At 41.8% G+C, this 144,179-nt stretch overlaps 1 protein-coding gene, 2 long non-coding RNA genes and 1 pseudogene across 3 annotated transcripts in view; 1 reads left to right on the top strand and 3 right to left on the bottom strand.

Moving 5' to 3' along the window:
• Positions 1–33,130: 33,130 nt before the first annotated feature.
• LOC135512455 (regulator of microtubule dynamics protein 2-like) lies at positions 33,131–87,126 on the top strand. Its single transcript, XM_064934500.1, is given in 12 exon segments — positions 33,131–33,296; positions 34,371–34,722; positions 34,725–34,848; positions 60,327–60,519; positions 60,897–60,999; positions 70,681–70,741; positions 76,497–76,572; positions 79,246–79,323; positions 81,953–82,051; positions 84,702–84,755; positions 85,138–85,218; positions 85,344–87,126. Coding segments are annotated over 11 exon segments (1,269 nt in total). The 5' UTR covers positions 33,131–33,296; positions 34,371–34,379; the 3' UTR covers positions 85,401–87,126.
• An 11,098-nt stretch (positions 87,127–98,224) lies between these two features.
• LOC135512454 (cytochrome P450 1B1-like) lies at positions 98,225–114,427 on the bottom strand (annotated as a pseudogene).
• A 27,899-nt stretch (positions 114,428–142,326) lies between these two features.
• Positions 142,327–143,403, bottom strand: LOC135512456 (uncharacterized). The gene is made up of 3 exons (XR_010451414.1): positions 143,317–143,403; positions 142,935–143,036; positions 142,327–142,840 (listed from the first exon to the last, which is right to left on the bottom strand). It is a non-coding gene; the product is annotated as an uncharacterized LOC135512456 (long non-coding RNA).
• A 75-nt stretch (positions 143,404–143,478) lies between these two features.
• Positions 143,479–144,179, bottom strand: part of LOC135512457 (uncharacterized) — a 905-nt gene continuing 204 nt past the window's right edge. Inside the window, exons 1-3 of the long non-coding RNA XR_010451415.1 lie at positions 144,082–144,179; positions 143,967–144,002; positions 143,479–143,869 (exon numbers count right to left, since the gene is read on the bottom strand). The exon at positions 144,082–144,179 is cut by the window's right edge and continues 204 nt beyond it. This is a non-coding gene — a long non-coding RNA (uncharacterized LOC135512457). The remainder of the gene's footprint in view (positions 143,870–143,966; positions 144,003–144,081) is intronic.

Genomic DNA, 144,179 nt, shown 5'->3' on the forward strand with positions numbered 1-144,179 from the left:
CAGAGAATCCGCTTCGGGAAAGTCGTATTCCTGGTCGTAATGTTGGTGAGTTGTCGTTGCTCTTATATCCAATAGTTCCTCCTGACTGTATGTAATTAAACCTAAGATTTCCTGGGGTAACAATGTAAGAAAAAACACATAAAAAAACAAAAAACTGCATAGTTTCCTACGAACGCGAAGCGGGGGCGGCCATCTCTGTCGGCGCCGGAAGTCAAGTGTAACATATAAAAGCAAGGAGTTTTGCTGATTCTTGTTCTGGTAATGTTTTCTCTGTGCCCAACAAGACTATTGAAAGTAAGGCTAAGGTCATTGAGATTGAGATAGACATCAATGGAATGAGTGTGAGCATGCTTTCCACCCGAACACTGAGAGAGGGAAATGTAAATATTAAAATGCCTGTAGTTATACATCACCTGGATGGCAAATCCTTGGCAAAATGAATACCTCCATTACATGGCAGACAAGTGATACTGAAGGTTGAGATCACTTTATCAATTGTGCACAAGGTTTATCCCAACACCTCCAAAAGACACACATAAAGTTGAAGTTGGAAGTTTACATACACCTTAGCCAAATACATTTAAACTCAGTTCCTGACATTTAATCCTAGTAAAAATCCCTGTCTTAGGTCAGTTATATCACCACTTTATTTAAAGGAAGTGATATGTCAGAAAAATAGTAGAGAGAATTATTTATTTCAGCTTTTATTTCTTTCATCACATTCCCAGTGGGTCAGAAGTTTACATACACTCAATTAGTATTTGGTAGCATTGCCTTTAAATTGTTTATTTGGGTCAAATGTTTCGGTTAGCCTTACACAAGCTTCCCACAATAAGTTGGGTGCATATTGGCCAATTCCTCCTGACAGAGCTGGTGTAACTGAGTCAGGTTTGTAGGCCTCCTTCCCGCACACGCTTTCTCAGTTCTGCCCACAAATGGAATTGAAGTCAGGGCTTTCTGATGGCCACTCCAGTGCCTTGACTGTGTTGTCCCTAAGCCATTTTGCCACAACTTTGGAAGTATGCTTGGGGTCATTGTCCATTTGGAATACCCATTTGCAACCAATCTTTAAATTCCTGACTGATGTCTTGAGATGTTGCTTCAATATATCCACATAATTTTCCTACCTCATGATGCCATCTATTTTGTGAAGCACACAAAACATAACCTAAACATAACAATGGTAACATTTGCACTGAGCTAAAGGGTAGAGCTGCCGCTTTCAAGGTGCGGGACTCTAACCCGGAAGCTTACAAGAAATCCTGCTATGCCCTGCGATGAACCATCAAACAGGCAAAGCGACAATACAGGGCTAAGATTTAATCATACTTCACCGGCTCTGACGCTCGTCTTATGTGGCAGGGCTTGCACACTATTACAGACTACAAAGGGAAGCACAGCCGTGAGGTGCCCAGTGACACGAGCATGCCAGACGAGCCTGCCTGTCTTCACTGACATTTTCAACAAGTCCCTGATTAAGTCTGTAATACCAACATGTTTCAAGCAGACCACCATAGTCCCTGTGCCTAAGAACACAAAGGCAACCTGCCTAAATGACTACAGACCCGTAGCACTCACGTCTGTAGTCATGAAGTGCTTTTAAAGGTTGGTAATGGCTCACATCAACACCATTATCCCAGAAACCCTAGACCCACTCCAATTTGCATACCACCCAAACAGATCCACAGATAATGCAATCTCTATTGCACTCCACACATCACTTTCCCACCTGGACAAAAGGGGAAGGAGGATACCTGGTCAGTTGAATGTATCACTGCCTGGTATGGCAACTGCTCGGCCTCTGACAGCAAGGCACGACAGAGGGTAGTGCGCACGGCCCAGTACATCACTGGGGCCAAGCTTCCTGCCATCCAGGACCTCTATACCAGTCAGTGTCAGAGGAAGGCCCTAAAAGACTCCAGCCACCCTAGTCATAGACTGTTCTCTCTGCCACCGCACGGCAAGCGGTACCGGAGCGCCAGGTCTATGTCCAAAAGGCTTCTTAACAACTAATCAAATGGCTACCCAGACTATTTGCATAGTCCCCCACCCCTCTTTTATGCTGCTGCTACTGTTTATTATATATGCATAGTCACTTTAACTCTACCTACATTTATATATTACCTCAATTACCTTGACTAACCTGTGCCCCCGCACATTGACTCTCTACCGGTACCCCCTGTATATAGCCTTGCTAAGGTTATTTTACTGCTGCTCTTTAATGATTTGTTATTTGAATTAAAATATTTACTTATCTATTTTTGCTTAACACTTTTTTTTAAACTGCATTGTTGGTTAAGGGCTTGTAAGTAAGCATTTCAATGTTGTATTCGGCGCATGTGACAAATCAAATTTGATTTGATTATATATACACATACAGTGACTTTAGAAAGTATTTCTTCCAATTGACTTACTACAAATTGTGTTGTGTTAGATCCTGAATTCAAAATCAATCAAGTGTATTTTTCTCTCTCACCCTTCTAAACACAATACCCCATAATTACAAAAGAAAAGAAAGAAAAAAACATTTATTGAAAAGTAAATACAGTAATATCTAATTTACATAAGTATTCACACCCCTGAATCAATACTTTGTAGATGCACCTTTGGCAGAGATTACAGCTGTGAGTATTTCTGGGTAAGACTCTAAAGAGTTAACACCTGGACTGTACAATATTTGCCCATTGTTCTTTTCAAAATTCTTCAAGCTCGGTCAAAGTGGTTGTTGATCATTGCTAGATGATCATTGAAAGTAGATTTGAATCAAAAGTGTAACTAGGCCACTTAGGAACATTCATCTTAGTAAGCAACTCCAGTGTATATTTGGCCTTGTGTTTTAGGTTATTGTCCTGCTGAAAGGTGAATTTGCCTGACAGTATCTGTTGGAAAGAGATTGAACCACGTTTTCTTCTAGGATTTTGCCTGTGCTTAGCTCCATTCCATGTTTTTAACTCCCTGGTCTTTGCCGACGATGATATTAAGTCGTTTAACCTTACCGTTCAAAGGGAACGTATGCAGCCGGCTATACACTTGTATCCTCTGTGGACCAAAGAAAGTATGCATATTTTCCACATTTCCACATTGGACTTCTCACCATTAAATCGATTTAAGTAGGAAATCGACACCTTTGCAGCCTGAATGGAAAATGTCTTACGTATGAATTGGTCCACGGGGGATATGAGTGTCGGCTGCATACTTTCCCTTTGGACGTTAAAATGAAACGACTCAATACCGCGATCTGTTGGCCTTAGGGCAGATCAATAACATTTGTTAGGCTAGTAGGGTTTTCAGTTCGTTACTCTGTTCCACTGCAAATACCATAATCATCCTGTAGTGACTTCTTTACCATTTGAATATAGCCACTGCCCAAGCAGGGTTGTTTCTGACGCATGCAGTCTATATTAAAAGTTCCCAGGATATGGTACAACAAAAATAGGATTTATTTTCCTTTAGATCTAAACAAAAAATGTTTCACCCACCCACATTTTGGCTTGAGGCGGAGAGAAGATTCTGAAATTGTATAACTAACTTAGTGTAATTCTACTCATTTTGCCACAAGATGGAGAGAAATGTTTGCATTGCTAGTAAAAAAACTGCAAGGGTTAGGACAAGAAAAGCATGGAGGCAGGGAGGTAACACTACCTCCCCTAAAGGACACTAAAGGACCATAGTCTAAATTGGTTTGTTTGACTAACATCACTTCTTGTGTAGTGGAATAGTTTAGTGATCTCTAACCTTTGGCCAAAATTGTGAAAGGAATATCAATAATTAACATTTAGTATAACTGCAAGTTTATAAAGAAGCACCTTTCTCAGATTTGTCTTTGGAATTTTTAGAGCTTTCTGCCATAAAATATGTCCACATTGGCAATTACAAAACAACAATAAAACATACAAATAATTAAAACAAATGTTGGGATGATTGAAGTTTTGATGCGATCAACGGAAAATTCTTGAAGGATGCTGTTAAAATACAAAGCATGGAGAATGGTGAGCACTAAAGTTTTCATTTAGTTGCTTTGAGCTAGATGTTTTTGGCACTTTAATATTACAGTGCTATTATTACAGTGTATTTGTTCCTGTAAGTACATTATAACAAGTATTGTATTTACTCATTGTTACTTACACTTAATGTATAGTCAATGTATGTGTGTACACTAATTTAACTTAATTACTGTGTCATTAACATTGTACCATGTTTTTTCTTAGTAAATGACTGGTCATTTTTGCGCTGTAAAATATAATGCTACAGCTACCGCCCTTAGTTAACCCTTGACAGAATGCTTTTGTCATATTTCACTGGATTAAGTTTTAGACTCCGTCCACACCTCACAGTCATTAGACACCATCCAACCAACCAAATTGACAGTAGTTAGAGAGGAAAAGCAAACTACTGTCTCAGTAAACAAATAATGGAGAAAAATGATTAGTGGGGCTTATGTTTCCCATCAAGGCACTCTTGAAGAACGAATAAACACACTTCTTGATTTAAACCTCAAACTAAAAACATTTTACTGACCCCCCTCTTGACAGCAGAGAAGCATATTTTTTTGTTAATTTCGGGCAATTCTACACATTTTGCCATGAGGCATAGAGACAATGTTTCCATTTTAAAGCATGTTTGCTGCAATTCTACACATTATGCCATGGAGCGGAGAGAAGATTTTGAAATGTATAACTCATTTCATGTCATTCTACTCATTTTGCCATGGGGCGGAGATGCAAATTTGCAGTTCTACAGCAAATTTCCTGCAATTCTACATATTTTGCCATAGGGTGGAGAGAAATGTTTGCAGTTTTAAATATGATATTAACCCCGGTTGGTAATTCAACCATGATTAGGCCTATTAAAAGTTTAGATAGCTGGCTGCTAGTCGTTTAACCTTACCGTTCAAAGGGAACGTATGCAGCCGGCTATACACTTGAATCCTCTGTGGACCAAAGAAAGTATGCATATTTTCCACATTTCCACATTGGACTTCTCACCATTAAATCGATTTAAGTAGGAAATCGACACCTTTGCAGCCTGAATGGAAAATGTCTTACGTATGAATTTGTCCACCGGGGATATGAGTGTCGGCTGCATACTTTCCTTTTGGACGTTAAAATGAAACGACTCAATATCGCGATCTGTTGGCCTTAGGGCAGATCAATAACATTTGTTAGGCTAGTAGGGTTTTCAGTTCGTTACTCTGTTCCACTGCACATACCATAATCATCCTGTAGTGACTTCTTTACCATTTGAATATAGCCACTGCCCAAGCAGGGTTGTTTCTGACGCATGCAGTCTATATTAAAAGTTCCCAGGATATGGTACAACAAAAATAGGATTTATTTTCCTTTAGATCTAAACAAAAAATGTTTCACCCACCCACATTTTGGCTTGGGGCGGAGAGAAGATTCTGAAATTGTATAACTAACTTAGTGTAATTCTACTCATTTTGCCACAAGATGGAGAGAAATGTTTGCATTGCTAGTAAAAAAACTGCAAGGGTTAGGACAAGAAAAGCATGGAGGCAGGGAGGTAACACTACCTCCCCCTAAAGGACACTAAAGGACCATAGTCTAAATTGGTTTGTTTGACTAACATCACTTCTTGTGTAGTGGAATAGTTTAGTGATCTCTAACCTTTGGCCAAAATTGTGAAAGGAATATCAATAATTAACATTTAGTATAACTGCAAGTTTATAAAGAAGCACCTTTCTCAGATTTGTCTTTGGAATTTTTAGAGCTTTCTGCCATAAAATATGTCCACATTGGCAATTACAACACAACAATAAAACATACAAATAATTAAAACAAATGTTGGGATGATTGAAGTTTTGATGCGATCAACGGAAAATTCTTGAAGGATGCTGTTAAAATACAAAGCATGGAGAATGGTGAGCACTAAAGTTTTCATTTAGTTGCTTTGAGCTAGATGTTTTTGGCACTTTAATATTACAGTGCTATTATTACAGTGTATTTGTTCCTGTAAGTACATTATAACAAGTATTGTATTTACTCATTGTTACTTACACTTAATGTATAGTTAATGTATGTGTGTACACTAATTTAACTTAATTACTGTGTCATTAACATTGTACCATGTTTTTTCTTAGTAAATGACTGGTCATTTTTGCGCTGTAAAATATAATGCTACAGCTTTAGTTAACCCTTGACAGAATGCTTTTGCCATATTTCACTGGATTAAGTTTTAGATTCCGTCCACACCTCACAGTCATTAGACACCATCCAACCAACCAAATTGACAGTAGTTAGAGAGGAAAAGCAAACTACTGTCTCAGTAAACAAATAATGGAGAAAAATGATTAGTGGGGCTTATGTTTCCCATCAAGGCACTCTTGAAGAACGAATAAACACACTTCTTGATTTAAACCTCAAACTAAAAACATTTTACTGACCCCCCTCTTGACAGCAGAGAAGCATATTTTTTTGTTAATTTCGGGCAATTCTACACATTTTGCCATGAGGCATAGAGACAATGTTTCCATTTTAAAGCATGTTTGCTGCAATTCTACACATTATGCCATGGAGCGGAGTGTCAGGATTTGGCCAGGGTTGTTCCGGGTTTTGGTCACTAGATGCCCCCATTGTGCTTTTTGACCTTATGTTTTTTCCCTTGATTCCCATTATTATTTGCACCTGTGCCTCGTTTCCCCTGATTGTATTTAAACCCTTAGTTTCCCTCAGTTCTGTGCTCTGTGTTTGTATGTTAGCACCCAGCCCTAGTGTTCTGTGTATTCTTGTCGATTCCGGTGGACGCTCTTGTGGAATTCTGTTTTTGTTTTTTGAGTATCTCTTGAGGCTTTTTTGTGCTATACCTACCACCTTTTGGATTTGCCATTTTGTATTGAAGGACTTCTCCTTTTTACTTTATTAAATACACCGTCTTAAGTACTGCTGTGTCTGCCTCATCTTCTGGGTTCTGCTGACTATTCGTGGCTCAGTTGGTTAAGTGACTGTTTCTCACTCCGGAGACCCAGGTTCGTAACTGGGTCCTGACAGAAACACAGAGCCATAAATGAACCCAAAGGCAGCCAGTTCCCAGGACCTTTTTGCCATGCTGTCCCACCACCAGGAGACTGTCCAACGCCACGAAGCCGCCCTGGTTCAGCAAGAGGCCTTAATGGCTAGACATTGTCATCTTCTGTCGGAGATGCTGACTTCCATTAAGCAAATATCTGATCGTCTTACCCCGGCAACAGTTCCCGTCCCAGTACCTCAGATTCACGTACCCATGGCAGTTAACCCCATGGCTGAACCTCGTCTTCCACCTCCCCAACGGTTCTCAGGTGATCCAAGTGCTTGTAAAGGGTTTCTCACCCAATGTTCTCTCTCCTTTGAGCTACAACCCTCGTCGTTTCCCACCGACCGGTCTAAGATCGCTTATATCATCACCCTGCTGTCGGAAAAAGCCCTGGCCTGGGCTACTGCTGTGTGGGATGCCCATAGTTCCTGCTGTGCCAGCTACTCTGCCTTTGCTGAGGAATTCAAACGAGTGTTTCAAGGCCCAAGCAGTGGTTCTGACTCAGCCAAACAGCTCCTGACTCTCCACCAAGGTTGGCGCAGCGTGACGGACTATGCCATCCAGTTCCGCACGGTGGCAGCAGCGAGTGGTTGGAACAACGAGGCGCTCACGGTGTGCTTTCTGAAAGGCCTTTCCGACACTATCCAAGATGAACTGGCCACTCGGGAACCACCGGACAATCTCGAGTCCCTGATCAAGTTGGCCTCACGCATTGACCAGCGTCTGAGAGAGAGAGAACTCAACCGTAGACCTCTAGCCCCTATCAGTCCCAGCTCCGAGTCCCCACCTTTATCCTCGCTGGCTCCACCGGAACCCATGCAGATTGGACGCATCTCCCAGGCTGAGAGAGACCGCCGGATGAGGGAGCGACGCTGTCTATATTGCGGCAAACCGGGCCATTTCCGTTCCACGTGTCCCGGGCTCCAGGGAAACGCTCTGTCCCGTACAGACCGGGGGAACTGTAACGGGAAACATAACCTCCTCCCATCCGTCCAACTCCCGTCTGCTCATTCCAGTCACCCTCTCCTGGGACAACCACAAGCTTCACCTTCAGGCCTTGGTAGACTCTGGAGCCGCAGGTAACTTCATGGATGGTGTCTGGGCGAAGGAGAATGGCGTTCCCTCTGAACCTCTAAGTGACCCCATGAGGGTTACTACATTGGATGGAAGCCCTTTGGGATCTGGACTTGTCACTCATGTCACTACCTCCTTGCGACTTTCAGTTTCACAAAACCAGGAATTGATGAACTTTCATTTGATCTCCTGTTCCGAGTTCCCTCTCGTCCTTGGATACCCCTGGCTTCACAGCCATAACCCTCACATCGACTGGTCTATGGGCACTATCAAGCAGTGGGATCCTACGTGCCAAGCTACTTGTATTTTCCAGAATTCTCCGAGTTCTACTCCCGAGTCTTTAGAATCCATCGACCTGACCCGAGTTCCCGAGTGTTACCATGACCTCAAACTGGTGTTTAGCAAACAGAGGGCCACCATGCTACCACCCCATAGACCTTACGATTGCCCCATCGACCTGTTTCCGGGCACTTGCCCCCCAGGGGTCGGATCTTTTCCCTATCTCCACCCGAACGAGCTGCTATGGATACCTACATCAAGGACGCTCTGGAAGCAGGCCTCATGCGTCCATCCACCTCCCCGGCGGGAGCAGGGTTTTTCTTTGTGGCCAAGAAAGACGGTGGATTACGTCCTTGCATCGACTACCGGGGACTCAATGCCATAACCGTCCGTAACCGTTACCCGCTACCCCTTATGGCCACAGCCTTCGAGCTGCTCCAGGAAGCAGTTGTTTTCACTAAGCTTGACCTGCGGAACGCATACCATCTTGTGCAGATCAGACCTGGTGACGAGTGGAAGACCGCTTTCAACACGCCTACTGGTCACTATGAATACTTGGTGATGCCCTTCGGCCTGACCAACGCCCCAGCGGTGTTCCAAGCGCTCATAAACGATGTGCTTAGGGATATGCTTAACATATTTGTGTTCGTTTACCTGGATGACATCCTCATCTTTTCGAGCTCCCTTCAAGAACACACTAAGCATGTCAGACAAGTACTCAAACGCCTCCTAGACAGCCATCTGTACGTTAAGCCGGAAAAATGTGAATTCCATTCATCCCGAGTACAATTCCTGGGATTTGTAGTGGAACCCGGTCGAGTCCAAATGGACCCCAGGAAGGTAGGGGCGGTAGCGGATTGGCCCACCCCAAATCCGTTAAGGAAGTTCAGCGTTTCCTGGGCTTCACAAACTTTTACCGCAAGTTCATCAAGAACTTCAGCTTGGTGGCAGCCCCTCTCTCAGCTTTAACCAAGGGTGGCAATGCAAGGTTTTTGTGGGGAAGAGAAGCTGAGACGGCCTTCCAAGGACTCAAGCAGCGCGTTCTCTCTGCTCCCATCCTGATACTACCGACTACGGATGAACCATTTGTGGTGGAGGTAGACGCATCAGAGGTTGGTGTTGGAGCTGTCCTGTCTCAGAGGGTGAAGACAAGAAGCTTCATCCGTGCGCTTTCTTCTCACACCGGCTTACCCCGACTGAGAGGAACTACGATGTGGGGGATCGTGAACTCCTAGCGGTTAAGATGGCATTGAAGGAATGGAGACACTGGCTCGAGGGGGCTTCTCACCCGTTTCAAGTGCTTACGGACCACAAAAATCTGGAGTATATCCAGCAGGCGAAGCGGTTGAACTCTAGACAAGCTAGATGGTCTCTTTTCTTCAATCGATTCCAGTTTATCCTCACCTATCGGCCCGGGTCGAAGAATCTCAAACCGGATGCCCTGTCCCGAGTCTACGCTCCTGCCATTCGAGATGACACGGACATGCCTGTCCTTCCTGCTGCTAAGATTGTGGCTCCGATCTCGTGGCAAGTTGAGGATACCGTGAGACGTGCTCAAGCTAGCGAACCGGACCCGAAAGGAGGTCCTGCCAATCGGTTGTTTGTCCCCAAGGCAGTGAGGACTCAGGTCCTTCTGTGGGGGCACTCCTCTCGCCTCACCTGTCATCCGGGCGTAGGTCGCACCTTGGAGTTCATCCAGCGTAAGTTCTGGTGGCCTACCATAAGAGAAGACGTTGCCACTTTCGTCAATGCCTGCCCCGTGTGCTGCCAGGGCAAATCTTCTCACCTCCGCCCTCAAGGACTCCTTCACCCTTTACCTGTTCCCCACAGACCCTGGTCCCATATCTCATTGGACTTTATTACTGGACTTCCTCCATCCCATGGCAATACTACTATCCTAGTCATAATCGACAGGTTTTCAAAGGCGGCCAGGTTCGTCCCTCTGACTAAGTTACCTTCTGCCAAGGAAACGGCTGAGTTGGTAATTAATCATGTGTTCCGAGTCTTCGGCATTCCTCAAGATATGGTTTCTGACAGAGGTCCCCAGTTCGCCTCAAGGTTTTGGAAGGCCTTCTGCCAACTCATGGGGGCTTCTGCCAGTCTATCTTCAGGGTACCATCCGGAGTCCAACGGCCAAACAGAGAGGATGAATCAAGAGCTGGAAACCACCCTCCGATGTATGACTCGTGACAACCCGTCCACATGGTCGTCCTTTATTGTTTGGGCCGAATACGCGCACAACACCTTGCGCTCCTCCTCCACTGGTATGTCCCCGCACGAGTGTCAGTTTGGCTATGCTCCTCCATTGTTCCCGGACCAGGAGGCAGAAGTCAGAGTGCCTTCAGCCTTGAAGTTCGTCAGATGCTGTCGGCTTATGTGGAGGAAGACCCTTCTTAATCTTATGCGTTCCTCACAGAGGTACCAACAACAAGCCAACAGACGTCGCCGTCCCGGGCCTACCCTGCGCCCCGGCCAGAGAGTCTGGCTCTCCACAAGAGACTTACCACTACGGGTGGAGTCTTGCAAGCTGTCCCAGAAATACATCGGTCCCTTCAAGGTTGCCAGGAGAGTTAACCCAGTTTCTTATCGCCTACACTTACCCAGATCCCTTAAGATTAATCCCACATTTCACATTTCATTGTTAAAACCTGTTGTTTTTTCTCCCCTTGTCCCGGCAGACAGACCTCCCCCTCCGCCTCGTGTCATTGGAGGCCAGCTGGCTTATACCGTCCATCGGATACTGGATTCCCGCCGGGTGCAGCGGTCCTGGCAGTATCTGGTGGACTGGGAAGGCTACGGTCCCGAGGAGCGCTCCTGGGTTCCTGCCAAAGACATCCTGGACCCTGACCTCATTCGTCAGTTCAGGGCCCTCCACCCTGAGAGAGCTGGTAGGAATGTCAGGATTTGGCCAGGGTTGTTCCGGGTTTTGGTCACTAGATGCCCCCATTGTGCTTTTTGACCTTATGTTTTTTCCCTTGATTCCCATTATTATTTGCACCTGTGCCTCGTTTTCACTGATTGTATTTAAACCCTTAGTTTCCCTCAGTTCTGTGCTCTGTGTTTGTATGTTAGCACCCAGCCCTAGTGTTCTGTGTATTCTTGTCGATTCCGGTGGACGCTCTTGTGGAATTCTGTTTTTGTTTTTTGAGTATCTCTTGAGGCTTTTTTGTGCTATACCTACCACATTTTGGAATTGCCATTTTGTATTGAAGGACTTCTCCTTTTTACTTTATTAAATACACCGTCTTAAGTACTGCTGTGTCTGCCTCATCTTCTGGGTTCTGCTGACTATTCGTGGCTCAGTTGGTTAAGTGACTGTTTCTCACTCCGGAGACCCAGGTTCGTAACCGGGTCCTGACACGGAGAGAAGATTTTGAAATGTATAACTCATTTCATGTCATTCTACTCATTTTGCCATGGGGCGGAGATGCAAATTTGCAGTTCTACAGCAAATTTCCTGCAATTCTACATATTTTGCCATAGGGTGGAGAGAAATGTTTGCAGTTTTAAATATGATATTCACCCCGGTTGGTAATTCAACCATGATTAGGCCTATTAAAAGTTTAGATAGCTGGCTGCTAGTCGTTTAACCTTACCGTTCAAAGGGAACGTATGCAGCCGGCTATACACTTGTATCCTCTGTGGACCAAAGAAAGTATGCATATTTTCCACATTTCCACATTGGACTTCTCACCATTAAATCGATTTAAGTAGGAAATCGACACCTTTGCAGCCTGAATGGAAAATGTCTTACGTATGAATCGGTCCACGGGGGATATGAGTGTCGGCTGCATACTTTCCTTTTGGACGTTAAAATGAAACGACTCAATATCGCGATCTGTTGGCCTTAGGGCAGATCAATAACATTAGTTAGGCTAGTAGGGTTTTCAGTTCGTTACTCTTCCACTGCACATACCATAATCATCCTGTAGTGACTTCTTTACCATTTGAATATAGCCACTGCCCAAGCAGGGTTGTTTCTGACGCATGCAGTCTATATTAAAAGTTCCCAGGATATGGTACAACAAAAATAGGATTTATTTTCCTTTAGATCTAAACAAAAAAAGTTTCACCCACCCACATTTTGGCTTGGGGCGGAGAGAAGATTCTGAAATTGTATAACTAACTTAGTGTAATTCTACTCATTTTGCCACAAGATGGAGAGAAATGTTTGCATTGCTAGTAAAAAAACTGCAAGGGTTAGGACAAGAAAAGCATGGAGGCAGGGAGGTAACACTACCTCCCCCTAAAGGACACTAAAGGACCCTAGTCTAAATTGGTTTGTTTGACTAACATCACTTTTTGTGTAGTGGAATAGTTTAGTGATCTCTAACCTTTGGCCAAAATTGTGAAAGGAATATCAATAATTAACATTTAGTGTAACTGTAAGTTTATAAAGGAGCACCTTTCTCAGATTTGTCTTTGGAATTTTCAGAGCTTTCTGCCATAAAATATGTCCACATTGGCAATTACAACACAACAATAAAACATACAAATAATTAAAACAAATGTTGGGATGATTGAAGTTTTGATGCGATCAACGGAAAATTCTTGAAGGATGCTGTTAAAATACAAAGCATGGAGAATGGTGAGCACTAAAGTTTTCATTTAGTTGCTTTGAGCTAGATGTTTTTGGCACTTTAATATTACAGTGCTATTATTACAGTGTATTTGTTCCTGTAAGTACATTATAACAAGTATTGTATTTACTCATTGTTACTTACACTTAATGTATAGTCAATGTATGTGTGTACACTAATTTAACTTAATTACTGTGTCATTAACATTGTACCATGTTTTTTCTTAGTAAATGACTGGTCATTTTTGCGCTGTAAAATATAATGCTACAGCTACCGCCCTTAGTTAACCCTTGACAGAATGCTTTTGTCATATTTCACTGGATTAAGTTTTAGATTCCGTCCACACCTCACAGTCATTAGACACCATCCAACCAACCAAATTGACTGTAGTTAGAGAGGAAAAGCAAACTACTGTCTCAGTAAACAAATAATGGAGAAAAATTATTAGTGGGGCTTAAGTTTGCCATCAAGGCACTCTTGAAGAACGAATAAACACACTTCTTGATTTAAACCTCAAACTAAAAACATTTTACTGACCCCCCTCTTGACAGCAGAGAAGCATATTTTTTTGTTAATTTCGGGCAATTCTACACATTCTGCCATGAGGCATAGAGACAATGTTTCCATTTTAAAGCATGTTTGCTGCAATTCTACACATTATGCCATGGAGCGGAGAGAAGATTTTGAAATGTATAACTCATTTCATGTCATTCTACTCATTTTGCCATGGGGCGGAGATGCAAATTTGCAGTTCTACAGCAAATATCCTGCAATTCTACATATTTTGCCATAGGGTGGAGAGAAATGTTTGCAGTTTTAAATGTGATATTCACCCCGGTTGGTAATTCAACCATGATTAGGCCTATTAAAAGTTTAGATAGCTGGCTGCTAGTCGTTTAACCTTACCGTTCAAAGGGAACGTATGCAGCCGGCTATACACTTGTATCCTCTGTGGACCAAAGAAAGTATGCATATTTTCCACATTTCCACATTGGACTTCTCACCATTAAATCGATTTAAGTAGGAAATCGACACCTTTGCAGCCTGAATGGAAAATGTCTTACGTATGAATTTGTCCACCGGGGATATGAGTGTCGGCTGCATACTTTCCCTTTGGACGTTAAAATGAAACGACTCAATATCGCGATCTGTTGGCCTTAGGGCAGATCAATAACATTTGTTAGGCTAGTAGGGTTTTCAGTTCGTTACTCTGTTCCACTGCAAATACCATAATCATCCTGTAGTGACTTCTTTACCATTTGAATATAGCCACTGCCCAAGCAGGGTTGTTTCTGACGCATGCAGTCTATATTAAAAGTTCCCAGGATATGGTACAACAAAAATAGGATTTATTTTCCTTTAGATCTAAACAAAAAAAGTTTCACCCACCCACATTTCCGTCAAGTATTTATTTAACTCTAGCAATAAATGGTAAATGCGGATTTCGTATATACGGGCTCTCTGTCACACCTCGCAGGGCAAACAGAGAACTCGCCAACACCCTAACGGTATCTTCTTTAATACTCTGATAGAAGTAGTTCCTGCTTCCGAGCTGGCCTGTCAGAGTAGAGACTGGGTGTGGTTTAAACTCACTCAGCCTATCGTTGATTGTTGGCGCACAGGCTGGTCCCAGCCCCAGGTCACTCCAGTTGATAGATGTAACTGTTGCTGTGTAGAATACCTATGCGCTCATACCCTAGATACCGTTGTCACTCATCTGGTTCCTGTTATTGCTCAGTTTGAGTTCTAACAAAAGACAGTCTGTTTGCTACACTATGTTCTGTATGTGTCCCCCACAACTCATGATAACTGCCTATACCCAAGGTTAGCCATAGCCTTTCCGCTAATGTTATTTCTAACACACACAGACACCCTCATGATAGGCCAAGCATATTTTCAACCCTCACACTATCAGTGACTGACATACAATAACAAGAAAAAACTGCTAATGCACAACAGAATTTCATAGTTGCACGTTGTGTATTCTACTATTTTAACTTGCAACAGTAAATTGAGACCAAGACTGCATTGAGTAAGTGACTGAGGCTGTGTGAGTTTATTTTAGACAAAGAACATTTTACATTTACAACCCGCCCTAAATGTAAGCCAGGGCGGGATCAGCCAGCGGCGGCCCACGGCAGCCCACGGCAGCACCCGCTGCTCGTTGAGAAGAGTAAGAATGATACGTGCTAAGAGTCTCCAAAAGTCTCCAATAACACCAGAAAAAGCTGCTAGATTTGTCGCTATTCGCTATTTTGAAAACGTGTCGCTAGAGGGGTCTGAATACTCGCTAAATATAGCGACAAAGTCGCTAAATTGGCAACACTGATTTCTGACTGACAGTCACCGCCAATCTGCATCACAAATAAACATTTTGGATGATTGTCTCCCATAACTCCGCCCCATAGTTACCGTTGCAACGACCAGTCAACATGTGCTAGCAGTTCGGGGGGAAACAGATTGTCCATGTAATTCTATGATGTCCAAATTTGTGGCTATTAATGATATCGGCGTTTTCTGTGAAAAAGAAGGTGAGAATCTGTCTAACTTGTTCTTTGAATGTAAATTTGGGGCCGAATTTTGGGAAAACCTACAAAGTACTTATTTACCATTATGAACACTGCCTATAATTTTAACATAAAATGTATAATATGTTACTATTGCAATGATAACAAAACCACTGAAATTATTGTTGTTTTTTTATTCTTGTTGCCAAATACTTTATGCACAAACAAAAATTACAAAATTCTATACCAAAATTACCAATTTTTCTGATTGAATTTAATTTTCTTATTAAAATACTAACCCTAGTGAATAACAAAAAGAATAACATCTTCATGAATCATTATAATAAGATATTTTCAGAGTGAATATAATTGCACTTAAATTGTTTCTTTTTTGTATTTTATTTATATTTTTTGTATGTTTTAGCATTGTACCTGTGTTTGGTTTGCTAGACATGTTTGATGTAGCAATGTAAGTTGATATTTGTATTATGAATAATAAAAAAATAATAAAAAAATAATAAAAGTAGATTTTTTTTTTTTTTTTAAGATTGTGCTGCAAGCTAACTTTAGCTAACAAACTGGCTGCTAATTCCGTGGCTATATATATAGCTAACTCGCTAGCAACTCATTTTTACTGTAAAAAAATAGTAGATGGATGAGTTGATTTTATCCTCTGAACTAATAGCTCCAGCACCGTGCTCTGTTAGCTACAAGGCTAATAAGCTAGCTAGCATGTTGTGTGGTAATTTAGCTAGAAGGCTGCAGTGCAACATAACCAAAACCATTTACAACCTGCTCTAAATGCATCAATGACTATGCATACAGTAGACGGCAAGTTTCAAGTTGTGTGCATTTTAAGGGCTGAGTAGATGGACATAACCTGCTGCAATCATACTGGTCGAAGACATTGAAAAGTGTTTTTGTTTTTGCCACACACTATATAGCATGATGAAATGCCTTCAGATAACTCCCCTTGCTCTTCAATACCAACATGCAGTGCTTTCGGAAAGTATTCTGACACCTTCACTTTTTCCATATTTGGTTACGTTAAAGCCTTATTCTAAGATTGATTAAATACATACAAAATTATCAGCAATCAACACACAATACCGCATAATGACAAAGCGAAAATAGGTTTTTAGACATGTTTGCAAATGTATAAACAAGGCAAGGTACCTACCCAGCAACTGCTGAAAATATTCTTCCACTTCACATCCGCTTTAAGAAGATATTTATTAAAATAGTCTTGAGCTTCATGTGTCTCACCAGACAGCAGAAACAGTTTATTTGAATATGCAGTAGGCATATAGATATTACTGTAAAGAAATGCAGTTTATTTGAGTAATATTTAAAGGATGCTTCCAAATTACAGTTAATAACAGTGTTGTTCAGCATGTTACCCATATTGCAGTGCAATCTGTAGAATGAATGCTCTAAAACACATTTATGGTATTATATTATGCATCCTACAGTGTTTTACTGTTGAAATTACAGGAAAGTCTTACAGAGTAGCTAGATTCTTAGGCTAAATATTGACATCAATTCCATGTATGTGCAATCGATAGACCCAGAGTGTGAATTACACCATGACATTTGGGGGTCTCTGATGAGAAAGACGTAGCCTAATTTAAACTGGGAAAATGAATGACCTTTTAATAATGTGGCATGAACATAACCAGTCATGATATTTTAATCTGATTGTCAAACAAATAACTTTAAGCTACCGGTGCAAAGTAAGCTACCTGTGCATGTTTGTCCACTCCAAAATAATCCCAGCATCCAAACTGCACCTCAGCCTATACTTGCGCCTTTGAATGAATCGAAATAGACATCTGTTACAAAACACCTAAAACTGTGCATAATGACATTCAGCAATTGCCATTGATTAGGTGGTGGCCTACATTAATTGATGCATCTTGCTGACAAATGTACCTTTTTAGGCAGCCCCCCGCACCTCTCTGATTCAGGGGGTTGGGTTAAATGCGGAAGACACATTTCAGTTGAATACATTCAGTTGGACAACTGACTAGGTATCCCCCTTTCCCTTTTTTGTAGCCTGAAAAGTTGGGACACCTGAAATGGGGCTGAAACTGTCCCGGGAAAAACATGATGGTCACCTTAAAACACAAGGTAAATTTACTAGACTAGGCTACAATGTGTATGACCATGAACTTCAAATTGGGCTACCGGTAGCCAGTGATGTAGTGGTGAAAAGAATAGGTGGGTTAACTCTGAAAGTAACACCCCAATGAATTTTTCTGAAAAAGGTGGGTAAAAAGGCTTTGACTTGGGTTTGTCCTCCAGGAGGCCTACATCACTACCGGTAGCCTACACTCTCTCAGCCAGGCAATTTTACCCACATCATCACACGCAGAACATGTAGCCTACATTCAATGTAACACGAGTTGAATAAAAACATGTTGTCCATAATTCATCAGTTAATATTTGGAGTCTTCACACATCGTGTGACGTTAAACATTTCCGTTTTTTCCTTACATTCATGTCATTTATGATAGTATAATTTGTCATTTTTAAGCATTTAACAATTTAATTAGAACATTGAACTTAAACCCTGTATGAATAATGGATCAAGGAGATCTCATAAAATACACTAAGTGTAACTATGCCTACCTAACATTTCAGTATATTTTGCAGTCCGAACATTAAAACCTCTTCTAAACGAAAGAATCGGGCAGCAAAATGTATGCGCCATCACCTGGCTATGTGAGCAACAAATTTCAACATTCACCTTCTGCTACAATTTATATCAAGTCGTTTACCCATACAGTTTGATAAATCCAACTTATGCACCACACAGGTAGCACTGCCACTGCCTCTGCAACACAATGTTGCAGGGAAAATGCAGCGTTTCATTGGAAATATATGTACATCTGGTTTATCAAAACGCAATAACACTGTCAGTGTGATCGAGGCATAAATTTACCTGTATGCCTCTACCACCTGTGCAACAATGTATCATTTTACAAAAATGCTATCTCGCCAGTGCCAGTAGGGTAGGGTAGCCACTATAGCCCAAGAATGAACGTGAAATGAATAATTGCAATAACGCTGTCAGTGTGATGGAGGCATCACCTTAAAGCCCTACTGTCATTGACGTAGGCTATAGGCCTACTTGTTGGATGGATTGGATGTGCATTGGTGTCTAGCTGTAGGCTAGTTGTCTAGCGATATTGTCGACCATCATCAGCTGATCTAGGAAAGATAAACAAATATTGATAGAAAATAATAAAGATGAATACTACTTCTGGCCACAGATGGCACTGAGAACAACAGTAGGCTACCTGCGCGCACCTGAAAAACAAAGCAATGAGCTGACTGACAAAAGAAAATAATGACAAATTAAAGGATACATCTAATGCATTGGAATAAAAGCTATTTCTTATCAAGGACGCATGAGAAACAAATGGTGAAAATGAGGAAGTACAAAGGAAAATCTATCCATAAAGGAGCGAGGCTGAGGCCGGAATTCAGCACTACTGAGTGGACAGCACTGCCACATAGAAATGCTGTAAATGGTTTAAACCATGCCAGAGAGGTGGTGGGGGTGTTTAATTTGGAAGCTGTTATTTTCATATTTACCACTGCAAAATATATGTATCAGTACATTTTAAACAAATAGGAGAATGGTTAAATTATAATTATATAGGGGAGCTAATGTTTCATTCAGGGGAACTGAGCCCCCCATGGCTCCCCCGTAATTCGCACCCTGGATAGACCTACCTAGTAATAAGACATCTACTGGGCCTGCCTATAGGCTACTATTAAAAGCTCACGCATTTCACTGTAGACTACCCTAACCATTAATCCAAAGGTCAACATTGTAAGGTCAATGTCAACGTCGCTTAACTTGCTACTTCATGTTTAATTATTATTTAGAATTTTAATTGTTTGATTATTTAATTTTTTAATATCTTTGTTGAGCAAAATATGAGAACCAATGTGTCACGTCTACTCCAGCTCCTCCACTCTGGCGCTCATTGTCACCAGTTTACTCATTATTACGCACACCTGTCACCATCATCGCATGTGCCTGCGCCTCACCTGGACTCCATCACCTCCCTAATTAACTCCTCTATATCTGTCATTCCCTTAGGTTCTTTCCTCAGGAGTTATTGTTTCTGTTTTACATGTTTCATGTCTGTACGCTACTCGTGTTCATTATTTTGTTCCATGTTCCGTTATTTATTAAATTGACTCCCTGTTACCTGCTTCCTGATTATTAGCATACACGTTATACATTGTCATCATATCCTATGTTGAGGTCACGATGCTAATGGAACAAGTGACTTTGACTTTATTCATTCTTTCTCACAGTTTACACAAACTGGAAGCAAGACAGAATTTACATAATCCAACAATGCATACAAAATAGCATGAGAAATCACTTTGAATAGATAATACATGGAAAACATAATAAATAATAGGCTACAGAACAGGCGGCGTGTGTTTCAAGTTCGGCAAGCTAATTTTCACCCTAAAAATGTTGCCTTTTATAAACAAATTTCATGCAATTCTACTACACTTTGGAGCCCTGAGCAGAATATTTTTCTAATACAACAAATTACAGGGTAGGCTACCCTGCTGACACTGACAAACATATATATAATAGTCCTATGAGAAGGGGAGACACAAATATAATATGACGTCCATCTAAATTGGATGAGGAAATTATTGTCCAAAAACAAATTATTAAATTGCCAACAATTATAAAGAGTGAATATGTGTAGTGCACACTTTCCGAAGATATGGTCGATGCTCTCCACTGGTGCCAATAAGATAGGCAATAGTCTACTGTTTTTTTCTCATCTTCTCTTTACAGCAACAGTCATTTGCTTGACAAAATAGTTTTTCCCGTGATCGTATTTTTAAATATTGCAATTGCCTGCTTGGCTGGGCCTCTCTACGATTCACTGACAGTTGCAACTCAACAATCATCTATTTTGTGCTTCCTATGCTGCCCAAATTGCATACGCTGCCTTTCTTTCCAACTGTAGGCAATGCGATTTAAAACAATCCATTATAAAAAAATTCAAAATATGCTTATGATCCTCTGTGGCCAAATCATAATTAGTAGCCTATTTTGAATGACTGTATTTACATTATTCATAGGGTAGAGAAATCAACATAACATTTACTGGCAACAGCTCTGGTGGACATTCCTGCAGTCAGCATGCAAATTGCACACTTTCTCAAAACTTGATACATCTATGGAATTGTGTTGTGTGACAAAACTGCATTTTCTATAATGGCCTTATATTTTCCCCAGCACAAGGTGCACCTATATAATGATTCAGCTTCTTGATATAGCACACATGTCAGGTGGATGGATTATCTTGGCAAATGAGAAATGCTTACCAACAGGGATGTAAACACAATTGAGTACAAAATGTGAGAGAAATTAGTTTTTTGTGCATATGGCAAATTTCTGGGATCTTTTATTGCAGCTCAACACTTTACATGTTGCGGTTATATTTTTGTTCAGTGTAAAAACAAAAACAAACGTCTTCACATTATTTCCATGCTACTATTTGATTTGCCACCGTTGGGGGTTGTAATAATGCCTCGATCACATCAACAGCATCATTCCACAAAATGGTATGCAGCATCATCTGGATAAGTGTGCAACAAAAGTTCAACATTCACATTCTGCTACCATTGCTGTCAAGCCATCTATGCATACTGTACAGTTTGGTTTACTAGCCGCCACCGATCCCTTTTTCCTTTTCTGGTTGTTTTGTCTGTGTTCCTTTTCACACCTGGTTTAATTTGCGTTTATTTCTGTGTGTATATAGGGCACCTGTTGCCTGCCTTAGTTCGTGCGGGATTAAGTTTGTGTGTATTTGCGCTCGATTATCTTTGATGTTGATTGTGTTCACAATTACGCACATGTAGTTAAGTTTCGGAACTGAGTTTGTTCCTCCGTGCGTTTTTGCACGAGTTTCTGTATTGTTTTCACTATTTAGGCATGTGTATGTAAGTGTCGTGTTCCTCCATGTGTTGGCACGAGTTTCTGATCCTTCGAGAGTGTAGTTTTGGATTTTCGTCTCTGCCATTTTTGTATTGGTGGACCATCTATATATATATAAACCCGCTTCTCAGAAATCCCTGCTCTCCTGCGCCTGACTCCTACACCTCTCACCGAGATGCACTTTGTCACAGCTGCAGGGCAAACACAGCGTTCCATTGGAAATGAATGTATTTCTGGTGTACCAAAACGCAATAACACTGTCGGTGTAATTCAAGGCATAAAGCTACCTGTCTGCCTCTACGACCTGTGCACCAATGTATCATTTTACAAATACGATCTCATAAGTGCCAGTAACGTAGCTCGCTCAAGAGTGAACGTGAAACTAATAATTCACCATGGAAAGCACTCAGAATTCCATTCATTCATTAACCTCATTTGTCATTTTAAACTGGGTGGTTTGAGCCCTGATTTGCTGAAACAAAACATAGATTTTTACTGTTCTAATTAGGTTTCTAACCCGTTAATAATAGCAATAACACCATACCCAAACCGGACACACGTGTGCGCAAATGGATTTGGTCCCCTCACACCAAACGCGATCACGACACACATGTCAAATCAAATCAAATCAAATTGTATTTGTCACATACACATGGTTAGCAGATGTTAATGCGAGTGTAGCGAAATGCTTGTGCTTCTAGTTCCGACAATGCAGTAATAACCAACAAGTAATCTAACTAACAATTCCTAAACTACTGTCTTATACACAGTGTAAGGGGATAAAGAATATGTACATAAGGATATATGAATGAGTGATGGTACAGAGCAGCATAGGCAAGATACAGTAGATGGTATCGAGTACAGTATATACATATGAGATGACTATGTAAACAAAGTGGCATAGTTAAAGTGGCTAGTGATACATGTATTACATAAGGATGCAGTCGATGATATAGAGTACAGTATATACGTATGCATATGAGATGAATAATGTAGGGTATGTAAACATTATATAAGGTAGCATTGTTTAAAGTGGCTAGTGATATATTTACATCATTTCCCATCAATTCCCATTATTAAAGTGGCTGGAGTTGAGTCAGTGTCAGTGTGTTGGCAGCAGCCACTCAATGTTAGTGGTGGCTGTTTAACAGTCTGATGGCCTTGAGATAGAAGCTGTTTTTCAGTCTCTCGGTCCCAGCTTTGATGCACCTGTACTGACCTCGCCTTCTGGATGATAGTGGGGTGAACAGGCAGTGGCTCGGGTGGTTGATGTCCTTGATGATCTTTATGGCCTTCCTGTAACATCGGGTGGTGTAGGTGTCCTGGAGGGCAGGTAGTTTGCCCCCGGTGATGCGTTGTGCAGACCTCACTACCCTCTGGAGAGCCTTACGGTTGAGGGCGGAGCAGTTGCCGTACCAGGCGGTGATACAGCCCGCCAGGATGCTCTCGATTGTGCATCTGTAGAAGTTTGTGAGTGCTTTTGGTGAGGTTGAAGAGGCGCTGCTGCGCCTTCTTCACGATGCTGTCTGTGTGAGTGGACCAATTCAGTTTGTCTGTGATGTGTATGCCGAGGAACTTAAAACTTGCTACTCTCTCCACTACTGTTCCATCGATGTGGATAGGGGGGTGTTCCTGTTTCCTGAAGTCCACAATCATCTCCTTAGTTTTGTTGACGTTGAGTGTGAGGTTATTTTCCTGACACCACACTCCGAGGGCCTTCACCTCCTCCCTGTAGGCCGTCTCGTCGTTGTTGGTAATCAAGCCTACAACTGTTGTGTCGTCCGCAAACTTGATGATTGAGTTGGAGGCGTGCGTGGCCACGCAGTCGTGGGTGAACAGGGAGTACAGGAGAGGGCTCAGAACGCACCCTTGTGGGGCCCCAGTGTTGAGGATCAGCGGGTAGGAGATGTTGTTACCTACCCTCACCACCTGGGGGTAGGTAACAATATCAAAACAAACTCTGAACCAATTATATTCATTTGGGGACAGGTCAAAAAGCATTATACATTTATGGCAATTTAGTTAGCTATTTTGTCCTATTTAGCTAGCTTGCTGTTGCTAGCTAATTTGTCCTGGGATATAAACATTGACCAACCATCATTCAATCACCTATGTGGGTATAACCAATGAGATGGCACGTGGGTTTATGCTTCTAAAAGCCAATGAGGAGTTGGGAGAGGCAGGACTTGCATCGTGTTCGCGTCACAAATAGAAGCAACTTCTATTTTAGCTCTTGGCAATGCAGACAATTGTTTGGCGTGTGCGAGAAGTGTGGGTGCAATGATTGAATAACATGTATGTGTAATTTTATTGTGCAACTCTCGCGCATGCGACACATCCGGTTTGGGTAGCTTGTAAGGCGCCTCGGGTTTGTGGTATATGGCCAATATACCACAGCTAAGGGCTGTATCCAAGCACTCCGCGTTGTGTCTTGCAAATAAGGGGGTGTCGTATAATGGCCATATACCACACGTCCTCGTGCATTATCTGGGAAAAAGTTTACTGTTTTTAAAGCAAATTTCCTGCAATTCTACGTATTTTGACATGGCTTAGGCCATGACTATGGTGGAAAATAAAAAAATAATAAAAACCACAGGTCAGCTGTATTCAGGATGCTTTGAACATTAAATGAACACTCAATGACTTCTGCACTACTTTGAGAATTTGAGGGATAACAATTTTTGGATGCTAATGTTTTATTAAACATTTTTTTTGAGGTAGTTTGACACTTCATTCAGACAGTAATGAAATGAATGAGGGGGACAAGCCAAAGCTAGAAACAGTGGGAAGGTTGTAAGCAGATATTGCTCCCTGTTTTCATGTAGAAAGTATTCGTTTTACCACTCCATTAAGGCTCTGTACATTATTTTTTATATTGATGGATGATGGCAGTGTCACGCCATGGTCTTAGTATTTTGTGTTTTCTTTATTATTTTGGTCAGGCCAGGGTGTGACATGGGTTTATTGTGGTGTGTTTTGTCTTGGGGTTTTGTTAGGTATTGGGTTTGTGGCTTAGTAGGGGTATCTAGCATAGTCTATGGCTGTCTGGAGTGGTTCTCAATCAGAGGCAGGTGTTTTTCGTTGTCTCTGATTGGGAACCATATTTAGGCAGCCATATTCATTGAGTGTTTCATGGGTGTTTGTCCTTATGTCCTTAGTGTTCCTGTCTCTGTGTTTGTTGTCACCAGATAGGCTGTTTAGGTTTTCACGGTACGTTTGTTGTTTTGTATTGTTCGTGTTTATTCGTTCATTAAACATGTATGAAAATTACCACGCCGCATTTTGGTCCGCTTCTCCTTCCCACAACGAAAGCCGTAACAGAATCACCCACCACAACAGGACCAAGCGGCGTGTCAACAGGCAGGAGCCGCAGGAGAAGCAACAGTGGCAGCAGGAGCAACAAAATCTGGACTACACAACTTGGGAGGAGATAGAAAGGTGGGCGGTCGACCCAGGGAGAGTGCCGGAGCCCGCCTGGGATTCGATGGAGCAGTGTGCGGAAGGTTACGAGAGAATGAGGTTGGCGAAGCAAGCACGGCGGCGCAGAAGGAAGCCCGGGAGTCAGCCCCAAAAATTTCTTGGGGGGAGGCTCACAGGGAGTATGGCGACGTCAGGTAGGAGACCTGCGTCAACTTCCTGTGGTTACCGGGGGGCTAGAGAGACCGGGTAGGCACCGTGTTATGCTGTGGTGCGCACGGTGTCCCCAGTGCGGGTGCATAGCCCGGTGCGGTATATTCCAGCTCCGCCCGAGCCTTCCTCCTCTCCTGCGCTGCCGGAGTCTCCCGCCTGTTCAGCGCAGCCAGAGCCTTCCTCCTCTACAGCGCTGCCGGAGTCTCCCGCCTGTTCAGCGCAGCCAGAGCTGCCAGTCTGCATGGAGCTGCCAGAGCTGCCAGTCTGCAACAAGCCGCCAGAGCTGCCAGTCTGCAAGAAGCCACCAGAGCTGCCAGTCTGCAAGAAGCCACCAGAGCTGCCAGTCTGCAAGAAGCCACCAGAGCTGCCAGTCTGCAAGAAGCCACCAGAGCTGCCAGTCTGTAAGAAGCCACCAGAGCTGCCAGTCTGCAAGAAGCCACCAGAGCTGCCAGTCTGCATGGAGCTGCCAGTCTGCATGGAGCCAGAGCCGCCAGTCAGCATGGAGCAGCCAGAGCCGCCAGTCAGCATGGAGCAGCCAGAGCCGCCAGTCAGCATGGAGCAGCCAGATCCAGTCAGCATCAGTCAGCCAGGATCCGCCAGTCAGCCAGACTCTTCCAGATCTGCCAGTCAGCCAGACTCTTCCAGATCTGCCAGACTCTTCCAGATCCGCCAGTCAGCCAGACTCTTCCAGATCCGCCAGTCAGCCAGGATCTGCCAGAACCGCCAGCCAGCCAGGATCTGCCAGATTCAACTACCTGCCTGAGCTTCCTCTCAGTGCCGAGCTTCCTCTCAGTGCCGAGCTTCCCCTCAGTCCCGAGCTTCCCCTCAGTCCCGAGCTTCCCCTCAGTCCTGAGCTTCCCCTCAGTCCCGAGCTGCCCCTCAGTCCAGTGGGGTTCTGGGTGAGGACTACTAGGCCATGGTCGGCGGCGAGGGTGGACTATCCTAGGACGCGAGGAGGAGGACTAAGACTTGGATCGAATGGAGTCCACGTCCCGCGCCGGAGCCGCCACCATGGACAGACGCCCACCCGGACCCTCCCCTATGGTTTTTGGTGTGCGTCCGGGAGTCCGCACCTTGGGGGGGGGGGGGGGTTCTGTCACGCCCTGGTCTTAGTATTTTGTGTTTTCTTTATTATTTTGGTCAGGCCAGGGTGTGACATGCGTTTATTTGTGGTGTGTTTCGTCTTGGGGTTGTGTGGGGTGTATAGCATAGTCTATGGCTGTCTGGAGTGGTTCTCAATCAGAGGCAGGTGTTTTTCGTTGTCTCTGATTGGGAACCATATTTAGGCAGCCATATTCATTGAGTGTTTCGTGGGTGTTTGTCCTTATGTCCTTAGTGTTCCTGTCTCTGTGTTTGTTGTCACCAGATAGGCTGTTTAGGTTTTCACGTTACGTTTGTTGTTTTGTATTGTTCGTGTTTATTCATTCATTAAACATGTATGAAAATTACCACGCCGCATTTTGGTCCGCTTCTTCTTCACCAGAGGAAATCCCTAACAAGCAGAGGGTAACCAAATAATAGATTGCAGTCTCCTTGTCCACAGTCTGCTTTCAAGGTAAAGACACTAACATTTCATCATTTGTGTGAACTATTTTCTAAAAATAGGGCTGGATAAAAAATCATGCTTGCTCTCCAGGAATGTTGGCCACCCCTGATCTATGCTGGGGTTTGAAAATGTTCGCGTTATAACAATTCATTTCTCAAACTCACCCAACCTTCAAGAAAAATCTAATGAATATCTATATTTAGGTGGTTTATTCCTACTAGTTGAAGATCCTTGACACCATCTTACTCTACATAGACAAAATAGGGTGCCTTTATCATAGCCACGGGAAGTAGGGTTCCTGAAGGTGTTGCAGCACCCCCTGAAAACATTTTACATTTAAAAATAAAATTTCCAAAATAAAATCAATATTTCTCACAAAAGTAGTGCACTGGGCCTTTAATAGTGCTGTATTAGCTGACCGATATAGCTGCATCCCCACCCCCAAACTACTTCCTGCGGCTATGGCCTTCATGAGTTGTGAGTCCCCCTACTATCTCTGCCTAGCATGTGCACAATAATAAAATTTCAAAATGTATATTTGATTAATATCCAATGCTTATTTGTATGATTTATTCAATTCTGTCCATGAATGGCTGCAAAAATACATAGCCTCGTATCATTCATTTTCAAAGACACAAGTAGGGATATCAGGTTTCAAATATGTGATTACACTGGCAAAATTGGGAAGAAGTGGAATGATAAAACATATTTGAGGAATAACAGTAGTGTTCCTGCTGACCAGCACAGTAATTACCCTATATTTTAGAATTGTTCAACTGATCAGATTAAATAAAGTAAATAGATAATAAAACCTGCTAAAAGCTGCCCCGGTCAATTGTAAGTGCTGTTAATGTGAAGTGCAAACATCTAGGAGCAACTACGCCTCAGTCGCAAAGTGATAGGCCACACAAGCTCACAGAACGGGACCGCTGAAGTGCGTAGTGCGTAAAAATCATCTGTCCTTGGTTGCAGCACTCACTACCGAGTTCCAAACTGCTTCTGGAAGCAAAATCAGCACAAGCACTGTTCGTTGGGAGCTTCATGTAATGGGTTTCCATGGACGAGCAGCCCCAGACAAGCCTAAGATCACCATACCAAGAGTCGGCTGGAGTGGTGTAAAGCTTGTCGTCATTTAACTCTCGAGCAGTGGAAACACGTTCTCTGGAGTGATGAGTCACGCTTCATCATCTGGCAGTCCGACGGACAAATCTGGGTTTGGCGGATGCCAGGAGATTGCTACCTTCCCCAATGCATAGTGCCAGCTGTAAAGTTTGGTGGAGGACAAATAATGATCTGTGGCTGTTTTCCATGGTTAGGGCTAGGCCCCTTAGTTCCGGTGAAAGGAAATCTTAATGATGCAGCATACAATGGCATTCAAGACGATTCTGTGCGTCCAACTTTGTGGCAACAGTTTGGGGAAGGCCCTTTCCTGTTTCAGCATGACAATGCCCCCGTGCACAAAGCAAGGTCCATAAAGAAATGGTTTGTCGAGATCGGTGTGGAAGAACATGACTGGCCTGCACAGAGCCCTGACCTCAACCCCATCGAACATCTTTGGGATGAATTGCAATGTTGACTGCGAGCCAGGCCTAAATGCCCAACATCAGCGCCCAACCTCATTAATGCTCTTGTGGCTGAATGGAAGCAAGTCCATGCAGCAGTGTTCCAATATCTAGTGGAAAGCATTCCCAGAAAATGGGAGGCTGTTATAGCAGCAAAGGGGGGACCAACTCCAAATTAATGGCCATGATTTTGGAATGAGATGTTCCATGAGCAGGTAACAATATAATTTTGGCCATTATATCTGGAGGCAGTGAAAATAGCTGAAGGATTGAATGGAGATTAATTTGTAGTGGATGCCCCAACGCTTGCATGAATGACGTTCAGGAGAAGGATCTAGAAACACTAGCAGTGAAGAAGGTGGACTTTGTTGTGGTTATAGTGCAAGTAATAAATTGCACTAATCAAACTAATCAAAAAAGCTAGGCATCATTGTGAATTCGGCAAAAAAAATTCTGGATCTCCAGGACTTTACAGCTGAAATGTTACAGGGAATACCAAAAGAAGAGGTTCCTCCATCCCAAGTTCCTAAGTCTGTGTAGGGATCTGAATAGACATTATGAATCCGATTGAAGGAATAACATTTTTGTTTTGTTTTTGTTTACTTTTGAATATTATAAATACATACATTATTGTGTTTATTCATTTTATGTAGTTATTTAAAAAAATCTGTTACACTTTTGTTTAACAAAATGGATTTACACGCCTGTCCAGTTGGTGGCGGTAATGCAATATTTGGTTGCCAACCACCATTTAAAAACCAAAGAAGAAGAATAGATAACTTGGAGGAAGTTTCCATTGCATTTGTTTAGGCTCTTATTTTAGAGGACAAGGTGGCAGGTAGGACTATGCCTGAATGGTTGTTAGATTTGGAGATGGAGTCAGAGGAACCCATAGAGGTCGGTAAGAAGGCGGGCAGGGAAAAAAGGAGGATCAACTAAAGTTGAAGATTCGCGGTGTCTGTGACACCCGCCTTTTGATGCAATGCAGACCTGGTGGAGAGCATGTTGAAACAGAGAAGACACTGTCTGTACTATTGAGTTTTGATGCAGTATTTACTAGATAGTCATGTTAGGATGTGTCAGTTATCCTGTGAGAGCTTTTGTCCCAAATCCATTACTGTGTTTTAGGTGTCAAGCTTATGGTCATGTGGCAGCAGTGTGTAGGAGGGAGATTCCTAGATGTTAGAAGTGTGAAGGAGGACATGAGACAAAGAATCTGGAGTATTGGTGGAAAAAGTTGTTTGTGTAAACTGTAGGGGTACCTATGGTGCTGGGGATCAGAGGTGTCCTGTGGGAGAAAGGCTGGTGGAGGTTGCCAGCATCAGAGTAGTGCAGAAGTTGTCGTATACTGAGGCAGTGAAGTAGAGTAAGATGGCTCCAAGGTGAGGGATCCTAAGAGGATTCCTGTGAGTAGGCCGAGGCCAGTGGAGAGTGAAAGGAATAAATTCATTAAGGTTTTTTTATTTCTATGTTCATGACCATGGCTGTCAAATGTACCGCAGGAATGGAACGTAAATAAATCACTGAAGATAGATGTAGTGTTGGCAGCTGCAGAGAAGTAATTTGGTGTATGAGATTTTACTGCAGAAGAGTTACAAGATGTTTTGAACGATAGTGTCCCATCCTCCCAGGCTGCAGGCCTGGAGTATGATCAGATAGGGCCAAAGTAGTGGAATAGTGGTGAGGTTTTAATGGGTGCTGGTGTGACCGATATAGATTGCCTCTACATTGTGTTCTGATGAAATGTTGTGCTGCCCTTATGCACAAACTCCTCTCTTCCACATGGATACAGTAGACAGAGTGCAAATAAGAAAAACAATAATCTCATTAGATAACGATACAATATAGTGCAATGTACAGTGTAAAATGTACAGTTGAAGTCAGAAGTTTATATATACCTTAGCCAAATACATTTAAACTCAGTTTTCCACAATTCCCGACATTTTAATCCTAGTAAAAATACCGTCTCAGGTCAGTTAGGATCACCACTTTATTTTAAGAATGTGAAATGTCAGAATAATGGTAGAGAGAATGATTTACTTCAGCTTTTTTTTTTTCATCACATTCCCAGTGGGTCAGACATTTACATACACTCAATTAGTATTTGGTAGCATTGCCTATAAATTGTTTAACTTGGGACAAACGTTTCAGGTAGCCTTCCACAATAAATTGAGTGAATTTTGGCCCATTCCTCCTGACAGAGCTGTTGTAACCGAGTCAAGCTTGTAGGCCTACTTGCTCGCACATGCTTTTTCAGTTCTTTGTGATGGCCACTCAAATACCTTGAGTTTGTTGTCCTTAAGCCATTTTGCCACAACTTTGGCAGTATGCTTGCGGTCATTGTCCATTTGGAAGACCCATTTACGACCAAGCTTTAACTTCCTGACTGATGTCTTGAGATGTTGCTTCAATATATCCACATAATTATCCTTCCTCATGATGCCATCTAGCAGCCTTTCAGGTTATGTCGATACAGGACTTGTTTTACTGTGTATATACATACTTTTGTACCTGTTTCCTCCAACTTATTCACAAGGTCCTTTGCTGTTGTTCTGGGATTGATTTGCACTTTTCGCACCAAAGTACGTTCATCTCTAGAAGACAGAATGCGTCTCCTTCATGAGCAGTATGACGGCTGCGTGGTCCCATGGTGTTTATACTTGCATACTATTGTTTGTACAGATGAACATGGCACATTCAGGTGTTTGGAAATTGCTCCCAAGGATGAACCAGACTTGTGGTGGTCTACAATTTATTTTAGGTCTTGGCTGATTTCATTTGATTTTCCCATGATGTCAAGCAAAGAGGCACTGAGTTTGAAGGTAGGCCTTGAAATACATCCACAGGTACACCTTCAATTGACTCAAATTATGTAAATCAGAAGCTTCTAAGGCCATGACTTCATTTTCTGGAATTTTCCAAGATGTTTAAAGGCACAGTCAGCATAGTGTATGTTAACTTCTGACACACTGGAGTTGTGATACAGTGAATTATAAGTGAAATAATCTGTCTGTAAACAATTGTTGGAAAAATTACTTGTGTCATGCACAAAGTAGATGTCATAACTGACTTGCTAAAACTATAGTTTGTTAACAAGAAATTTGTGGAGTGGTTGAAAAACAAGTTTTAATGACTCCAACCTAAGTGTATGTGAACTTCCGACTTTAACTCTATAATGTATGTTTAGCGTATGGGGCTAGCCAATTTTCATAAATTACAGCCATGCGTTATGTACCGTTAGTACATGATGTGCATTTGCAAACTAACAGAAAATATAGTCCACATATCATAACAAACAAAAACACATGGCATACCTGATAAAGAAATAAACATCCATAAATTAAATGTTGTGCTGCCCTTATGCACCAACTCCTCTGTAAAGTAGAAAATAACAACAGGGGACATGACGCAATGACAACATCTACTGTAGCTTAGCGGGCATGTACAGCATTCACAAATCATCAACAGATTAAAAGTTCATAAATGCAAAAAGTTCAGAAATCTTAACATATTTTCATGAGACATTTTTCAGTAACCTACCTCTTCCACATGGATACAGTACACAGGGAGAAGGAAGTGTGTGACATTAAAAAGGGCACTTACAACAACAAAAGGAATGTACAGTAATATCAGACATGTGAACTATTCAGATGTAATTATACAACATGAAATGCAAGACATGTTACACATTGTTAATTTCACAAAGTGTAATGAATTCATACTACAAAATTGTAGGCTGATAATACATAGCCAATACTGTAGGTGGTAGCATTCACCTGTAACATTTGTTTGCCGACCGCCATAATACCAACAAATACGAAGAAGAAGAAGAACTTGTCTAAAGATAGGAAGCGGATTATGAAGTGGATTCTGAACACAATGGCGGTAGAATCAAGGAGAATTGGAGTATTGTCCAAAATAATAGAAAATGGAGTAAAGTAGTGTACAGTGATGAGAAGACCCATCATATCTAGTAGGAGTACAGTTTGTTAATGAATGAGCAACTGAGCAGAGTACCAATCTTGAAGAAACCATTTGTTATCCAAACTGGTGGAGAGAGTGCTGGGTAAAGTGGAGGCTATGAGGATCACGAGAGGTGGCCCGGTTTATATTTTTTGTGCTTCCGCGGATCAGAAGGAACGTGCGTTGTGTCTGAACCGATTTGATCTGTTTGAAGTGTAGTGTGTGTCTCTTTGGAATAGGGCGCCCCTCAAGGGGGTTATATTTGGCGTCTTGTGGTCGATTTTTGAAGAGATTAAAAATATTCCTGGGGTGATTTGAAGCACGTCGGATTAATCGTGTGGTGATTGGTGAAAAAGTGAGGAGTCTATGTTTGTTTTAAAAATGGAGTCTCTCCCTACTCAAGTGCAGTTAGGGTATAACTACAGAGTCAGAGCATTTATCCCAAGACCAATGCAGTTTGATCACTGTGAAGCTTAGAACCACGTCTTTTGAATGCTCCACAATTGTGAACGAGAATGAGGTGGCTTAAGTCGGGGCTGTGCAGAGCATTTCATATGCAGCAGCTGTGAAAAGGGTTGAGGGTTTGAATGGTGCACCAGAAGAGTCCATGGTGGTGGATAGGCCTGCACTGCAGGCTGCAGGGGTTGCCTTTCACCAGCAGGATCCTGATATTTTAAAGGTTAAAAAGGTGGACTTTTTGGCCTTTATTGCTATGGTAATTAATGGCACTGCCAAGGTGGAGAGAAGGTCCAGGAAGATCAAATTCATTGTGGATGCACCCCAGAGCGGTTCCTGGGGCTGAAAGATTTCTCAGCAAAAGATTTACATGGAATATTGGCGCAAGCCATATCACCTTCTCAGGTCTTAGAGCCTGAGAAGGGACACATGTTGAATTGAAAGAAGGAAAAAGTGGGAGTTTTGTTTGTTTTGGCATTGTACAATTATATTAGGGTGGATTAAGTTTCACTATTACTTATGGATTTATTATTTCATTGTATTTTGGGAGGTTTTCAAACCGTCCAGTTGGTGGCGGCAATACACCTTTTTGGGAGTAGTCTACCATAAAACCCACAAGAAGAAGAAGAACTTCTCAAACCCGAGATAAAGAAGAAAGACTGATCGCTTCTCCGCAGTAAGGTCACTGACACAATTTCAAACTTTTGGAGATAAAAATATATAGAATTGTTTGATTTATATTATTTAATAGGTTAATGAAAGTAGCTGATTTTCATGTTTAGTTAGCAATTTTATATGTGTGCTTATAGCTAGCAGACACCACATAGTTAACACCCATGTCTGGCACTAACGTTAGTTGGCAAGCTAGGTGACTTTGTCCATGCCATGGCATGCCTTTTTCTTGAACATTATTCTGGCTCGCGAATTGACTAGATAAACTAGCTTGACTTATTAGCTAGCGAGCTAATCCTGTTAACGTTAACCTTTTGCACAAACATAGCTAGCTAGTCTAACATTGAGGTGAATGCGAGGACATTACAGGAGAGTGACTTATTTCTACCCAGGAGGTCGTTGCCAACTGTAGCTTAGCTACTAGATAGCTGAGAAGGTCACTTTCTCAAACTCATCTTTGCTGTCACTGTATGGTTGCTGGGTTGCAGAAGTTTCGTGTCTTACTAGTTACAGTAGCTACATTGTTATATCCCAAACTAGCTTGCTTGACCTTTCAAGTGAGGCACTCCACATTTTGACAGCTAGCTGACCAGTCCAATTACAATACTGCCCTGAACAATGACCTGTATTGATTTAACAGTGACCTTAATTGGTTTTAGGGCAATTTATCAGTAGGTCTCACCCCAGTGTTAGTAGAAACAGTTAAGAGCTTAGACAAATACCCTAAATGGTATTATTTTAGAGGCACAGAGATTATACCTGCTCGTCTGACAGAAGCTTTCAAATCCATTTGGATACAGACTAGTAGAATGGAATTAGGTTAGAATGGAGGTGCGGATTGGGTTAGGCATATACATCACAGGTAAAAGACTACAAGAGCTGAGGTCTGGCTAACTCAGCTCCTTGCTTAGTCAACTCTGCTGTACCCAGATCTTGGACCTTTGCTGATATGTATGTTAACCTAATTTCTCTGTGCCGAATATTCAAGTAGCCTAAAGGATTCTTAAAATCAGAAGTTGTTCCTGCACAACAAAACAAATTCATTATTCATGTGTCTTTCTCATTTCTCCCCTTTCTCTCCAGGCCAGCAGGATGTTCCTGTCAGACAACAAGGCTCTGGTCCTGGGTGTGTTGGCTGGAGGGGCTGGCCTCAGCCTGGGCACTGTGGTGTTGTACAACAGTAGGAGGGCCGTGCCAACGAGTGGACATGGTGTGCACAGTAAGCTGTACCTCAGCAGTAATGACCAGCGGGTGACTGGAGCCAGTATGGTGGTCAGGGAAATGCCGGGTCAGGCTGAGGTTGTAGATCGTCTCGCAGCGCTGATCCAGTGTGTGTCAGAGCTGAAGGATGAGGTGCGGGCCCTAAAGAGTGCCATCCCAAAGCTGCAGGATCACGTCAGGGATGAGCTGAGAGGACGCAGCGGCCGGGCTGAGGGGCTGTGGCTCGCGTAAGGGCTGGCCCATCAAACCGAACTACACCCACACGTAGGAGGAAAGTTGCAGGGGGAGTGGCCAGAGCTGGAGGACAAAGCTCTGATGAGGAGGCTGAGAGTGAAGGAGGGTGAGTCCCATCTCTCGCTCTCTGGGATATTCACATGTTTGGTTCAGATACAGGGGGAAAATCCACCCATCAGTATGATTTCATTAAAAAAACAAGGCACTGTTCATAGTATTTTACATGCCTTTATTTCTATGCTAGTGCTGAGCGATTAGTGCTTTGAGATCGTTTCGGCTCGATTATATCACGGATATCGGGTTTGATTGAATAATCATAATTTATTCACATTACTTTAATAAAATATTTGTTTTATTTGATTTTATTTAATTCCAAGTCATCTCATCTCTATAGAGCTGCTGCCTAAGGCCTCCCGAGTGGCGCAGTGGTCTAAGGCACTGCATCGCTGCACCACCTTAACTATCCCACCTGTACTTGATCAGTGAGCACAGTTGAATGCATTTAATTTAAAACATGTACATGCTTTGCAAGAACGATTTCCCTAATAAGCCTAATAAGCACATGGACACATCTGAAATAAGGCCACTGATGGGACTTTTGATAAACGCAGGAAATCGTCAATCAAAATAAACGTTCTGCCACAGCGACTATTATTTTTGCGAAGATTATTTGATTGAGTTCAGACATACAAGGTTTCTATTACAGGTCGACCAATTAGTTGGACTGGCCGATTTAATTAGGGCCGATTTCAAGTTTTCATAACAATCGGCATGTTTGGACACCGATTGTGGGCGGTTACATTGCACTCCACGAGGAGACTGCGTGGCAGGCTGACTACCTGTTATACGAGGACAGCAAGGAGCCAAAGTAAGTTGCTAGCTAGCATTAAACCTATCTTAGAAAAAACATTCAATCTTAACAATCACTAGTTGACTACACATGGTTGATGATATTACTGGTTTATCTTGCTTGTCCTGCGTTGCATATAATCGATGCGGTGCCTGTTAATTTCTCATCAAATCACAGTCTACTTCGCCAAACGGGTGATTTAACAAGCGCATTTGCGAAAACAGCACTGTCGTTGCACCAATGTGTACCTAACCATAAACATCAATGCCATTCTTAAAATCAATACACAAGTATATATTTTTAATCCTGCATATTTGGTTAATATTACCTGCTAACATGAATTTCTTTTAACTAGGGAAATTGTCACTTCTCTTGCGTTCCGTGCAATCAGAGTCGGTATATACAGCAGTTTGGGCCGCCTGGCTCGTTGCGAACTGTGTGAAGACCATTTCTTCCTAACAAAGACCGTAATTCATTTGCCAGTATTATACGTAATTATGGAATAACATTGAAAGTTGTGCAATGTAACAGCAATATTTAGACTTAGGGATGCCATCCGTTAGTTAAAATGCTGAAAGGTTCTGTATTTCACTGAAAGAATAAACGTTTTGTTTTCGAAATGATAGTTTCCGGATTTGACCATATTAATGACCTAAGGCTCGTATTTCTGTGTGTTATTATGTTATAATTAAGTCTATGATTTGATAGAGCATTCTGATTGAGCGGTGGTAGGCAGCAGCAGGCTCCTAAGCATTCATTCAAACAGCACTTTCCTACATTTGCCAGTAGCTCTTCGCTGTGCTTCAAGCATTGTTTATGACTTCAAACCTATCAACTCCCGAGATTAGGCTGGTGTAACCGATGTGAAATGGCTAGCTTGTTAGCGGGGTGCGCGCTAATAGCGTTTTCAATTGGTGGCGTCACACGCTCTGAGGCCTTGAAGTTGTTGTTCCGCTTGCTATACAAGCACCACTGCTATAGTGCCTGTAAGAACATCCAATAGTCAAAGGTATATGAAATATACAAATGGTATAGAGGGAAATAGTCCTATAATTCCTATAATAACTACAACCTAAAACATCTTACCTGGGAATATTGAAGACTCATGTTAAAAGGAACCACCAGCTTTCATATGTTCTCATGTTCTGCGCAAGGAACTTAAACGTTAGCTTTTTTACTTTTACTTTCTTCTCCAACACTTTGTTTTTGCATTACTGAAACCAAATTGAATGTTTCATTATTTATTTGAGACTAAAATGACCCAACATGACTCATCTTCATCATGTGATATAGTATATGATCTATTTTTGTATTACACTTCCATTATATTAGCTTTAATGTAGACCATCTGATTATTATTTATGTATTATAAAGTTAAAATAAGTGTTAATTCAGTATTGTTGTAATTGTCATTATTATAAATATAATCTAAATCAGCCGATTTAATTGGTATAGGCTTTTGTTGGTCCTCCAAAAATCGGTATCGGCGTTGAAAAATCCTAATCGGTCGACCTCTGGTTTGTATGTGAACTATTTCTAGGATGCGTACTTAAGTTTTTCGAAACTCACTTCACTTGCGCGTAAGAGGGAGTCTTGCGCTACTGGAGCCGGCGGACAAAATGCACTGATTTTATAAGCTGTTACATGTACTAATAATTTTATGATTGCTCAGGAAACCAGGTGTTTTACCCTTGTTAGAGAGAAGGTGAGCTATCAAGGGCTGATCACACTCTTTTGGTCCTGACCCGCTATTGAATCCTACTGGGGAGAAATAATGGGTTTTGAAACATTAATTTAAACAAACATTAATTTCTCTGTATTTAGGGAAATTACTTGCACGATAGAGATGAGTACCTGTTGAAGGTCCTACTTGCTGCCAGCCATCTCCCGACAGGAACACGGAACCCAACAGGTGGAGGCTGGGGTTGTGGTAGGAGCAAGAAGCCAGCACATATTAGCAGTGAGTGAGCAGATCCGGTCAGCTTAAAAAGACCGTCAAATACTGCTTAATCAAACTGAATCATTAGCTCATCATGAATCATTAGGTTAGCTCCAGATTTATCTCCTGGCAGAGCTCTGGCAGCAGTCGCCTGGAGCAATTCTTGCTGTAACAACATAACAAGCAGGCCAACAGCCAGCCAGAGTACTCTGGGTAGTTAATCATTGTTGTTTTGGTGTCTTAGTTCAGTCTGTCTATTGCTGTGCCTCGCACTTCCTCGTTTAGACTTTGAGGGTCTAGGCACTGTTACACAGGCCATCATTTACTACAGGGTGTATGGTTCAGACTGGTGGAACCGGTCCGTACAGAGATGGCTAGATTCCTAGGAAACTATGCAGTTTTTTGTTTTTTTACGTGTTATTTCTTACATTAGTACCCCAGGTCATCTTAGGTTTCATTACATACAGTCGAGAAGAACTACTGAATATAAGATCAGTGTCAACTCACCATCAGTAGGACCAAGAATATGACTTTCGCGAAGCGGATCCTGTGTTCTGTCTTTCAACCAGGACAACGGAATGGATCCCAGCCGGCGACCCAAAAAAACGACTTCGTAAAAGAGGGAAACGAGGCGGTCTTCTGGTCAGACTACGGAGACGGGCACATCGTGCCCCACTTCCTAGCATTCTTCTCGCCAATGTCCAGTCTCTTGACAACAAGGTTGATGAAATCCGAGCAAGGGTAGCATTCCAGAGGGACATCAGAGACTGTAACGTTCTTTGCTTCACGGAAACATGGCTCACTGGAGAGACGCTCTCGGATGCGGTGCAACCAGCGGGTTTCTCCACACATCACGCCGACAGAAACAAACACCTTTCTGGTAAGAAGAGGGGCGGGGGCGTATGCCTTATGGCTAACGAGATGTGGTGTGATCACAGAAACATACAGGAACTCAAATCCTTCTGTTCACCTGATTTAGAATTCCTCACAATCAAATGTAGACCGCATTATCTACCAAGAGAATTCTCTTCGATTATAATCACAGCCGTATATATTTCCCCCCAAGCAGACACATCGATGGCTCTGAATGAACTTTATTTGACTCTTTACAAACTGGAATCCATACATCCTGAGGCTGCATTCATTGTTGCTGGGGATTTTAACAAGGCTAATCTGAAAACAAGACTCCCTAAAATGTATCAGCATATCGATTGCGCCACCAGGGCTGGCAAAACCTTGGATCACTGTTATTCTAACTTCCGCGACGCATGTAAGGCCCTGCCCCGCCCCCCTTTCGGAAAAGCTGACCACGACTCCATTTTGCTGATCCCTGCCTACAGACAGAAACTAAAACAAGAAGCTCCCACGCTGAGGTCTGTCCAATGCTGGTCCGACCAAGCTGATTCCACACTCCAAGACTGCTTCCATCACGTGGACTGGGACATGTTTCGTATTGCGTCAGGCAACAACATTGACGGATACGCTGATTCGGTGTGCGAGTTCATTAGAACGTGCGTTGAAGATGTCGTTCCCATAGCAACGATTAAAACATTCCCTAACCAGAAACCGTGGATTGATGGCAGCATTCGCGTGAAACTGAAAGCGCGAACCACTGCTTTCAATCAGGGCAAGGTGACTGGTAACTTGACCGAATACAAACAGTGCAGCTATTCCCTCCGTAAGGCTATCAAACAAGCTAAGCGTCAGTATAGAGACAAAGTAGAATCTCAATTCAACGGCTCAGACACAAGGCATGTGGCAGGGTCTACAGTCAATCACGGACTACAGGAAGAAATCCAGCCCAGTCACGGACCAGGATGTCTTGCTCCCAGGCAGACTAAATAACTTTTTTGCCCGCTTTGAGGACAATCCAGTGCCACTGACACGGCCTGCAACGGAAACATGCGGTCTCTCCTTCACTGCAGCCGAGGTGAGTAAAACATTTAAACGTGTTAACCCTCGCAAGGCTGCAGGCCCAGACGGCATCCCCAGCCGCGCCCTCAGAGCATGCGCAGACCAGCTGGCTGGTGTGTTTACGGACATATTCAATCAATCCCTATACCAGTCTGCTGTTCCCACATGCTTCAAGAGGGCCACCATTGTTCCTGTTCCCAAGAAAGCTAAGGTAACTGAGCTAGGTAACTGAGCTAAACGACTACCGCCCCGTAGCACTCACTTCCGTCATCATGAAGTGCTTTGAGAGACTAGTCAAGGACCATATCACCTCCACCCTACCTGACACCCTAGACCCACTCCAATTTGCTTACCGCCCAAATAGGTCCACAGACGACGCAATCTCAACCACACTGCCCAAACCCATCTGGACAAGAGGAATACCTATGTGAGAATGCTGTTCATCGACTACAGCTCGGCATTTAACACCATAGTACCCTCCAAGCTCGTCATCAAGCTCGAGACCCTGGGTCTCGACACCGCCCTGTGCAACTGGGTACTGGACTTCCCGACGGGCCGCCCCCAGGTGGTGAGGGTAGGCAACAACATCTCCACCCCGCTGATCCTCAACACTGGGGCCCCACAAGGGTGTGTTCTGAGCCCTCTCCTGTACTCCCTGTTCACCCACGACTGCGCGGCAACGCACTCCTCCAACTCAATCATCAAGTTTGCGGTAGGCTTGATTACCAACAACGATGAGACGGCCTACAGGGAGGAGGTGAGGGCCCTCGGAGTGTGGTGTCAGGACAATAACCTCACACTCAACGTCAACAAAACTAAGGAGATGATTGTGGACTTCAGGAAACAGCAGAGGGAACACCCCCTATCCACATCGATGGAACAGTAGTGGAGAAGGTAGTAAGTTTTAAGTTCCTCGGCATACACATCACAGACAAACTAAATTGGTCCACTCACACAGACAGCATCGTGAAGAAGGCACAGCTCAGGAGGCTGAAGAAACTCGGCTTGTCACCAAAAACACTCAACTTCTGCAGATGCACAATCGAGAGCATCCTGGCGGGCTGTATCACCGCCTGGTACGGCAACTGCTCCGCCCTCAACCGTAAGGCTCTCCAGAGGGTAGTGAGGTCTGCACAACGCATCACCGGGGGCAAACTACCTGCCCTCCAGGACACCTACACCACCCGATGTTACAGGAAGGCCATAAAGATCATCAAGGACAACACCCACCCGAGCCACTGCCTGTTCACCCCGCTATCATCCAGAAGGCGAGGTCAGTACAGGTGCATCAAAGCTGGGACCGAGAGACTGAAAAACAGCTTCTATCTCAAGGCCATCAGACTGTTAAACAGCAACCACTAACATTGAGTGGCTGCTGCCAACACACTGACTCAACTCCAGCCACTTCAATAATGGGAATTGATGGGAAAGGATGTAAAATATATCACTAGCCACTTTAAACAATGCTACCTAATATAATGTTTACATACCCTACATTATTCATCTCATAGGTATATGTATAAACTGTACTCTATATCATCTACTGCATCCTTATGTAATACATGTATCACTAGCCACTTTAACTATGCCACTTTGTTTACATACTCATCTCATATGTATATACTGTACTTGATACCATCTACTGTATCTTGCCTATGCTGCTCTGCACCATCACTCATTCATATCTTTATGTACATATTCTTTATCCCCGTACACTGTGTATAAGATATCAGTTTTTGAATTCTTAGATTACTTGTTGGTTATTACTGCATTGTCGAAACTGGAAGCACAAGCATTTCGCTACACTCGCATTAACATCTGCTAACCATGTGTATGTGACAAATAAAATTTGATTTGATATAGTTTGGTGTGATGGGAACCAAAATAATAATCAGATGGTCTACTTTAAAGCTAATAGAATGGAAGTGTAATACAAAAAATAGATCATATACTATATCACATGATGAAGACCGAGTCATATTGGGTAATTTCTGTTACCTTTTGTAATCAATGGAGTTTATCCTCGTCCCTGTTGGAGAGGCAAACTAGTGTTGTCATGATACCAGAATTTTGACTCCGATACCACATTGATACCATGGCATAAAAAGGTGTATTAGCCAAAGTCACAGAATGGCACTTGATCCAGACAGGTCTTTTGAGTTCAAATATCATTACATTTAAGTTATGTATTAATTAGTCAGTTATAGAATCATACAATCAATTTGACTTTGGTCAACAACAAAATAAAAACATCTAACTACATAACATGATAATCATTTATTTGAATGATACATTTCTAATCTATTGATAAACTGGGTAAATCAAGATGTCGCCTAGGCCTATTTGCAATAACGTTATTGCATTGAGTTATTGGGGTTGTTTTGGCTGATTTCATGGAGCTACAGATGAAAAACAAGCTGTTTTCATTTCTGTTGGGACATATTTTATTGTACTGATCAACAACATTTGCATAGAAGTATTTGCATCTTTTTATAATTCTCTTATCACTAGAATCGCAGTAGGCCAAAAGACCCCAGGACATTTCCATACACACACAAATATTATTTCTCTAATTTTGTGCACAAATTATTTTGTCTCTGTTAACGAGCATTTCTCCTTTGCCAAGATAATCTATCCACCTGACAGGTGTGGCATATTAAATGGCATGATTATTAAACAGCATGATTATTACACAGGTGCACCTTGTGCTGGGAACAATGAAAGGCCACTCTAAAATGTGGAGTTTTGTCACAACACCATGCCACAGATGTCTGAAGTTTTGAGGGAGCATGCAATTGGCATGCTGACTGCAGGAATGACCACCAGAGTTGTTGCCAAAAATTTGATGTTTATTTCACTACCATAAGCTGCCAATGTTGTTTTAGAGAATTTTGCAGTACGTCCAATGTGCCTCACAACCACAGACCACATGTAACCGTGCCAGCCAAGGACCTCAACATTCGGCTTCTTCACCTGCGGGATCGTCTGAGATCATCCACCTGGACAGCTGATGAAATTGTGGGTTTGCACAACTGAAACTGTCAGAAACCGTCTCAGAGGAGGAATGGGAGAAGGTCATGTGGTCTGATGAGATAAAAATAGAGCTTTTTGGTCTAAACTCCACTCGCTGTGTTTGGAGGGAGAAGAATGATGAGTACAACCCCAAGAATACCATCCCAACCATGAAGCATGGAGGTGGAAACATCATTCTTTGGGGATGCTTTTCTGCAAAGGGGACAGGACGACTGCACCGTATCGAGGGGAGGATGGATGGGGCCATGTTTCGCGAGATCTTTGCCAACAACCTCCTTCCATCAGTAAGAGCATTGAAGATGGGTCTTGGCTGGGTCTTCCAGCATGACAACGACCCGAAACACACAGCCAGTGCAACTGAGTGGCTCTGTAAGAAGCATCTCAAGGTCCCGGAGTGGCCTAGCCAGTCTCGAGACCTGAACCCAATAGAAAATCTTTGGAGGGAGCTGAAAGTCCGTATTGCCCAGCGACAGCCCCGAAACCTGAAGGTCTGTATGGAGGAGTGGGTCAAAATCCCTGCTGCAGTGTGTGCAAACCTGGTCAAGAACTACAGGAAACGTATGATCTCTGTAATTGCAAACAAAGGTTTCTGTACCAAATATTAAGTTCTGCTTTTGTGATGTATCAAATACTTATGTCATGCAATAAAATGCAAATTCATTACTTAAAAATCATACATGTGATTTTCTGGATTTTTGTTTTAGATACCGCCTCTCACAATTGAAGTGTACCTATGATAAAAATGACAGACCTCTACATGCTTTGTAAGTAGGAAACACTGCCGATTTTGCAGGTTATCAAATACTTGTTCTCCCCACTGTGTATTTGTAATAATGACAATTACAACAATACTGAATGAACACTTATTTTAACTTAATATAATACATCAATAAAATCAATTTAGTCTCAAATAAATAATGAAACATGTTTGGTATAAATAATGCAAAAACAAAGTGTTGGAGAAGAAAGTAAAATTGCAATATGTGCCATGTAAAAAAGCTAATGTTTAAGTTCCTTGCTTAGAACATGAGACCATATGAAAGCTGGTGGTTCCTTTTAACATGAGTCTTCAATGTTCCCAAGTAAGAAGTTTTAGGTTGTAGTTATTATAGGACTATTTCTCTCTATATCATTTGAATTTAATATACCTTTGACTATTGGATGTTCTAATAGGCACTTTAGTATTGCCGGCCTAACTTCGGGAGTTGATAGGCTTGAAGTCATAAACCGCGCAATGCTTGAAGCACAGTGAAGAGCTGCTGGTAAATGCAGGAAAGTGCTGTTTGAATGAATGCTTATGAGCCTGCTGCTGCCTACCACCGCTCAGTCAGACTGCTCTATCCAATATCAAATCATAAATCATAGACTTAATTATAATAACACTCAGGAATATGAGCCTTAGGTCATTTAATATGGTAAAATCCGGAAATTATCATTTCGACAACAAAACAGAACCGTTCCGTATTTTAACTAACAACCCTAAGTCTAAATATTGCTGTTACATTGCACAACCATCAATGTTATGTTATAATTATGTACAATTCTGACAAATTAATTACGGTCTTTGTTAGGAAGAAATGGTCTTCACACAGTTCACAACGAGCTAGGCGGCCCAAACTGCTGCATATACCCTGACTCTGCTTGCACGGAACGCAAGAGAAGTGACACAATTTCCCTAGTTAAAAGAAATTCATGTTAGCAGGTAATATTAACTAAATATGCAGGTTTAAAAATATATACGTGTGTATTGATTTTAAGAAAGGCATTGATGTTTATGGTTAGGTACACATTGGTGCTACAACAGTGCTTTTTCTTGCGAATGTGCTTGTTAAATCATCACCCGTTAACAGGCACCGCATCGATTATATGCAACGCAGGACAAGCTAGAAAAACTAGTAATATCATCAACCATGTGTAGTTAACTAGTGATTATGTTAGGTTTAATGCTAGCTATGCAATGAATTGATAAATAATGTAAGATTTTTTAGAGGCATGGGTGCATAACATGTGGCCCAGAGACACACTTTTTTTAAACTTTAGGCCATGTCATTTTGGGATTATTCAGTAGCAGAAGGACAGGGTAAAAGGGGCCTGGTAAAAACAATGTCTTTGGCTGTTATCCTTGATTTTGTCTTAAAGAAATGCTGGAGCATCACCCAAGTAAAGCACATGAGAGCAGTGTAAGCTATCTCTTTTGAACTTTAAAAAAAGTTATTTTAGCACAATACAGCCACACAGTAACTAGACATACATTATTCCTGTGAAGATGCCCATACTTCTCTTTCCGACGCTGTCGGCCCTCATTTTTTTTATTGCCCTTTTTCAGTCTTGTGTTTGTGAAACCTACAATTGGCTTTTTCTGGTGTGTTTGCAAAGATATGCAGATCGTGACCAGTGTTGAGGTATTGCAGATTGTGCTTGGTCTTGCAAAAACACGAAGTACCTATTACTGGGAACAGACTGTACTCTGTGCTGCACAGACGTGTGACAAGGAAGGAGGCTTAATTATTTATCAGGTTAAGGAGTGCATTTGCTCAGTTTAGACATTCGCAAGGAGGAAAGCTCAAACAGTTTGCACCAATCAGTCATCTGTGAAAACCGCTTCTTTGAACTTACCACCTCAACTGAGCAGGCCCATCAATCTCCCAGTCTGTATGCCGAGCTGTCAAAGGCCTCGTTTTAAGGCATTATGTCGGATGCATTTTGTCTCCATCTCTTGCATTCAGAACTTCACGAAAGGCACTGATTTACACGATACAGTCCATTCAGAAAGTATTCAGACCCCTTTAATTTTTTCACATTTTGTTACATTTCAGCCTTATTCTAAAATGGATTAAACATGTTTTTTCCCTTCTCAACCTACACACAACAAAAACTGTTTTTTTAGAAATGTATGCAAATGTATTAAAAATAAAAAACAAATACCTTATCTACATACAGTGCCTTGCGAAAGTATTCGGCCCCCTTGAACTTTGCGACCTTTTGCCACATTTCAGGCTTCAAACATAAAGATATTAAACTGTATTTTTTTGTGAAGAATCAACAACAAGTGGGACACAATCATGAAGTGGAACGACATTTATTGGATATTTCAAACTTTAACAAATCAAAAACTGAAAAATTGGGCGTGCAAAATTATTCAGCCTCCTTAAGTTAATACTTTGTAGCGCCACCTTTTGCTGCGATTACAGCTGTAAGTCGCTTGGGGTATGTCTCTATCAATTTTGCACATCGAGAGACTGAAATCTTTTCCCATTCCTCCTTACAAAACAGCTCGCTCAGTGAGGTTGGATGGAGAGCATTTGTGAACAGCAGTTTTTAGTTCTTTCCACAGATTCTCGATTGGATTCAGGTCTGGACTTTGACTTGGCCATTCTAACACCTGGATATGTTTATTTTTGAACCATTCCATTGTAGATTTTGCTTTATGTTTTGGATCATTGTCTTGTTGGAAGACAAATCTCCATCCCAGTCTCAGGTCTTTTGCAGACTCCATCAGGTTTTCTTCCAGAATGGTCCTGTATTTGGCTCCATCCATCTTCCCAGCAATTTTAACCATCTTCCCTGTCCCTGCTGAAGAAAAGCAGGCCCAAACCATGATGCTGCCACCACCATGTTTGACAGTGGGGATGGTATGGTCAGGGTGATGAGCTGTGTTGCTTTTACGCCAAACATAACGTTTTGCATTGTTGCCAAAAAATTCAAATTTGGTTTCATCTGACCAGAGCACCTTCTTCCACATGTTTGGTGTGTCTCCCAGGTGGCTTGTGGCAAACTTTAAACGACACTTTTTATGGATATCTTTAATAAATGGCTTTCTTCTTGCCACTCTTCCGTAAAGGCCAGATTTGTGCAATATACGACTGATTGTTGTCCTATGGTTGTTGTTGTTGATTGTTGTCCTATGATTACCAAGATGGCATAGCAGTTCAGACGTCATTTGTCCTCGTCTTGTTGTGTCCCGTATATATATATATATATTTACAACTTTTTTCATACATTTTTTTAATTTAAATTTTCCATAAACTCATCCTCAAAACACTCTCCTACAACCCGCCTCACCAATTTATATTTATAAAAAAGTATAAAAAAGTATTATTTACCTCAAGTCTGAAATCATCCAAGAAGCTAGCCAGAAACTCCAAACTCCAAGAAGCTAGCCAGAAGCTAGCCAGGAGCTAATCACAAGCTGGGTCAGGAGCTGGCCGGAAACTGGCCAGAAGCTAGCCAGGAGCTAGCCAGAAGCTAATCGGAAGCTAGTTGGAGTTTTCGTCGATTCCGGAGCGAGCATCGGTTGTTCCGGAGCTAGCCAGCTGAGGAGTTCCATCAATTGCTCCTGGGCTGCGGTCACCTGTACGGACCCGTTTTGCTGCCTGCGCGGAGCCCCGCCGGGCCTTCACGGCTGAACTGCTGACGTTGTCTACCCGAGGGAGTTATCCGTCTGGTTCCTCCGTCGCGACGTTGCCTGGGCGCCCATCTGCGGCCTGCTAGCCATTTTTTTATTTTTTTTTTTTTTTAACCTTTATTTAACCAGGCAAGTCAGTTAAGAACAGGCTACCCTGCCGCCCCATTAGCTGTCTTATCGGCTGCTATCTGAATAGATAATCGGACAATTTATTGATTTATTTTTATTGTTATTGTTATTTTTTTCTTCTTCTGGGCCTCTATCAATATCGATTGTTTTTATTTTTGTTGTTGTTGTGTGATTTGGATTGGTCCCCTCTACCACACGGAACCCCACTAATCTACTGACGGAGCGCAAGAGGTGGCTAATAACAGACGTCCATCCTATGCTAGCTTGCTATCGATGGCCTGGCTGGCTGTCTGGATCGCCATGACCCCCAACCAACCTCTCCACTCTGGACCCTTTTGATCACTCGACTAAGCATGCCTCTCCTTAATGTCAATATGCCTTGTCCATTGCTGTTCTGATTAGTGTTTATTGGCTTATTTCACTGTAGAGCCTCTAGTCCTGCTCACCATACCTTATCCAACCTATTAGTTCCACCACCCACACATGCGACGACATCTCCTGGTTTCAATGATGTTTCTAGAGACAATATCTCTCTCTTCATCACTCAATACCTAGGTTTACCTCCACTGTATTCACATCCTACCATACCTTTGTCTGTACATTATACCTTGATGCTATTTTATCGCCTCCAGAAACCTTCTACTCTCTGTTCCAGACGTTCTAGACGACCAATTCTTATTGCTTTCAGCTGCACCCTTATTCTACTCCTCCTCTGTTCCTCTGGCGATGTAGAGGTGAATCCAGGCCCTACAGTGCCTTGCTCCACTCCTATTCCCCAGGCGCTCTCTTTTGACGACTTCTGTAACCGTAATAGCCTTGGTTTCATGCATGTTAACATTAGAAGCCTCCTCCCTAAGTTTGTTCTATTCACTGCTTTAGCACACTCTGCCAATCCGGATGTTCTAGCTGTGTCTGAATCCTGGCTTAGGAAGACTACCAAAAATTCTGAAATTTTAATTCCAAACTACAACCTTTTCAGACAAGATAGAACTGCCAAAGGGGGCAGTGTTGCAGTCTACTGCAATGATAGCCTGCAGAGTTCTGTCCTACTATCCAGGTCTGTACCCAAATAATTTGAACTTCTACTTTTAAAAATCCACCTCTCTAAAAACAAGTCTCTCACCGTTGCAGTCTGCTATAGACCACCCTCTGCCCCCAGTTTTGCTCTGGACACCATATGTGAACTGATTGCCCCCCATTTATCTTCAGAGCTCGTGCTGCTAGGCGACCTAAACTGGAACATGCTTAACACCCCAGCCATCCTACAATCTAAACTTGATGCCCTCAATCTCACACAAATTATCAATGAACCTACCAGGTACCTCCCCAAAGCCTTAAACACGGGCACCCTCATAGATATCATCCTAACCAACTTGCCCTCTAAATACACCTCTGCTGTCAGACCAAGATCTCAGCGATCACTGCCTCATTGCCTGCATCCGTAATGGGTCAGCGGTCAAACGACCCCCACTCATCACTGTAAAACGCTCCCTGAAACACTTCAGTGAGCAGGCCTTTCTAATCGACCTTGCCGGGGTATCCTGGAAGGATATTGATCTCATCCCGTCAGAAGAGGATGCCTGGATATTTTTTTTAAATGCCTTCCTAACCATCTTAAATAAACATGCCCCATTCAAGAAATTTAGAACCAGGAACAGATATAGCCCTTGGTTCTCCCCAGACCTGACTGCCCTTAACCAACACAAAAACATCCTATGGCGTTCTGCATTAGCATCGAACAGCCCCCGTGATATGCAGCTGTTCAGGGAAGCTAGAAACCATTATACACAGGCAGTTAGAAAAGTCAAGGCTTGCTTTTTCAAGCAGAAATTTGCTTCCTGCAACACTAACTCAAAAACGTTCTGGGACACTGTAAAGTCCATGGAGAATAAGAACACCTCCTCCCAGCTGCCCACTGCACTGAAGACAGGAAACACTGTCACCACTGATAAATTCACCATAATTGAGAATTTCAATAAGCATTTTTCTACGGCTGGCCATGCTTTCCACCTGGCTACTCCTACCCCGGTCTACAGCACTGCACCCCCCACAGCAACTCGCCCAAGCCTTCCCCATTTCTTCTTCTCCCAAATCCGTTCAGCTGATGTTCTGAAAGAGCTGCAAAATCTGGACCCCTACAAATCAGCCGGGCTAGACAATCTGGACCCTTTCTTTCTAAAATTATCTGCCGAAATTGTTGCCACCCCTATTACTAGCCTGTTCAACCTCTCTTTCGTGTCATCTGAGATCCCCAAAGATTGGAAAGCAGCTGCGGTCATCCCCCTCTTCAAAGGGGGGGACACTCTTGACCCAAACTGCTACAGACCTATATCTATCCTACCATGCCTTTCTAAGGTCTTCGAAAGCCAAGTCAACAAACAGATTACCGACCATTTCGAATCTCACCATACCTTCTCTGCTATGCAATCTGGTTTCAGAGCTGGTCATGGGTGCACCTCAGCCACACTCAAGGTCCTAAACGATATCTTAACCGCCATCGATAAGAAACATTACTGTGCAGCCGTGTTCATTGATCTGGCCAAGGCTTTCGACTCTGTCAATCACCACATCCTCATCGGCAGACTCGACAGCCTTGGTTTCTCAAATGATTGCCTCGCCTGGTTCACCAACTACTTCTCTGATAGAGTTCAGTGTGTCAAATCGGAGGGTCTGCTGTCCGGACCTCTGGCAGTCTCTATGGGGGTGCCACAGGGTTCAATTCTTGGACCGACTCTCTTCTATGTATACATCAATGAGGTCGCTCTTGCTGCTGGTGAGTCTCTGATCCACCTCTACGCAGACGACACCATTCTGTATACTTCTGGCCCTTCTTTGGACACTGTGTTAACAACCCTCCAGGCAAGCTTCAATGCCATACAACTCTCCTTCCGTGGCCTCCAATTGCTCTTAAATACAAGTAAAACTAAATGCATGCTCTTCAACCAATCGCTACCCGCTCCTACCCGCCTGTCCAACATCACTACTCTGGACGGCTCTGATTTAGAATACGTGGACAACTACAAATGCTTAGGTGTCTGGTTAGACTGTAAACTCTCCTTCCAGACCCATATCAAATATCTCCAATCCAAAGTTAAATCTAGAATTGGCTTCCTATTTCGCAACAAAGCATCCTTCACTCATGCTGCCAAACATACCCTTGTAAAACTGACCATCCTACCAATCCTCGACTTTGGCGATGTAATTTACAAAATAGCCTCCAATACCCTACTCAACAAATTGGATGCAGTCTATCACAGTGCAATCCGTTTTGTCACCAAAGCCCCATATACTACCCACCATTGCGACCTGTACGCTCTCTTTGGCTGGCCCTCGCTTCATACTCGTCGCCAAACCCACTGGCTCCATGTCATCTACAAGACCCTGCTAGGTAAAGTCCCCCTTATCTCAGCTCGCTGGTCACCATAGCATCTCCCACCTGTAGCACACGCTCCAGCAGGTATATCTCTCTAGTCACCCCCAAAACCAATTCTTTCTTTGGCCGCCTCTCCTTCCAGTTCTCTGCTGCCAATGACTGGAACGAACTACAAAAAGCACTGAAACTGGAAACACTTATCTCCCTCACTAGCTTTAAGCACCAACTGTCAGAGCAGCTCACAGATTACTGCACCTGTACATAGCCCACCTATATTTTAGCCCAAACAACTACCTCTTTCCCTACTGTATTTAATTTATTTATTTTGCTCCTTTGCACCCCATTATTTTTATTTCTACTTTGCACATTCTTCCATTGCAAATCCACCATTCCAGTGTTTTACTTGCTATATTGTATTTACTTTGCCACCATGGCCTTTTTTTGCCTTTACCTCCCTTATCTCACCTCATTTGCTCACATCGTATATAGACTTGTTTATACTGTATTATTGACTGTATGTTTGTTTTGCTTCATGTGTAACTCTGTGTCGTTGTATGTGTCGAACTGCTTTGCTTTATCTTGGCCAGGTCGCAATTGTAAATGAGAACTTGTTCTCAACTTGCCTACCTGGTTAAATAAAGGTGAAATAAAAAAATTAAATAAAATATGGACAGAGTCTCCCACCTCAGCTGTAGATCTCTGCAGTTCATCCAGAGTGATCATGGGCCTCTTGGCTGCATCTCTGATCGGTCTTCTCCTTGTATGAGCTGAAAGTTTAGAGGGACGGCCAGGTCTTGGTAGATTTGCAGTGGTCTGATACTCCTTCCATTTCAATATTATCGCTTGCACAGTGCTCCTTGGGATGTTTAAAGCTTGGGAAATCTTTTTGTATCCAAATCCGGCTTTAAACTTCTTCACAACAGTATCTCGGACCTGCCTGGTGTGTTCCTTGTTCTTCGTGATGCTCTCTGCGCTTTTAACGGACCTCTGAGACTATCACAGTGCAGGTGCATTTATACGGAGACTTGATTACACACAGGTGGATTGTATTTATCATCATTAGTCATTTAGGTCAACATTGGATCATTCAGAGATCCTCACTGAACTTCTGGAGAGAATTTGCTGCACTGAAAGTAAAGGGGCCGAATAATTTTGCACGCCCAGTTTTTCAGTTTTTGATTTGTTAAAAAAGTTTGAAATATCCAATAAATGTCGTTCCACTTCATGATTGTGCCCCACTTACAGTTTTATATCTTTATGCTTGAAGCCTGAAATGTGGCAAAAGGTCGTAAAGTTCAAGGGGGCCGAATACTTTCGCAAGGCACTGTAACTATTCAGACCCTTTACTATGAGACTTGAAAATGAGCTCAGGTGCGTCCTGTTTCCATTGATCATCCTTGAGATGTTTCTACAACTTGATTGGAGTCCACCTGTCGTACATTCAATTGATTGGACATGATTTGGAAAGGCGCCTCTCTATATAAACTGTCCCAAAGTTGACCGTGCATGTCAGAGCAAAAACCAAGTCATGAGGATGAAGGTATTGTCCGTATAGCTCCGAGACAGGATTGTGTTGAGGCACAGATCTGTGGATGGGTACCAAAAACATTTTTATTTATTTAAGGCAAGTCTGTTAAGAATAATTTATTATTTTACAATGACAGCCTACCCCGGCCAACCCCTAACCCGGACGAAGCTGGGCCAATTGTGCATTGCCCTGACTCCCAATCACGGCGGTTGTGATACAGCCTGGAATCGAACCAGGGCCTGTAGTGAAGCCTCTAGCACTAAGATGCAGTGCCTCAGACTGCTGCGCCACTCGGGAGCCCTGCAGCATTGAAGGTCCCCAAGAACACTGGCCTCCATCATTCTTAAATGGAAGAAGTTTGTAACCACCAAGACTCTTCCTAGAGCTGGCCCCCCAGCCATACGAGGGTGAAGGGCCTTGATCAGGGAGGTGACCAAGAACCCAATGGTCATTCTGACAGAGCGCCAGAGTTCCTCTGTGTAGGTGGGAGAACCTTCCAGGAAGACAGCCATCTCTGCAGCACTCCACCAATCAGGCCTTTTAATGGTAGAGTGGCCAGAAGGAAGCCACTCCTGAGTAAAAGAGACATGACAGCTCGCTTGGAGTTTGCCAAAGGGCCCCTAAAGGACTCTCAGACCATGAGAAACAAGATTCTCTGGTCTGATGAAACCAAGATTGAGCTCTTTGGCTTGAATGCCAAGCGGCACATCTGAAAGAAACCTGGAACCATCCCTACTCTGAAGCATGGTGGTGGCAGCATCATGCTGTGGGGGTGTTTTTCAGCGGCAGGAACTTGGAGACTAGTCAGGATTGATGGAAAGATGAACCAAGGCCCCCAAACTAAATCAATCCCTGAGAGGCCTCTCTCACTACCAGTGATGCGTTCTCTATGAGCTGAGCTTAATGCTCCCTCGATCAGAGGATGTTGGGAGGTTAAACTCTTTGTTGGTTTTGACGCTTTACCGTGGTGACCACTGCTGCTTAAGCTCCCTTGGAACACTCCAACCTGGATTCTCCATCTGCATGTTAAATGTACAATCCCTCTCACTGAGAGAATGTTGTCTGTGTGTAGAACAAGCATTAGATCTTTTAATATGGTATTTACAAACCCATTCATTTGGTGCCAAGGTTAAAGTAGCACTACATCAAAGTACAGGGCAACTATTTGTATCATGTTTAGTCCTGTACACTAATTAGTGTGTGCACTATACACAGTGTGGTTAAAACATTGCACCCAAAAGGATAGGTGATGATTGGCCCTAAAGATGTTAAGCACCGTCATTGTGTCATCAAAGCAGCTGGAGGAATTTCTTTCATCCTTCATCTCTATTAAGCTTTTGAAAATATGCTCCGCGACAACATTACTGGAACGCTCTATGTATTCAGGGAGAGTAGCAATCCACAGAGCCAGTGCTGAACATGGCCCGTTGGCCCTTTTTGAAGTTTTCAGCAGCCACGTGTTGTATTACAGTAAGAAATGCTAACCCAAATCTGAGCCTTCAAGACAAGTGTAAAATGGTGTACGTAGTACCTGTACTTTTTGTTTCTCTCTCAGAATGTTCATCATCCTTCTCAACCTTTTATAAGGCACCTGCTGCCACTGTAACACTGGAACACAGTCAAGTTAAAGATGGCCATGTGTATGTGTGTTTAGTGTTGAAACAGCACCGCGGGCCCTGTGATGATTGTTCCCCATCTGTAAATGGAGGAAGCAAAAACAACACACACATGCATCCTGGTAGGGATGTTATGATGACCGTATTACTGCCACACTGGTGGTCACTAGTCATGACAGCAGTCAAATTCCATGTGACCATTTAGTCACAGTAATTAGGCTTCTCCAAGCTGTGATGGTCATTAGTAGCCTACCAAACTTGCTAGCGCACTTGTACTCAGCACTCTATTGTCCCTCTAATCACTCTGACATCAATGCAAATTTTATTAACCTAATCACACTTCAAAAATGTTTTATAGGCAATGCAATTGCGTGAGAGAACCAAGTGATGGACTCTTATGACTGAAAAGAGCTTCTGGAGAACAGATGTGGGTTCGATTCCCGCTGGTGAAAGACAAAAGCGTCTGCTAAATGGGATATATTATTATATTAACTTGCCTCAAATAGGTTAATGACGTGAAAGCTGTACTGCTTCCCGGAGAACGGGTCCAAATCCATGTCATTCGCATGAAGAAAATACTGAGGTTGGGGTGCCTTGTGAGGAGTCGTAGGCAAGTGAGTGAATCACCACCACCATCACTTCTATCTGCCAACATGCAATCACTAGAAAACAAACAGAATGATCTACGGTTGAGACTATCCTACCAACGAGACATTAAAAACTGTAAAATCTTTTGTTTCACGGAGTCATGGCTGAATGATGAAATGGGTAGTATAGAGCTGGCTGAGTTTTCCGTGCATCGACAGGACAGAGCAGCTACGTCTGGTAAGGCGAGGGGTGGGGGTGTGTATTTTGTCAAAAACACCTGGTGCGCGATGTCTAATATTAAAGAAGTCTCAAAGTATTGCTCGCCTGTGGTAGGGTACCTCATGATGAGCTGTAGACCACACTATCAACCAAGAGTTTTCATCTATATTATTTGTAGCCGTCTATTTACCACCACAAACCTATTCTGGCACTAAGACCACACTCAGAGCTGTATAAGGCCATAAGGCCATAAGCAAACAAGAAAATGCTCCAGAAGCAGCGCTCTTAGTGGCCGGAGACTTTAATGCAGACAAACTTAAATCTGTTTTACCTCATTTCTACCAGCATGTCACGTGCAACCAGAGAGAAAAAAACTCTAGACCACCTTTACTCCACACACAGAGATGCATACAAAGCTCGCCCTCCCCATTTGGCAAATCTGACTAGAATTCTATAATCCTGATTCTGCTTACAAGCAAAAACTAAAGCAGGAAGTACCAGTGACTCGCTCAGTACGGAAGTGGTCAGATGACGTGGATGCTACGCTACAGGATGTGTTGCTAGCACCGATTGGAATGTGTTCCGGGATTCATCCAATGGTATTGAGTAGTAGTATACCACCTCAGTCATCGGCTTCATCAATAAGTGCATCGACATTGTCCCCACGGTGACCGTGCGTACATATCCCAACCAGATGCCATGGATTACAGGCAGCATCTGCACCGAGCTAAAGGCTAGAGCTGCCGCTTTCAAGGAGCGAGACACTAATCCGGACGCTTTTAAGAAATCCCGCTATGTCCTCAGACGAACCATCAAACAGGCCAGTGGTGTAAAAATACTTTAAAGTACTACTTAAGTCGTTCTTTTGGGGCATCTGTACTTTACTATTTATATCATTGACTACTTATTGTTTTACTTCACTACATTCCTTAAGAAAATATTGTACCTTTTTTACTCCATACATTTACCTTGACATCCAAAAGTACTTGTTACATTTTTAATGCTTAGCAGGACAGTAGAATAGTCAAATTCACGTACTTATGAACCAAACATCCCTGGTCATCCTTACTGCCTTACTGATCTCGCGGACTCACTAAACACACATGCTTTGTTTGTAAATGATGTTGAGTGTGCCCCTGGCTCTCTGTAAATTAAAATATATATATATATATATTGTGCCTCCTGGTTTGCCTAATATAAGGAGTTTATAATGATTTCTACTTTTACTTTTGATACTTAAATATATTTTAAACCAAATACTTTTAGACTTTTACTCAAGCAGAATTTTACTGGGTGACTTTTACTTGTCATTTTATATTAAGGCATCTTTGCTTTTACTCAATTATGACACCACTGAAACAAGCAAAGCGTCAATACAGGCCTAAGATTGAAACCTACTACACCGGCTTTGACACTCGTTGGATGTGGTAGGGCTTGCAAACTATTACGGACTACAAAGGGAAACCCTGCTATGAGCTTCCCAGTGACGAGAGCCTACACTGAAGCATGCATGAGAGCACCAGCTGTTCCGGATGACTGTGTCATCATGCTTTCCTTACCCAATGTGAGCAAGACCTTTTTTTAAAAGGTCAGTGTTCACTTGGCCACGGGGCCAGACGGATTACCAGGACGTGTAAGAGCATGCGTGGACCAACTGGCAAGTGTATTCACTGACATTTTCAACCTCTCCCTGACCAAGTCTTTAAAAACATGTTTCAAGCAGACCACCAGCATTATGGCCACACAAAGGGAGTGCTGCCTGGAAATTCAAGGCATTACACAGTGCTTGTAAAATTGTGAATGAGAGACTGATGTGTGCAGCCTGAGCAAAAAAACAAAGCAGAGCTCTGCTTTGCATGCCTGTCATGCAACTTTTTTTTTCAAATCATTAGTTGCATCATGCAGACTTAGAATGTATTAAAAGTCAAAACATGAAGCCCAATGTTTGTATTGCAACTAAAGTTGCATAAATAACTCTAAATTAAGCGTAATAGGGGACACCTTTTCTTTTAAGCGCTCAACACAGAATAGCCGCAAGCATGTGCACTCCATCCTTTTTGAGAAAAAATCCTCTATTCTATTCAGCTATTTTCAGTTGTATTCATCATACTATAAAACAATACCACAGATTATACAAGCAAATCTTGTCTGCTAAGTGAACTAGTGTAGCCCACAGCCTTATAGCATGGCCAGGGTAGCCTAGTGGTTAGAGCATTGGACTAGTAACTGAAAGGTTGCAAGTTCAACACCCACGAGCTGACAAGGTACAAATCTGTCGTTCTGCCCCTGAACAGGCAGTTAACCCACTGTTCCTAGGCCGTCATTGAAAATAAGAATTTGTTCTTAACTGACTTGCCTAGTTAAATAAAGGTAAAATAAATAAATAAAATCAGGGCTTAACATAATGACAACTCTGAGTATGCTATTCTGTTCTTCTGAAATAGATGATATGAAGTAAATGTAGTCTTTCTATAGACCGGTCTAAAATAATGGATTTATTGTGATGGTGTAGGCTATATTACATGGATTTGAGTTTTTTTAAATGTAGATTGTTCCAAAGGTCTGCATCAGTGGCTTGTAGGCTATGCATAGAAGCCAGGAGATGCTAAATGTGTTTTGTTAATTAACGGTCAATTACCGTGTGGCCGGCAGTTATTTGCTTGACAATCACCGGCTGACAATTTCATGACCTCCACAGCCCTACATCCTGGGCTTTTTTTCTGTCTCGACTCTCGTGATTCAATGGCCGTGGAATGGTGTGACAGGAATGCATTCAGTGCTCAGCATTGCTGCCTCTCACCATCTTTCATTGAGTAAACAAGCGCAGAGAGGTAAAGAGGACTGCATGAACGAAATAACAAAGGAATGGCTGGACAAGTGAATGAATCGGTAAAGGAATGCATGCAACTGGGAAGGTCTCCGCTAGGGATCTGGATAAATACTGTGATTCACTCAATGTACAAGTACATTGTGTGCAAGCGCAAAAAATAAATACACCACAATTTGGAGAATGGCCATCGCAGCTCACACAAGCAAGTCCATTCATAATTTTAAGTCCTGTTGTATTGGCTGATGTAACTAAAAAAAAAATAATAATAATGGGTTCAGCACTAGCCTACAGGTTTGGAGCTTACTCCGAGGTCACTGTGCAGAGAGGGGTTTAGGAACCTGGGTTTGTTTCAGCGGAGGGAGTGGTGAGTTTGGAGCAGGGGTTGGTGTGTGTGACAGTCTGTGTGTGGCACGGAGGGAGAAAACTAGCCAAACTGACTCGCTCAAGTTAGAACTTATGGCAGCAACCAATTTTTCTATCATTCCATCTGGTAGCCTGTCCTCACGGCATCATCGTTGTAGCGAAAGAAGCTAGCCAGCTAAGTTGGCCTCAATTAGCCTTGCTACTTTAGCTAGCTGACTATTTTGCTGTGCTCCCCAACAACTCCATTCATATGAAACAACAGCCTACGGGTTGGTTGATCATTGTAGCCAACTCCTCGTTTAGCCATAATTCTTTAATTTTAATTCCTTTTTGCTTTGATAAGAAATCCCCCACTTCATTGCTTCACATGGAGCCTCTGGCTGTAGCCACTTTGATTGGCCGACAGCAACAATAAGCACCATGTCTTTTTTCCCCTTTTTTTATGGGGCACACTCATAAAAACAGTCATGTTTTGAATGTAATGGTCTATCGTTGTAGGCTATATAGCAATGTCACATAGATACTTTTATTTCAATTTATACCAAGCCTTTTCATTGTCAAAATAGGCCTATATTTTTTTGGTGAAAATAGAATTCCAACATTGGCTTGCCAGGTTCTTACAACGTCATTGAATTTTGCTGCCTGCCCTGCAGAGAAGCAGTGTTGCAGTTTTCCTGCAAACACATACTTTTGTCTCAAAGGCACTGATTTAAGTAATCAGCTATTCGGGCCTGAGGTGAGGTATGTGGGGTGAGAGAGATCTAAGGTGGGGCCTCCAGTTGTGGGCCCAAGATGCACCTGTCAGTAGCCCACTCCAACACACCTCTCCCTTACCCAGAACCATCGCTCCCAGACCAAAACTTTCCCAGAACCACCGATGACGCACACGCAGCTGTTGCCGGACCTTAATGGAGGCCTTTCATGTTTGAACTTTTTCAGTTTTTATTTCTACCTGACTGTCAGCTTTTTCCCTTCCCCTACTCAAGTGTTAGCTGTGGGTGTAAGTACATACTTAGCTACAGTAATGGAAAGGGGACCTTTTTCGAAGGCTGTAAAAGCAGTGCTAATGTGGGCACATTGTATGCCTCACAATGATCGAGACAAGTGTCCGACACTGAGTGCCATGACAGAGAACCAGTCTCCCTGTGTTTGGCACGGTAAACCCTTCAAGTGTCTGTATCAGACTTTTTTTACTGCTAGGCACAAAATTAAGTGACCCACTTGTGTAAACAAACATGTCGCTGTTTGCGTGTAAATATGCAGTGAATGTTAATCTGTTATTGAAAGTGTCTGGCAGAGAGGGGGTAATAAAAATAACCAACTGAAGCTCCCTTTCTGGAGATAATTTCTCCCTTCACTTTACATTTTATTTCACCTTAATTTAGGGGCGGCAGGTAGCCTAGTGGTTAGAGCGTTGGGCCAGTAACCGAAAGGTTGCTAGATTGAATCCCTGAGCTGACAAGGTAAAAATCTGTCTTTCTGCCCCTGAACATGGCAGTTAACCCACTGTTCCTAGGCTGTAAATAAGAATTTGTTCTTAACTGACTTGCCTAGAACAAATTCTTATTTTCAATGCCGGTCTACAGTTTTAGGAATAGCCTGTTGGTGCATGCTCCACTAACAGTAAATTAGAGAATGATCTCCAGCTCAGGGCTCCCAGCTATGCATTTGGTTTGCTAACGTACTAGCTTGCAAGATTAAGCTTCTCGGTTACAATAACCAATCCCCTCCTGGATCAAGATCCCTGCTGCCTAAATTTGTTTTGTGCGTAATTACATTGTGTGCACTGCCGTACAGGAACGGTATGAAAATCTTCAACCCTAGTTTGAACCACTTTCATTCAGATCATAAATAAATAAGGATTTTTAAACCTTGAGACAACCAACTGTGTTCCATTCTGAGGATGAATGGGCAGAAGAAAAGATGGAAGTGCCTTTGAACAGAGTATGGTAGTAAGTGCCACGCACACCTGGTTTGGGTGTGTCAAGAACTGAAACGCTGCTGGGTTTTTCACACACGTTTCTCATGTGTCTCAAGAATGGTCCACCACACAAAGGACATCCAGCCAACTTGACACAACCGTGGGAAGCATTGGAGTCAACATGGGCCAGCATCTCTTTGGAACAGTTTCAAAACCTTGTAGTCCTTTACTGTTATGGGATTTATATGAATAATGACTAAATGATGTATACATTTAACGTAGAACTATAACTAAACAAAATACTACCCTGTCACTATGAATGTATGAATCTTATTATAATCAAAACACTGAATATAATGTGTGTAGTTTTAGTCAAGAAGTAGAACAAAGACTTCCTGTTCCTTGTTAGAAACGAATGGAGCTATTGTCAGACCGGCTGGAATACTGTGTTCCTTACAGGACATTCTGTCCCCACTCAGGGAGGGGAGAGACCTTGGGCTTGTAGTAGATCGTTTAACAGGTGGCAGACAATGTGAGAAGGCTTGAACCATATTGCCATTGTATCTGAGAGGAGGGACATTTATGACAATGTGAGGTATATAAACCAATGTACATGGTATTATGAGCAGAGCTCTCGAGAATAAACACTATTGAGTAATGTTGATGACTGGTCTCTGTATTTTATGTAAATGAGAACCTTACAAATTCTTATAAATGGACAGAGTGTTTTTATTGAATTGGTTAATGAACACGTAGGAACAAAATTCCTCTAACAATTACCTGACAAATTGAGGCTGTTTTGAGTGCAAAGGGGGGTGCAACTCAATATTAGGAAGGTGTAGGCTGTGGTGCTAATGAATGCTTTTTGTGTTTCAGGTACATAACAGCTTTAACCGACTCTGAGGAAGAAGAGCAGATTGAGGCTGAGGGTCAGAGTCCGTATGAAGTGACTGTGATCGAGCCTCTGAATGAGTTCTCAGCCCTTCTGGAGAGGGTGGACGCTCTACATGAAGGCAGCGATGGAGACAAGAGGGAGTGCCTCCGCACCATGCTGGATAAGCGGGAGCAGGTGGGCCACATCAACCAACTGTCCAAGTCTTGAGTTCGGATGTCCTAGGGCTAGTAGATATCTGTATTTGTTAAAAATCACAGCAGTAGCAGACATGGGTTAACATAGTATTTGCTTTCTTTCAAAAAATGTCCCATGCGCTTGATTGAGCTTTGCTTGGGTTTGCTTGGTGCAATGCAACAAATTGAATAGATCCAAAAGAGCAAGTCTTGTCCATCTGGCACTGTAGACAGGCCTAATCCAAAGGTGCTTACAGTATTTGAAAGAAAGCAAATACTATTTGAATCCAGGGTGGCGCAGAAGAGCGCCTAGGTGAAGCCTGCCTCCAAATAAACGTAAAAAATATAAAGTTTGACACGAACACCTCTTTTCTTCAGTTTGGACAGAACACTACGTTCTTATGGCGACTAGTTCGGGCCTACGTGGATGTTCATGACATCATTACCAACCTAGAGCAAAAGAAGACTCATGCAGAAACTGGTAATAACCACATACTGATCCTTAGCATTCACACCATCTACCAAAGATTAGGGTTATACAATTCCAGAAGCTTTTCAAAAATGCCCAGGTTTTTATTTCCCAAAAATCCGAAGGTTTTCAGAAATCTCCCAATTCCGAGGTTAGTGTCCAGAAATGTGCATCCAAAACAGAGCTCCTAGCAGCTCCTGGTATTGGAGCCATGTAAGGTCATTTTTACAGCTGGTTCTGCAGGCCACCCACTTGTTGGCATTGTCCACTTCTTGGAGTGGCCTGAAAGTAGTCCTGAACTGAATGACACCTGGAAAACTAACCCAGTTGACATGAACCTCTAGTAACCATACTATGACCTCAGTCAGCCAGTTTGAGATCTGGCCACAGAGCCAATTGAAATGATCTGAGTTTTGGCTACGTTTTTGAGCACGTCTTCTGTCACCCGAAGGCTTATAAAGAAGTACTCACAACTGCATGTGCATCACCAATAATGCACGATGAACAATTGACAGGGTCTTTTCCTCCATATTAAATTATCTTAAGCAATAAGACAGTTGTGTGTGGGGGGGGCTTATTTCCCCCCCATGCAATCCATCCAGCATGTTCTCATTCTTAGTTTGGCCAAAACAACACTAGATATAACTGTGATATAACTGAGCTGCTAGCTAGAAAATGTTCACGCTTTTCAGATGTGCAGAATAGTATGACGTAATGCTGTTGTCAAAACAGAAACCTCTAACGTAGCTTCTATAAAAGGCAATAAAAAAGTAGGTATTCTCTTTAAACACACAACCATAATGTTTGTACTATACAGCTGTGATTGCATGCACCACTTCCAAGTGAACAGAGGTGTTCCCTCCCCCCCAAAAATGTGTAATGCGTTATGTTTGCATGCTTTTCTTTTTTCCCTGCCTTTGCCAAATACTCCATCCCTGCATTGCTTGTTCGCAAAGTTACACATCTCAGCGCTCTTTGCATGTCTTGTGTTGCACTAACTAGTCTCTCATTGCCGTACCACCAAAATCATATCATTGTCATGCCTCCCTCTGAGATTTGTTGTATTGCAAAAATGGTTTGAATAGTCCACTGGCTCCCAGCAGCAAGATTTTAATTGGATGTTACATTTCAAGAACCCTCCCCCACATGCCCGTAGAAGAGGTGCTGTGCGTTATGTGCGTCACTATTTTCCGTAGGACACCGTTTGTAGATTTGTTACATGTGCTAGTTTTCAAGTTATCAAGTGTGGCTAACTGTCTGCGATTTTATATTTATTGAAAGTGGATTACGCTGTTTAAAGTCAAACGTCACAACACGTTCTAAACTGCTCTGGTGACACACTTTTTGCCTTGTCTCCATTCATCCACATGGCTGCGCTTTGCTGCCACCGAAAAAATCCTGCCCATTTTTTTTATTTTTTTTGTAAGGACCCAAAAAACAGGCGGTGGGAGGACTTTTTCAAGTAAGTAAATACATTTGGAAAAGTAGGGTAACTCAACTGAGCTGATAGCTAGAAGACTTTACACACTGTTAATTAAATGTCAGCAGCTCGCTAATGTTATATTACCTAGCTATCTTTACATACTCATTGTTTTACATTTACAGTCTCCAAATGCATTTGTAGATAACATCCATGGAAGAGGCTGAAATTGTAGCTCCGTGAAGTGAAGGTAGAGCTTAGGCAACTGGATAGGGCAGGTAACTTTGGGAGGACATTATGAATAGTTTACAGATTCAGTTACAGTACTAGAGTGAAACTTTGAGGACAAAGATACTGTAATACCAAAATAATATTCAGTGATGTATAATGAAGCCTGTTTTCTTTTTTATGTTTTCTTTCCTCAAATATGGAGCACTGTGAAAGCCTGTGTTTGCAGATGAAGCAAGAAATCCCAATGAATGTCCCAAGAGAGTAATGGCGCATATCCATACAGTGTTTTACTCAAAAGGCTCAGACTTTTCGGTTTCCATCTACACTTGCCGGCACCCGTGTCTCACTGGGCCATGGCTCCGGCAGACCTGCTCTCACTTGGGGCCAAACCAGGGCCACTGCTACTTTTCATCTTGCATTTCCATAACAATGGCTAACTGTGAACCTGGAACACCTCACAAAGCAACTGTGTATACCAGCAGTACTTTTGTATAGAACATTTTCTAACATGGGTAGTATGTGTAGGCAGACCTATATTAGCACATGTTGTATACAAAAATAGTTAAAACATCACACAAGCAATGTACAGTGCCTTGCGAAAGTATTCGGCCCCCTTGAACTTTGCGACCTTTTGCCACATTTCAGGCTTCAAACATAAAGATATAAAACTGTATTTTTTTGTGAAGAATCAACAACAAGTGGGACACAATCATGAAGTGGAACGACATTTATTGGATATTTCAAACTTTTTTAACAAATCAAAAACTGAAAAATTGGGCGTGCAAAATTATTCAGCCCCTTTACTTTCAGTGCAGCAAACTCTCTCCAGAAGTTCAGTGAGGATCTCTGAATGATCCAATGTTGACCTAAATAACTAATGATGATAAATACAATCCACCTGTGTGTAATCAAGTCTCCGTATAAATGCACCTGCACTGTGATAGTCTCAGAGGTCCGTTACAAGCGCAGAGAGCATCATGAAGAACAAGGAACACACCAGGCAGGTCCGAGATACTGTTGTGAAGAAGTTTAAAGCCGGATTTGGATACAAAAATATTTCCCAAGCTTTAAACATCCCAAGGAGCACTGTGCAAGCGATAATATTGAAATGGAAGGAGTATCAGACCACTGCAAATCTACCAAGACCTGGCCGTCCCTCTAAACTTTCAGCTCATACAAGGAGAAGACTGATCAGAGATGCAGCCAAGAGGCCCATGATCACTCTCGATGAACTGCAGAGATCTACAGTTGAGGTGGGAGACTCTGTCCATAGGACAACAATCAGTTGTATATTGCACAAATCTGGCCTTTATGGAAGAGTGGCAAGAAGAAAGCCATTTCTTAAAGATATCCATAAAAAGTGTTGTTTAAAGTTTGCCACAAGCCACCTGGGAGACACACCAAACATGTGGAAGAAGGTGCTCTGGTCAGATGAAACCAAAATTGAACTTTTTGGCAACAATGCAAAATGTTATGTTTGGCGTAAAAGCAACACAGCCCATAACCCTGAACACCATCCCCACTGTCAAACATGGTGGTGGCAGCATCATGGTTTGGGCCTGCTTTTCTTCAGCAGGGACAAGGAAGATGGTTAAAATTGATGGGAAGATGGATGGAGCCAAATACAGGACCATTCTGGAAGAAAACCTGATGGAGTCTGCAAAAGCCTTGAGACTTGGATGGAGATTTGTCTTCCAAAAGGCAATGATCCAAAACATAAAGCAAAATCTACAATGGAATGGTTCAAAAATAAACATATCCAGGTGTTAGAATGGCCAAGTCAAAGTCCAGACCTGAATCCAATCGAGAATCTGTGGAAAGAACTGAAAACTGCTGTTCACAAACGCTCTTCATCCAACCTCACTGAGCTCGAGCTGTTTTGCAAGGAGGAATGGGAAAAAAATTCAGCCTCTCGATGTGCAAAACTGATAGAGACATACTCCAAGCGACTTACAGCTGTAATCGCAGCAAAAGGTGGCGCTGCAAAGTATTAACTTAAGGGGGCTGAATAATTTTGCACGCCCAATTTTTCAGTTTTTGATTTGTTAAAAAAGTTTGACATATCCAATAAATGTCGTTCCACTTCATGATTGTGTCCCACTTGTTGTTGATTCTTCAAATACAGTTTTATATCTTTATGTTTGAAGCCTGAAATGTGGCAAAAGGTCGCAAAGTTCAAGGGGGCCGAATACTTTCGCAAGGCACTGTATAAACCAATTTTATAATTGGAGAAGTCCAACCCTTGTTGGAGGTCTGCTGGGTGTGCAGGGTTCTGTTTCAGCCCATCAATAATGAGTTGATAATCAAGTGTGCTATTGTTGGGCTGGAACAGAAGTCTGCTCACCAAGTGGATCAGTGGAGCAATGTTGGCCACCGCTGGTATGGAATTCTTTTGTTAACCCTAAATGATGCTTTAGTTATAATTTCCTACTTATTACTACTCAATTATTTATTGTTTAGACTAAGATGTCTAATCCTTACATACGAGATAGCTTATTTGTACATTTTGTAGTGAAGTGTTAGTTCTTTTAAAGTGAAATGTTTAAACTTGTTTTATTAGTTCAACTATTCAAAATGTCAATGTTGATCTATCACAATCCTGCAATAAAGAGGGGAAGTGGTTCTGTCTTTGTTTCTGTGTTGTATTCTCAAATTAAAATGTCCTTTTTGTCTAGTTGTAAGATCTAGTTGATGTTATTTAACACAGACCCCAAAGCAAATCAGGAGGAGGAAAGAGGTTTATTCAAAGAGGATAAGTCATAGATGTTATGGTAGATGGATGTTTCTCCCCTGTCCTCAGGGATTCTCTCCTGTGATTCTCGCCAGTGAACAAAGGGACAGGATGTAGTTTATAACCCAGCCCTAGCCTGTGGTTGACCAATTAGAATGCCTTCCAATAAAACTGGGCCAATGGCCAGTATCCTATTTCAGGTTGAATATTTATCTTCTAAATATTATCTCCAATATGTTTAATTTGATTGTCGTTGTCTCAGTGTATCAGCTATCTCAATTAATTTTGCAGCTTATCATTTGGCATCAACACTGAGTGTACAAACTTAGGAACAGTTTGCCTTCATTGTATTACAGAAAAACTTTATTGACCTGAAATTAGTATTGAATGTAGGTAAAACTAAGTTCTCTCGAGTCCATAAAAATAACTGATTTAAGCATATGAACAGTGCATTCGGAAAGTATTCAAACTCCTTCACTTTTTCCACATTTTGGTACGTTACAGACTTATTCTAAAATTGATGTAAAAAATCCTCAATCTACACACAATACCCCACAATGACAAAGCAAAAACAGGATTTTAGACATTTTTGCAAATGTATAAAAAAAACTGAAATCACATTTACATAAGTGTTCAGACCCTTTACTCAGTACTTTTCTGACGCACAGTTGGCAGAGATTACAGCCTCGACTGTGTATGACGCTTGACACGCCTGTATTTGGGGAGTTTCTCCCATTTCTTCTCTGCAGATCCCCTTAAGCTCTGTCAGGTTGGATGGGGAGTGTCAATGCACAGCTATTTTCAGGTCTCTCCAGAGATGTTAGATAGTGGTTCAAGTTCAGGCTCTGGCTGGGCCACTCAAGGACATTCAGAGACTTGTCCCGAAGCCACTCCTGCGTTATCTTGGCTGTGTGCTTAGGGTTGTTGTCCTGTTGGAAGGTAAACCTTCACCCCAGTCTGAGGTCCTGACCTCTCTGGAGCAGGCTTTCATCAAGGATCTCTCTATACTTTACGCCGTTCTACTTTCCTTCAATCCTGACTAGTCTCCCAGTCCCTGCCTCTGAAAAACATCTCCACAGCATGATGCTGCCACCATCATGCTTCACCATAGGGATGGTATTGGCCAGGTGATGAGCAGTGTCTGGTTTCCTCAACACGTGATGCTTGGCATTCAGGCCAAAGAGTTCAACTTTGGTTTCAAAACCAGAGAATCTTGTTTCTCATGTTCTGAGAGTCCTTTAGGTGTCTTTTGGCAAACTCCAAGCAGGCTGTCATGTGCCTTTTACTGAGAAGTGGCTTCTGTCTGGCCACTCTACCATAAAGGCATGATTGCTGGAGTGCTGCAGAGATTGTTGTCCTTCTAGAAGGTTCTCCCATTTCCACAGAGAAACTCTGGTGCTGTGTCAGAGTGACCATTGGTTCTTGGTCACCTCCCTGAACAAGGCAATTCTTCCCCGATTACTCGGTTTGGCTGGGTGGCCAGTGCTAGGATGAGTCTTGATGGTTCCAACCTTCTACCATTTAAGAATGATGGAGGCCATTGTGTTCTTGGGAACCTTCAATGCTGCAGACATTTTTCAATCCTGTCTCGGAGCTCTACGAACAATTCCTTCGACCTCATGGCTTCGTTTTTGCTCCGACATGCACTGTCAACTGTGGGACCTTATATAGACAGGTGTGTGCCTTTCCAAATCATGTCTAATCAATTGAATTTACCATCTCAATGATGATCAATGGAAACCGGATGCACCTGAGCTCAATTCCGAGTCTCATAGCAAAGGGTCTGAACACTTATGTAAAGGTAAAAAAACAAGGTATTTTTTATTTGTAATACATTTGCAAAAATTTCTAAACTTGTTTTCGCTTCGTCATTATGAGGTATTGTGTGTAGATTGATGAGGAAATGTTTTATTTAATCTATTTTTGAATAAGACTGTAACGTAACAAAATGTGGAAGAGGCTTACAAATATCTAGGCATCTGAATAGATGAAAACCTGTCTTTTAAAAAGTTTATTCTACTTCTATAGAAATAGGTCCTGCCTCTCGCTAAATAGTAGAAAGCAGATTATTTAGTCAACGTTCCTAGACTATGGCGACATCATCTATATACAGTTGAAGTCTGAGGTTTACGTACACTTAGGTCGGAGTCATTTAAAACTCGTTTTTCAACCACTCCACAACTTTGTTTTAAAAAAAACTATAGTTTTAGCAAGTTGGTTAGGACATCTACTTTGTGCATGACAAGTAATTTTTCCAACAATTGTTTACAGGCAGATTATTTCACTTATAATTCACTGTATCACAATTCCAGTGGGTCAGAAGTTTACATACACAAAGATGACTGTGCCTTTTTAAACAGCTTGGGAAAAAAATCATGTCATGGCTTTAGAAGCTTCTGATAGGCTAATTGACATAATTTGAGTCAATTGGAGGTGTACCTGTGGATGTATTTCAAGGCCTACCTTCAAACTCAGTGCCTCTTTGCTTGACATCATGGGAAAATCAAAAGAAATCAGCCAAGACCTCCAGAAAGTCAATTGTAGACCACAAGTCTGGTTCATCCTTGTGAGCAATTTCCAAATGCCTGAAGGTACCACGTACATCTGTCCAAACAATAGTACGCAAGTATAAACACCATGGGACCACGCAGCCGTCATACCGCTCAGGAAGGAGACACGTTCTGTCTCCTAGAGATGAACGTAGTTTGGTGTGAAATGTGCAAATCAATCCCAGAACAACAGCAAAGGACCTTGTGAAGATACATTTGTACCCGTTTCCTCAAGTATCTATATCCACAGTAAAATGAGTCCTATATCGACATAACCTGAAAGGCCGCTCAGCAAGGAAGAAGCCACTGCTCCAAAACCGCCATTTAAAAGCCAGACTGTGGTTTGCAACTGCACATGGGGACAAAGATTGTATTTTTTTGAGAAATGTCATCTGGGCTGATGAAACAAAAATACAATCGTTATGTTTGTAGGAAAAAGGGGTAAGCTTGCAAGCCGAGGAACACCATCCCAACTGTGATGCATGGGGGTGGCAGCATCATGTTGTGGGGGTGCTTTGCTGCAGGAGTTACTGGTGCACTTCACAAAATAGATAATTGTATTTCCTTATAATACCATGTGAATATATTGAAGCAACATCTCAAGGAAGGGTACCACATGAGGGAGGATTGCTTGACTGGCGTGAGGGTGATAAGCACATTCGCAAACTGGAGCAACCCAAGTGATTTGTGTTAGAGTTCGTTGAGCAAAGGCTGTGTGCATGTTTTGGTTCTACAAAGATTTCTCGATAACATAAATTAATTGCATTTGTTCTTGCGCCATACAATCAATTATTAGTTCTTCTCTATGCTGCCTGCAGCATGATTTTTTTTCCTGCACTCATACAGTGCATTCGGGAATTATATATACTTTTTTTAACCTGTTTTTCTCCCCAATTTCGTGGTATCCAATTGTTTTTTAGTAGCTACTATCTTGTCTCATCGCTACAACTCCCATACGGGCTTGGGAGAGATGAAGGTTGAAAGTCATGTGTACTCTGATACACAACCCAACCAAGCCACACTGCTTCTTAACACAATGCGCATCCAACCAGGAAGCCAACCTGGAAGCCACCAATGTGTCAGAGGAAACACCGTGCACCTGGCAACCTTGGTTGGCGCGCACTGCGCCCGGCCCGCCACGGGAGTCGCTGGTGTGCGATGAGACAAGGATATCCCTACCGGCCAAGCCCTCCCTAACCCGGACGACGCTAGGCCAATTGTGCGTCGCCCCACGGACCTCCCGGTCGCGGCTGGTTACGACAGAGCCTGGGTGCGAACCCAGAGTCTCTGGTGGCACAGAGACTCTGGGTTAGCCACTGTGCCACCCGGGAGGCCCCTATATACACATTCTTTTAAATACACATTTTTACTACTCAATCTACACACAATACTCCATAATGACAAAGCAAAAACAGGTTTTTAGAAACGTAAAGAATAAAATAAAAACACAACCCTTTGCTATGAGACTCAAAATTGAGCTCAGGTACATCCTGTTTCCATTGACCATCCTTAAGATGTTTCTACAACTTGATTTGGAGTCCACCTGTGGTAAATTCAATTGATTGGACATGATTTGGAAAGGCACACACCTATCTATATAATGTGCCACAGTTGACTGCATGTCAGAGCAAAAACCAAGCCATGAGGTCGAAGGAATTGTCCGTAGAGCTCCGAGACAGGATTGTGTCGAGGCACAGATCTGGGGAAGGACACCCCCCCAAAGATGCTTGGGGCATTGAAGGTCCCCAAGAATACAGTGGCCTCCATCATTCTTAAATAGGAGAAGTTTGGAACCACCAAGACCATTCTTGGAACTAGCCACCCGGCCAAACTAAGCAATCAAAGGAGAAGGGCCTTGGTCAGGGAGGTGACCAAGAGCCTGATTGTCACTCTGTTAGAGGTACATATTTCCTCTGTGGAGATGGTTGTCCTGTCAGAATGTTCTCCCATCTCTGCAGCACTCCACAAATCAGGCCTTTATGGTAAAGTGACCAGATGGAAGCCTCTCCTCAGTAAAAGGCACATGACAGCCTGCTTGGAGTTTGCCAAAAGGCACCTAAAGGACTCTCAGACTATGAGAAGCAAGATTCTCTGGTCTGATGAAACCTAGATTAAACTCTTTGTCCTGAGTGCCAAGCGTCACGTCTGGAGGAACCTGGCACCATCCCTACGGTAAAGCATGGTGGTGGCAGCATCATGCTGTGGAGATTCTTTTCGGTGGCATGGACTGGGAGACAAGTCGGGATCGAGGCAAAGATGAACGGAGCAAAGTACAGAGAGATACTTGATGAAAACGTTATCCAGAGTGCTCAGGACCTCAGACTTTGGCAAAGGTTCACCTTCCAACAGGACAATAACCCTAAGCACACACCCAAGACAACACAGGAGTGGCTTCGGGACAAGTCTCGGAATGTCCTTGAGTGGCCCAGCCAGAGACCGGACTTGAACCCGATCAAACATCTCTAGAGAGACCTGAAAATAGCTGTGCCGCAATGCTCCCCTTCCAACCTGACTGAGCTTGAGAGGATCTACAGAAAAGAATGGGAGAAACTCCACATACAATTTTATCAATTTTAGAATAATGCTCTGACGTAACAAAATGTGTAAAAAGTCTGAATACTTTCCAGAAGGCACTGTATATATGCCTAATACATTTGTATATACTGTATATGACGTGAACAAACGTGGTTCCGGTATTGTGTACACTGAGCCCTGTGTTATCCTGCAGTAGCTTTGTTCATTTCATCATTCTCTCCCATCAGGGAAGAAAGTTGGAGAGGAAGCCGTAAAACTGAACCCTATGTGTGCCGAAAGTCATCAGTGGTGAGTCTTTTTCACTCTAGCCATACACTACACATACATCGTCTTAAACCTATGTTCCAATCCTAGATGGGAAACTTGATTAGTTTGTAACCCTAAAGTTATGTAACTTATGGCTTGGTAATGTGTCAATTTATCCACTCAGATCCCAAAAGAGTGAAATGTTGTTACCTCTTCTTGCATGTCCAATCCATTGATTGCATATATTTTAGCCTCATTGTTGTTAGCATGAGTACATTTGACTCAGCCCTGTTAGTGAGTCACTCTTCCTCCAACACCCATCTATGAGCACATTGGCTGTGTAGTGTGCACTATGCACACACCCACATTTCCAGACATGTACAAGCACATTGAAGTGAACTAGGTAAACAGAGGCTAGTGTTAAAACCTATTTGAGGTGTGTGTGTGTGTTTTAACTATACTTGTGGGGACCTTGAAGTCCCCAGAAGATTAGTAAACTGACATTTTGTTAGTCCCCAGAAGGTCAAATGCTATTTCTAGGGTGTTTAGGGTTAAGGTTAAAATCTTATTCAATATATGAATATTTGTTTCAGTCTTTTACCATTCTAATTTTCGGAGTGGACACGTTGTTTGCAGAGCCACAACCTATGATACACTTGTGAAATACGCGTTTTAGTTCCATTTACTAGTTTTGTCAATTTAGTCATTGACAGGAGCGCTCCAAACAAAAGACAATGTTGAGTAAGGATGCCCACATAGAAGTAGGGCCTACATGCTACTAGGCCTGCGTGCAAATGTAGGCATATAAATGTGCCCATTTGTGGATCTGATAGTATTTCTGATTGGCTTCACACACCACCACTAATAAGCTGTGGAGCTTCTTTTTTCACCACAAACAGCAAGCAAACAAAGTCTGTTTTTACATCCACCGAGAATGACAATAGTTCCTCTATGTATTTGAAAAACCTTTCCAGCTCTCCTTTTCGATAACCACTTAGCGTGTAGGGGAAAAATGTCATACTCTTATCCAGTGGAAACATCAAAAAATGATTACTTCTTATCCCTTGCTCAAATAGCCTACAGCTGTGTCTGTCCCGGAGCTCACTGGTGCTGGAAACTCTGAGGGACAGAATATTTTATACAATGTTGCAAGTTTGCTAGCACAGCTTTGGGCCAGACCAAAGTTAATAGTTGATACAATGTTTCAAGTTGCAGACAGGCCATGCATAGCCATAGGGCGCCACACAATTGGCCCAGAGTCGTCCGGGTTTAGCTGGGGTAGGCCGTCATTGTAGATAAGAATTTGTTCTTAACTGACTTGCCTAGTTAAATAAAATTAAAAATAGTCAATGTGATTTCTAGGATATTTTTTATTCTACCTGCAGGCTGCAATTGTTTTATTTGTTGGCTTTATAGGCTATTATTACATAGTTGGAAATGGCAATAGAAGTTACTTTTTAGGTTTGTCATTTTTGCCAAAAGGCATGTGGGAGACTCCCCAAACATATGAAAGAGGGTACTCTGGTCAAATGAAACTAAAATGTAGCTTTTTGGCCATCAAGGAAAATGCTATGTCTGGCACAAACCCAACACCTCTCATTACCCCAAGAACGCCATCCCCACAGTGAAGCATGTTGGTGGCAGCATCATGCTGTGTGGATGTTTTTCATCGGCAGGGACTGGTCAGAATTTAAGGAATGATGAATGGTGCTAAATACAGGGAAATTCTTGAGGGAAAACTGTTTGTCTTCCAGAGATTTAAGACTAGGACGGAGGTTCACCTTCCAGCAGGACAATGACCCCAAGCATACTGCTAAAGCAACACTCGAGTAGTTTAAGGAGAAACATTTAAATGTCTTGGAATGGCCTAGTCAAAGCCCAGACCTCAATCCAATTGAGAATCTGTGGGATGACTTAAAGATTGCTGTACACCAGCGGAACACATCCAACTTGTAGGAGCTGGAGCAGTTTTGCCTTGAAGAATGGGCAAAAATCCCAGTGGCTAGATATGCCAAGCTTATAGAGACATACCCCAAGAGACTTGCAGTTGTAATTGCGGCAAAAAGTGCATCTACAAAGTATTGACTTTGGGGGGGTGAGTAGTTATGCACACTCAAGTTTAGTTTTTTGGGGGTATTTCTTATTTCTTGTTTGTTTCACAATAAAAAATATATATTTTGCACCGTCAAAGTGGGGGGCATGTTATGTAACCCCCCCCAAAATAACATCTATTTTAATTCCAGGTTGTAAGGCAACAAAATAGGAAAATGCCAAGGGGGTGAATACTTTCGCAAGACACTGTAGCTCCCTCATGAGTAATATGTCTTATTTCATCAAAGAGTACGCTTAAATCATCAGACAAGCTCAATGCATATGTAGTTGATTTTATTAAAACGCATAGGGTGTGTCATTATATGGAAAAATGTTGACCAATCGATTGTTCGAAAGAACTGACGGCTTTCGGTCGACCAAGATAATTTTTTGTCGGTCACAGCTATAGATTTATGGAAGGCTTTCCTCTCCCTTTAACAGCTGTGTGTCCCTCGAGCTTTATCCCAGATTCAAGGTTGTGTTTGTTAGGCACCAAATGGAAGAAAACGAACTGAAACACGGAGGGACCTGGACTTTTGCTGAAGTTGGAGACTTTTATTTCCTTCAAATTTAGAAGTATAGGGCTCGATACACCTCAAACTCATTCCTGAATGCTGTTGATAAAGCAAAAACGGCAACAGGAATGGAGGAGCTGTTTTGAAAATGGTATTGTCCCTTCAACTTGGTACATGTCTATCATTAAACCAATCCCAAAGTCATCAAAGAATGATCCACAGGTTCCATCAAATTACAGAGGTGTCAGCCTTATTAGCAGTCTACAAGTTATTCTCTTATATCTTAAACAACAGGTCGACTCAGGTTTACTTGAAGATGAGCAGAACAGGTTTCGTAAAAACAGGGCTTGTATAGATCACATTTACATTGTATCCACTGTGATAAGAGCCAGACGACAATAATGTAAACCTTGGGTTTTTGCTCCGACATACACTGTCAGCTGTGGGACCTTATATAGACAGGTGTGTGCCTTTCCAAATCATGTCCAATCAATTTAATTTACGACAGGTGGACTCTAATCAAGTTGTAGAAACATCTCAAGGATGATCAATGGAAACAGGATGCACCTGACCTCCGTTTCGAGCCTCATAGCAAAGGGTCTGAATACTATATGTTATTTCTGTTTTTATTTGTAATGAATTTGCAAACATTTCTAAAAACCTGTTTTTGCTTTCATTATGGGGTATTTCTTTAAATCAATTTTAGAATAAGGCTGTAAAGTAACAATGTTGAAAGTCAAGGGGTCTGAATACTTTCCGAATGCACTGTATATGTATAAACCACATGGAGCATATTATATTGGTACTTACACAGATCATACACAAAATCCTTCTAGTTTCCTGCTAATCAGGCAACATAGTTTAACATTGGCAGTTGGCACAACACACTAGATAACCCGGTAAGTTTTTCACTGTTTTCGTTGGAAGCTGCAATCCAGTTAAGTAGTACGCTATGCTTGCATCATTTCATTGGATTAAAGCCCAGCAAGAGAGAGTCTCTATTTCATGGCCTGCCAAAAAAGGCTTTCACAGGCTACCAGACACCGCTCACTAACACACACACACACACACACACACACACACACATCCCCATCTACCATCAGTACCACCCTCTTCACTGTCAGGTGACCTTTTCACCCCCTTGATCCTTTGTAGTGTTTGTGTCCCGCTGTGAGTACCAGCAGGATTAGAGGCCTTGCTGTGAAAGGACTTTGATCACCTCATTCTTCTTCTCTCCAAACCCACAGCCTCAGGCTACAGACTGTTTTTACTCCAGTCTTCCACTGTACGGACCGAACTGTTTCATTTAGCCTCTTCCTTGGTCCCTGTATAATAAAGCCACATTCTGGGATTCTGAAAACAGAACACCAGCCCCTCCACTTGTTTTAGACTGACAATCCATGACGTCCAAGTGATCGCTTGAACCATATTTTGACGCTATACACTGGGTACACATCTTTAATTTAAATTACTGTTGAACAGCTTCCTAAAGCTTAGACTGTAGCTTTAATTGGGAGTGAGAACAAGGGAAAAGAGGCAGAGCTGCATAACTTATCTCTCCTCCAAGTTGTTTAGTGAGGAGCTTGTCTGGGAGGTTGAGTTGTCACGTTAGTTTGTAGAGACGGACCAAGGCGCAGCGTGATCTGGGTTCCACATCTTTATTTAGTGAAACACACAAAACAATAAAGAATAACGAAACGTGCTGACATACAACTACCCATTAACAATATCCCACAAAACACAATAGAGAAAAATTATATCCTCAATTAGAGACAACGATTAACTGCTGCCTTTATTTGGGAATCATACAAAATCACCAACATAGAAAAACAATACTAGAACCCCACATAGAAATAATAAACTAGACGTAAACCCCCAGTCACGCCCTGAACTACTCTACCATAGAAAATAAGGGCTCTCTATGGTCAGGACGTGACATGAGTGTTGTTGGCTTCCAGCGCCTTCTGGGTTGAGATGTGGCTAGTGATCCAAGAAATGGGTGGTGTAAGTCAGGCAACCACCCCAACCCCTCCCTACTCTGCATCATGCCTGACACCTGTTGGAGAAAGTTGTCTGGGTGTGCTTTATCGAATTAGTTAACATTTCAACATATAGTATTGTAGTTTTTATTATTAAGACTGAACTGAAGGACCCCTATTCAAACCCTCCTCAATATTTCTCTCTCTCTCTTCTTTATAGCCATCTCTCCGTGATCTGTTTCTTTCAAATTCAAAAGGCATTATTGGCATGACAAATTTACAAAGCAAAATGTTTTGAACACTTCTCTCAATTATTTGTCTCTAGTAGGGATTGGGGTTTGAAATAATTTCACTATTCGAATAGTATCTTTTTTGTTTTGTGTCAGATATCCAAATATTCCAAATACATGTTTGTTTATTACCAATATATATATATATTTTTTAAATATATTTATTTATTTATTTTTTATTTATTTTTATACCTGATCACTGTTGCGCGAGGGACATAGGCTGGTGCTTTATTGCTGCAGGAGTGGGCTGTGTGTGAGAGATGGGAGCAAGCAGACAGAGGGGGAGAGAACCAGACACAGTAACAGTAGTCAAGCCAATTCGGCTACAGCCAAGACTAGCTAACTTGTAGCAGCGACAATGTAATTTATCATCTCATAATAGTACCTGTCTTGACTGTAGTAGCCTAGAGTAGCTAGCTAGCCAACTATAGCTAGCTAGGCTAATTGAGGCTACATGCAGTGCCACATCCCCAACCCCATTCAGATAAAACAACTAACGTTACCTGTTTGTTGCTCGTTTTAGCCTATGCCTACTCCTTCTCATTTTGCAAACCTTTTAATTCTGTCATTTTATTACGTCTTGCATTGCATTAGTGAACGCTCACTGCGCTTGCTACACATTGAGCCTATTTTCCGCTTTGATTGGCCAACATAGGCAACAAGCTACACACCACTGCCAGTCTTTTTATGGGGCACACCTCATAAAAACTACATTAAAAAGTTTATTGTTTTATTAAATTAATAATTAGAAATATGGTACATTATCCTTGTAGTATGCAACAATGTCACATTTAGAAAAAACCTTTTCAGTTAGGCCTATAGTTTTTTGGCCTCGCAAAAATGAATAGCCTACTCACACAAGTATTTGAATACTATCCTCTGTTCGGACGTTTGAATAACCGTGCACATCCTTATTTTCTAGGTACGCCATAATGTGTGGCATCATGACAGAGTATGAGACTGTGCAGAACAGGATAAAGAATGGCTACATCTTCAAAGTAAGTGATTTTCTGACACCGTCTACACAAAGCTATATTTTCATGTGGTCACCGATTTCAAGTGTTTGTTTTGTGTACTTGAACATTTACATTTAAGTCATTTAGCAGACGCTCTTATCCAGAGTGACTTACAAATTGGACCATGTCAGACCTTACCTACTGTGCCTTCAGAAAGTATTCACACCCCTTGACTTTTTCCACATGCTCTTGTGTTACGGCCTGAATTTAATTTGGATTACATTAAGATTTTGTGTCACTGGCCTACACACGATACCCCATAATGTCAGAGTGGAATTATGTTTGTTTACATTTTTATGAATTCATTAAAAATGAAAAGCTCAAATGTCTGGAGTTGATAAGAATTCAAACCCCTTGTTATGGCAAGCCTAAATAAGCTTTAGGGGTAAAAATATGCTTAACAAGTCACATAAGTTGCATGATTTTTGAATGACTACCTCATCTCTGTACCCCACACATACAGTTTTCTGTAAGGTCCCTCAGTCGAGCACTGAATTTCAAACACAGATTCAAGCACAAAGACCAGAGTGGTTTTCCAGTGCCTCGCAAAGAAGGGCACCTATTGGTAGATAATAAATACCTTTAAAAAAAGCAGACATTGAATATCCCATTGAGCATGGTAAAGTTTTTAATTACACTGGATGGTGTATCAATACACCCAGTCACTACAAACGTACAGGTGTCCTTCCAAACTCATTTGCCGGAGAGGAAGGAAACCGCTCAGGGATTTCACCATGAAGCCCAATGGTGACTTTAAAACAGTTATAGAACTAGTGGCTGTGATAGGAAAAAACTGAAGATGGATAAACATTGTAGTTTTTCAACAATACTAACCTAAATAACAGAGTAAACTAAGGAAGCCTGTACCGAATAAACATATTCCAAAACATGCATCCTGTTTGCAGTAAGGTACTAAAGTAAATGCAAAACATTTGGCAAAGAAATTCACTTTAGGACCTGAATACAAAGTGTTATGTTAGGGGCAAACACAGCACATCATTGAGTACCACTCTTCATATTTTCAAGCATAGTGGTGGCTGCATCATGTTATGGGTATGTTTGTCATTGGCAAGGACTAGGGAGTTTTGGGAGGGAGGGTATAAAAATAAACGGAATAGAGCTAAGGACAGGCAAAATCCTAGAGGAAAACCTGGTTCAGTCTCCTTTCCAACTGACACTGGGAGACAAATTCACCTTTCAGCATGATATTAACCTAAACCTCAATGCCAAATATACACCGGAGTTGCTTACCAAGACTACATTAAATGTTCCTGAGTGGCCTAGTTACAGTTTTGACTTAAATCTATGGCAAGACTTGAAAATGGCTGTCTTAGCAATGATCAACAACTAGCTTGACAGAACATTTTATTCATTTTGGATGGTTGAGGGGCAACTCTTGGGGAACTGTGTGTGGGGGGGGGGGGTCTTGGAGGGCTGGTGGGAGATCTATCGACGTGCCCTTGAGCAGGGCGTTGACCCTGGTTGCTTCTGTGTGTTGCTCTGGATGGGAGGCTGTTAAATGACTAATGTGATGTACTTGCGGCTTCACTGCAAGTATATTGTATGTTTTAATTATAAAAAATATAATAACTTGACAGAGCTTGAAGAATTGTAATATTGTACAATTCAGGTGTGCAAAGCTCTTAGAGACTTTGCTGTAATCGCTGCCTACGTTGATTCTAGGGATGTGAATACTTATGTAAATGAGATGTCTGTATTTCATTTTCAAGAAATATGTAAAAATGTTTTTTTTTTAAACATGTTTTCACTTTGTCATGATGGGGTATTGTGTGTAAATGGGTGATCAAATATAACACAACTAAATGTGGTGTAAGTCCAGGGGTATGAATACTTTCTGAAGGCATTGTACATTAGTAGCACCTGAGGTGATAGCAGGCACACAGATTGATTGGTGGAATTAATCATAATAAGAGAGAGTAACTGAGGTCAGGGCTTGTACTTTTCCAGAACCTCCCCTGGAGTCTGTGTCTATCAGTGTTGAGTCCTATCTGTGTCTAGAGGGTCCTCCCATCACCACAAGTTGACAGCCAGAATCACCCTCTGTGATATTTAGGTCAGGTGTTGTTCAAAGGAAACGTAAAAAGTGCTCCTATACACACAGTTGTGGACAGCGCCTCTATACACTGACTGCTATACATGTCTTAGCCTTATTGGCAGGAAACTCCCCTCACTAACTCTCAGATGTAAGGGTTGCATAACAGCAGAGACTGGGACAACCGCACGCAGCATTTATCTTACCTGTGAGTTGCTTCACAAACTCTGTTTACCTGCAAATCCTTGAACGGTGTGGAGGGAGAGGGGGGCGGACATGAAGAACATGCAGTGCATGGAGAGGGGGAGAGAAAGAGAGAGGGGGAGGAGAGTTAGAGGGAGACCAAGTGAGCAAGAGGGGAGAGAGAGCGAAAGAGACTGATTTTGCAATAGAGTGGAAATGGAACAGGGGGAGGGGAAAAGGAGAGGGTTGCATGACAAATAGGAGCTTTTTATACATTCATGTAAGTGTGTGTGTGAGAGATTTGTGAAATAGTTTTGGGTGGTTGGGCACGTGGAGAAGGGCTGATCAGGTCATAGGAGAATGTCTGGTCTAATGAATGAATGCTGTACTCTTCTGTTTCCTCCCTCTCTTCCTCACAGGATCATTTGGATAAGGCCATTGAGCTGAAACCACAAGATCCTATGTCTTACTACCTGCTCGGCCGCTGGTGCTATGCTGTATGTGACACACACACACACACACACACACACACACTCTCTAACCCAAGTCAACCATACAGTGAAGAATACACTCCCTGAAAAGGGGTCAGTTTAGAAAATTAAACGGGCGTCATTGGCCTATAGAACAATGGCGGTGGTCAACACACACACACACACACACACACACACCCTCCATATACCCTTTTGCTCATATTACTTTCTTCTGAAAAACATTGGCAGAGTTCCCGTTTTTATTTAAATCTACTTGAAAATCTATGGCATGACCTGAAAATGATTGTCTAGAAATGATCAACGACCAAAATAATAATGGGAAAATGTGGAACAATCCATGCGTGCAATACTCTTAGAGACCCAGAAAGACTCAGATGTTAATGCTGCCAAAAGTGCTTCTACAAAGTATTGACTTGTGTTGAATACTTATGTAAATATAGTATTTCTGTATTTTATTTTCAATACATTTGCTTTCTTATTATGGGGTATTGTGTGTAAATGGGTGTGAATTATTTTTTTGATTTAATCCATTTTGAATTCAGGCTGACACCTCAAAATGTGGAATAGGTCAAGGTGTATGAATACTTTCTGAAGACACTGTACATAATTTACACACACATGCACACAGAGAGAGAGAGAGAAGTCAGCTCCGAGAGGCCCAGCTCATGACCTCCATCAGCAGCAGATTTTAATTTTGAATTTAAAATGGCTGTCTTTATGCGGCAATTATTTTTTATTTTTTTACCTTTATTTAACTAGGCAAGTCAATTAAGAACAAATTCTTATTTTCAATGACGGCCTAGGAACAGTGGGTTAACTGCCTGTTCAGGGGAAGAACGACAGATATGTACCTTGTCAGCCTTGTCATGCTAACCACTAGGCTACCCTGCCGCCCCGTCGATGTTAGTGCATCGAATTGTAGTGCATCTAATTAAATCGCATCGATTCGTTCTCTAAACAAACTGAATCGCACTGAGTCATTTCAAAGTAAAACGTATCGTTCCTGTATCGTATCGGAGCACATGTATCGAATCGTCTTGGAAGGGAAAGATGCACATTTCTAATTCTCACTGTTTGTCATGATGGGATGGTGTTTGTTATGATTAGAAACTGCTTTTATGGTAGATTATATTGTCTCCAAATCATGAGCGGCAGGGCCTTGGCAGCAGTATTTTGGAAGATTATTTGTATAGTGAAAAATGCACCTTTACTGCCCTGACATATCCCTTGATATTCCCCACAAAACACCAGACTCAACTTCAAAAGTGAAGAGGTGACTCCGGGATGCTGGCCTTCTAGGCAGAGTTGCAAAGAAAAAGCCATATCTCAGACGGGCCAATCTTCAGTTCTTGGCAATATCTCGCATGGAATAGCCTTCATTTCTCAGAACAAGAATAGACTGAGTTTCAGAAGAAAGTTCTTTGTTTCTGGCCATATTGAGCCTGTAATCGAACCAACAAATGCTGATGCTCCAGATACTCACCTCGTCTACTTCTTTAATCAGCACAACAGTTTTCAGCTGTGCAGACATAATTGCAAAAGGGTTTTCTAATGATCAATTAGCCTTTTAAAATGATAAACTTGGATTAGCTAACACAACGTGCCGTTAGAACACAGGAGTGATGGTTGCTGATAATGGGCCTCTGTACGCCTATGTACGTAGATGTTCCATTAAAAATCTGCCGTTTCCACATACAACAGTCATTTACAACATTGACAATGTCTACACTTTATTTCTGCTCAATGTGTTGTTATTTTAATGGATATGAAATGTACTTTTCTTTCAAAAACAAGGACATTTCTAAGTGACCCCAAAGTTTTGAACAGTAGTGTACATAAATTGATGTGTGTAGATTGATGAGGGAAACAAGTAATTTAATCGTTTTAAAAAATAAGGCTGTTACGTAACAAAATGTGTAAAAAGTCAAGGGGTCTGAATGCTTATCGAATGCATTGTAAGTACTACTAGCACAGATTTAAATTCTACTTTACCCACCATGTTTAAATGCTACTTTACCAACCATGTTTAAATTCTACTTTAACCACCATGTTTAAATTCTACTTTACCCATCATGTTTAAATTCTACTTTACCCATCATGTTTAAATTCTACTTTACCCACCATGTTTAAATTCTTCTTTACCCACCATGTTTAAATGCTACTTTACCAACCATGTTTAAATGTTACTTTACCCACCATGTTTAAATTCTACTTTACCCATCATGTTTAAATTCTACTTTACCCGCCATGTTTAAATTCTACTTTACCCACCATGTATAAATGCTACTTTACCCACCATGTTTAAATGCTACTTTACCCACCATGTTTAAATTCTACTTTACCCATCATGTTTAAATTCTACTTTACCCACCATGTTTAAATTCTACTTTACCCGCCATGTTTAAATTCTACTTTACCCGCCATGTTTAAATTCTACTTTACCCGCCATGTTTAAATTCTACTTTACCCGCCATGTTTAAATTCTACTTTACCCGCCATGTTTAAATTCTACTTTACCCGCCATGTTTAAAATCTACTTTACCCATCATGTTTAAATTCTACTTTACCCACCATGTTGAAATGCTTATCTGATTTGCCATGTTCTGAAACGGCTTTATACATTGGTTCTGTTCAGGTGGCTCAGCTGTCGTGGATTGAAAGGAAAGTTGCTGCTACATTGTTTGGAGAGCCTCCGAGTGCCACGGTCCAAGATGGTCTGAAGAACTTCCTCAAGGTATTGCTATTCTCCACGCTACCATGGAGTGCAGTGTCGAGCGCAAGTGTTTGACACAGTATGTATTGATTGCTCTTCCCTAAACCATTATCAAAAATCAGTCCGTAGATCAGTATGCTTCTCCGCGATTCCTACTAATGTATGGATCAGCTGAGCGCAGCAGCAGCTGATTGGAGGTTTACTGCACTGACTCGCAGCAGCTAGCTGCTTCTTCAAAACTCGTCCAGAATATCTTGTATTTGGTACAAGTCATTCCCTAAGTTCTAGACCTCAGCTGAATCTGTTAATGAATGGTGTTGCTGTTGAACAAGTTGAGGCGACTAAATCACTTGGCGTTACCTTAGATTGTAAACTGTCACGGTCCAAACATATTGATTAAGTGTTTGTAAAGGGAGAGGTCTGTCCGTAATAAAGGGATGCTCTGCTTTTTTGATACCACACTCCACAATGCAAGTCCTGCAGGCTCTAGTTTGAGCTTATCCTGATTATTGTCCAGCCATAGGGTCAAGAGCTGCAAAGAAAGACCAAGTTAAGCTGCAGCTGATGATCAGATTCACGTTTATCATCGAAGGAATGGGCTTTACACTGAGGCCTGTACCCTGGAGCGGGATCGATTTGGAGGTAGAGGGTCCGTCCTGGTCTGAGGCAGTGTGTCACAGCATCATCAGATTGAGCTTGTTGTCTTTGCAGGCAATCTAAACTCTGTGCGTTACAGGGAAGACATCCTCCTCCCTCATGTGGTACCCTTCCTGCATGCTCATCCTGACATGACCCTCCAGCATGACAATGCCACCAGCCATACTGCTCGATCTGTGCGTGATTTCCTGCAAGGCAGGAATGTCAGTGTTCTGCCATGGCCAGAGAAGAGCCCGGATCTCAATCCTATTGAGCATGTCTGGGACTTGTTAGATTGGATGGTGAGGGCTAGTGCCTTGGTGGAAGAGTGGGGTAACATCTCACAGCAAGAACTGGCAAATCTGGTGCAGTCCATGAGGAGGAGATGCACTGCAGTACTTAATGCAGCTGGTGGCCACACCAGATACTGACTGTTACTTATTTTGACCCACCCTTTGTTCAGGGACACATTATTCCATTTCTGTTAGTCACATGTCTGTGGAACTTGTTCAGTTTATGTCTCAGTTGTTGAATCTTGTTGTGTTCATACAAATATTTACACATAAGTTTGCTGAAAATAAACAGAGTTGACAGTGAGAGGACGTTTCTATTTTTGCAGAGTTTATTCATTCTGACTTTTTGACGGTGAAATTGGGTTAATTTGGCAAAGTCACCTATGTAATACAGTATTTTCCAATGTTATGACAGCCCATTGAGCCGGACTTCTTTTGATCCATCCCATTACCCTTTGCAAGATACGAGACAGATCAGTGCAGCCGGAATCGTCGTGCTATATGACGTGTGTTTGATGGCGTAAAAAGCGTGTCAGGCCTTGCAAATGTAACTTCACCAGTACATTTCTCATTTACCCAAACAACTGGTTCTGAATGTGGACGGGTACCCTGTTTCTGTTACTTTTATAGTTCTGCATTGTGTACTTTAGCCTGTTATAATCATGCAGTCTTTCTAAGTTCTTGCTTTAACTTATCTTGCAAAGCCATAGGCTCTACTGTCTTTCATGCTCTCTCTCCAAACCATTAAAACATGTAGCACACAGCAGCCTATTTGTTTTGTCTTAAATCAGAATTTGCCCAGCGGTCGCTTCTGCACCCAGATTTAAAGACCAAACCCCAAGTATTTAAAGAGGCGTAATCTGTGTTCACACTTTTCACATGTTTATATAAAGAGAAATTAAATCGCTCCTGGCCGAGATTGCTCCTGGCCTGCTGCATGCCTCTTCCTCCTGTCTTATGTATCTCACCCATCAATTTGATTTAAGTGGTCTCTGTTGTAACTTGTTGCTCCTGGCCGCAAGGACTCTGGTAGAGGCTGTCTAGCTTCAATAAACACATCCTGCTGAGTTATGCAACATGTGCCGCAACAGCCAAGTGAACAAACAGTGGCTAGGGCCCAGGTGTTGTCGTAGTACTCTTTTCACTGTATGATTAATGCTAAGGCTACATAGGGTCAGAATAAAAGGTTGAGTCACGTGAAATATACAGTACATAGACATATTCATTTGTGTCTATATATCAATTGCTAGAGGTACAACAATGCTATGGTTTGTCCTGTCTATGATTGCGTGTGCTGAGCAAGTTCTATGTTCAGTTGCACTCATTTGCCCAAATCCTGTACCAATGTCATACCTGTCCTGGACTGATTTGATGCATTTGGAACATAAACTGTCAGTGTTTTTGTCAGTGGTGTGTTTTTGGTGCAGGTCCAATGGAAGAATACAGCCGTGTTTTCTAGCTTTATGGTAACACTTAACTTCGTCATCGTCGCGTCCGAGGGATGACGTTTGTGCCTCCAAGTCTCAGACTGGGCTACCTTTTCACGAGAGTTTGATTCCAAATCACCTCCGTTTCATACTGGAATCAGGGATGGATCCCTTTAGGGCTGACACATTATAGAGATTCTGGACAAGGAGAATCCATTTTTTTCCCATCCTCTGGAAGCTTAACTCGAGGAAGAGTTGATTCTAAGCATGTGCAGTGTTCTCAAGTTTAACTTATATTTTCATAATTTTCCACAGGTGGAGGAGATCAGTCCCAAGTACTCCAAATTAAACTATGTGTTTTTAGCCAAGGTAAGTTGGGCTGCCATTGTTCTTGTTATGTGTGCATTTTATATTTAAGCAGTAAGGCATCTGTAGGTGTGGTATATGGCCAATATACCACAGCTAAGGGTTGTTCTTAGGCACGACGCAACAAACCCCCAAGGTGCCTTATTGCTATTATAAACTGGTTATCAATGTAATTAGAGCAGTACAAATAAATGTTTTGTCAAACCCGTGGAATACGGTCTAATATACCACGGCTGTCAGCCAATCAGCATTCAGGGCTCGAACCAAGCAGTTTATAATAATCAATATATATATATGATCTATTTATATCCCGTAATCAAATGGCTTTTTATGTGCACCAGTGATGATGTTGATTATGATGAGGAATGTGATTTTGATTGGTCAGTGCTACAGGGACCTGGGGCAAAAAAGTCAAGCCAGGAAGATGTGTGATGCTGCTACTTCAATGGAAACCATTTCCAAAGAGGTAGGTACTGACTGTAGTGTCATTGGCTTACTCTTGTGCTCTAAAGTCTTAGTTTTATCACATTTGTAATTGTTGTGATTAAAAAAAGAGATTAATTTCTCTTTCTCTCTCCTCCCCCCCCCAAGGATGAGGAGGCACAGAAGGAGCTGGACATCCTTCTCTCTGCTCTAGGTGTTAATTGAGGACATTGTAGAATGGCTCCATCCTATTGCTAGGGAGGAACCCAGGATCCTCTTCACTGGAAAACACACTATGAAGGGAAGCCAATCCATGTCTTCCTTGAATACTGTTGGGACAGTATCTTCCTCGTGCTAGTGCTCTCTGGGATTGGAGATGACTGGATCGGCTGTGCATACTAGGGAACAGTGTTCTGGAGAACAAACTTATCACAGACATGTCATGATGAATGCATAGTACTTTGACATCTGTTCGCTAAAGAGATTGTGGGAAAAGGGACAGTTGGACCTAAGTCAATCAATGGTGTTGGTCCCAATGGGATATACATTATCTACCACCTCACATCAATACAGTCAGCAATTAAGTGTAGGGGACCAGGCATTACATTTTATGAAGATTTTAATAATTATACTGAAGTTGTTTTCAATACGATTGATCACCTGTATCAACCCAAACAGATATATCCAAAAACAAAATAATAATTTCAAACCTTGATTTCATTTGTATACAATCACATTATCTCTATTATGCGTGGGAATACTTGGGAACAGATTTTCTAAATTAAAATAACTTGAAGCTGATTTCCTGGTGTATTTAGTATTTTATGTCCAACAATGAAGATTCACAATAATAAAAACATGTATTCATTTTTGCTCAGAAAATTTGGGGGTCAAACTGGCCATGGGCCAGTTGGGGAACCCTGGCTTAGCCTAAGAACTGCACATACACAAGTTTTGTTTTAAGGAGATTCTGACACAAATTCCTCAACAATAAAGACCTATGGTTTTGTGAAAGTGATCCACAGAACTTGTTGTTCCCTCCCTCCCGCCATGTTCTGTTTCTGTTTTGTCTCCAGCAGTGCATTCAAGTGGCAATAACAAACCCAAACACAGCTCTCTGTCGCACTGTGACTACCGAGTGACATTCTATCCCTTTTACCCCATGATTGTAATGCAAGTTTGAATCCCCAAGCTGACTAGGTACAAATCTGTCGTTCTGCCCCTGAACAGGCAGTTAACGCACTGTTCCTAGGAAGTCATTGAAAATAAGAATTTGTTCTTAACTGACTTGCCTAGTTAAATAAAGGTAAAATTAAAATTCAAAAAAAAATAGGGAAGGAAACGTGACCCCGGGACGGCTCCTTGGGTCCTCACATTCATACAAGGTTGGGGTTCTGCTCATCACATTCCAGCAAGCTAGAGGACATTTTTGAGCATAGAATCACATTTGAGATTAGATCTTGTAGCCTAATAGTCCATGGGCAATGTACACGTCAGAAATGTTATATCGTAGGCAATAGCTTTTACTGAATTTTGAATGCTGTTCTATTCATTTTTTTTGTGTTAAAGAAATGCAAATGGTGAGATGGATTTTTATACTTTCAGTATTTTTAATTTGTATGGTTTCTTTTTGGGATTACTGGGAGGAAAGTTTGGGCTATAAGAATCTGTGGTTCTTTATTATTTCTCTTAAGTATAATTTAGTCTTCTGGAAACCATTAACTAGTGTGTACTTTATCCAACAGGTGAACTACAAGAATGGTACTTGTTTTTGCCTATTAAGTTTTTCTATATTCCAGCAATATGAATGTATGCTTTAGTTTTATCTAAGGTGGTGCACATTGCAGTGAAGTAAATAATATTGTAAATGAAATACATTAAACATTATATAGACACCACTGATCAATGGTATTTGTGTCTGGCATTAGTCAATAAATATGTGCAATCTTGATGTGTGCCCCAAGTTCTGAGTATGTGCCTACTGTTTATGTGCATGCTTGTGTGAGAGATAATGTTGCTGCTGCTGCAATTCATGCACACAACTATTTATACGTTATTAATATGTAATGGGGATATTTTAATTATATTATCAACCAAATTTGTACCCTTCTCTCAGTCCAAAGGCAATGGAAAAGCAAGGTATGTAAGCCAGTTCTGACCTGACTATCATCGGTAAAGTGTTGTTTTTTTGTAAGGCCCGCTCCCCTTCCCCTTTTTGTGCAGACTACAGTTTGTGCCAGAGCCATTTGGAATTTGTCACTGGATCATATTCAGGCCTACTTCCCTCTAGTCTGGTCATGTTTTAGGGTATTGCCATGGCACAGACTCACTCTAAATAGCTACCTCCCGAAGGAACACTATTCAGTATTATAACAACTCAAAAGAAATCCTGAGAAAGATGGTTTAGCCTGATGATTTGAACCAAATTAATGGAATTTGTCTCAACACAGCAAGGAACTACAGTATTCCATGTCAGTGAAAGTAATCCTGTTGCAACTTCTGACCAAATGCTTCCTAATTTTCATATTGGACTGACAAGTTGATTTTCATGTGTTTTAATCGCAGTGTTGCATTCTGTGGCTGAAACAAGATTTGTGTCAGAGAAGTGGCTATAACGCTATCTCTGACCATGATGTCTGCATGCTTGTCTTGAAGATGAGACTGCAGATGGAGTAATAGACTGGGGACTGTTGTGGGTTACGAAATGTTCAGGTGACACCTGGAACAGGGAGAAATTACAGAGCTTACTGCTCATATGAGGAGGTGCCAATTAGTCTGGAACATGACTAGTTTGGGGGGGAAGTAACTGACCTTCCTTTGGTGCTCCCACCCTTTCCCTGAGAGCCTTGGGACAAACATTAGTGACTGCATACCACAGTTGGGGTACATTTCATTTGAATTCAGGAAAAAACTGATGTTAGAACGTTAGAACTCTACATAGAAGAGGATATAGAATTATTGCATTGTGATTGTCCCTTAGCCCAGGACATAGTGTCTGTAATAAATTCATAGTGGCTGTCACAAACTCTACATTCAACACAGTTGTCACTGACTAGTTGAGCCAACATTTCCTGTACTAACAGCACAAAATGCATTTAAATGAATGTCGGGATTTTGTTTAGGGGACCTCATTTTTTTATTAACATTAGTCAATGAATGCAACTTCAAATTCTTTTCATTAGTAAAATGGTAAAACACTTAAATGTGAGGCTAAATATGAGGGCTATACAATACATTTTACATATAGCTAAGATGTTTGGTGCAGTATTCCTCAAGTAAAAAAATATTGCGAGGTATTGTCTTACGTCAACAAAGTACGCTACTCTGCTGGGCAGGTCGGTCTCACTGTCTGTGTTCTGCAGTAAGACTGCATAAAACGCAATAAAAAAACATCTATTTTATTGTCACATACACCGGATAGGTGCAGTGAAATGTGTTGTTTTACAGGGTCAGCCATAGTAGTACAGCGCCCCTGGAGAAAAGTAGGGTCAAGTGCCTTGTTCATGGACACATCGACAGATTTTTTACCTTAACGGCTCCGGTATTCTAACCAGCAACTTTTCGTTGACACGCCTAACGCCCTAACCGCTTGCCTACCTGCCGTCCACCAATCACCCCGGCTGTGTATCCATGTAGTGGGTAAGTGAACGTTATCGAAATCAAAACGCAACCCTCAAGTAAGTCATTTCAAAACTCTGCTTTGGACGAGACTGACTTTATGACCAAAATTATCCTATGAACACTTTCTAGTCAATTTTGACATTAGAATAAATGTTTCTGACTAAAATCGATGCCACATAGGTCGATTGATATCAGAGACGTTGTTTATTACCTTCAGTTGCGCTTTAAGGGTTATTAACATCTGGCAAACACTCGGGTAGTAATGTAGCACCAAATTATGATAATATCCTAACTGGAAATGTTCTTTACGGTAGTTGAAAGTAGTGTTTAATGGCAAACTTCTGCTAATGTGCACATTGCTGGTCTGTGGGAGGTTGACAACTATATTCTACTTGTGACGAACTGTCATGGAAATAAATATTGGGCCATCAGGGACTTGACTGTCAGTCTTTTTGGCTACTAGGAAATTGTGATGGAATGAGCTACAAAACCAATCTGTCATCTGTCACGCTATCAAGAATAAGCAGTGGTGCAGCATTGTCATACTTTAGTAAAAGTAAAGATACCTTAATAGAAAATGACTCAAGTAAAAGTACCCAGTAAAATCCTACTTGAGTAAGTATAAAAGTATTTGGTTTTAAATATACTTACATATCAAAAGTACATTTAATTGCTAAAATATACTTAAGTATCAAAAGTAAAAGTATAAATCATATTTAAGTCCTTAAATTAAGAAAACCAGTCTGCACTTTTCTCTTGTTTTTATTTATTTACGGATAGCCAGGGGCACGCTCCAACACTCAAACATAATTTACAAACAAAGCATGTGTGTTCAGTGAGTCCGCCAGATCAGAAACAATAGGGATGACCATGGATGTTCTCTTGATAAGTGTGTGAATTTGACCATTTTCCTGTCTTGCTAAGCATTCAAAATGTAACGAGTACTTTTGGGCATGGAAAATATATGGAGTAAAAAGTATATAATTTTCTTTAGGAATGTAGTAAAGTAAAAGTTGTCAAAAATAGTAAAGTAAAGTACATATACTCCAAAAAAACCTACTTAAGGATTACTGTAGTTTTTGTTTTTAATTGTGATATTTTATTTTGTATTTTAGACCTAAAATGCCCCAAATATGAATCACTGTCACCCATGATCACAATGCTATTTTAAGTGAAGGTGACTGGTTAGAAGATAGGCCTATTAAGTTTTTTAGCGCAATCAAGATCAAGGTGTGCCTGTAAACTGTACATATGGTCAGTCTTGTTCTACTGGGTTGGAGGTGGGTAGTGGGGATGTGGACATATCATATTGAAGAACTGTTTTCTATTCCACCAAACCTCTATGTGCCCCATCCCCCACACACCCAACCCGCCTGCTCTCTAGGTTTGTGTGACTCCCACCCTCATCACAGATGTTTGTGATCATTTCAAGCAGTGGCTGCAGATGCGGGGCCAGACACTCATTACTCTCTCCTGGCTTGTGTGGGTAATAATGTGTGCAGTAGTAGGTGAGGCTTAGCAGAGGCTGTATTGTGCTGTAGTAATAACCCTGAGGCTGACATTGTCAGGGTTAACATTCAATGCCAAATGTTGTCTGCCTGCACTATGATGTTTACAGTGCATTCAACATGTCCACGACCATTGATAGTCATATTCCAACTGGGTCATGTGTACAGGATGAGGACTGATAAGAGCTTTGAACCATGAATTTATAGTTCTGCTTTATGTTGGAATATGGCTTGTTTGTTTGTTTGTTTGTTTTGAAAAGTCTTTCCATAAAATCTACCCCCCCCCAAATTCCCTGAGTCTTATCTTTCCACACTTTCCTTTCCCGCTAGCTCTGAGATCTGAGGCAAATAGTTTTCTTTGACTCTCCTCCTTTTCTATTCAGTGAAGGGGGGAGAGCATGAGAAGTGGCTTATCAGCGATCATCTGGCTGTATCTGAATTTGTCACGCACTACAAGCTGGCTGTCTGGCTGCAAGCCTCTCACTGATCAACTACAGGATCTTCTGGGCGATATAAAACATAACACAGAGAAAGGACTCACCAAAACACTTCCCCTTTGTTCCAACATTACATGGCAATGTGCCCATAATACAATTCCTTCGCTTGCTGAAATTAGAAAGTCATGCAAAGTATCAGACACTGTATTTATAATAATTATGCTATTTCAGAAGATAGGACAACCTTTATGTTCTGAAACAATTCAACCTGTTATTTAAAAATATGAAATCTCAGCCATAGTCAATTTGAGAGATGGAGGTGTTGTCACTTTTAAAAATACCTTTGCTGATACTGCAGTGTTTAGGAATATACATTCTATTTTTTATTCTGACACTATACTTTTTCTTTGGTTAGAATGAACCCCTACATACTAAAGAGCTGGTTAGATATACAGTGCCTTCATAAAGTATTCACACCCCTTTAACTTTTTCCACATTTTGTTGTATTAGAGTTTAAAATGGATTAAATTTAGATTTTGTGTCACTGGTTTACACACAAATAAAAATGAAAAGCTGAAATGTCTTGAGTCAATAAGTATTCAACCCCTTTGTTATGGCAAGCCTAAATAAGTTCTGGAGTAAAAAATGACCTTGAGTCACATACATTGTAAGGATTCACTCTGTGTGTAATAATAGAGATGATTCTTGAATGACTACCTCATCTCTGTGCCCCACACACAGAATTATATGTAAGATCCCACGGTCGAGCAGTGAATTTCAAACAAAGATTCAACCACAAAGACCAGAGAGGTTTTCCAATGCCTCGCAAAGAGGGGCATCTATTCGTAAATGGGTCAAAAGAAAGCAGACATTGAATACTCCTTTGAGCATGGCAAAGTTATTATTTACATTCTGGATGGTATATCAATACACCCAGTCACTACAAAGACACAGACGTCCTTCCGAACTCAGTTGCGTGAGAGGAAGGAAACCGCTCAGGGATTTCACAGAGGCCAATGGTGATTTTAAAACAATTACAGAGCTTAATGGCTGTGATAGAAAAAAACTGAGGATGGATCAACATTGTAGTTATTCAATAATACTAGCCTAAATGACAGAGGGAAAAGAAGGAAGCCTGTACATAATAAAAATATTCCAAAACATGCATCCTGTTTGAAACAAGGAACTAAAGTATACTGCAAACAAATTGGCAAAGCAATTAACTTTTTGCCCTGAATACAAAGTGTTATGTTTGGGGCATGTCCAATGCAACACATTACTGAGTACCACTCTCCATATTTTTGCGTGTAGTGCTGGCTGCATCATGTTATGGGTATGCTCATAATCGTTAAGGACTGGGGAGTTTTTCAGGAGAAGAAATTATGGACCTAAGCTTGGTGAACTCTGCTGGGAGATTAATTTACCTTTCAGTAGGACAATAATCTAAAACACAAGACCAAATATACAAACTCAGGGGTGGGAATACTTCCCCTACCTGTCAAAAATGTGGACACACCTACTCAATCAATGATTTTTCTTAATTGTACTATTTTGTACATTGTAGCATAATAATAAAGATATCAAAACTATGAAATAACACATATGGAATCATGTAGTAAACAAAAAAAGTGTTAAACAAATAAAAATATATATTATATTGGAGATTCTTCAAAGTAGCCACCCTTTGCCTTGATGACAGCTTTGCACACTGTTGGCATTCTCTCAATCAGCTTCTTTCCTGTCACGCCCTGACCGTAGATTGCTTTGTATGTTTCTATTTTTAGTTTGGTCAGGGTGTGATGTGGGTGGGTATTCTATGTTGTAGGTCTAGGTTTTCATGTTCTATGTGTTTGGCATGGTATGGTTCTCAATCAGAGGCAGCTGTCTATTGTTGTCTCTGATTGAGAGCCATACTTAGCCTGTTTTCCCATTTTGAGTTGTGGGTGATTATTTTCTGGTTAGTGTTTGTTGCACCTGTCAGAACTGTTTGTTTATCATTTTGTTGGTTTTGTTTGTGTATTCATTCTGGATTAAAAGTATTATGGATACGTACCACGCTGCACTTTGGTCCTCCTCTCCTTCTTCCGATGACAATCGTGACATTTCCTTCTTAATGTGTTTGAGCCAATCAGTTGTGTTGTGACAAGGTAGGGGTGGTATAGAGAAGATAGCCCTATTTTGTAAAATACCAAGTCCATATTATGGCAAGAACAGCTCAAATATGCAAAGATAAACGGCAGTCCATCATTTGTAGTTTCTCTTTGCTTATTTGAGCTGTTCTTGCCATAATATGGACTTGGTCTTTTGCAAAATAGGGCAATCTTCTGTACACCAACCCTACCTTGTCACAACACATCTGATTGGTGACTACCTCATGAAGCTGGTTGAGAGAATTCCAAGGCAAAGGGTGGCTACTTTGAAGAATATAACATATATTTTGATTTGTTTAACACTTTTTTGGCTACTACATGATTCCATATGTGTTATTTCATAGTTTTGATGTCTTCACTATTATTCTACAATGTAGTAAATAGTAAAAATAAAGAAAAACCCTGAATTAAGTAGGTGTGTCCAAACTTTTGACTGGTACTTTATGTTACAGCAATTCACAGACACAGGCTACATTTGCAAACAATGTACCCTTAGTAACACTGTAAAGGTGTTACTGTGAAATTGACAGTAGTTTACAAGAAGCTTGTGGCAAGTAAAGTTAATTATTTCATATTACAGTACACCTTCTGCAATATAAATATGGTTTAAAGGGAAGTACTATGTAATGACACACAGTAATACCAGAAAATGTACTGTATTATATTGTAAAAAATTAATAGATGAATGAATGAAATTAATTGAGAGGATGTCACGACTTCCGCCGAAGTTGGCTCTCCTGCCCATTCGGGTGGTGCTCGGCGGTCGTCGTCACCGTCCTATTAGCCACTACTGATCCTTTTTTCGTGTATCTGTTGGTTTTGTCTAATTGGTTTCACCTGTGTGTTGTTTAGTTAATTAGTATCTGTATTTATGTAGGTTGTCCCGCCCTTGTGTTTTGTGCGGGATTGTTATTTTGTCATTTCGTTTTGTCTGTCGGTGTTTGCTGTTTGTTTTTCTCCCGGTTATTCTTTTCCCTGTTTTGGAGTTTTTCACCCTGTCTTGCTTTTGGGTTGACTGTTGTTTTGTACACCGGAGAATAAACTTTATTATTCGCATTTCTGCTCTCTGCGCCTGATTCCACCCACCTTGACCAGACGTGACAGAGGAGTACTTTGTATTGTACAGTGTTTTACTGTAATTACAAGGAATTGGTGCAAGCAGGTTGGCTGCTCGGTAAAGTTTTTACAAACATTACAGCATATTAATTGATATTTGGTTCTTTATATCACTTGCACACCTAGTGGTCTTAACAAAGGCTTCCAAACTGGCAGATACTACAGGGCAAAAGGGACCAAACCATTTAAAGTTTAAGAATTTCTGCCACTTCAATCTGTCCCCAATACATTTTAAATTGATGGGTCACTATAACCACATAGGAGTTAAGTTGGTACAGCATTCTCACTCACAGGTACATCATATATAGCATCTTACAAGGCACGCCTCAAAATATGTTAATACCCAAGAAACAACAATACCATGCACTCACTATTTTGTATTTATTGAACCTTTATTTAACTAGGCAAATCAGTTAAGAACAAATTCTTATTTACAATGACGACGCTGCCCTATGGGACTCCCAATCACTGCTGGTTGTGATACAGCCTGGAATCAAACCAGGGTCTGTAGTGAGTCTCTAGCACTCAGATGCTGCACCACTCGGGAGCCCACTAGCGGTTTTTGGCATTCCAAAGATACGGTACAGTACTGTATTTTGGGGGGTAGAATTACTGTACCATTCAAAATACAGCAATTATTTCCCCGCCCACAACATTTTCCCACAATGCACCATAATTTACAGTATGCTGCAGTAAAAATGTGACTGTTGATAATACAACACATTTCCGTATAATTTACAGGTTTCTGTTACAGTGCACCCTTGCCTTGCCTATTGGAACAGAGTATGGATCTGGAACAAAATAGAAGTTAATCAGCATTCAGAAGCACATAACTATTATGGCCTTATTCCAGTGTAGCTGTGACGGAAATACGTTTAGAAATGTATGTAAGTACAGGTTTGCAAGTAGCCTACTTACTATTGCGAATTCTGTTTTTCAAAAGGAAACAGGATAACGTAGTACTGCATAACTACATGTAACTACTAGTACTTACTAGCCTGTTAGTAAGTACTAGTAAGTACAAGATAGTTACTTTGGTAATTAGTTACTCAGGTATAAGGCCTAAGCAAAGTAAAGTCTGACCACTTACTTAGTCCATCCAATCAGTGTTGTTATAGCACAGTTGAGGAAAGAAATTGAACTCTCCTTGGTCGATGATAATCGATTTAGTTAATTGGACCAAATCATATATTTTTGTTAATATTGCTACAAAAGTTATTACTACCAAAATGTGTTTTTTGTTTAATATCATATTATAATCCTGTTGCAGCAGGTTGCCTTGATTTTTAAAAAGTTTATTCAACTTCAAATGTTTTACACCGTATGCATATATATATATATATTTTTTATATATATATATTTTTTTAACCTTTATTTAACTAGGCAAGTCACTAGGCTACCCTGCCGCCCCATATCAATAGCAGTAGCAGGTATAATAAGCTGAGTTTGCTGTAAAACTTTAGTGCATAATGCATGTCAAATTTGAGAAAGGGCTGCTCATTTGAATATCCTGTTTTTTTTTGTCGAGTGCCAAATATGCAAATTAAAATGTATCATATTGACCTTATTTAGAGATATATTCGGTACATAAAAGGTACACAAGGTACTTGTTGAGATGGTGAATGCAAGTGAAGAGACTGAATCAACTCCGGTCAGTATGTCAGAAAATATAGTTACTGAAGTGGCCAATTGGTTGGCTGTGTGTAAGAACAGACCATTTCCCGCACTGCAAGCTACTGTATGTTATGTCAGGTTCCAGTGAAATATATGCCAATACTTGTGCAATTTTGATTTAAAAAAAATATGATCCATAGTTATTTGCGTGATATCCCGTAAAACAAAGAAAATATAGATGTATGAAAATAGTGTCCATGTAGTACATGGGGATGTGTGAAACTCACTGCTGACCAGACCGGACACGTCTCGTGGGCGAGTGTAACAGTATAAATTTAAACCGTCCCCTCGCCCATACCCGGGCGCGAACCAGGGACCCTCTGCACACATCAACAACAGTCACCCCTCGAAGCATCGTTACCCATCACCCATCACTCCACAAAAGCCGCGGCCCTTGCAGAGCAAGGGGAACTACTACTTCAAGGTCTCAGAGCAAGTGACGTCACCGATTGAAACGCTATTCAGCGCGCACTGCTAACTAAGCTAGCCGTTTCACATCCGTTACACGAGCGTCGCAAAATAAATGTAGAAATCCATGTTATTCAATTATTGCACCCACACTGCAAACCTCCAAGGACAGGCCATCAATTCACAGAGACAGACGAGCCCCCGTTCTCTGGTTCTAGCAGAGAAGAGGGCGAGCCGGAGGAGTCAGAGCCATCCGCTTCCACCGATGATGACAGCTCTCTGGGTGGACAAGAACAGATTGTCGCACCAGTCTAGCCACTTATGTTAGTGCAGGCTGGGCCACATCAAGGTAAGGAGTGGAATTTCCAAAGAGATGAGGGGCAACGAATATTTTCGGGGGCCCAATACAATAGGAGAATGGAGAACGGGGAGAGAGGGGCGAGACCATGGCTCTTTTATTCCAAGCAAAAACAATGCAGCTTTCTGTTTTTTTTCTCACACGAGTACAAATCTACACTGGTCAGGGATGGAACCAGGGACTGGGAAGTCACATGACCGTCTAGATATTTTTCAGAGGTGGAACGAGCTGGAGATCAGTCTGGTGTTCAAGCAAACTATTAATGCCCAAGCCCTACAGGTGCTGCAGAGGCCTTGATACGCATATTGGCCACCCAGAACATTGCGCTACGTGGGACCACCGGCAGGCTGAACGAGCCAAATAATGGCAACTTTCTGAAGTTTGTGGAAATTCTGTGTAGCTTTGATTTGATTTCAGAACCATGGACAGCTACCCAGAGAAAATATCACTTACTGCAATGCAGCAGAGGCAATTCTAGGCGGGCCACGAAATGAAGAAATGTTGAAACGGATGTTGGACAATCAAATTCGATATGTAAATAAACAAAATTTGTCAGGGCTGGGTCAGTGACAGAAAGCATTTTTTACACTGCTCCGGCGAAACGAGGCCCGCCATGCATTTATGAAGAGCTCAAACGATCTCTCTTTTACAGTTCTACAGGAATATTAAATTATATGTTAAATATGTTAAATAAAAGTGTTATTTTTATTCTAACTGTAACAATTGTGGGGTCGTACCAAGTGTGATAAGAGGTGGCATATTATTAGTAAGAAACTCGGTTTTCTCCTATAGGCAGCTGGCTGCATAGTGATTGCAACATTGTAACTCTCCGATGCAGGGGTTAAAGTAAAATTCCTTTCTACCCGGTAAGGGACCCCATATATGTGCACGCACCTACCAACAATTTTTATGGCCGTAATCATAGAATTACATATATAATTGGAGCCTATTTCGTCCTTTTCAAAAACGTGGTAGGCCTACCTGTTTGACAAACACAATTATGCTATGCATAGATGTCTGTATAGCCAAATCTTCCAATACACATGTACTCCTTAAATAACTCAGTGTCTGGGAATGGCTTGGTGTGTTTGTGTGTTTGGGCTCAAATTGAGTGAGGGTATCCCATACCATTTGTTAAAGAAAAGGGCAAAAAGGATATATATTGTTTGCTTTATGTTTTGAAATAAATACATAAAAAGTATCCAGATTATATAAAGAGCTCTATAACAATGCTTAACTCTGTGATGCCTTATGGTAGAAACAAGCTTTAAAATGCCTGAGAAAGACATGACTCCGATGCATATTGGGATATATTGATTCCTCTCTATGACATTCTGAAGCTGAGCTGCAGCCTATGATATTCAAGGAGACAAACACATTGAAGTTGCTATTCTGTCCCTAAAGTATGTCCCTATTTATTGACATTTTCACTCTCTGAAAAGTGAAGATGTTTGTTTAAACCCAGGCAGATTTTAGGGAAACACTTCTGTTCTTGGGTTATGCAATGGAGGAGTAGCCAGAAGTTGATGCTTATGTTTTTCTGCGTAGGTAGAGCTGCGTGGAAAGGTAACTTTTGAAAGTGCCATGCTTAGATTCATAAGGATGTCTAAGATTGAATTATTTGCAAACAGCTGTTTGACATTAAGAATAAGTAAGGTAAGATAGCCTATTTCTCTGTCCATCCTCCCCTGAAACTTCTATTTTCACTATCCTCTTTTTACAGCCCAACATTTTCTTTTGATTGCAAGATGTTTTCCCCAATCAAAGCACACAGAAATATGACAAACAAATTTAATAGAGACATTGGTGATTTTATCAATGAAATCATATTAGGCTATGTTAATGACATTGAACTCATTATATACCCTACTAACTAGATGTGTTACATGTTTTATTTAATTTGTAGTGTAGCCCTATGAATTGGGCTGCTATTATGTTCTGTTCCTCCGACTTTCAGGTGAGACATTTTTTTTTGCCCAGGGCATAACCTATTGCCGACCACTGCTGTACATAGTTTAGCGGGGATAGCAAGGGGGCAGCAGATTTATGTCTCGCTTAGGGCAGCAGGATGTCCAGGTCCGTCCCTGGTGACATCCGTTACATTCAGATCATAAATACATTTATAATAACTATATAGTAGCTGATACCTGATGGCACATGAGGATGAACTGCAGCTCATTAATCTTCTTCAGTGTTTTTTTCTTTCAAGTTTAATTTAGTGACTCTATTCTCAGTCTGATCTGGAGTTTACTGTGTCCTCCTGAGTCCCCCATAGAGGGGCTTTTGACTAGCCTTCTCCAGGACTTCCATGCTGTCCCGTAGACTGACTGCTATGGAAAAGTTATTGGGCTTCAGGGTTAGTCCGTAGGTGTAGTCAATGGTGGGCGGTTTGTCCGGGTCGGGACTAAAGTGGGCCTGGTGCACCAGCAATGCTGTAAATAGGAACAGCTGCATCTTTGACAGCTCCTCTCCGATGCACCGCCGCTTTCCCAAGGAGAAGATGAGCACGCTGCTGGCCAGGTCTTTGTTCAGTGAGCCGTCCTGATCCAGGAAGCGCAGAGGGTCAAAGGTCTCCGGGTGTGTCCACTTGGTGGGGTCATGGTTGCTGGACCACTGGTTGATGAAGATCACTGTGTCCTTGGGGATGGTGTAGCCCATGATGGTGGTGTCGGTGATGGTGCTGTGGGGGATGGTGAGCGGAACGAAGCTGGTAAAGCGCATCATTTCGTAGATGAAGGCCATCACGTAAGGCAACTGGGACTGGTCCTCGATGATGGGCAGATGGCTCCGGTCGACCACTTTGTCTACTTCCTCCTGGAGACGCAGCTGAATATGAGGAAACCTATGTAGGAAAAGGTCAAAGGTGAACACTCAGATCACAGGTAATTCAATAATTTCCTAAATAATTTCCTATTGAGAAGCTAACCTCTATTTCAACACTGAGGGCATTCTCAATACAGTAGTGATAAATCATTTTTGGTGGGTAACTATGGGCAGCAGGTTACAGGTTATTTCCACATTTTGTGACATTACAGCCTTATTCTAAAATTGATTAAATAAAAAAATGTCCGCATTAATCTACAAACAATACCCCATAACAATAAAGCGAAAACAGGTTTTTTGACATTTTTGCAAATAAAAAAAGTACTCAGAATCAACATGGTAGGGATGAAAACACAGCAAACAGAGGACATAGAAAGCACAGTATGTGGGTATGTGTGGGTGTATTGTGATGCAAGGTGGGGTGTGTGTTTTTGTGTTTGGAAAAGTGTGGAGTTAAATGAGTGAAAAAGGAAATGGGTGTGAATAGCTAAGCCCATGTGTGTCTGCGAGCAGGGGTTGTAAGAGAGAGCTTTCAATTTTGTGCAGATATGGGATATACATTTAAAAAAATATATATTAATATAGTTGAGTTATTTACTGTTCTATCATGTTGGAACGGTCCCCAACCCTATACCCTAGACACACACCTGAACGACCTATACGACCCATAAGGAGAAGGCCTTAACTGTTTTATGGACCCACTAAAGCAGTACCAACCCCTCAAGATTCTGGGCATGCCTGGCAGAGTGGGTCTTACAAAGCCAAAGCCCCTTGATGGGTGAGTATAATATTCAAGGAATTTCTCAGCTGCTAATGAGAAACTTGACGACCTTGTACCTAGCCGGTGGGGATTCCAGTGGGGTGCCTCCACACAGGTAGTGGCAATGCTGGCAACAATAGCTGCAGTAACCCATGGGGAGTTTATTTTTATTTATATATATAAATAAATATAAATATTTATATTGATAACTATATATAATACAAATCGAGGTGAGGGCGTTGGAAATGTTTTTTGGGGTTGATCTACTTCTGTTCTGTGGGTGGTACTGTGTGCTCTTTCGAAGGATGGGTCCTGGTCTCTTCGGGGCCCTGGGATCCGGGGGGACATAGATGGTCTGCCGATGGGGGGTGGGGGGGGTCTAGCGGGTGGAATAGTGGATGAAAATTAAAGGTTTACTTAGTAGCAATGCAAATATCATGGTACAGCTATATGGACACTCAATTACTATGCCATTTTTTAATCGTAAGTTTACCAACATATATAATGATAAATAGAATTTAAGCTTGTATCTCAGTATGGTAAATGGTGAAATAAGTATAGCCAGCTATAATTGTAATGGCTTAGCAGATAATAAGAAAAGACGATGAGTATTTACCTGGCTAAAAGACAAGGAATATAATATCTACTGTTTACAGGAAACTCACAACAATTTTAGATGTGTGGATTTCTCCCATGTGGAAGGAAACACAAAATGGGTGATTAAATTTATTAACAATAATTTTTATCCAAATGTGCAAATTGTCCAAACAGATCTGCAAGGTAGATGGATGATTTTAAGTATGTTATTGGACCATAAACAGATACAGCTCATTAATCTATATGGTCCAAATAACGATGAAATATGCTTCTTTGAAAATATACAGTACCAATCAAAAGTTTGTATACACCTACTCATTTAACGGTTATTCTTTATTATTACTATTTTGTACATTGTAGAATAATAGTTAAGAGATCAAAACTATGAAATAGCACATTTGGAATCATGTAGTAATCAAAGTGTTAAACAAATCAAAATATATTTTAGATTTTAGATTCTTCAATGTAGCCATCCTTTGCGTTGATGAAAGCTTTGCACTCTCTAGGAATTCTCTCAACCACCTGGAATGCTTTTCCAACAGTCTTGAAAGACTTCCCACATATGCTGAGCACTTGTTGGCTGCTTTTCCTTCCCTCTGCGGTCCAACTAATCCCAAACCATCTCAATTGGGTTGAGGTCGGGTGATTGTGGAGGCCAGGTCATCTGATGCAGAACTCCACCACTCTCCTTCTTGGTCAAATAGCCCTGGTGGTTGGAACCATATCTTTAAAATTTGGACTCATCAAACCAAAGGACTGGTCTAATGTCCATTGCTCATGTTTCTTGGCCCAAGCAAGTCTCTTCTTATTATTGGTGTCCTTTAGTAGTGGTTTCCTTGCAGCAATTTGACCATGAAGGTTTGATTCACAAAGTCTTCAGTTGATGTCGAGATGTGTCTGTTACTTGAACTCTGGCAAACATTTATTTCGGCTGCAATTTGTGAGGCTGGTAACTCTCTAGTGAACTTATCCTCTGCAGCAGAGATTACTCTGGGTCTTGCTTTCCTGTGGCGGTCCTCATGAGAGCCAGTTTCATCATAGCGCTTGATAGTTTTTGCAATTGCACTTTTTGTTTTATAATTAAAAATATACATATATTTCACCTTTATTTAACCAGGTAGGTCAGTTGAGAACAAGTTCTCATTTACATCTCCGACCTGGCCAACATAAAGCAAAGCAGTTTGACACAAACAACAACGCAGATTTACAAATGGAATAAACAAACATGCAGTCAATAATACAATAGAAAAAGTCTATATACAGTGTGTGCAAATGAGGTAGGACGAGGGAGGTAAGGCAATAAATAGGCCGTAGTGGCAAAATAATTACAATATAGCAATTAAACATTGGAGTGATAGATGTGCAGAAGATGAGTGAGCAAGTAGAGATACTGGGGTGCAAAGGAGAAAGAATAAATAAATAAATCACAGTATGAGGGATGAGGGAGTTGGATGGGTTATTTACAGATAGGCTATGTACAGGTGTAGTGATCTGTGAGCTGCTCTAACAGGTGGTGCTTAAAGCTAGTGATGGAGATATGAGTCTCCAGCTTCAGTGATTTTTGCAGTTCGTTCCAGTCATTGGCAGCAGAAAAAACTGGATGGAAAGGAGCCAAAGGAGGAATTGGCTTTGGGGGTGACCAGTGTGATATACCTGCTGGAGAATGTGCTACGGGTGGGTGCTGCTATGGTGACAAGTGAGCTAAGATAAGGCGGGGCTTTACCTAGGAAAGACTTATAGATGACCTGGAGCCAGTGGGTTTGGCAACGAATATGAAGCGAGGGCCAGCCAACAAGAGCATACAGGTCACAGTGTTGGGTAGTATATGGTGCTTTTGTGACATATGGTGACAAAACGGATGGCACTGTGATAGACTGCATCCAATTTGCTGAGTAGAGTGTTGGAGGCTATTTTGTAAATGACATCGCCGAAGTCAAGGATCGGTAGGATAGTCAGTTTTACGAGGGTATGTTTGGCAGCATGAGTGAAGGATTATTTGTTGCGAAATAGGAAGCCGATTCCAGATTTAATTTTGGATTGGAGATGCTTAATGTGAGTCTGGAAGGAGAGTTTACAGTCTAACCAGACACCTAGGTATTTGTAGTTGTCCATATATTCCAAGTCAGAACCGTCCAGAGCAGTGATGCTGGACAGGCGGGCAGGTGTGGGCAGCGATTGGTTGAAGAGCATGGATTTAGTTTTACTTGCATTCAAGAGCAGTTGGAGGCCATGGAAGTAGAGCTGTATGACATTGAAGCTCGTTTGGAGGTTTGATAACACATAGTCCAAAGAAGGGCAGGATGTATACAGAATGGTGTCGTCTGTGTAGAGGTGGATCAGGGAATCACCCGCAGCAAGTGCGACATCGTTGATATATACAGAGAAAAGAGTCTGCTCGAGAATTGAACCTTGTGGCACCTTCATAGAGACTGCCAGAGGTCCTGACAACAGGCCCTCCGATTTGACACACTGAACTCTGTCTGCGAAGTAGTTGGTGAACCAGGCGAGGCAGTCATTTGAGAAACCAAAGCTATTGAGTCTGCCGATAAGAATACGGTGATTGACAGAGTCGAAAGCTTTGGCCAGGTCAATGAAGACGGCTGCACAGTACTGTCTTTTATCAATGGCGGTTATGATATCGTTTAGTGACTTGAGCATGGCTGAGGTGCACCCGTGACCAGCTCGGAAACAGCGGAGAAGGTACAGTGAGATTCGAAATGGTCAGTGATCTGTTTATTATCTTGGCTTTCGAAGACTTTAGAAAGGCAGGGCAGGATCGATATAGGTCTATAACAGTTTGGGAACAGGAACAGATATAGCCTTTGGTTCACTCCAGACTTAACTGCCCTTGACCAGCACAAAAACATCATGTGGCGGACTGCACTAGCATCGAATTGTCCTCGCGATATGCAACTGTTCAAAGTGTCACCCCCTTTAAAGAGGGGAATGACCGCAGCAGGTTTCCAATCTTTAGGGATCTCGGACGATACGAAAGAGAGGTTGAACAGACTGGTAATAGGGGTTGCAACAATGGCGGCGGATAATTTTAGAAAGAGAGGGTCCAGATTGTCTAGCCATGCTGATTTGTACGGGTGCAGGTTTTGCAGCTCTTTCAGAACATCTGCTATCTGGATTTGGGTGAAGGAGAAGCTGGGGAGGCTCGGGCAAGTAGCTGCGGGGGGTGTGGAGCTGTTGGCCAGTGTTGGGGTAGCCAGGAGGAAAGCATGGCCAGCTATAGAGAAATGCTTATTGAAGTGTTCGATTATCATGGATTTATGGCTGGTGTTACCTAGCCTCAGTGCAGTGAGCAGCTGGAAGGAGGTGCTCTTGTTCTCTATGGACTTTACAGTGTCCCAAAACTTTTTGGAGTTAGAGATACAGGAAACAAATTTCTGTTTGAAAAAGCTAGCCTTTGCTTTCCTGACTGACTGCGTGTATTTTTTCCTGACTTCCCTGAACAGTTGCATATCGCGGGGACTATTTGATGCTAGTGCAGTCCGCCACGTGATGTTTTTGTGCTGGTCAAGGGCAGTCAGGTCTGGAGTGAACCAAGGGCTATATCTGTTTCTGTTCCTACTTGAAGAAATTAATGATGGATTGTAATTTATTTGAGCTGTTTTTGCCATAATATGGACTTGGTCTTTTAACAAATAGGGCTATCTTCTGTATACCACCTCTACATTGTGGGGTGGCAGGGTAGCCTAGTGGTTAGAGCATTGGATTAGTAACCAGAAGGTTGCAAGTTTAAACCCCCGAGCTGACACGGTACAAATCTGTCGTTCTACCCCTGAACAGGCAGTTAACCCACTGTTCCTAGGCCGTCATTGAAAATAAGAATTTGTTCTTAACTGACTTGCCTAATTAAATAAAGGTAATAAAAATTGTCACAACACAACTGATTGGCTCAAAAGCATAAAAAGCATCTGTTCTTAGTTCTACATTTTTTGAAAGGGGCATACTTATTTAAGATAGTGAAGAAATTACTTTTAAAGAACGACCAGGCATCCTCGACTGATGGGATGAGGTCAATATCTTTCCAGGATACCCAGGCCAGGTCAATTAGAAAGGCTTGCTCGCTGAAGTGTTTTTGGGAGCATTTGACAGTGATGAGGGGTGGTCGTTTGACCGCGGACCCATAGTGTATGCAGGCAATGAGGCAGTGATCGCTGAGATCCTGGTTGAAAACAGCAGAGTTGTATTTGGAGGGCAAGTTGGTCAGGATAATATCTATGAAGGTGCCCATGTTTACGGATTTAGGGTTGTACCTGGTGGGTTACGTGATAATATGTGTGAGATTGATGGCATCAAGCTTAGATTGTAGGACTGCCGAAGTGTAGCATATCCCAGTTTAGGTCACCTTACAGAACAAATGCTGAAGATAGATGAGGGGCAATCAATTCACATATGAATTGTCCAGGGCACAGCTGGGAGCTGAGGGGGGTCTATAACAGGTGGCAACAGTGAGAGACTTATTTCTGGATAGATTCCTTTTTTAAATTTGAAGCTCGAACTGTTTGGGCATAGATCTGGAAAGTATGACACAACTTTGCAAGCTATCTCTGCAGTAGATTGCAACTCCTCCCCCTTTGGCAGTTCTATCTTGATGGAAAATGTTGAAGTTGGGTATCTCAGAATTTTTGGTGGCCTTCCTAAGCCAGGATTCAGACATCAGGACATCAGGGTTGGCGGAGTGTGCTAAAGCAGTGAGTAAAACCAACTTAGGGAGGAGGCTTCTGATACCAAGGCTTTTTCGTTTACAGAAGTCAACAAATGAGAGTGCCTGGGGACACGCAGGGCCTGGGTTAACCTCCACATCACCCGAGGAACAGAGGAGGAGTAGGATGAGTGTACGGCTAAAGGCTATCAAAACTGGTCGTCTAGTGCATTGGGGACAGAGATTAAAAAGAGTAGATTTCTGGGCGTGGTAGAATAGATTCAGGGCATAATGTGCAGACAGTGGTATGGTGGGGTGCGGGTACAGTGGAGGTAAGCACAGGCACTGAGAGATGATAAGAGAGGTTGCATCTCTGGACACGCTGGTTATGCTGGGTGAGGTCACCGCCTGTGTGGGAGATGGGCCAAAGGAGGTATCTGAGGCATGTTGTGGGACTAGGGGCTCCGCAGTAGACTAAAACAATGATAACTATCCTCAACAACAGTATACAAGGCATATTGACATTTGAGAGAGACATAAAGTGAGGCATAAAGCAATCACAGGTGTTGATTGGGAGAGCTAGCTAAGACAACAACGTGTAAGACAACAACAGCTAGTCAGCTAAGACAACAACAACAGGTAAAGTGGCAATGAATGGGCAGAGTGGGTTGGTTAACTACCCGCAGGGTCTGAGTTTGGGGCTAGGGCCGACAGATAAACAAAAAATAAACAAAATGAAGTACCGTGATTAATGAACAGCCCAGCAGGCATCAGCTATGTAGCCAAGTGATCATAGTCGTTAACATGCAAGCATGCGGAAGACACAGCGTTTAAAGTTAGCAGGCCCGGGTAATTAGAAGCGTCTGCTCCAATGTCCGGCAAAGGCCGGTTGAGGGCACAGCGGATGGAATTGCGTCTGCAGACCAGTCGTGGTGGTGCGGCGGGGCGTTGTGTCGACAAAGGGTCTGGGCCAAATGGCGAAAGGGGAATTGTAGTTGTAGTAATTTATTTTGGTAGCCGGGAGATGCGCCTGGCTCGCGGCAAACTGGTGCTAGCATCGGGGCAGGGGCGTTAGCTACTATAGCCACTCGGTAGCAGCTAGCTAGCAGCGATGATCAGATGCAAAGGTCCAGAGCTTACGGCAAGTATCCGGTGGAGTCGTGGATTCTAGCCGTGTTGGCGGTAGAGTCCAGGAGGCAACGGCTGAGTAGCCGGTTGATCACAGAGTAGGCCGGGAGGGGGGCCTAGCTTCGGGGCTGGGTCACTCTGTGGCAGCTAGCTAGCGGCAATGATCAGGAGTAATGGTCCAGGGTTTACGGCAGGAATCCGGCGTTGTAGTGGAGAAAAACAGTCCGAGGCTGGCAGGTATTATCTAAAATAAAATCAAAATTTGGCAAAAAAAAACGGCTGGTGCCTGTGCAGAAGGTAAAGGCCGCTGGCAGTAGCTAACAATGACTAAATAGCTAGTAGCTAATTAGCTGGTTAGCTTCTGATGGAGGTTCTGGCTGTAAGGTCTAAAACAAATAGCGGATCCGTGTCACATTGAGTGAGGCAGGTTACCGGAAGGTATATATTAATTTAAAAATGTAAAGAAGATTGAAAAATAAATTGAATATATACAAAAAGTAAACAAGAGGATGACAAACCACATCTGCACTGCTACGCCATCTTGGTTTATTGTGGAGAGCATTTGGAAGGCTACCTGAAAATTTTGACCCAAGTTAAGCAATTTAAAGACAATGCTACCAAATACTAATTGAGTGTATGTAAACTTCTGACCCACTGGGAATGTGATGAAAGAAATAAAAGCTGAAATATTCAATATTTTTTTCAATATTCAATATTTTGAAAGACGAATCAAAGTACTTTAAGCACATTTTCATTTCAGTCTCCTCCATCTCCACCAACCGAAGATAACTGTATGGATTTTATTTATTTTAATAATGTAAAATTAACAGCTATACAGAAAGACTCATGTGAAGGCCAAATTACAGAGGAGGAACTTCTTGATGCAATTAAATAATTTAAAACCTGGGAAAACTCCAGGGTTGGATGGCATACCCGTAAACATAACATAAACATGTTTTGTTATACTCAGAGGACTGTTATTAGCATGTTTTAACCACTCCTAAAAAAATGCTCAACAAGAATATCTAACTTCATTATTACTGAAAATCCGGTACATTTAAAAAAAATGGAGGCCCCTTCAGTGTTGTAATGCAAATATTCTTGCAAAATGCATAGCGCATAGAATTTAAAAGGTATTGTCAGATATTGTTTAACGTAATCAAACAGGTTTTCTACATGGACGATACATTGGAGATAATATAATATAAGTCCTCGAAACAATAGAATATTATGAAAAACATGGGAAACCAGGCCTGGTTTTCATAGCTGACACTGAAAAGGCTTTTGATAAAGTAAGACTGGGATGCCATAATTTGGATCCCTCCACAGCCTCAAATATGATCTAGAAACTCTTTAGTCATATTCCAGTTGACCTACACTACCGTTCAAAAGTTTGGGGTCACATAGAAATGTCCTTGTTTTTGAGAGGAAAGCAAATTGTTGGTCCATTAAAATAACATCAAATTGATCAGAAATACAGTGTAGACATTGTTAATGTTGTAAATGACTATTGTTGCTAGAAATGGCAGATTTTTGTAAAATGGAATATCTACATAGGCCTACATATGCCCATTATCAGAAAACCCTTTTGCAATTATGTTAGCACAGCTGAAAACTGTTGTCTTGATTAAAGAAGCAATAAAAATGGCTTTCTTTAGACAGGTTGAGTATCTGGAGCATCAGCATTTGTGGGTTCGATTACAGGCTCAAAATGGCTAGAAACAAATATCTTTCTTCTGAAACTTGTCAGTCTATACTTGTTCTGAGAAATGAGGGCTATTCCATGTGAGAAATTGCCAAGAAACTGAAGATCTCGCACAATGCTGTGTAATACTCCCTTCACAGAACAGCGCAAATTGGCGCTAACCGGAATAGAAAAAGGAGTAGGAGGCCCCGGTGCACAACTGAGCAAGAAGACAAGTACATTACAGTGTCTAGTTTGAGACACAGACACCTCATATCTCCTCAACTGGCAGCTTCATTAAATAGTACCTGCAAAACACCAGCACTATGGCCTTCTGGAGGACTTCGTCTCCACCCGTGGTCCCCAATTCACGTCACATATATGGAGAGCCTTCATGGAGAAGCTGGGGGTCACATTCAGCATCACATCCAGGTAACGGCCTCAGTCCAACGTACAGGTGGAAAGGACCAACCAGGAGCTGGGGAGGTTGCTGAGGAGTCACAGTCAGGACCCACAGAGGAAGTGGGCCTGGTACCTTCCCTGGGCAGAGTACGCCCAGAACTCACTTCCTCACTCCTCCACAGGGTTGTCTACCTTCCAGTGCATCCTGGGGCACCAGCCTGGCTCCGTGGACCTTGAGCCAAACCAACGGCACTGCGATGGATGAGTGGTTCCGGTGCGCAGGGCAGGTTTGCTTCCCACATGAGGCTCCAACGCGCCGTCCAGCACCAGAAGGAGCAGGTGGACTGCCACCGCAGTTAGGCACTTGTTTTCTAGCCTGGTGAACGCTTCTGGCTCTCCACCAGAAACCTCCCGCTCCGCCTGCCCTGCCGGAAGCTGAGCCCCGGTTTGTGGGGCCATTCAAAGTCCTCCAGAGGGTCAATGAGGTAACTTACCAATTACAGCTTCCCAATGACTACCGGATCTCACCCTCTTTTCACGTTTCCCTCCTCAGGCCGGTAGTTCCTGGTCCCCTCACTGATGCAGTCTCCCACCCCTCCGCCTCCCCTGGACGTCGAGGGTATTCCCACGTATGCCGTCAGTTCCCTCCTGAACGCCAGATGTCGTGGAGGTAGGTTACAGTACCTGGTGGACTGGGAGGGGTACGGTCCAGAGGAGCGGTTTTGGGTTCCTGTGGACGACATTCTAGATCCCAACATCATCAGAGATTTCCACCTTCGCCGTCCAAACCGGCCCGCTCTTCGTCCTTGGGGCCATCTTCCTGGCCAGCGTTGTCCTCTTCGTCCACTCCTGCTCCCCTTGTTCAGCACTCGACATCGCCGGTCTAGTAACCACCGGTCCTGGCAACCCATCCTTACACATACCTGGCAAACCATCCTTTACGGACACCTGGCTACCTTCATTACACACACCTGCACCTCATTAGGCACACCTGGACTTCATCACCTCCCTGATTACTTCCCTTTTATATAGCACTCCGTCAGAAAATTGTGGTTAAACTAATTGATTTAAAAAAACATTATTTTTCAACATTTTTTTTTTAAAGGTATAATCTTTGTAAATTTTGCATAAATAGGACTGGTGGAGTTATGTCACACATGCAGCTAACAAAAATATATGGAAATGTCTGCGCTACCCAAAATTACAACCAACTAATTGCAGCATTGCCACAAAAATGGAAGAGGCAAGTGGAAGCGGGAAAAAGTAAGGAACTTGTCTGTTAGTCCTGCATTAAATATTTTCAAAGAAAATTGTGATAAATAAAAAAGTATACCAGTTTCGTTTAAGGACCATAAAATTGGCAGAGGTGCTACATACTGTAGAACGCAAAATAGTTGGGAAGAGATTTTCGATGTACCGATTCCATGGCACATAGTTTATGAACTGATATGCAAAACAACACCGGATTCAAAACTTTGAATTTATCTATTTAAATTATTATACAAAATTATTGTAACCAATAGAACATTATATATATGGGGGATACAACCATCCCAGCTCTGCAGATTTTGGTGCGAAGAGATTATTTGTTTTGGTACTGTCCATATGTAGCTTGTTTTTGGTCGCAGGTCCATGAATGGTTGAAGAAGTGCAACATTTACCTGGAGCTAACTCTGCAGATAGCACTCCTGGGGTATTTGAAAAGTCATAATCAATCAATCAATCAATAATATAACACTACTTTTAGCAAAAATGTTTATCTTTCATTTACAATCTGTAGAAACTATGAGAATAGAAAGGTTTGGAACTTTTGTGAAACATCACAGCACAGTTGAAAAATGTATTGCAAATACAAATAAAAATGGATGGTGTTAAGAGATATATATACGTTCAGAACTTTTGTGAAACAGCACTGTTTAAAATATATGGCAAAATATAAATTAAACTGGATGGGCTTCAGATATAGATGGGAGGGGTTGATGGTAGCTGAAGGAAGGAATTAAAAACAAACAAAAGATAACTATTGTAAAATACATTGTGTCCGTAAAATGTATATAGTATGTATAAGCTGGAAGTAGAAGCCTAAGTGTTGTTGTTTATTAGTTTACTCAAATTAGTTGAGGGGTGGTAGGGTTAGGGGAGGAAAAGAAAGGAACATATATTTCAAAAATATGTTTATATATTTACTAAAAAAAATGTATGCGGGATTCGAAATTAAGCAGACAATTACATTGATGGAATCTACAATATATCTGCACTACTAAAGCTGATCTATCCCCTAAAATAAAAAATCAACAAAAACAATAAACAAAATCTAAAAAATACCTTATTTACATAAGTATTCAGACCATTTGCTATAACACTCGAAACTGAGTTCAGGTGCATCCTGTTTCAATTGATCATCCTTGAGATGTTTCTACAACTTCATTTGAGTCAACCTGTGGTAAATTCAATTGATTGGACATGATTTGGAAAGACACACAATTGTCTACATAAGGTCTCACAATTGACAGTGCATGTCAGAGCAAAAACCAAGTCATGAGGTTGAAGGAATTGTTTGTAGAGCTCAGAGACAGGATTGTGTCGAGGCACAGATCTGGGGAAGGATACCAAAAAAATCTGCTGCATTGAAAGCTCCCTTAAACACAGTGGCCTCCATCATATTTAAATGGAAGAAGTTTTGAACAACCAACATTCTCTGGTCTGATGAAACCAAGATTGAACTCTTTGGCCTGAATGCCAAGCGTCACTTCTGGAGGAAACCTGGCACCATCCCTACAGTGAAGCATGGTAATGGCAGCATCATGCTGTGGGGATGGTTTTCAGGGGCAGGGACTGGGAGACTAGTTGGGATCGAGGGAAAGATGAACAGAGCAAAGTACAGAGAGATCCTTGATGAAAACCTGCTCCAGAGCGCTCAGGACCTCAGACTGTGGCAAAGGTTCACCTTCTAACAGGACAATGACCCTAAACATACAGCCAATACAATAAAGGAGTCGCTTCGGGACAAGTCTCTGAATGTCCTTGGGTTGCCCCGCCAGAGCCCGGACTTGAAGCCAATCAAACATCTCTGGAGAAACCTGAAAATACCTGTGCAGCGACGCTCCCCATCGAAACTGACAGAGCTTGAGAGGATCTGTACAGAACTATGTGAGAAACTGCCCAAATACAGATGTGCCAAGCTTGTAGCTTTCTACTCAAAAAGACTCTAGACCGTAATCGCTGCCAAAAGTGCTTCAACAAACTACTAAAAAGTGCAGCCAGAATAACAGCAAAGGATCTGCATTTGTATTTGTTTAACTGTTTTCTAGAGACATTTATTTGGATACATCAATAACAATGAGCTCATGAGGCACGATTTCGCATGGCATAGAAAATGTGCTCTCTCTTTAGACAAACCTCCGCTGTTGAAAACGAAATGTTGGTCAAAAACAAATGTGAGATAATATCTAGATGTTTTTTATAGTGGAGATCAAGTGTATTAATTTCTTGGCTGGGCTGATGAGACAGTGGATTGCGCAGTCAGATGGAACAAAGTTAATGGGCATTTTAATGTCATATATTTAGCTGGTGGTAACTTGTGGAATAGACACCGGCTGAAATGCGCTTTTAACTAGCATTCCGAATTAGACCCACCACTTGTATAATTAAGTGATCATGCCCGATTGTTAGTCCTGAGACGAAATCAAATCGTGCCAATATATCCTACAAATACTGGCTTCAAGGTCATTATCACTTTTATTTACTTTTTATGTAACATTTACTTTATCAGGGAGTCATACTGAGACTAAGGTGTCTTTTACAGATGAGCCCAAAATTACAGAAATTACAGAAAATGCAGACATCAAAATATAAATAAAACAAAACACATGAATCACTAATAAGGTCCTCAATCAGCTTCAGAACAATTGCATTAATTACTAGGTATGTAAACGTTTTTATTTTTCCTGCGCAAACAAGCTACAGTATGCCTACTGTTAATCCAACTGGCAACACACAGCATGTTCTACTGCTCAGAATACGTTATTTCCTGGAGCAATAGTTTAGGGAAAAACAGCCGAGTCCTCATTTTAGGCTGCCAATACCTGCCTGGGCGCTTCTGATATTTAATACTATTACGTAACATCATTGTTCTGCTTGAAGTGCCGAATTCAAGAGCAAGTACAGTACGCTACCAACAATGAAAGAGCAGAGCATAAGTGCTCTTTCGTTTTTTTAATGTTGATTGTGAGATGGTGGCATACTAGGAGGTTAAGTAATTGTCCCAGTAAAAAATAGCTTTCTCCACTTTACGCATATAAATTATTCACTTTACATGTTGGGCTTTCTCAATTTTACACATAGGTGATTGTTAACAGAACATATCATGTGAGAAAAATAGTACTTTCATTTCACTTTAGTTGATTCAAAATTAATATGTATTACCTCACAAGTATCAGCATTATCCACTGAAGTGCAGTAGATAATGTGTCTTGGCTTGCTCCAAAAATATCACCGATAGTGGGTGGCACATAATCTTTGCATGGTGAGACCCTTGGTGAGCTGTCCTTGGGATTGTCCAATGCCATGATGAAAGCATCTGTCATGTCCCGGATGGTGCTTGGCTGAATGGTCTTTCGATGCTCGACAACTTTATTAAGGATAAATTTACTGAACTCCTGGTTGAGCTCTTTAAAGTTTTCAAATATGTTTTTTATTGGGTTGGGGAAATACTGGAGCCAAGGCATAACATCCACGATGCTTCCAGCTCCCACTGTTTGGGTGAATTTATAGTTTCGTCCCACCACTTGCGCAAACTCTTCGTCGTCGTATGAATACCTCTTTCCAAAGCACACGGCGGTCATTACGTTAGCGGTTGATACCACCAAGTATGCCATCGGCTGGAAATATTGGTGCTCTTTAGTTTTACCAGGAAAATATGGAGCAGCTCCCTTACTTCGCAGACAACATGGTTTTCGAAGGCCTTTTTGGTGTGCATGTTGCTGGTAGAAAACATCCGAACAGTAGATTGGGCCACTTTTCGGTGCACTTTCCACCATTCGCTAAATGTACCAAAAGCAATGCCATCGCCATTGGAAACATATTGAAACGAGGCAAAGTCAGGTCTGCCTGCGAAATCAAATCCCTTTTTGATGAGCGCCTGCCTGATTGCGTCGCCATTCAGTACCACAACGTCCCGGCAGCCGAGTTTGATTTGAAAGACATCCCCATATTTCCGTGACATGCGAGAGAAATAGAGGTGAGGAGTGTTGCCAAGCTCAACTGCGTTCCCAATGACCGGCCAAGCGAACGGTCCAGGCGGGCTGTGCACTTCCCAGCTCCGCCTGATCCTGCGCCACAGGAGCATGGCAAAGAGAAAAGTCAAAGACGCCAATAGCAGGCCAATACTCCTTGGCATTGGCCGAGTCATCTCTTCGAATATAACTTGCAAGTCCATTATGGAGCCTAGAGAAAGCAATAAGTTAGTTCTATAAAAAAATCATTAATTGATTATAGGGCAAAATACACGTAAATTCAATAGTCATTATTTTGAGACACAAATATAGTCTCGCGGAAATATTATTACAGAGCAAAATATGGCACAAAATACCGGGAATGAATAAGCACCACCTTGCAGTTCGTTTGTTGCTTCTTCTAAGAAAATAACAGCCTGATGTTAATTGTAGTTTGTCTGTTACTAATATTTGGATGAATAAGCTCCTATCCCGTCGATGCAGATTGTAAGGCTACGTTTTAATGTAAGCACAAGAAGCGCGCTCATTAGGTCTCACTTATTTATATAGCGGATCCAGCTTGAAAGTACGAATTATTGAAGAATGAAATCCGCAAAACCTGCGCAATAGACAGAAAAATAAATGCAGTTATTATGTCCAGTAACTTTATTTATATTATCGTGCAGTTCCAGACCTTCCACTCTCCACATGTGAATAGCCTTCTGTTGTCCCAAGTTATGATTTATCTTAAACAGAAGTGTCAAATAGCATCATAGCTCGTCAGCGTCTGAGTCGTGGTTTGTTGTAGAGCTGTCAGCTCCCCTCCCTCCCCCTTACTCTCCCCTCTCTCTCTCTCTCCCTCTCTGTCTGTCTCTCCGACCCACCAAGTCCAGTGTTCCCCAACTGGCAGCCGGCTGAGCGAATTTGGCCCGCGGGAGATTTTACTTTGTCCCCCAAAGTTTTCTGAGCTAAAATAAATATTTTTGATTAAAAACATATAACAATAATAATTGTTTAACATAAAAGACTGTAAAAAAACTCACCAGGAAATCAGCTCAAGTAATTTTAATTTTGGAAATCTGTTCTCAAGGATTCCCACACATACTAGAGAGAAACAAGTGAGCATTTACAAATGTATGCAAGGTTTGAAATGATTATGGTTTAGTCAAATATGATATCTCTTTGGGATTCTTGCTGTCAAATTTCAGTCTACAAATGATTTGTAATTATGTCCCGGCCCCCTGACCATCCGCTCAAGAAAAAATCGTCCCGCTGCTGAATGTAGTCGATGATCCACAACCATAATGAAATATCATTATTTTTTTAAATGATAGTTAGTGTCTGATGAAAGCTATTGTTTATTCAAATTCAATAGCATTCAATATCTTAACATGCAGCAAATGAGAGAGGACTTATTTATTTTGAACTGTGTTGAATTTACGCAAATAAAGCTTGGGTGTAGGGGCCTACTCATCCATTCTTTCAAATGATCTGATATTGTAATTTATTAAGGATTTCAAACGAATTTGTGTCATTTACAGTTGAGCTAATTGCAGGGGACGAGTTTCAAATGGATCTAAGAACATGCATTTTTCATATGCTATGAATAAAACAGGGTCCTAATGTGTTTAGCCTTACATATAGGCTACAGAGGATCATACTCATGAATAGAAAAAAAAAACATTATTGTAGACTGACTGGGTTTTTCTTGTAGTTTTATTTCTTATTATACAGGAATATAGCCTACAATTTTCAACAAGTAAAATATGTCAGTATTCATTTATAATTATAATTATATTATTAATGATGAATATTCTAGGCTATACAAACATGATAATGATAATAATTATGAATAATAATCATACATTATTTTTAATTATAATTATAAGTCCATTGTTTTATTCCCTTATTGAGGCCTGATGATATAGGCCTGCAATACATGGCAGAGACCGGGTTTCAACATAACCGGATTTCAAGCATCCATGCAATAACTTTGTAACTCTTGATCCCGCACAGTCATCTTATTTCCCATGTAAAAAATAGACTTTGAATGACCAAAACATCATTCAATATTTCTACGCTATTAAAATGCTCAGAATTAAAGGAAAGTGTACCTTTTCTCTCATCTCTAACTATCAGGAAGCCTGAATGAATGGGCTGAGTGGGTATTCATGAAATCGCCTTGACTGATAGCTCTTTGAAATGCCCTTGTGGTCGTTGCCAGGTAACACACTCAAGTCAAATCAAATTGTATTTGTCACATACACATGATATACAGATGTTAATGCGAGGGTAGTGAAATGCTTGTGCTTCTAGTTCCGACAATGCAGTAATACTGGATGTCAGAAGGTGAATTCACCAATTTGTAAGTCGCTCTGGATAAGAGCGTCTGCTAAATGACTTAAATGTAAATGTAATGTAATAACCAACAAGCAATCTAACCTAACAATTCCACAACTACTACCCTATACACACAAGTGTAAAGGGATAAAGAATATGTACATAAAGATATATGAATGAGTGATGGTACAGAATGGCATAGGAAAGATGCAGTATATGGTATCGAGTACAGTATATACATGTGAGATGAGTAATGTAGGGTGTGTAAACATAAAAGTGGCATAGTTTAAAGTGGCTAGTGATACATGTATTGCATAAAGATGGCAAGATGCAGTAGATGATATAGAGTACAGTATAATCTAGAAGAAAAAGAAACGCACACCTATTTAGGCAAGGTGCTGGCTAGCGGAGTAGAAAACTTGAAAATAAAAGAGAGCCGCACACTAGGAGCTCAGATGCAAACATTTAATTACCAACGTTTTGACAGCCAAGCTGTCTTCATCAGGGTATGATAACATAGAGTACAGTTTATACATATACCTATGAGATGAGTAATGTAGGGTATGTAAACATTATATTAAGTGACATTGTTTAAAGTGTCTAGTGATAGATTTTTTACATCAATTTCCATAAATTTCCATTATTAAAGTGAGCTGGAGTTGAGTATGTTGGCAGCAGCCACTCAATGTTAGTGGTGACTGTTTAACAGTCTGATAGCCTTGAGATAGAAGCTGTTTTTCAGTCTCTCGGTCCCTGCTTTGATGCACCTGTACTGACCTCGCCTTCTGGATGATAGCGGGGTGAACAGGCAGTGGCTCGGGTGGTTGTTGTCCTTGATGATCTTTATGGTCTTTCTTTGACATCGGGTGGTGTATGTGTCCTGGAGGGCAGGTAGTTTGCCCCCCGTGATGCGTTGTGCAGATCTCACTACCCTCTGGAGAACTTTACGGTTGTGGGTGGAGCAGTTGCCGTACCAGGCAGTGATAGAGCTGACAGGATGCTCTTGATTGTGCATCTGTAGAAGTTTGTGAGTGCTATTGGTGACAAGCCAAATTTCTTCAGCCTCCTGAGGTTGAAGAGGCACTGCTGCACCTTCTTCACAATGCTGTCTGTGTGGATGGACCAATTCAGTTTTTCCATGCCGAGGAACTTAAAACTTACTACCCTCTCCACGACTGTCCTGTCGATGTAGATAGAGGTGTGCTCCCTCTGCTGTTTCCTGAAGTCCATGATCATCTTATTTGTTTTGTTGACGTTGAGTGTGAAGTTATTTTCCTGACACCACACTCCAAGGGCCCCCACCTCCTCCCTGTAGGCCGTCTCGTCGTTGTTGGCAATCAAGCCTACCACTGTAGTGTCGTCTGCAAACTTGATGATTGAGTTGGAGGTGTGCATGGCCACGCAGTCATAGGTGAACAGGGAGTACAGGAGAGGGCTCAGAACGCACCCTTGTGGGGCCCCAGTGTTGAGGATCAGCAGGGTGGAGATATTGTTACCTACCCTCACCACCTGGGGGCGGCCCGTCAGGATGTCCAGTACCCAGTTGCACAGGGCGGGGTCGAGACCCAGGGTCTCGAGCTTGATGACGAGTTTGGAGGGTACTATGGTGTTAAATGCTGAGCTGTAGTCGATGAACATTCTCACATAGGTATTCCTCTTGTTCAGATGGGTTAGGGCAGTGTGCAGTGTGGTTGTGATTGCGTCGTCTGTGGACCTATTGGGGTGGTAAGCCAATTGGAGTGGGTCTAGGGTGTCAGGTAGGGTGGAGGTGATATGGTCCTTGACTTGTCTCTCAAAGCACTTCATGATGACGGAAGTGAGTGCTACGGGGCGGTAGTCGTTTAGTTCAGTTACCTTAGCTCTCTTGGGAACAGGAACAATGGTAGCCCTCTTGCAGCATGTGGGAACAGCAGACTGGGATAAGGATTGATTGAATATGTCCGGAAACACACCAGCCAGCTGGTCTGCGCATGCTCTGAGGACGCGGCTGGGGATGCAGTCTGGGCCTGCAGCCTTGCGAGGGTTAACACGTTTAAATGTTTTACTCACTTTGGCTGCAGTGAAGGAGAGTCCACACGAGCCGTGTCAGTGGCACTGTATTGTCCTCAAAGCGAGCAAAGAAGTTATTTAGTCTGTCTGGGAACAAGACATCCTGGTCCGCGACAGGGCTGGTTTTCTTTTTGTAATCCGTCCTGATGGGACAGACGGATTTCCACAAATTGAGCCATACACAATACAGCTTAAGCATTGAAGACAGCATTTTGTTGACAACATAGTGGTTTAAACTATGTCCTACCCTTGCTGTAGATCCATTTGCGTGTGTCTAGTCACTTAGGCCTGCACATAAACCAGCACTGGGACCTTTGGAGACTTGGGATACTTGAGCTTAAACTGCTGCTTGAATGTCTTCAGGTCTGCATCTATAAAGGTCAAGTACAAAATGGAGGAACTTAACAATCTGTAGCTTAGATTGAATTCAAAGTTGACACAAATGATAAACTAAGCAATAAGATGCAACAAACTGCTACACACATGAAATACTATACCACACAGGCCAGTACAATAGCCTACACACAGAGAGGAATCTAAAGCCACATAGAGTACCAACCAATAATACCTGACAGACTTGGCTGCAGTCTTCTGGTACTCAGCTGCTCCCTTCTTCTTTGCAGCCACCACCATGGCATCAGTCAACAAGTTCAAGTTCAATTTGAGAGTGGAGCATTATATTTCACCATCTAAGTTACCTAGCTAGTAGTGCTTTGCAAATAACTGAAATGTTGGCGATTTTTTTTAAACAACTCATTGAAAGATGTCAGTTAAATTATTTTAACTCCATTTCGTAAAAATAAAGTATGTGCGCTCAAACAGTTTCTCAATTCTGCGATGTAGTAGGGAGTTGTAGTTTCTAACAGTCCACATTCTACATAGATTATTGCAGAAAACGTAGTAATTAACTACAATGACCACAATCCACTGCGCGCCGGCTTCTTGTCAGATCTGTGAGAGAAGAGAACGCGCGATCCAGAGGAATTAAAAGCAGTTGCATCGCGAGGTATCTCTACCTGCAAATGCATGCTCTAAATGATATTTGATGTTCAGCAGTCATACAATGATGTCTTATTGACTACTAAAGAACTACTCAAATAGCGATTTTGTCAGACAGGCGAGGCAGCAGCTCTACAGAGATTAGATGATGACTTGGACTGAAATATTAAAGTAATCAAATAAAACAAATGCGATATACACAACAACTGAACTATTTTATTAAAGTAAAGTTATGTGAGTAAATTATGGACAGTTAGTAAGTGATAAGAAGCAATGGGCAGTCACTACCACCATGGATTTATTATTAATTGTTTTATTCTGTGTTGTTACAGCATTCATCCCACATAATGTATTGTGTGTTTAATGTATTTGTTATTTTTTTAAACAGAAATAGAAAAACATGATTCTTTTTTAAGAATCTAACAGAAACCGAACCGACCTAAAAAAAAAAGGCTCTAATCGCTCAGCACTGATAGATAGTTAACTAGTAAGCTAGACTGTTGGTTTATAAAATCATGTTTTATGCATTTCTCGTGTATTTAAATGGATAGACAAATAGTGTAGCCATATAGCCAGGCTAATGCTGCTAACTAGCTAACCACGAGCTAGATAACAGGTATTGTGTAAAACGTTTTTTTTTGCCAAATTCCCAAAGAATGTCAATTTAAACTTTAGCCAATTTATTAATGACTAAATTTAGTTTTGTCGTTTCTGCTTTGTACTCCAACATTTTGAATTTGAAATGGATTTGAAATTATACAAAAAAGTGCAGACTGTCAAGTTTTAATTTGAGGGTATTTTCATCCGTATCGGGTAAACCGTTTAGAAATTACAACACTGTCACAGATCCCTCTGTAACTTTCATTGCGCAAAATGGTGGGATGGAGTTTAAACCTGCCTGGTGACATCACCAGCACAATTCGTGTTTGAGAAATTGCTCTTAGCTATGAAGCTATTTGTTTATTTTTTACGATTTGAATTGAAAACAATCACAGTAAGGTACTTGTATTTTTACCCAGAAACGATTTTATTTTAGATATTTTATTTAACCTTTATTTAACCAGAAAGGGCTCATTGAGATTAAAATCTATTTTTCAAGAACGCCATTTTTATGCACAGGGTAGCCTAGTGGTTAGAGTGTTGGACTAGTAACTGGAGGGTTGCAAGTTCAAACCCACGAGCTGACAAGGTACAAATCTGTCATTCTACCCCTGAATAGGCAGTTAACCTGCTGTTCCTAGGCTGTCATTAAAATAAGAGTTTGTTCTTAACTGACTTGCCTAGTTAAATAAATATAATTAAAAAAAGGGTTGGCTGGCCTTCTCTAAGCACTGGTAGGCTCAGTCACTGGTATACTTTTATTAACAAAACCATTTAGGGTTTGAGAGTACCCCCCTTTTTATTTGGGCATTTTTATTGTTCAGAAATGTGGTGGGTACTCTCTTTGTTTGCTGGATTTTATCCTGCTAACTGTTCCAAATGTCCGAACTAAATTTGGTAAAAGGGCTTTTTTTGTACTCTGCGTCATCGTCTTGGAATGCCTTACAAAATACTTTTAAACTGGAAGAACTTGTCACAATTGGTATTTTTAAATCACTGATGAATGATCTTGAGACTGAAAGGTCAGGGAATCAATGTTTTTAATTTGCTGTTTTTGATTTTGTTATACTCTAGTGAATTCTATGGTTTTTACAAGATTACTTGTATTTTTTCTTGTTTGTAGGTAATTTTTGTAATGACTTGGTGCTGGCTATCTTGGCCAGGACGCTCTTGAAAAAGAGATTTTAAATCTCAATGAGCCCTTCCTGGTTAAATAAAGGTTAAGAAGATTGTACCCCTGCCTCTCCTGACCTCGAGCCTGCCTATCGCCTGGTACTGTTTGGACTCTGACCTGGTTTATGAACTCTCACCTGTCCCAGGCCTGCCTTTTGCCTAACCCTTTTGTTATAATAAATATCAGAGTTAAACCATCTGCCTCCTGTGCCTGCATTTGGATCTCGCTTTGTGCCCTTATACAGAACGAAACCACATCAGCTAAGAAAGCTGTCATCGCTTGTCCTTCTTTCGCTGTGGCCACTGGTCATTGTCCTAATAGAAAACACTGACAAGACCTATGTAGTGAAATTCATGGAAGAGAGCTCTTAATGAGACCAGAACTACTTTGTTTGTAAATGTACTTCGTGAACTGATTAGGAAAATAAATATTCAGGCTAAGTATAAACCAGTCTGAGGCAATTTAGCAAGATTTATCATTTTTGCCTGGTCTCAGACACATATTTTGTGCATATCATACAGGTTAAGTAAAGGTAGATTGTTTCTGTTTTGAGCTGTCCTTCTAGACTGAAGCTTGACTTGTAAACCAGTTGCCAAGTCAGAGAAAGGACATGAGAATGGAGGATTGGCACTACTTTATTTGCACAAAACAATCAGTAAGGAATGTTTTTCTTTTTCAAATGGTTGCTTCCTTCAGGAAGCACCTACAAGCCACATGATCTTAGTTTGGCCCTTGACTGTTTTCAGTAGATCTGTTCTGAAAGCTGACCCCCTGCCTCCATTTGAAGTGGAATCTCAGACTTTCTATGTGATAGCAGGTTACTCTGTAGCCCTTTCCTGCAGTCAATGACCAAGAATGCCCTCTTTGGCCACATGTGGAATGTTATTAATCATAATTAGACTATTTACAAAAAAACCTGACAAATATTGTATTTATTTGTCAAATGGTTGTTATATTACAGTCTTCTGTGATTAAATACATTAAATCTCTATCTGTCATGGTATGGGTGTCTTCTTTTTTTAAGCTCATAACTGTCTGTACTTTTGTTACAAAGTAGATTTAAGACTACCAAGAATCACTCTGTTACCCTGATTTAGCCCACTGCAGTAAAATGTTAACATTTGTGCACACAGAGAAAATAGTTCTGTAGCAACTGAGAGGCTTGTTACCATGCCTGATGAGCCCTAATCTTATCTAGCCTCTGCATGATGACGATGATGCTATTCTAACCCTAATCGAGTCTGTTATTATAGCTTAGTGGTCTCCCTCTTCTGTTTATCGATCTCCCCATGTGAGAGGTCAGAGGTGAATAATCACTATAAAGGGAAGCTTAGCCTCCCCTCTACCCCCTCCCTGAGCCCATCTTTGGTGTTTTTACAAGCAAGTAATGATGACGGACAGTCACGCACGATTGGCCACAGCCTGCAGAGGTGAAGTCAAGCAAGGTACCTGAGTCATCTTGTCTGTTGCACAATCTGAAGTGTTCTCGAGATGAGTCTTATCCCAGCTAGAATATAACGTTCTGAGAACCATATGCTTCTTAGAGCATAGTGAGATCATGGTTGTCCTATGGCAGTGGTATTCAACATACCCAACGAGGTCCAGAGCCTGCTGGTTTTCTGTTCTACCTGACAACTAATTGCACCTGTCTGGTGTCCCAGGTCTAAATCGGTCTCTGATTTACAGGGGAACAATGGAAAAACACAGAGTTGCGTTTGAATGTCCTATGGTTATTTTTGCATAACAACCCACAACGTTCTGAGAACCATATGTTTCTGAGGTGGGAATTTCAGTACTACAGCATAACGTTTCCTCATGGTTCTATTGAAAGTAATGTTCTCATTGTTCTGAGAATGTTATTAAATAACGTTCTTCTGTGGGAACATCAGTACTTCAACATAATGTTTTCTGCAGGTTTCCTCATGGTTCTATTTAAAGTTATGTTCTCAGAACATTAAGAGAACTTTATCCAACTCCCTATAAAAAATACAGATGACGACCCTGGAACAATACATGGTCTGTTCTCTGGCGTCTCAGCTTTTTACTGACTTTTTGGGGGAATGGGTCTATATTAAATGAAAGATCAGAGTCGACTGATTCATTGTTAATTCTCTTGTCATACTGGTTGAGGAGAATGCACCAAATGACTGAGAGCCTTTGACAATCAGGATTTATAGAGCGCGAAGGGACAAGGAAATCCCAGCCGGCCAAACCATCACCTATAAATGCTGGGCCAATTGTGCACCGCCTCATGGGTCTCCCGGCCACAGCCAACTGTGACACAACCTGAGATCAAACCAGGGGCTGTAGTGACGCCTCAAGCACTGCGTTGCAGTGCCTTAGACCGCTGCTCCACTCGGGAGGCTAACAGTGCTGCTTTTGCATTAAACCTTGATGTCATAATTTCTAAAATACCTCCTTAGCGTCCAAAGGACCAGAAGCAGAAGGGTTCTAGTCTGTTCCCTGACTTATAGAATCATTCATGACTCACATGAGTTTCGTGCTTGTATGTGAAGTCACCTTGCGTGACTTTGGACCCCAGGAGTAAGGGACAGAAATTCCCCCCTTGGAGAGAGAGCTCCCTGTTGACAGCCAGTCTCCATTCAGGCACTGCATGTTCTCAACTTATTGTTCCACTAAGGGAGCGGGATTGATATTTCCTCTGAGCTGTTAGTTGCTGCTGATAAGGCAGTCAGAGTTGAGCAGGTGGTGGCAGATTTGGACAGATTTAGTGGTTTACCGAGTGTCTCTGGTCTTAAACCTATTGTTGAGGTCAAACTTCCGTTAGGCAAGGGGTCAATAGCAGACCTGGGAGACTTCTTCAGAGGTGACTTGCAGTCAGAGTACGTTGTTGTGGTTGTTGTCCTGCTCTTGTTGCATTCATGGACTGGAGGAGCAAAGGAGGGGTCTATTTTACATTCATTTAATGTGGACCCAGATCAGTAGGATGTTGATATCAACAATATGGATCAGCTAGCCATGCCCGGTCCCTACAGGAAGGAAGCTGTGTGACTTTTGGAGCTGCATAAAAAACTATGCCAGACGATGACCCCCACCTCTGCTGCTATCAAGACATGCACAAGTGCATGGAAACACACACACACACACACACACACACACACACACACACACACACACACACACACACACACACACACACACACACACACACACACACACACACACACACACACACACACACACACACACACACACACACCCCATCATTGTGCCACCTCGCCTCTATATGTCCCAGCTTTCACAGTGGAAAACAAGGCACTTCCCTTCCACCCACGTCCCCGTTCGCCAGGAGACTCCTCACTCCCGACAGTAATAATAGAGGGCCCCAGTGGGGCTAGTCCAATGAGAGGAGAAAAGCTTGAGAGGGGTAGGAACGTTATGAATGAACAAATTTAAAAGCTATTCAATAAAACTCTTGTGAGTCTGAGCCTTGATTTTGAATTTTAGGACCACAGTAGGTATCCATTTAAAAAAATTATTTGATGAAATATTGAATTTGGCATTACTGCTATTAGACTCGTGAGAGTCTCAGCTTTCGATACTCGGGTCCAAACTATTTCTAGCTCAAACTATTCGGACTTTAAAGATGATTTAGTGAAAATGTACTTTTTGGCATCCTCTCATGTCTGACAAAAACTGACTTTGGGAAGCACCTGTCCACCGAATAGGTGAATGACTTAAAGCGGTGGATGCAGTGAATTACACTACAGCCAATGCAAAAAAACTGGTAAAAGTGGTCGTGTGAACATACGCCTCATGAGACTCACGTGGACTCCATCACCTTCCTGATTACCTCTCCTATATCTGTTACTTCCGTTGGTTCCTTCCCGAGGCGTTATTGACTCTGCTTTTGTGTTTCATATCACATTCCGTTATTTATTAAATTCACTCCCTGTACTTGCTTCCCGATTCTTAGCATACACGTTACACTAACTGCAGAAATAATGGAAACAGTTGAAGGAATGAGGGTTCTAGAGGCTCTGTTATGGTGTGTGGTGCATTTACCTGGCATGGTTTAGATTTACCTTACTAAAGAGGGTAATAAATACACAGCCATTCTGAGTGAGAGTGACCTATGGTGAAACCCCAATTGAACACTTCTGGGAGATCCTGGAGTGGTGCCTGAGACAGAGTTTTCCACCACCATTAACAAAACACCAAATGGTGGAATTTCTTTTGGAAGAATGGTGCCACATTCCTCCAAAAGAGTTCCAGACACTTGTAGAATCTATGCCAAGGCGCATTGAATCTGTTCTGGCGGTTCGTGGTGAACAAATTAAGACACTTTATGTTGGTGTTTCCATTATTTTGTCAGTTACCTGTGTGTTGTCCAAGCCGACTCCCGATGAGCATCTCATGACTTGAGGTAATTAGGGTGCAATGTTAAACATTTTCAGGAAGGTCACGGACTGTTAACACATTTTACTGGCACAGCAAGCTTTCATTCAAAACCATGATGTCATTTGTTGTGCGCAACGTTCAGCCCAGTTGTGCTGTTATGACTCGTTAAGATGTAGTAGTATATGTGAAAGGGAATCTTAAATGCTCTCATGACAAGGAAACAGGCGTACTGTATACCAAGTCAAATTTGGCATGGCAAACCGCACAGTTCATATGCTAATGACTGTGATCACACCCTCCGTAGCCGAAGTGGGTAAGACCTTTTAAGTAGGTAAATGTTCATGAGGTAATGACTGTGATCACACCCTCCGTAGCCGAAGTGGGTAAGACCTTTAAAGTAGGTAAATGTTCATGAGGCCGCATAAACAGACGGATTACCAGGACCCATACTCAGAGCATGCGCTGACCAATTGTCTTCTTTTACATTTTCAACCTCTCCCTGACCGAGTCTGTAATACCTACATGTTTCAAGCCGACCACCATCGTCCGTGTGCCCGAGAATGCCAAGGTAACCTGCCTAAATGACTTCCGCCCGTAGCACTCAAATCTGAAGCAACGAAGTGCTTTGAAAGGCAGATCATGGCTCACATCAACACCATCATCCCAGAAATGCTAGAATGCTGTTCATTGACTACATCTCAGCGTTCAACACCATAGTGCCCTCAAAGCTCATTGCTAAGCCAAGGACCATGGGACTTAAAACCTTCCTCTGCAACTGGATCCTGGACTTCCTGACGGGCCGCCCCCAGTTGGTAAGGTTAGGCAACAACACATCTGCCACGCTGATCCTCAACATGGGGGCCTCTCAGGGGTGTGTGCTTAGGCCCCTGCTGTACTCCCTGTTCACCCACGACCGCGTGTCCACCCACGACTCCAACACCATCATTAAGTTTGCCGATGACACAACAATGGTAGGCCTGATCACTGACAACGATGAGAGCCTATATAGGGAGGATGTCAGAGACCTGGCAGTGTTGTTCCAGGACAACAACCTCTCCCTCAACATGAGCTGATCATGGACTATAGGAAAAGGAGGGCCGAGCACAGGTCCTCAGATCCTCAAAGTTCAACAGCTGTACCATCGAGAGCATCCTGACTTGTTGCATCACCACTTGGTATAGCAAATGCTCTGCATCTTACCGCAAGGCGCTACAGAGGGTAGTGCGTATGGCCTGTCATGCCAAATAGTGTCCCCCGGCCAAATAGTGTACCCCTATACGTCACAATGGGATTCGATGAGTTCTAACTTCTGGTGCTAGGGCTATTGCTAGAACTTGCAACATTCTGACCAGATTACGAAATGAACCAAAGTGTCCATGCTATGCTGGTTGCTTGGCTCTATTTTACCTCATAGCGGTCGCGAAGGAAGGAGGATGCGAGCACTTCTAGTTCTATTTCACAGCATAATTTTCTTTTTCTTTCCAATCAGGCAAAATACTATGAAGACACCACTGATCTCGACAAGAGGCGCAACATTCAGAGAAATTCACAATTCAGGGTAACATTAAGCAGTTAACTTCAATTAGATAACTGGACGGATTTAGCTATGTCCAACTATTTTTCAACAACCATTTTCCATCTAACGTTAGCTAGTTGCTAGCTATACATATAGTTCAGTGTAGGCTGCTGAGATAAGGATGGCTCATAACATGGAGCAAATGGAATGGTATCAAACATGATACCATTCAATTGACTCCATATGAGCCGTCCTCCCCTCAGCAGCCTCCACTGATATGGTTATGTCTGCCATATTGAGGTGTCTACCTATAAGTTAAACCTGATCAATCAAATGGACAGGTGTAAACAATTATGGTAATTCCAAATGCCAATAACTAGGTGTCTAGAGAGAGAGGGAGAGAGGGAGAGAGAGAGAGAGAGAGAGAGAGAGAGAGAGAGAGAGAGAGAGGTGGGTAGAGAGTAGAAGACAGACAGGGAAAGAGATGGAGAGAGATGGAGGGAGACAGAGAGAGAGAGAGAGAGGGAGGTGGAAAGAGAGTAGAAGACAGACAGGGAGAGAGATGGAGAGAGAGAAAGACAGCAGTGCAAATATACTTATGCTTGAGTATTTCAACAACTCTTCTATTCCAACTTGTTAGGCAATCATATCTACCTACGGGGGAATGATGGCCAGCCACACAGGAGGGTGATTGTTACTAAGGAGGAGAAGGAGGCCGTGCTGACCGGGATGCATGCTGGCCATTTCAGAGTGAAGCGCATGATTGCCTTAATCAACCTATGCTTCATCTGATGGGGAATTGTCAAGGAGGTGGACAGTTGGGCAAGTGAAATAACCTTTTGTTTATCAATCACATTCTATTATATCTGCAATGATTATGATTTCAATGAATGTCATATCAGAGAGCACACAATGTTTCAATTTGTCACTGCTTAAAGGTCAGTACCCTGTCTAGCCTGCCAGAAGTTTGAGATGGCGAAGGCTGTGGAGCCGGAGTTGAAGCCCGTCAAAGTTGTTTCACTATGGAACATGATCAGTAAGTGTCCCAATTCAAATTATGCCCTGATATGTTGTTTTGTAATGGTTTCTTCATTTGACCACAGCAGAGTTCAATATTATAGAATGTGTGTGTCAGTATCCTTACAAATATGAAAATCTGCAGACTCTATGACACAGATACGTGTAAGAATAAAGCAATCTCTCTAACACTTTAATTAAATGCTGTTGTGGACCTCATCGGACATGTCACGAATTTCAGGAATGGCAACAGCTGGTGTCTGACGGCGACCGATCACTTTACCAAGTGGGTGGAAGCGATACCCATTAAGGTCAGTAAAGGAAGAGTATGTGCTTAAATCTAAATTCCCTTCTGAAACCCATTAAAAAGGGTGCTTGGAACCAAAAATAGATTTTCGTTTTGTATGATACTCATCAAGGACGCAACTAGTGAGGCCACCTCCAAGGCGATGGTGGACATCTTCAACACCTGCCCCCCAGGATGTATCCCATCCTCCACAACCAGTGAGTTTGGATCAGTCTGATTCTCTGTGCTTGGAGTCTGAGGGAGACCAGCTTAAGGTAGGCTATACCTTCCAAAAGTGTTGAAAAGTACATATCTCCCATTTATAACACTGCACTAATGCATCAAACTTTCTCACCGTAAAGTGTGTTTGCTTGATTGCGTCTCTGTCTCCTACCCTGTTCCCTTTAACTCTGCTCCTGTTCTCCAGGACCTAGGGGTTCTACCCAACACACAGATGTGGATCCACCTGATGTTCTCCATCACCAATCACCCTCCAACTTTTCATTACATCATCTACAGCTACTGTTATTGTCATATTGTCATGATCTGCTAAGAAGTTTTTCTTGCTCTGCCATACCAGGCACATAATATGTGAGATACACAGATTAACTAACAACAGCAACATTGTGAACACCCAGAACAAAGGGAGCAGCATTGCCAAGACTTTCCAGTCTCCTCTTCAAGTCCCCCTTCTGAGACTGGCTGTCTGTTGAGAACAAGTGACTGGCAGAACCTCGCAACTACCTCCTCTATATTCCACCTGAATTCAGTATTTTGGTCTATGATTGCCATGTGAGGGTACAACACAATTGTACCAAAGACTATCGAAGTTGATGTATTATAATCTTAAATATTGCCAGGTTGGTTTTCACAGCTGTTTCACAAGGTGTTCATTGTTGTAAGTTCTCATTTGATTGTATTTTTTTTCTCTACATTATTAATTGTTGTATCCTAGGACCTACAATAGATACATATATATTCAACCCCAAGGGTGTACTAATGAGCTATGCGAGTTATATATATATATATTTTATCATAATAGAGTACAACTGAAATTACATGATCTCAGTGTAGATAAGGGAAGGGCAGGTTCAAATTAAACATGACAGCCAGACAAGCCAGTTTATGAATCAAACGGATTTGCACATTAATGGAGTGGAAAATAGCTGACTTCCTGATCTGTAAGGTAAGTAACTTTAATGTTTCAAGTATATTACACTTTTTTTTACCATTTCCGAAACGTAGCAATGTTTAAGACATGGATCTCATGTTGTAATGTTAACAAGGTTACCCAAAAGTAGTGTGAATTCATTTTTTCTTTTAATTAGCCAAACAAAGCCTTGTTTGCACAGCGATGATGAAAAGAACGTAATTTAGGCCGTAATGATCTCCAAAATTCTAATCATTAGGTCATCACGGTGTTGATATAGTAACGGATGCTAATAGTATATCGAATCCCATTGTGATTATGAGGGGTGCACTAATTTGCCAGGGGACATTATTTGTCATGACAGGCCCAGTACATCGCTTCCTGCCATCTCGGTACCGCACTCCCTGTATATAATGAAAACGTATGAAACTTCTTATTTGTTTGGTCTCTCCCCTGGAATGACAGAAGGGTCGATAGAATAGGGTGCAAGGAAGAAACACAGCTGCCCTCGCATTGCCACAATCAAAGGGAGAGGGAACACCTTCACACGACCCTCCACAAACACTCACCCATTATTCCCCATTACACCCCTAATGTACCTCGTCAAAATCCACCTTCACTGCTCTAGCTCCAGGGACAAATTGGAAACCCTCAATTTCTGTCTACTTTAAACAGGCCCGAACTGGAAAGGGATGGGCATAGAAGGTTTTATGTTACATTTAATTTCTATTCATTTCTAGGATTGAGATTAGAGCTTCACACACTTTTTTGCACATCCTTGAGGACCATGGACTCTCTCTTTCAGTGTTTGGAGCACTGCTGTGGCGGTTACTAAGACGTTAACAAGGTGTGTAGAGTTGTGCCAGGAAGGATTGTGCTGCTGGGATTGTTTTGTTTCTCATAGTTAAAATAAAGAGGCTGTCATGGCTTTGGCAATCTAGCGTGGAGGTAAGGGCTGGCCTGTTAGTCGGGATCACTTCTATCTAAACAAGCTTTGGTGAATGGTGACAGCAGCAGACAACATTTACATGCTGTGGAACCCAGGTTTCCTCCCCGAGTGTTTAGATTGGCTCCTATCTGTAGCAGAGAGAGGGAGAGAGAAGAGCAGTTGTGTGTGTGTGTGTACATGTTTTTACTATACTTTTGAGTATGAAGAAGTCCTTACAAGTAAGAAGTCCTTACAAGAATAGTAAACCTACTAAAATAAATAGAAGTGAGGAATTAGTGTTGGAATTGGGATTAGTGTTAGGTTTAGGGTTAGGTTTCGGGAAAATAGAATTTTGAATGGGAATTAATTGTTGGTCCACAAAAAGTCCGAAAATATAGTAAGACATTGCCGTGTGTGTGTGTGTGTGTTTTTGTTTGTTTGTTTGTTTAACTATCCTTGTACCAGAAGTCCTGGTAGTGACTGTCATTCATATTGCATTCACCCAGTTAAATTTTTTTTAAAAGGCCATGGTGGCAAAGTAAATACAATATAGCAAGTAAAACACTGGAATGGTAGATTTGCAATGGAATAATGTGCAAAGTAGAAATAAAAATAATGGGGTGCAAAGGAGCAAAATAAATAAATAAATTAAATACAGTAGGGAAAGAGGTAGTTGTTTGGGCTAAAATATAGGTGGGCTATGTACAGGTGCAGTAATCTGTGAGCTGCTCTGACAGTTGGTGCTTAAAGCTAGTGAGGGAGATAAGTGTTTCCAGTTTCAGAGATTTTTGTAGTTCGTTCCCGTCATTGGCAGCAGAGAACTGGAAGGAGAGGCGGTCAAAGAAATAATTGGTTTTGGGGGTGACTAGAGAGATATACCTGCTGGAGCGTGTGCTACAGGTGGGAGATGCTATGGTGACCAGAGAGCTGAGATAAGGGGGGACTTTTACCTAGCAGGGTCTTGTAGATGACATGGAGCCAGTGGGTGGGAGGCTATTTTGTAAATTACATCGCCAAAGTCGAGGATTGGTAGGATGGTCAGTTTTACAAGGGTATGTTTGGCAGCATGAGTGAAGGATGCTTTGTTGCGAAATAGGAAGCCAATTCTAGATTTAACTTTGGATTGGAGATATTTGATATGGGTCTGGAAGGAGCGTTTACAGTCTAACCAGACACCTAAGTATTTGTAGTTGTCCACGTATTGTCCACGTAAGTCAGAGCCGTCCAGAGCAGTGATGTTGGACAGGCGTGCAGGTGCGGGTAGCGATCGGTTGAGGAGCATGCATTTAGTTTTACTTGTATTTAAGAGCAATTGGAGGCCACGGAAGGAGAGTTGTATGGCATTGAAGCTTGCCTGGAGGGTTGTTAACACAGTGTCCAAAGAAGGGCCAGAAGTATACAGAATGGTGTCGTCTGCATAGAGGTGGATCAGAGACTCAACAGCAGCAAGAGCGACCTCATTGATGTATACAGAGAAGAGAGTCGGTCCAAAAATTGAACCCTGTGGCACCCCCATAGAGACTGCCAGAGGTCCGGACAGCAGACCCTCCGATTTGACACACTGAACTCTATCTGAGAAGTAGTTGGTGAACCAGGCGAGGCAGTGATTTGAGAAACCAGGGCTGTTGAGTCTGCTGATAAGAATGCAGCGATTGACAGAGTCAAAAGCCTTGGCCATGTCGATGAAGACGGCTGCACAGTACGTTTATCGATGGCGGTTGCGATATCGTGTAGGACCTTGAGCGTGGCTGAGGTGCACCCATGACCAGCTCGGAAACCAGATTGCATAGCGGAGAAGGTACAGTGGGATTTGAAATGGTAGGTGATCTGTTTGTTAACTTGGCTTCCGAAGACTTTAGAAAGGCAGGGCAGGATGGATATCGGTCTGTAGCAGTTTGGACTAGAGTGTCTCCCCCTTTGAAGATGGGGGAGAACGCGGCAACATTCCAATCTTTGGGGATCTCAGACGATACGAAAGAAAGGTTGAACAGGCTAGTAATAGGGGTTGCAACAATTGTGGCGGATCATTTTAGAAATAGAGGGTCCAGATTCTCTATCGCAGCTGATTTGTAGGCGTCCAGATTTTGTAGCTCTTTCAGAACATTAGCTATCTGGATTTGGGTGAAGGAGAAGCGGGGGGCAAGTTGCTGCGGGGGGTGCAGAGCCGTTTGCCGGGGTAGTGGGAGACAGTTGGAAAGCATGGCCAGCCGTAGAAAAATGCTAATTGAAATTCTCGACTATCGTGGATTTATCGGTGGTGACAGTGTTTCCTAGCCTCAGTGCAGTGGGCAGCTGGGAGGAGGTGCTCTTATTCTCCATGGACTTTACAGTGTCCCAAAACTTTTGGAATTTGTTCTACAGGATGCAAATTTATGTTTGAAAAAGACAAACATACGACCGACTGCTACACCATCTTGGATAAACAAGATGCCGTAGCAGTCTACTACATGATACTCACATTTTCCCTGTAACAAACATCATGAGGTTGCTACAACCTGGCCTATGAATGGAAGTTTGCAACATAGGCGCACACAGGTCAAGATCATTTTGAGGTGACACATGGCGAGAGAGAGAGCTCTTGCTTCTCCTTCCTTTTATAAGTAATTCATTTGTTCAAAACTGTTCAACTATTGTCTTTCTTTCTCTGAGTCAACTTCTCAACACATTTTATGCACTGCAGTGCTAGCTAGCTGTAGCTTAAGCTTTCAGTACTAGATTAGATCACTGATCCTTTGATTGGGTGGATAACATGTCAGTTCATGCTGCAAGAGCACTGACAGGTTGGAGGACATCCTCTGGAAGTTGTCATAATTACTGTGTAAGTCTATGAAAAGGGATGATAACACACTGTTTTGTATTGAAGTCAACACCATGGTGCGACCCTACAGAGTGCTGTTGAGACTACTGAGTGCTGTAGACCTCCATTGTTTTAATCAATTATTTAATGACGTGAATATATTTAGTATAGTTTTAACTAAAAATAATAACTTTTTAAATGATTCACTATTTTTATTTTTATAAAAATTCACTGAGGAGGATGGTCATTTTCTTCCTCTGAGGAGGAGTCTCCACTGGTAGGACCATTTTGCCGGACCCACAAGGAAAAATGCTATTTTAGGGTTAGGGTTACAATTAGGGTTATAATAAGGTTAGTGGCTACGGTTAGGGTTAGGGTTAAGAGTTAGGATTTGATATAGTTTTATGGCTTTGGGGTTAGGGTTAGACTTAAGTTTAAGGTTAGGGTTAGGGGTTAGGGGTGTTTCCATTGATAAAAGTATTGTGCTCTGTAGAATGTGACAGTGCCTTTGTTACAGTAGAGCTCATTACATTCCTTGTAGTTTACATTTGTTTATGTAACCAGGAAATGGATTTTGTGTCCAGCTGAATAGAACACGGCAAACTCGAATGGCAAGGTCGCAGCGGGATAAACACACATGGGGGGCTCTGTAATCTCCCGACTCTCTCACGCGAACACGCTAACGCGTTAACACGTACACATTTACAAACACACCCCTCACAACAGAACCAGACTCCCACTCTTCAGTTAATTTCTAAAGACAGGAATACACTTAAGAAATACTTGGCTATTAGGAGTATAAGTAACACTTTCTTTAAAGCATTGCAATTTATTATAAGAATGTACTGTATGAGACTTTATAATGTCTTATAATATGTTGCGTCTCTTTATGTATCAACATTTCAAGTGATTCAAAAGGAAGCCTTTTTTGTGTTTTTTTTTTAGTGTGGGGGAAATAGCATTATGCAAAATGCAAAAGTAAATGTGTCATAAATTATAACGTCTAACGTCTATGCTCTCTTCACTATGCCATAGAATACTGTGATATATTGTTGTGCTTGAATGTGTGCCTGGCTCTGTTGATTGGCCTACTTACACGTTTCTATGTCAGTCACACATCAAGGTTTACAGAGGTAAGAGGAGCTGCCATAGTGTTATTGTTATAGAAGAGTATATCTCGCGTGGCGGCTCTGCCCTGACAACTTTCTGTTGCACCGTCTTCTCACGAACACTTACAGAGAGGGAGGGGAAAACGTGCCCAAGGAAAAGCTGAGCAGGACGTGCAGAGAGGGATCTCTCATGCTCTGAAATAGGACATGGAATGTATAACGCTATCATTTTCTATTGTCCTTTTCTAAGACCTCATCAAACTCTAATCTGACATCTTCATCAACATGATACTTTCTTCAGGCTGCCATGGACAGTTTGAGCAAGTCAGACAGTTTTCCTGAATGGAGAACTCGCACAACCTCTACAGTTATTTGTTCAGTCCCACAGAAATATGTTCTGAATGCATTTATTACAGCTCCAAAGGAAGCTGCTATGTATTTGGTGTCCTACCATAGTCTATTCGGGATTTCATTTGTTATACTGTATGTATGTAGTGAAATATTTAACTCTTAAGATACCGGTGTGTATACTGTATTTCTGTATTGTATTGGGAACTGAGCTTGAACAGAGCATGAGTTTAAATTTGGGCTGGCGTCAAGAGAGATTTAATTGCCCCTGACAGCATATTGCATAAAAGTATAACAAGTCTAAATGTATTCCTAATTGCAGTTTAGATTGTGATAAACATGTCAATGCAACAATTGTCCCTGAATGTTGACTTCTTCTCCATGTCTGGGGCCTTTGTCACAGCTAAATGGCTGTATGCTAATTATATAAACCAAATGAAAACAGCAACAGTTCTTGTTAAACCTAGGATGGGATAGTACATAGTGCATCCCTCATGCGGGTAGCTGTGCTGTGGGCCAATGTAAACAAGCAGCACACAAGTGTCGATTTCAGAGCTTTTTTTGGTCCTATGCCAATGCATGGTATTTTCCTTAACTAGACCATTAAAACCATGTCATTACTACCTTAGAGATCATGCCATAGAGCAAGACAAAGTATACACATATCTGGGAGTTTGGGTTGATGAGAAGTTGGGCATGCTGGAAGTCAAACAGGGACGTGGTCATTTTTAGATACCATTGGTACTGATATGTTGACTATGTTGTACTAGCTAGTGAATATGCTAGCATTAGTTAGCTAGCTAAACATTTGGCTATAGGCTGACACTGGCAGTATGGGATTATGGAGAGTGATTTAAATTGTTTCTTTGTCATCTTGCTATATACTTACCTAGTTGTGGCCATCTGACTAGTATCAACAAGGGCTTTCTACAAAATAGCAACATTAGTGCAGCTAGCTAGCTAACATTGAAATCTAGACCATAAAGCAACACACATGGACATGCATTGCCAAACAACGCTACTGCCACCTTCTGGCTTGGATTATTTTCACAAGGCTGAGTAGCTGACGACTTCAAGGTCTTTGCTGTGTGAAAACTAAAGTGACTGACTGCCGACACTCTCTTTAGCGGTGCTAAGTACTGTCAGCGGGAAAACGTTTGACAATTCTACCAGTGTGTCTGAGCTTTAACTTGGTTAAACAATGGTTAAATCAAATGAAACGCAAAGTTGTGGCTTAATCTTAATGATGACAAAATGTAAGCAGTGCTTTCACCTTCAAACATGTTTCAAGTGGTGTGACTGGTTCAGCAAGTACCGCACAGGAACAGCATTAAGACTTTACATTAAATTGCTCATATGCCTGTGTAATAACCCTGTCATTACTTCAGTAACAACATTTCTGTTTCATAATAATAATTTGTTTAGTAATTGCTTTGTAATTGTAGTGGCATAGAGATTAGCCGTTTTTTGAGATGGGCATTTGTGTATCCTACCTGTCCCTTGTCTTCCTATTCTGAAGGTCTGACTAATATGTCACTTCAACATTCATGCCTGTTAGCTGTTTTATAACTTCTGTGTGGCGACCTGCTTTACAAATACATGGCACAATAGTGTTATAACAGCAATAACATCTAAACCAAACCTCTGACTGATGGAGGAAATTGTTTAGAGCCTATTAAGAGTCAGTGAATCCTCTTCCTTCCCTGTGATGTGCGTACATGGAAATGTGTGGGCATAACTGTGCAGCAGTACAAACAGTGGCTGGTTACCACAACACAAGACAGAAACACCTGACTGTAAGGAGGCGATGCAGAATATTCCATGATTAACTTCCGATACTTTTCCTTTCAAGCTGAGCTTTTTGTGTGCTAAACTTTATTGACTCTCCCATGTCACATTGTGTTTGGATCACAGCTGACCGTAAATGCTGTCAAAGGCATTGTTCTCAAACGTAGTTTGTGCTGTTATATTGAGAGTTTTATCATCTGTAACTGAGATCCTCCTCCCAACGGTGTTGGAAGTCTGACTAAGGCATTCATTAATTACCGGCTTGCTGATAGTGGCATTGACAGCTTTCTCATTGTGGTGTGTGAGCTCTGACCATTCCTTCCTTGCTTTCGGAGGAGTGTGCTGAATTTAACACTTTCGAACAGGACTTGGTGACAGACCACTGTTTTAATTTGATAGTTCGTTGCTAATTGATGTCAATATCCTAAATTCATCTGCGATTTTCCACCCCATGTTACTGTTATGTTTATGACTGTGAGAGAGTTTCATCACATTTTAGTACCAATGACCAGAGGCCAGCAACAACAAAATACAGTATAGGGTTCACTTTTATAGGACAGGCATGGGATGTTACCTCTGCTCTACAGGTCCACACACATTTGAATAAAACTTTTGATTTGAAAAGCATGTAACTCCATTTTCACTAAAATCGCTACATGACTTAACGGTTTGTTTGTGTGAATCTCTACATCTTGTGACTGCAACTCTGAGAGTGATGTCATTCATCGTCATGGACAGAAACAATAACAGGTTCTGTTTGAATCAAATCAAATCAAATGTATTTATATAGCCCTTCTTACATCAGCTGATATCTCTAAGTGCTGTACAGAAAACCCAGCCTAAAACCCCAAACAGCAAGCAATGCAGGTGTTGAAGCACGTTGGCTAGGAAAAACTCCCTAGAAAGGCCAAAACCTAGGAAGAAACCTAGAGAGGAACCAGTTTATGAGGGGTGGCCAGTCCTCTTCTGGCTGTGCCGGGTGGAGATTATAACAGTTTACCTGTGTTTTGTTTTGTTAGACATGTTTAATGTAGGGATGTAAGTTGTTGATAGTTTTGTAAATATTTACAGGAGCGTATGCATACTGGGTGCACTCACTGCTCTGTGTCCCACCCTGGGAAAAATACTACACAGTAAAAATAGAAAGACTCAAAACATAATGATTTGTGTAATAAAACTATGAAAAGTAGTGCACCTAACCTGAGATCTGGTGTTTGAATGTAAACCCCAATGTATAACAATGTAAACCCCAATCAATAAAAGTACACTGAAACATCCAAAGTGGTTAATCAATCGGAGTATTAGTGTTTTTAGGAAAGTGTTGTCAAAACACTTTTTGTGGGTTCAGTGCAAGTAAAAGGCAGCATTACAAAACACCTACAAATATTTTTTTGCAGACTGTATCTCTCATATAATCAAATGATTACGGAATGCAAATTATTTATAGCCTATATATTGATTGATTGATTGCATCCTTCATTTTTTGAAGGCCTTATTTAGACAGATTAGAAAAGGGAGGAGACAGAAAAGGAGCGAAAGTGGGAAAGGCAGAAGCGGGAATTGAACCCCTGACTTCTGGGGCAGTAAGATTGTACATTTCATTGGAATTTCTTTAGAATTTTACACAGTCAACACGCACAAAAAATATTCTGGGGTGAATTGAAATTCACTCAAAAAAACAACCAACTAAAACTTAATACAAATTGAATGCAAGTTGTCAAGTTGTTAATTATATTTTTATGTAATTTTTCTCATGAGGATATCCAAAGATAGAGAACATTTGAGTGATTTAACTCATTGGTACTTTGGTTTTACTCTCCTTGCACTTCCTATCTTTCCACGTGTCTCAGTTTTTGGAGGATTGTGGGTAATTCAACATGGTTAGATTTGATTCTTATTTTACACAATGTCGTATGCATTTTTGAAAAAAGGTAAGTATTATTCTACATTAGTATCAAGCAGCCTTTTGTGCTTAGACAAATTGGCATTCAATGATGAGACCAACCTTTCCCCCATTTACATCCACCACTAGTAGTTGGAAACATGGTGTCCTAGTTACTCTTGGTGCATTGAGTGCTGTGCTCAACAATGCCTACAAAAGAAATCTGTTCAACTGGCAAATCATCAGATATGCGCAGAACAAAAAAAATATAAACTCAACATGTGAAGTGTTGGTCCCATGTTTTAAGCTGAAATAAAAAATACAATACATGTTAAATATGCACAAAAAAGCTTGTGCACAAATTTATTTTACATCCCTGTTAGTGAGCATTTGTCCTTTGCCAAGAAAATCCATCCACCTGACAGGTTATGCATATCAAGAAGTTGATTAAACAAAATGATCCTTACACAGGTGCACCTTGTGCTGGGGACAATAAAAGGCCACTTTAAAATGTGCAGTTTTTTTCACACAACACAATGCCACAGATGTCTCAAGTTTTGAGGGAGTGTGCAATTGGCATGCTGACTGCAGGAATGTCCACCAGAGCTGCTGCCAGAGAATTGAATGTTCCTTTCTCTACCATAAGCAGCCTCCAACATCGTTTTAGAGAATTTGCCAGTACGTCCAACCGGCCTCACAACTGCAGACCACGTGTATGACGTTGTGTGTGCGAGCAGTTTGCTGACGTCAACGTTTGCTGATGTCAACGCCCCATGGTGGCGTTGGGGTTATGGTATGGGCAGGTATAAGCTACGGACAATGAACACAATTGCATTTTATCAATGGCAAATGTGAATGCACAGAGATCCAATCATGAGATCCTGAGGCCCATTGTCGTGCCATTATTCCGCAGCCATCACTTCATGTTTCAGCATGATAACGCACAGCCCCAATGTCACAAGGACATGTACGCAATTCCTGGAAGCTAAAAATGTCCCAGTTCTTCCATGGCCTGCATATTCACCAGATACCCATTGTGCATGTTTGGGATGCTCTGGATCGGCGTGTACAACAGTGTGTTCCAGTTCCCGCCAATATTCAGCAACTTCAATGCCAATATTCAGCAAGCCATTGAAGAGGAGTGGGACAACCTTCCACAGGCCACAATAAACAGCCTGATCAACTTTATGCGAATGAGACGTAACACTGCATAAAGCAAATGGTGGTCACACCCGATACTGACTGGTTTTCTGATCAATGTCTCAACCGTTTTTTAAGGTACACTACATGGTCAGAAGTATGTGGACACCTGCTTGTCAAACATCTCGTTCCAAAATCATGTGCATCAATATGGAGTTGGTCCCCCTTCTGCTGCTATAACAGCCACTGTCTTGTTCTAAAATTCAAAGTGGCCATGTCCATTGCTTTCCTGCTCAGCCAGTCTGAGAGAGCCTGTTGAGAACTTACAAGGACTATTGTATTGTTGTTGAGCACGGGACAGTTGTATATTATTTAGCTGTTCTAGACTGTTCATAAACACTTAATTAGAGCTTTTTTTTAAATGTGTCATTCCTACTGCCAATTCTGATAAATAAATGTCACCAAGTTATTTGTATAGGTGCCGAATGGACTCTGCCCTGCTTGAGGGGGGTAGTGTTATGAGGGGAGACAGCGCCTACCTTGTTATATTTATGATTGATGGTGCTTTGTGCTTACATTGTTTGCTCGGTGGTTTGAGTGTCAGATTAACTTGAAGTATGGACTCGGCACGGCACATACACTACATGACCAACAGTATGTGTATACCTGCTCGTCAAACATCTCATTCCAAAATCAGGGGCATTAATATGGAGTTGGTACCCCCTTTGCTGCTTTAACAGCCTCCACCCTTATGGGTAGGCTTTCCACTAGATGTTGGAACATTGCTGCAGGGACTTGCTTCCATTCAGCCACAAGAGCATTACTGAGGTCGGGCACTGATGTTGGGCGATTAGGCCTGGTTCGCAGCCGGCGTTCCAATTCATCCCAAAGGTGTTTGATGGGGTTGAGGTTAGGGCTCTGTGCAAGCCAGTCAAGATCTTCCACACTGATCTCGACAAAACATTTCTGTATGGACCTTGCTTTGCGCATGGGGATTTGCGCATTATCATGCTGAAAAGGGAAAGGGCCTTCTTCAAACTGTTGCCACAAAGTTGGAAGCACAGAATCGTCTAGAATGTCATTGTATACTGTAGCGTTAAGATTTCCCTTCACTGGAACTAAGGGGCCTAGCGCGATCCATGAAAAACAGACCATTATTCCTACTCCACCAAACTTTACAGTTGGCACTAGGCATTTGGGCAGGTATCATTCTCCTGGCATTATTTATTTTTATTTTTTATTTAAAAAAGTAACACAATAAAATAACAATAACGAGGCCATATACAGGGGGTACTGGTACAGAGTCAATGTGCGGGGTTACAGGTTAGTCGAGGTAATATGTACATGTAGGTAGAGGTAAAGTGATTATGCATAGATAATAAACGGCGAGTAGCAGCAGTGTAAAAACAAAGGGTGGTCAATGCAAATAATCCAGGTGGCCATTTGATTAACTGTTCAGCAGTCTTATGGCTTGTGGGTAGAAGCTGTTACTGAGCCTTTTGGACCTAGACGTGGCGCTCCGGTACCTCTTGCTGTGCGGTAGCTGAGAGAACGGTCTATGACTTAGGTGTCTGGAGTTTTTTACAATTTTTTGGGGCCTTTCTGACACCGCCTAGTATATAGGTCCTGGATGGCAGGAAGCTTGGCCCCAATGATGTGCTGGGCTGTACGCACTACACTCTGTAGTGCCGCACGGTCAGATGCCGAGCAGTTGCCATACCAGGTCGGTGATGCAACCGGTCAGGATGCTCTCGATGGTGCAGCTGTAGAACGTTTTGAGGATCTGGGCACCCATAACAAATATTTTGAGTCTCTGGGGAGGGGAAAGGCATTGTCGTGCCCTCTTCACAACTGTCTTAGTGTTTTATTTTTATTTTTTTATTTCACCTTTATTTAACCAGGTCGGCCAGTTGAGAACAAGTTCTCATTTACAACTGCGACCTGGCCAAGATAAAGCAAAGCAGTGCGACAAAAACAACTGTTACGGCTTTCTAGGTGTGAAGGAGAGTCGGACCAAAATGCTGCGTGTAGATTGCGATCCATGTGTATTAAACTGAAGCAACACGTATCTAAATACAAACACTACAAAACAATAAACGTAACGAAAACCGAAACAGCCTAATACTGGTGCAAATAAACACAGAACAAGGACATCAGGGGCCTGTTGCACAAAACTAGGATAAGGGATTAAGCCAGGATATCTTGGTGATCCTGGCTCAATTGAACCGTAATCCGGTTGCACTAAAGATGGATAGGGGGCAGGAGGATATGTTATGGTATAAATTACCATGGAGATTTATTCTGTGGAGCTAGCCTGCTCCAGACCAGGCTAAATTCCAGGATCTATTTAATCTCATCCCTAATGTCAGTCAGCAGTCACCACAAATGGAAACCAATAGTTATTTCACTGCTCACTATACATTGTTATCACATATAACTAGACCCACTGTTATTATTTAAACGTTTGTGATCATTAATTTCAATGATTTTGGATAAAAAATGATTTTTAGATGATGTTGCTATCATTAGATAATTTACAGTTTCCCATAGACTATAAGGCTATATATAAAATGATAGAATATTAGGGCCACAGAGGGGAAAAAAACAAGTCATAATATTGTAACCAGTTGTTTTAAAGGAGGACAGTTGTTAAAATGACAGATGTGGGGCATTTCGTGAAATTGTACTTCAGTATGGTTTCATAAACAAAGACATGCTGATGTGCCAGAATATTAAGTATCACATTGTCATAAGTATCAAAACTGTAAAAACAATGTAGCTTTTCTGCAGAAAGAACCAGCCTCATAAATGTATGACTTTATCCTTTTTCTTCAGTGTGGCCCTAGTACTCTGTCATATAAACAAATACACATTCCATATGAATATAAAAACACAATGTGTAACATTATGTTCCTTTATTGAATAAGGACAAAACAAAGCAGGTAAACCATCAGCTCCTTTCGAAACTGAAGTCACAGTGACTCTACAAGATGGAAAGCACAGAATCCAAGCATATTATACAAAATGATACATACACATTCAAAGGTCTGTATATAACACACCCTGCATGTCTGCACACTAAAATAAATGCAGGACAAATCCATACACATCAACTGGACAAATGAATGGATGCAGTAGCCTCCCTGCAGCCTTGTATTACACACAGTATACCGCACAAACATCATAAGAGGCCAAATTCATCAAAAAACGAACCCAAAAAAAACCAAATTCCTCTGCCACCGCAGGACATATTTAACCAAAATTGAAAGCACACATACTAACTAAAATAATTCAACACATATTGGTCCCTCAGCAGCCGACCACTGTCGTCATCAGGGAAGATTGCCGGATTGTCCCAGTCCATGGCTGGTGGCACTCTGGGGGCCCTCTCCTTCCTCAGGCAGGCCACATTGTGGAGGACAGCACAAGCCACAGTAATATCACATGCCCTAACAGGGCTGACCCTTAATTTGTGAAGGCAGTGAAAGCGTGCCTTCAGGAGGCCAAAGGTCATTTCAACTCTGGCCCTGGTCCTGGCATGGGCATGGTTGTAGGCCTGCTGTGCTTCCTGGGGGTCTGTGAAAGGTGTCAGGAGAAAAGGCTGGCAGCCATACCCCTGTCTCCCAGCAACACACCAGAGAATTCACCTGTCAACACAAAATCTCATCATTACTACCTCATAAACACAGTGATATTCTTGACACAGCCATGATGGTTATAAATAGGGGTTGTGTGGCTTACCTTGTGATAGATTTCAGAGGCCCGAAAGATTCTGGAGTCATGGACTGAGCCAGGCCATTTTGCCACAACATTGCTGATCACACAGTCAGCATTGCAGACCATCTGAAATCATAAGATGAGGAATATTACACCAATCAATGCACATCACTGGCAATGCAGAGTGTTCGTCAATGGACAATATCAAAAAGTTATGTTCACCTGAACATTAATGCTGTGAAAGGATTTCCTATTCACAAAATCGGCCTCATGGGCACCTGAGGGGCTTTTATCCTTATGTGTGTGCAGTCCACTGCACAAATGACATTGGGGAAACCTGTCACACAAAGTAATGAGTATCCTACTATGTGTTAACAGTTGTCCTGTAATTTGTAGATCCTCTTACCTGCAATCCTATAGAACTCCTCTTTGATGTCACAGAGTCTTCTGTGGCCAGGGAAGGAGATGAAGACATCTGCTAATGCTTTGATAGTCAGACACACACTCCTTATTGTGCGGCAAATTGTGGCCTTGTTCAGCTGTTCTGCATCCCCACTGAGTACAGGAAGGCTCCACTAGCAAAAAGCGCAAGGCCACACAAACCATTTGCTCCACACTCAGTGCATGGCTCCGTGCAGTGCGGTGCTTAATCCTGGGACCCAGTAGTCTGCATAGATACCTGATGCCATCTGCAGAAAACCTGTATCTTTCATATAGATGGTCATCAGGGAAGGCCAGTGGGTCCAACCGGTCCCTGAAGACCCTTTCTCGCCTGAAGGCTCTCCTCAGCACAAGTGCTTCTTCATCCACCACATCTCGCACGAATGGGCCTGCCATTGTCAGAGCAGAAAGGAACACACAATTTTGGGCCTTCATATAGGCTAGTGGCCACACCTGGTGCTGGGGGGGTGGGCAAAAGAGGGCGATGCCTTATAACGATGACTTGGTTGTACTGATTGCTGGGAAAATAAAAAAACCTTAGAAAGATGCCACCGTCCTGTGTGCTCACAATAAGAGCTGATATGTCATGGCTCACTTGACTTTACGAGAATATACCTAATTTTTATTTTGAGCTGTGTCATCTTCTTGGAGCTGGGGGAGGAAAGAAAAATAATGATTAATACATTTGTGTTACAGTTAGCATACAGTGTACATTGAAGGCATATCTCACCTCCCTCTCAAGTTTTTTTATTTCAAGGTCCAGTTTCCTAATTGTCCTCTTTTTTATTTCGGACTCCAGTGCAAGATTTTCCATCTTTTTCTTCTTGT

Source organism: Oncorhynchus masou, chromosome 24 (assembly GCF_036934945.1).
Source record: "Oncorhynchus masou masou isolate Uvic2021 chromosome 24, UVic_Omas_1.1, whole genome shotgun sequence".
Taxonomy (NCBI): domain Eukaryota; kingdom Metazoa; phylum Chordata; class Actinopteri; order Salmoniformes; family Salmonidae; genus Oncorhynchus; species Oncorhynchus masou.